At 52.3% G+C, this 141187-nt stretch overlaps 2 protein-coding genes and 1 long non-coding RNA gene across 16 annotated transcripts; 1 reads left to right on the forward strand and 2 right to left on the reverse strand.

Annotated features, from left to right (window-relative positions):
- Window positions 1-9169: 9169 nt before the first annotated feature.
- On the forward strand, window positions 9170-10404 carry LOC105708419 (uncharacterized). The gene is made up of 2 exons (XR_001105300.2): window positions 9170-9373; window positions 10314-10404. It is a non-coding gene; the product is annotated as an uncharacterized LOC105708419 (long non-coding RNA).
- Window positions 10405-15127: 4723 nt separating this feature from the next.
- On the reverse strand, window positions 15128-51799 carry ADGRB2 (adhesion G protein-coupled receptor B2). 14 transcript variants are annotated; one of them, XM_064363606.1, is made up of 32 exons: window positions 51741-51799; window positions 45235-45364; window positions 43849-45134; window positions 32634-32717; window positions 32181-32345; window positions 30830-30994; window positions 30062-30226; window positions 29811-29978; window positions 29634-29735; window positions 29384-29490; window positions 28331-28525; window positions 28091-28159; window positions 27907-28015; window positions 27295-27622; window positions 26815-26920; window positions 26584-26627; window positions 26195-26321; window positions 25662-25765; window positions 25447-25549; window positions 24607-24757; window positions 24355-24424; window positions 23862-23928; window positions 23614-23699; window positions 23218-23316; window positions 21009-21180; window positions 20554-20649; window positions 20150-20189; window positions 18834-19453; window positions 16610-16645; window positions 16192-16290; window positions 16035-16091; window positions 15128-15617 (listed from the first exon to the last, which is right to left on the reverse strand). In XM_064363606.1, the coding sequence occupies exons 3-32, from the start codon at window positions 44648-44650 to the stop codon at window positions 15432-15434; spliced, it is 4722 nt and encodes a 1573-aa protein (XP_064219676.1). In that variant the 5' UTR covers window positions 44651-45134; window positions 45235-45364; window positions 51741-51799; the 3' UTR covers window positions 15128-15431. The 14 variants fall into 14 exon arrangements, with proteins under 14 accessions (XP_064219676.1, XP_064219675.1, XP_012295555.3 ...); XM_064363605.1 differs by lacking the exon at window positions 51741-51799 and adding an exon at window positions 49304-50274; XM_012440132.3 differs by lacking the exons at window positions 45235-45364; window positions 51741-51799 and having other exon boundaries at window positions 43849-44665; window positions 44846-44886; window positions 45063-45223.
- Window positions 51800-77929: 26130 nt separating this feature from the next.
- SPOCD1 (SPOC domain containing 1) lies at window positions 77930-104391 on the reverse strand. Its single transcript, XM_012440238.3, has 15 exons — window positions 104023-104391; window positions 103742-103893; window positions 89090-89131; window positions 87888-88064; window positions 87270-87330; window positions 86863-86947; window positions 85895-86054; window positions 85662-85778; window positions 84107-84232; window positions 81639-81750; window positions 81262-81412; window positions 80808-80958; window positions 80150-80239; window positions 79677-79863; window positions 77930-78730 (listed from the first exon to the last, which is right to left on the reverse strand). Exons 4-15 carry the CDS (start codon window positions 87966-87968, stop codon window positions 78114-78116), a joined length of 1938 nt encoding a protein of 645 aa, XP_012295661.3. The 5' UTR covers window positions 87969-88064; window positions 89090-89131; window positions 103742-103893; window positions 104023-104391; the 3' UTR covers window positions 77930-78113.
- Between the last annotated feature and the right edge of the window lie 36796 nt (window positions 104392-141187).

Genomic DNA, 141187 nt, shown 5'->3' on the forward strand with positions numbered 1-141187 from the left:
ATGCTACATTTAAAGTGCTGAGCTTGGTTCCTGGAACTCAATAAACGCCAGCTATTCTAGACATACAATGAGAGTGTGTAACCCTCATTGCCACCACAGAAAGAGTGTGTAATCTTCACCACCACACCACACAGTTCCTTGGCCGTCTTTCCTCCCCTCGACGTTCAGCTTTGAGGTTATCTTCGCTTTCCTTCCCACTTGGAGGTGGGGAAGGAAATTGGGAACAGGCCCCCAGAGGGGGCCGATCTGAGCAGAAGCTTGGAGGAGGGAGGAGGATCATCAACTATTGGCCATTGATTTGCCTGAGTGTCTTCATGTCCTGCTAAACCGGAAGCCACAGAAGGAGCTGCTTTTGTTACCATTTCTCCCTAGAGCCTGCGACAGAGACTAGGTGCTTTATAAATAGTTGCTGCATGAATGAAAGAGGGAGTCCAGCTCCTCCTGAGGACAAACTCCCCTCCATGAAGTGCAAACTAAGGAGTCTCCTGGGGGATGCTTGGTGATGACGGGAGCATTCAGGGACTCCCAGATTCTTTCTTTGCATGCAAGAACCTCAGACAGTTGGTCTCATAAATTCTTCGAATCCTGGAATCTCTGGGTGGAGAGAAGCTCTGGCAGCCCAGCTCCTCCTCCTCCCAGCAGAGCCTGGGCAGCAGAGGCCTGATGACCTGGCTAGAAAGGAGGCTAAGGGAGTGAGCAGGGGAAGGGAAAGTTCAGGGAGAAACCCCAACTGTTTCACCAAGGCAGAAAATAAATCAGAGATTAAGAGAGGGTGTGATCCTGGCTCTGCTACTTTCTGGCTTTGTTCTCTTAGGCAAATTCCTTCACCTCTGAGAGGCATAGTTTCCATATTTGTAAAAGGGGTGATAATAATAACACCAACCACATGGAATTGTGAGGATTCAATGAGATAATGCATGAGACAAGGCCAAACCCATAGTAAACACTCAACAATGTTCATTTTTAGGTACCTTATTTTTATTTAAGCAGACTCTTATCCTACATCTTATACCCATATTCATCTCTGACATTTTCCCCATTTCATTATTTACATAGCTGGTTTCATGTAGCTTTAAGAGTTCAATGGCATTTCTGACAGACATAAGGCCTATTTCCATGAAGTAGCCTAAACAATCATATGTAAAGAAAGAAAACCAATTGGAGTATTTGTCAGCCTTGACCATTCAGAAAAGGCCGGACACTGGTGTGTCTAAACAAAAGAGGACAGGTAGTGGGTGGGTGGGAGAAAGAGCCTGGGACTAGGGGACTGGGGGCCTAGGTTCAAGGCCAGGGTCTGTCTTGATGCATTGTTTGGCTTTAGGAGGCTTCCTGCCCTTGGAAAACAAGGGAAGGCTGAACTTGGAGACTCTGGAGCCCATTCCATTCCTCCCAAGTCTAAGAGTCTTAAACCTGTAATGATCTAAACAGGTCCCCTCCTCGGGATGGGGAAGGGGAACGGGAATGGGGTGAAGTGAGCCAGACCTGTGTGAGGGCCAGGATGCCTTCCTCCTCTGACCCCCCCCCCATTCAGGCCTCATATACCCCTCAGTTTACCAGGTGCTCCTGATCCATCCAAGCACCCCGTGACCGTTCCCCATACCACCTTAGCTAAGTCCCTCCAGAGCTTGCCACACCACGACCCATTAATCCTCCTCTGTACATCTGGAAGGGGAGAAAAATAGGTGTCAGAGATGGTAACTTGCCAAGTGGGATTGAAGCCAGGTGTGTGTGACTCCCAATATGTCACCACTGCTTTTTAAAAAATTATTTTGGCCGGGCGCAGTGGCTCATGCCTGTAATCCCAACACTTCCGGAGGCTGAGGTGGGTAGATCACCTGAGGTCAGGAGTTGGAGACCAGCCTGACAAACATGGTAAAACCCTGTCTCTATTAAATACAAAAAAATTTACCCTGGTGTGTTGGTGGGGCCTGGAATCCCAGCTATTTGGGAGGCTGAGGTAGAAGAATTGCTTGAACCAGGAGGTGGAGGCTGCAGTGAGCTGAGATTGTGCCACTGTACTCCAGCCTGGATGACAGAGCGAGACTTTGTCTCAAAAAAAAAAAAATTATTTCCATCATCAGGACAATCCCAAGTATGTCTCATTCCCAAATGACAGGTGAATGGGCCATAAACCTGGGTGTCGTCCTCGGCTCAAGCACCTATATAGTAGGAAACAGGCCCTAGAAGTTGAGTGAAGTCCAGAGCTGTCATGGGGCACTCTGCTGTGCCATTAGCTTCTTCCTCCCTTTGGAACTCAGTTTTCTCATCTAAAGAATGGCGGTGTTTGCTCCAGAACCGCTAATATCCAGGTCGGGACTTTGTGTTGCTGTGAGCCCAGGTCCCCAGCCTGAAGCCTAGGACAACCCCCTGAGCTTGGGTGGGAGAGAAGGGCAATGCAGACGTGACTGTCCTGCCAGGCGGGGGCGCCGCCACCAGACGCACGAAAACAACCAAATAAATCAGGCCCAGGAACTCCTAATCCTTCCCGGCTGTGGCTGCTACCGCTCGCCCGGCCTGGGAGGTAGGCACCGCCCGGCCAAGGGCTCAGAGTCGGGCCAGCAGAGCCGAAGTGATGTCCGGCCATCCAGGCCATCCAGGCGTCCTCAGCCCTCGAGGTGAGGTGGGGGAGCGGCGCGGGGGGAAAGAAAGAAGGCTCTCCCGACACGGTGACTCAGGCCTCCCTGATCCCCTCCTGGATGGGCACTTTCCTTCGCCTCGGTCTATTTTTAGAGTCAGCTCTGGGCCTGAGCGCAGACTGAAGGGAAGGGGGGCTTCGTGGGGGGCGCAAGCGCCTGACTAGTTCCTCCCGCTCGGGGCTTAAGCCCCAGGCCCTCCAGCTGTCTACCTGTAAAAGGATGGAAGCACGTGGAGGGTGGGTGTCAGGGGGTGCAGCGCAGGCCCGGAGAATGCGCTCCCCCCACCCCGCCCAACAATGCCTGGCAGTTCCAGAGAACTGGGCGCGGCCTCCCAAATAACGATCTCTGTTAAGTGGAACCAGCAGCCTCCCGACGGTCGCTCTGTCTGCCTATTGGACCAGGGGCCAGGGCGGGGGTGGGGCTTTGGGCGACAGAACTGGCTAGGGTGGGAAAGAAGAGGAAGCTGCCAGGTTCTGGGGATCCCGATCCCACCCCGCCGACGGCCACGCCTCCAGCCCACTCTGGCCACGCCCCCGGTCTGCCTTCGGGTCACACTCGCGGCTGGGGTGCCTTCCCTGACTCCGCCCTAGGCCCGGCGTTCTATCTGGCTCTGCCCAGCCCTGGCCAACCTTAGATCCTGTCCCAGAGTCCAGAGAGGCCTAGAAGAGGGGTAGCCTGCCTCTGAGAGGCATGGGGCCCTCCTCCCGCGTGGGTCGAGGGAAGGAGGGCTTCGAGGGTGGGGCGTGGGAGAACGTTCGTGGCGCCGCGAACAGGGAAGGCTCCAGGCTGCAGGATGTAGCTGCGAGGACCCGGCAGTCTGCGAGGCTGGAGTGGCCGAGGCCGCCGCGAGCATAGAAACAATCCTGTATACGTGGGCACAGAAAGGCCCAGGGAGGCACCTGGGCAGAAGTGCCTAAGACGATGCCCCTGCCACGGAGCCCTGGAGTGGGGGCAGCTGATGGCTCAAGACACAGGAGCTCTGGGTGGCGCGTGCGGTGACGTGGGGTTTGGGAGGCCCAAGTCAAGTCCATCCTTCTGGGGTGAGGGGCGGAGGATGGGAGGCGGAGCCCGGTCTCCGGGGCACCAGCCCTCCACCTAGCGGGAAGCTTGGGAATCGCGGAGTGCAGAGGTGGGGTGCGAGGAGGGTTCCCCCAGCGTCCGACCTCCTTTTTCTCCCTGGAAGTCCCACTGGCGCCTACCCGCCATCGTCCTGCCCAGCCCGAGCCCCAGCAAGAGAAAGGGGAGTCATTCTAACATCTGTCTTCCCTTCTTCCCCCACCTCGAGGTCCTGTCCCCTTCCCTTCTTCCTGGCAGTTACCCCTGGGAGCTGCCTCTGTCCGTCCCAGTCCCTGGAACACCTGGCAGCTGCTCTTCCTGCCACCAGTTTTACCCTCTCCCCATCCATTCTTCATAGCCATGTGGTGTTTCTAAGCAGGAATCCGGTTGTGTCTCTTTCTTGATTAGAATCATTCAATGGCATCTCATGGTCCAAATAGACTCCAAACTTTGACTTTGGGACTTGAGCTCTTCATCCCTCAGCTCAAGTCCCTCAGCCCCAGTCCCTCTCTGGGGCTAAGTTCCACTCATATAGGGCAATTGTCAGCTCCTCAACCCTTTTCCAGAAACGGCCTCCCTGGCCTAATCTTTGCTGTCTTCAGGGCTTAGTCCGGCAGAAACTCCCCTTCTTGGGAGGCCTTTCCTGACCCCCAGATCTAAGTGAGTGCCCCTTGTCTGAGCTCCCACAGCCCCCAGTATGTGCCTGCCTCTCTCAGAGCAGTCACTGCCTGGGTATCTAATGGCTTATTCACTCTAGTGGCAGGACAATTGATTGAGATATTAATTGCTTTGCTCTCCTGTACTTTCCCCTCCCACTTGCAAGCTGGTAGCCAAGCGCTTTGATTTTTCTAGCCTCGGGGAACTGTGCAGGGCTGAACACAAAAGCTGCTTGAAGTCTGGTGGCTCATTCTGAGTTTGGAAAAGGCTAACCTTCTGGAAGCAGCTGTGTCAGGTGTTCCAGAGGGATGAGGAGAAGAGGACAGAGAAAGGAGAGACGGAAGCTAGCTGCAGAGTGTGCAGAAGCTGAGGGCCCTTTGGGTGGCAGGGACCTGTGTCTAGCTTCCCCGACAGGTGGAGTTGTGGGGATGTGTGGTAGTGCACTTGGGGTGTCTGACATGCAAACACTGGGGTACCAGCCTCAGTGCCCCAAAGTAGCAGGGGAACAGCTTAGTCACTGAACCTCATGGGACCATAAGGACTGCTAGGACAATGGACACCTGTGTGTGACCAATGCAGCCCGAAGACAGGAGGCACCTCTTCTGTGCCCATGCACAGGTGAGGTCAGCAGCTCCTTGCACAAACCAGTGGAAGAGGTGGGAGGGAGCCTCAGTTACGGTTGAGATTAAATTTTTTGCCAACTCATAGGAAGGCATTTAGAGTGAGTCAGATTGGAGTTGGTTTAAAGTGAATACAGAAATGGGGTATTTCTTGTTTGTGTGCCAAGCTTCCTCCCTACTACACCTGTCTGTGTGTCTCTTAATACACTGCAGAGCTGAGACTGTATGTGCCTCATTCCGAATTGCATCCTCATCACCCAGCGTGGTACCTGGCACATATTGAGTGCTCAAAAGTATTGGTTGAATTCATTTTTCCTCCGTAGCTACAGAAATCCTTCTAAAACCCAAGTCTGCTTCTGTGGTTCCCCTCCAGTCCTCAGAATAAAATCCAAACCCTGATGATGGCCCACAAAGCCACTGTGATCTCACCGCCCCATATCCGCAGCCCATCCTCTCCAGCTGACCTGCACTATTTGCAATTCCCCAAACTTGCCAAGTTGTTTCATGCCTCGTGCCTTTGCTTACGAGGCACCCTCCACTTGGAGTGCCCTTTCCCCTTTCTCTGCCTGCTGAGCTTTCTATTAGTCTTCAGAGCTCAGTGCAAGTGTTTCCTTGTCTTCCCTGACACCCTCTTCTGAAGGCAGAGGAAATCCCTCGTGCTCTGTAGCCTAATGCTCAGGCCCATGTCTGTCTTTCTCTTCCCCAAGCCTGGTTTCCTGGACTGTGGGCTTGTCTAGTAAAGTCCCCCATGTCCAACATACTGCCAGGTACCATCACAGGCTCTCAATAAATGCTCACTATTCACGGGGCTTTAGCCCTCATCCTCCAAGTACCCATGGCGTGACCTCAAGCAACCTCTCCCGTCTGAGCCTCAGATTTCCTTTCTGCACAATGGGAGGAGTGGAACTGAATGTTCTCAAAGGGCCCTTTCTTCCCTCAGTTGAGCTTGGAAATGAGAGCATGTAAAACACAACTCACCTGTGTGCATTGCAGGCCAGCTAAGTGCAGAACATGCTCAGAGATGCAGCTACACACAGCATCCATGCACGGCCACCTGGGAGCAAGCCCTTGCCTAAACAGCTGCACGTGACAGTGTCACACAAAAGTGCATGTGGCCCTCTGGACACGGATATGCTGTCCTCCCAACCCCCACACCCCTCAGCCACTGGCCCTGACAGTGAAAAATTCAGCAGCAGTCAGGGATGCCAGTCCGGCAGTGAGTTAATATTCAAGGAATGAGCCTTCTGAAATATGCATGCCCTGAGGCTGGTGTCCTATGGGGTTCTCCCCTTCTCAGGCCTGCACAGGCAAAGCCCGTCGCACCCCACTAGAGGCACAGACACAGACTCTGCCTGCGGCAGGGCACTAGGAACTAGATCTTCAGCTCTAATTGCTTCCTAGACAGCCCCCTCCCAACATCTCCTCATTCATTCATTCAGCAATATCTATGCTGTTCCTATCCTGTCCAGTAACAATATGAATGTTTGACCCTGTTCTGCCCTCAGGGGCTCACAGTCCAGTGGCGGAGACAGACAATAAATAGGATACAAGTGATATAAACTCAGATCAGGAGAAATGATGCTGTGAAAAGGATTAGGTGATATGATTTTTTAAAAAATGACTTGGCAGGGGGAAGGGGTAGTCAAGGAAGGCCTTCTGAGGAGGTGGCATTGGAGGAGTTATCAAAAGATGAGAGGCAGCAAAGCAGACAGCCAGGGAAGAGACTTTCAAGTTGAGGGCACAGCAAACACAGAGGCCCTGGGGAGGAAGCAGCTATGAAATGTGTCTGAGGAACAGGAGGGGGCCGTGGAGCTGCTCAGTCAGCGACAGCAAGTGGCAGAACATTCGGACAGAGCAATGGACAGGGACCAGAGCATGCCGGCCCTCCTGGGCCACAGTGAGAGCCTTCGCTGTAATCACAGAGCAAGGGGAAGCCCCTGGAAACAACATCCCTCTCTTCCCGCAGCTCCTCTATCTTGGGCTCCTTCTTAGAGACTATGCCTTCCTCATCTCTACGTTATCGGTGCCCAGCCCAAGGCCCAGCACAGGGTTGACACCAGACACTGTTTACTGATAAATAAATGACCAAGTCAAGCTCTCCTGACTTAAGGGTTGACTCAGTAGATCAGAGTAGGTCAAATGGGCCAGATTAAGACATTTATATCCCATCCATTGGGAAGACTGGCACTCCTATGGGAGTATGTATGCATCATTCATAATAGAAATAATACTAATCCATGAAGCATACTTTATGCACATGCTAGAATGAAAACCACTTCCTTTCGGATTTTCAATTGCAAAATTCTGGATTAGTTCATGGAAGCAGAACTTTTTTTTTTTTTTTTTTGAGATGGAGTTTCACTCTTATTGCCCAGGCTGGAGTGCAAAGGCACGATCTTGGCTCACTGTAACCTCTGTCTCCCGGGTTCAAGCAATTCTCCTGCCTCAGCCTCCTGAGTAGCTGGGATTGCAGGCACCTGTCACCACACCTGGCTAATTTTTATGTTTTTAGTAGAGGTGGAGTTTCACCACGTTAGCCAAGCTTGTGTCAAACTCCTGACCTCAGGTGATCCTCCCGCCTCAGCCTCCCAAAGTGCTGGGATTACAGGCATGAGCCACTGCGCCTGGCCTCAGAATTTCTTATGTGTGTGCACACATGTCGTTACTGTCGTGGTGGCATCCCAAGCTGAACTCAGTCTGCCCATTGGTCACCCAGTGCTAGATGGCAGGGCTTGCCCAGCCATCCCCACAGTGACACGGTCTTGGCTCGTGCACTCTGGATAATGAGGAGGACCAAGGGCGCCATTGTGGCCTGGGCCTGATTGACGGCAAGCAGCCCCACAGGTCAGAAGAAGACAGTAGCGCTGTCAGCAGGTTTGGGAACTGCTCATTGTGAGAACTCTGGGAAATGCCCTCCTTGGACCATCAAGGCTTGCTCCTGCCCATCCCTGACCCTCTAAAAACAGTACAAAGTGACCAAGGTCCAAGAGATCTCTCAGAGGAGGTATCTAAGGCTCAGAGAGGTTACTTAACTTGCCTAAGATCACTCAGCAAGTTGGGGATGGAGTTGCAGTTGGGACCCAAGCCTGGCCCCCAAAGCAGACTGCAGGCATTCCCTCCCTAAGGATGGGTGAGCCTGACTGGGGAAGAGTGCTGAGGGGCCCCTATCCGGATCCACAGAACTGATGAGAACAAACTGGAAGTTGGACCCAGCCCAACTTGTTTAAATGGGCCCTGCCCTTCCCCAAGCCCCTCTTTCGACATGGTTGTCCATCCAGGTGTTTAAGACAGAAGCCCTGGTGCCATCCTTGGCTCCTCTCTGATACTCAGTCCACACCAGGTGCTGAGTGCTGACGATTCTACCCACTACACACATAGAAACTCCATTCCTCCTCCACAGCGCCCTCTAGTTAAAGTCTCCTTCATGCACCGCAAGAGGTAGCTGCTCTTTCATTACCCAGCTGAGCTCTAAACATCTAAGCTCAAGTCTCCCTCAGCCTTCTCTCTGGGGCCTAGAGATGGACCTCATCTCAGGGCCCTCATGTGGCTTCCACAGCATCACACAGATGCAGAACTGGGCACCCAGGAAGGATCCAGAGCCAGGTCTCAAGATTTGCTCTCACTTCTCTCCCAGTGGCATAAGTCACAGGTGCTAGCCCTCCTTCACTCAGTCAACCCCCAACCACACCTGCTCTGTGTATAGCCCCAGAAGGGAATTAGACTCATTGTTGGGGCCTGGGAGAAAAGCTGACCTCCCCTCTCCATCTCCCCAACCTCCCCAGGGATGGCGCTTAGGAAACTCAGACAAAGCAGCTCAGTGTTTCTCGGGGGATTAGAAGCTGGGTGGTTCAGGGGAGCACCTCCACATGCAGGCCGGTTTTCTAGGCTGAGTTCTGCCTCTACTAGGCTGCACCCCACCCCATCCCCAGTGAGTGGGAAGTGACAAATGAGCCTGAGGAAGGAGGGGGGAGCTGGCGATCGATGGCATTAACATGGTGCCCAAATTAAATATTGACTTTCTTGGTTGACTCTAGGGACACTGGATTGATGGCTGAGGCTTTGCTGTGCCACCACAGGAGATGGGGACACACCATCCTGGAGCAGGTCCATAGGGAAGCTGAGGCCTGGGGAGGTGGGGCTCACCTTTGCTTCTGCCTGCTCAGGAGGAGTAGGGGTGAGGGCTTCAGGGAGCCTGGGGAACCATGCCTGCATCTCCACCTTCCCCATGGAGTCCAGAGTCCCATCCTTCCAGAAGGTCTTCCAACAAAGTCTGGGCTTTGTTGAGTGTCCCCCCAACCCCAATCCCACCTCCAGGAACTGTGGCTAACCTGAAGTGCAACAAATGAGCAGAATTAATCTCTGTGATGATACACATTATTGGGTCTCAGGACCCAGCCTCCCAAGGTAAGGCTGGTTATTTCTGATCATTATGTCGGACCTTGGGGAGGAGGTAGGAACAGCCTCTCTATTCATGGAAATCTTCCATCATCCTCTCCAGCTAATTCACTTTCAGAGACTACAGTAGGCCCTCAGCTTTCTCTCCTTCTTTTCTTTTTTTTTCACCTGTTCTGAACAAAGGCAGTCTCCCCCTTTTCAAAGTTTCACTTCCAGAACTGCCTGTAGTCCCTTGATTTATTCACCTCCCACCCCACTCTACAACCCACCTCAACGCTGGTTCTTCCCATAGTAACGACTCCAGCCCAGCCCCTCATTCTGAGTTCCAGCCCTGTGTGCTCCACTGCCTGCTTTCTACTTGACATCCCCACTTGACCATCTCAAAGTTAACATGCCTGCTGTGGTTTGAATGTGTCCTCCCAAATGCATGTGTTGGAAACTTAATCTCCAATGCAATGGTGTTGGGAGATGGGTCTAATGGGGGGGGGCATGTTTCAGTCATGAGGGCACCACCCTCATGAATGGATTAACGCTGATTATAAAAGAGCTTGGGGTCTGGCATGGTGACTCATGCCTGTAATCCCAGCACTTTGGGAGGCTGAGGCGGGCAGATCACCTGAGGTCAGGAGTTTGAGACAAGCCTGGCTAACATGGTGAAACCCCGTTTCTCCTAAAAAAAAAAAAAAATACAAAAAATTAGCTGGGCATGGTGATGCATGCCTGTAGTCCCAGCTACTCAGGAGGCTGAGGCAGAAGAATTGCTTGAAACCGGGAGGCGGAGGTTGCAGTGAGCCAAGATTGCATCATTGCACTCCAGCCTGGTCAACAAGAGTGAAAATCTGTCTCAAAAAAAAAAAAAAAGAGCTTGGGTCTTTGAATTCAATCTCTTGCTCTCTTTTTCTCTTTCTCTCTCTCTCACCCTTCTGCCTTCTGCCATAACATGATGCAGCAAGAAAGACCTCGCCAGATGAGGCCCCCACAACCTTGGACTTCCCAGCCTCCAGAGCTGCAAGAAATAAATCTCTGTTCTTTATAAATTACCCAGTCTCGGGCATTATTATAGCAGCACAAAACAGACTAAGACAATGCCCAAGGCCAAATTCATGACTGTCTCCATCAAAGCTGGTCCTCTTCCTGTACCTGTAAGCCAATGCAGGGTCGTCCATCCAAGTGTGTAAGACAGAAGGCCTGGTGCCATCCTTGGCTCCTCTCTGATACCCAGTCCACACCAGGCGCTGAGTGCTGACAATTCTACCCTCTACACACATAGAAATTCCATTCCTCCTCCACAGCGCCCTCTAGTTAAAGTCTCCTTCACGCACATCACCTCCTTACTGGTCTCTCGGCATCCACCCTCACTCTTCAGTGTCCCTGCCCCCACCAATCCATTTTCCATCCACTCAAGAGAAATCGTGTTGAGGTAGAAATCTGATCATGCCAGTCCCCTGCTCAACACTATTCCTTAGCTTCTCACTCTCCTTAAAGGCCAAAACCCTCAATGGAGTCTCCTCTGCCTAAGACACTTAGCATGTGTTTTGAGGACCTGAGAGGGTGGAAGTCTTCCTGGCGAAGGTGGCCTTGGAGGAGTGGAGGGAGGAATGTGGTGGGTACTGGGGACTGGATCTAGGAAAGCCCCAACTGGGGACCCCATGAGCTGCCAGGGTGGGCATGAGGAAGCCCGAAGGGAAATGAGTCCAGAGAAGCAGAAGTCAGCAGCATCCCGCACCAGGTCCTTCCTCAGGCCACCTAATTTCCTTTTAATTGGTGCCTAATGGAAATGATTTAAGCCCAATTGAGTCTTCATGTGTCTGTTCAAATCTAGCCTCAACTTGCTTCCCTTCTCCCAGAATCTGGGGCTGCAGGGGTGAGGGTGAGGGTGCACCCTTCCCCCAGCCCTGCTGAGGGAGGCCTGATACCAGTCCACAGGTCTCCTCAGGACCTTCCCCTACTTCCCCATACCCCTTCCCTCCCCACTGGTATCCCCAGGATATGTGGAGTCCAGGAACCCTGGCTTTGGACCTCCTTTGTGCTGGCAACTTTCCCTCCATCAGCTCCTCAAGCCCTCTCCATGGCCCCATGAGGCAGGCTGTGAGAAGTACCTCCTTTTCACAGAGGGCACTGAGTTCACATGCTCAAGGTCGCTGCCTTTGTTCTGCCTACAGCTGTGCTGTCCAACATGGTAGCCTCATGGGGGTACTGAGCAGTCAGAAGGTGGTGAGACTGAATTGAGATGCACTGTTTGTATAAAACACGTGGCCCATGTGTTTTATACACGAGATTTCCAAGACTTAGTATAAAAAAAGAATGCTAAATATCTCAGTCATTTTTATATTGATTATATGTTGTAATGATTGTTTTTTCATATATTGAATGAAATATATTATTAAAATTAATTTTGCCTTTTTAAACTTTTAAAGAATGGTTACTAGAAAATTTTAAATCACATATGTAGTTTACACTGTATTTTTATTGGAAATCTCCCAAGGTCTGTTCTCATGAAGGTAGGGACAGTCTGCTCACCCTTGACCCTGCCTGTCTGGAGCAAGGAAAGGCTGCATCTGAGCTTGTGTGGGCCTCAGTCTTGTCTCCTCATCCTTTGGGAGAAGACAAGTCACTTTCAGCACCCTGGACAGCATCCAGGGCTGGCTTCCCATTTGGGGTTGAGGAAGGAATAACTGTGGGAGGAGTAGATTAACACCTACAAAATGCTTCCAGTGAATCATCTCAAGTCATGCTCCGGATATTCAGTAAGGGAGACCAGGTAGGGATTGTCATTATCCCAGTTTTGCAGATGAGGAAATCAATGCTCAGGGAGATTTGTGTATTCCACCCTTCACCCACTAAAGATCCACTGATGCCTGCTTCATGTGGGCCTCTGAGTGCACAAACCAGAGCAAGGCCAACACAGATGACAGCAGTTCTGTGTGATCAGTGCAGTAGCGACAGTGCATGGCAAGGGCTGTGGGGGCCCCCGTGCAGAAGTTAGGGGGCCAGGGAGTTAGGGACAGCATCACACAGGGGGCTACTTGGGCCAGGTGTGGAAGGCTAAAGGAGAGTTTTCCCTCTGTGAGGAGGGAGCTTCAGGCAGAAGGAATGGTGCATGCACAGGCACAGAGGTCAGAGAGATGGGCAGAGGAGGGATGCAAGGGCCACATCACCAAGGCCCTTGAATTCTAGGCTAATTCCAGGATCTGCAGAAGGCGTCTGAGCAGTGGCCTGGCCAGATCTGCATTTTGGAAAGATCACTTGGGCCATGTGGATGAAGGGCTGAAGATTGGAAGCAGCGAAAATGAGGGCAATTATGTGAGAAATTTGAGTCCAGGAAAGAAATGACAGGTTGTTAGATATTAGCTCAAATGGAAGGGCTATGGGCCAACTCATTTCACAGATAGGGAAACCCAAGTCAGACAGGGTCCAGTGGCCTGTCCAAGGTCACACAGCAGGTCAGTGCCTGGGGCTAGGGAGGGACAAAGCCCCTACGCCACGAAAGCTAAGTGGCTGGTTCCAAAGCCAGCAGGGGCCTCTGCTGGCAGCTGTGGTTTGTGTTTGAGCCGAATCAACAAGGTAAATACTAAACTTCCTCTTCAACCAGATGCAAATCAAGAATGGACAGGAGGACAGGGATGTGCACATCGCATCTCAGCCCCAGAGGGCCCCAGAGGTGGGGACCAGCAGAGCACAGAGGTGCGAGCACAGGAAAAGGCACTAAGAGGGCCTTTAGGGTGGTGGTCAGAGGAAGGTATGGCCCAGGATGTGGAGCAGGGTCTGGTGGTACACAGTCAGGGATGGGGGCTTTGTTTATGCAACCCCCCTTCTAGGAACAGGCCCCTCTTTTTTGAAGACCTGCTCCCTTTCCCCCTCTCGCATGGCTCCTGATGTGACTGCCAATCACAGTGCCCCAGCCTCCTGCCTGGGGCCAACCAGAGCCTTTCCTTCCTTGGGGGTTTTCTAATTGGAATTCAAGAGAGAAAGTTTCTTTCCCTCTAGGGGCAATGCAGAGTGATGGGAGCTGAGAGGAGGAAGCCTGGCAGGCCCGGGGGAAGAGGCCTTAAAGGATGAAGCCAATACACATTCGAGAGCACACCAGGAGAGGATGAAACATGTGAGGTGGCATTACTGATCCCAGGTCTCATCACCAAGGCCAGCCACACTTGCCCACCACTGTCCTTGGCACAGCACACTCTCCTGGGTGAACAAAGCTCCCAGGTGCCTAATCTGGCTGACATTGGATTCTGCCACTCCCAGCCACAAGTCCCAGTCACAAGCTCTGGGAGCTTGGGAAAGTCATGTCCCCTCTCTGAGCCTTGATTTACTCATCTGTAAAATGGGGCAGTCACAATGCCTACCTTGAATCAAATGAGGTACTGCTTGAGGGAGCTCTGTGTACACTTAGGTGCTGGGGCCGCCCGAAGGGAGGGGATGGAAGGGTGAGTCGCAGGAGCTCTGAGGGTCTAGGAGCACAGCCCTGAGTGGACTCTGCCCGCACGGCTCCTCTGACCAGGTCTCACAGCAGGCAGAATTGGAATGAGACTGAGAGCAAGCCTGTGTCATCAAGGCCTGCGAAACTCTGAAGGGGCCTCCACCCCTCCTCCAGTTCCTCCAGGCAAGCCATTAGCTGTGATACCCCCTACTCCAGCAGTCAGTCACTTCTGTCACCCCCACCCAGGCTGCTGCAGCACCTAACCCTCCCTTAGCTGTCCAGTGACCTGTGTCTGTATCTCCAAGCCCCTGGGAAGGGACCCAGAGGTGCCCATGTTGCTAAATGACCAGGTTAGCAAGGATCTGTGACCTTGCTAACTGTGCCCCCGCTCCAGCTGCTGCCTGACTCCAGAAGATGTTTCCACATGTCATCCTGTGCCCCCTCTTTCTGGGCACCTGAGAACTGAGCAAGAATCTCCTCACTCAGGCATGTAACAAATCCAACTGAGCACGAGCCTCCAGCCCCTGGCACCAAGCCAGCCTGGCTCCTGCACCCCACCCCACCCCAGCCCCGGCCCAGCTCAATACCTGCATCTCCACCACAACCAAGCACCTTCAGCTCCCCTGCAGCCATGGTCAAGTTCCAAGAAGCTGAGCTGAAGCCCTACCTCCAGCAAGCAGGGGTTTGAAGTCCCAGCTCTGCCTCTGACTGTGGCCTTGAGCAGGGCACTTCCCACCTCTGGCCTCATTTTCCTATCCACAAAATGGGCAACCTAAAAACTTCCAACAGGGTTGTTGTGAGGGGCCAGGGGACACGTGTGTGAAGCTCCTAGCTTAGAGTACTACATGAGACCGGCTGCCACGTGGTAACAGCTAATCCTTCAAGAGCTTGTCCTGTCCCAGGTATCTGCTGAACACTTTACACAGAGGAATGTTTCATCCCTGTAACAACCTGTGAGATGGGCACTGTTGCCATCCCCATTTCACAGATGTGGAACCGAGGTCACTAAGCCCTATCTTGGCTCTAGCCCAGGCAGTCTGGCCCCTGTGCCCCAGTGAATGGCAGCCACGACCATCACAGCCACTAGGCAAGTCCAGCCATAACAGGTCCCTCCCACATTTCTAATCTGCTACCCCAACCCAGATGGGGAAAGGATGGGTCACCCAGAGAGTCAGGGACAAAGATGGGCTCAGAGCCCAGACCGTCCCCTCCCAGGAAGGGCTGGCCTGACCCCATCACATAATCTGATGAGACCAAGTGAGTGGAACCCAGGAGACAGGAACAAAGTAGGGGTCCCAGAGCTGGGCCTTTACCTGGGGGAAGCAAACAGCTCAGCAGCAAAATCCACAGAGTGAAGTTTATTCCCAACAAAGTTTCCCCTCCCCCCTCCCCAGCCCGGGACAGGAACGGACAGGCTGGGCTGAAGATGGGGTTCCAGTGGCTGAGGGGCCTCTGAGAAACAATGAAGGGCCCTGGGCCCCCAGGCCAAGCCGTGTCTGGCTCCCCCAGCCTGGCTGAGTCCACGGCGCCTCCCTGCCCAGCCCCCGGGAGAGGGGAGAGGGCGCTGGCTCCTGGGTAGTTCCAAAGTGGAGTGTGAAAATAGAGAGATATATATATTTATATGCAGTGGGCAGTCCAGCGTGGCACTCACACCTCTGTCTGGAAGTCGCCATCCGGTGGTTCTGTGGGCTCCCAGGCTGCCGCCCGGTGCAAAGTCAGCCGTTCTCGGGGCTTGGGGGGCAGCGAACCCAGTGTCATGGATTTGAAGGTGCTCCAGCTCTGATGGCGCCGATGTTGGGACAAGCTGGGGCGCTCCCCGGGGCTGGGCTTATCCTGTGGAGGGAGCAGGAGGGGCCCATGGAGATGAGCCAATATCCTCACCCGTGGTACAGAAGAACAAACTGAGGAGGCCCAGAGAGGGCCAGTAATGCCCAAAGTTACAGAGCAATCAGTGTCAAAGCAGAGCTCAAATACAGACCTGCCTGGTTCCAGGATGGGGCTCCTGACCCATTCCCAGTGGCCCCCGGGACACATCTCCTGCTGACCACTCTCCCTCCCAATCCTAGAGGACCTCCACCCCTGCTCACCATCTGTGGCACCTTCCCCACCCACTGGGTGGCCCCAGACTATTGCCCATGCCATGGGAGGCCCTTGGTGAGGCAGGCTGAAGTTGCCTGGGAGGGACAGGAGGGTAGGGAGGGCACAGGTCTCTCAGGCCCACCTCACCCCACCCAGCCCAGGGGGACTCACGGTGCACACGTTCCGCTCGGCCGCCCCACCCGAGGACACACTCCACCGCTTCTCCCTCTGCAATGGGGGCCACGGGTCAGGCTTCAACCCCAGGGGCCGCTGCACCAGGTCAGGCCCTGAGCTTTGGGGCAGGGGCAGCCATGGGAGGAGCCCTCACCTTGGCCGTGGACTGGCTGCGGTAGCGGTCAAAAGTGTGGAACTTCTGGTTGAGCTCGTGGTAGAGTTCTGAATGCCGTTTCCGGGTGTGCATCACCTTCTAGGAGCCGCAGGGCGTCAGAGGGTTGCTCCCCGGGGCAGCACCATGATCCCCCCCCTGCCCAGGGCACTCAGCACCCTGGCCCCCCCACATCCCTTCCTGCTGCCGGCCCCTCTGGGACAAGATCTAGTTCTCTCTTCACGTCGGAGCTATGGGCTTGGGCAGGGAGGGAATCATGTGAAGATCCCACGGAACCCACAGGCTTAGGATCCTGGGGTCAGGCTCTGCAACAGAGCTTGGACTAATTTTAGGAGTGAGCCCTCCGGGGACAGACACCACAGACAGATGCCCCACTGCCGAGCACACACACGGCCCTTACCTCAAAGTCCAGGTCTGAATACCGTAGTTTCTTTCGCTGTGAAGGAGCAAGAAGGAGGCAGTGGAGGAGAAAAAAGCTTTTTACCACATGCAGGGGCTTTAGAGACAAGAAGCCTGGCACCCCAGGGGTCTGCCTGCTGTACCTTCCCCCCAACCCAGGCCCAGAAATTGGGGATCCTCATGGGGCAGTTTTGCAGGCCTCACCGCACACAGACAGACACACACACACAGTGCAGACTTCCAACATGGCAGGGCCAGATGCCCACATGGAATCAGAGCCTAGGCTCATTCTCTGTGCCCTAGAGCCTACCCCTGCATCCATCCCCATCTTGCCCCATTCTCTCTGCCAGCCATAGCTACCCCTTCCCTTGGAGCCTTCCACTTGCCTGCAAACACAGGCTTTCAGAACCCTTCCACTGACCCCACATTGCCCCTTTTCCTGCCAAACCCAGCCCTGCCTCCCTGGCCTCTCTGCCCCCTCATGCCTCTCCCGGCCCTCCTTGCCCCAGACCACTTCCAAGGCTCCAGTAAGCTGTTCTGCAGCCAGTGCTGCTCAAGAAAGAGACCAGAGAGTCTTAAAATGTCGGCACAAGGAGACCCATGAAACCAAGGCCGACTTTCCCAGGCTACAGATGGGGAAACTGAGACACAGGGAGGTGAAGGGAATTGCTCCCAGGCCTTCGAAGGTGATACTTAGGACCATCATTTAGATCTCCCAGGCCTGTGGACATGCTCACCACCACGGGCCCATGGCACCCTTTCTCCTGGTTTTCCTCCCCTCTACCTGCCTGCTTTCTCCTCACCACCCACCCTGGCTTCTCTAACACTAGGCCCTCACACTCTGCCCTGGCACCTTCTCCTGCCTGTACCACACACATGTGTATCCTCCCCATCCCAACCACATCTCTCCTTCTGGGGGCAACAGGGTACCTCTCCCTGTCTGATGCCGCACGGGCACTGCACAAGCAGCTCACATCAATGGAAGACACTTGTAATTCCCCGCCCAAACCTGCTCCTCCGCCCATCACAGTTGCCCACGCCAGAATTCTGGATGTCATCCTTGACCCCTCAAAGCGCTGCTGCATTTGCTGCTGCCTCCCACACAAGGAGCCCGATGTCCGCCCTCCTCAGTGGCCAGCAGACAGGTGTCCACGGAACAAAACCCGCCGTGACGCCAGGTGTGCCCTTCTCGACGCTGGTGTTGCGTTTTGTCTCTGTTATGCCTTCCTGTTTTTGCCATCTGTGGCAGGAGCAGGCACCAAATGTTCCAGAAGCATTTTGGGAGAAAGACTAAACTTTCGAGCCCCTAGCTACTAACTTAATTTTGGTCGTGTGGAGGATAAGGAGTGGGTTTCTGAGACCAAGCAGGAACAGCCAGTTGTGGCTAAGCCATGACTTCTGCCCCTTTCCTTAACCACACCCCCTTCATGCCTCCAAGAGAGCTATAGAATGTTCTAGAGTTCCACAGCAGGCCACTACCATCTGTCTGTTCCCAGCGATCCTCTGCAGGGAGTAGACCCGAGGAGGCCAGAGGGAAGGAGGAGCATTCACAGAACACACACAGGCAGGGGCATGGAAGGGTCTGCTTTTCTCAGGAAGAGAGAGGCAGTTACCACAGGTCTGTGGGCAGCACCTGCAGCTGATTTCAGGGGTGCTAACAGCAGCAGTCCCCAATTATCTAGCACTTTCTACCTGTTCTACATGAAAATAATGCTTTATATCACTCAGTCCTCAAAACAACTCTACCAAAAGACTGCTATGTTATTCCCACTTCACACACGAGAAAACTGAAGCCCCATCATCTCGCTGCCAATCACAGAGTCCAGATGGAACTCAGACCTGTGTGACGAGGAGGCCCAGGCTCACCCCCTAGTATATGGCTTCCCCAACAGCACAGTACGTTGCCTGAGCCACAGTCTCCTAAAATGAGGACTCATCCTAACCCAGTCACCCCAAAGTCGGCCCTAAAGCAGGTGCGAATGAGTGGAGAAGTGCGCTTCCAGTGCGTGAAGCCCCAGCCTGTGAGGGATCCACAGACACCATGGAGCTGCCACGTGCAGAAATGGAGGGAGAAATGCACAGTGTACATGCACCCAGTAACTCACACAGAGGCCGCTCTGGGGAGGCTGAGGCTGTCCCCTCCTGGCTGCAGCCTGTGATTGACGCCCAGTCTCAGACACACAGCAGGCAGACCTCCCCCTCCCCCATTCCCTCCAGCCCCTCACCTCCAGGGAGCCCATCTTCATGGTAGAGCCGGGCACGGTGCGGGGCATGGTCCGGCTGCGCTCCCCTGGCTCGGGCACTTGGCGGGCGCTAGGTGTCGTTGGTGGTGGTTGGAAGGTCATTCCATAGGGGTTCTGGAGAGACCCATATGCAGGGCCCAGCCCCAGGCCCGAGTGGTCCACAGACAGGAAGCTGGGGTAGCCTTCAGTGTGGGCCACTGTCTTGGCAGCCCGCCGGGGGGTCCCTTCGGGCCGGGCCCTGGGGGCATCCTCACCACCTCCACCCCCACCGCCAGGCTGCAGGCTCAAAGTCCGCCGGGGCAGCACCATGTAGTCCCCCTCAGAGCCTGGCTCGGTGGGCCGCAGCCATGTGAGGTCCAGCTGCCGCAGGCCACCCTCCCCACACATGTACACAGGGTTGGCCTCCTGAGGGGGCGGCGGCTCCCCCAGCCCTGGTGAGGCTGCCATGGGCACCAGGATATTCCCAGGCAATGGTGAGAAGCTGAGGCTGCCCTCAGGGCCCACAAGGCAGGACTTGGGCTCCTCATCCTCGTCCAGGGACAGGCGGGATAGTGTGCCCGTGATGGTGGACGGGTTGCAAGTGTTGACCTCCTTGAACAGAACTGGGGACAGGAGTGGGAGGGAGGGGGTGAGTCCTGAGGAGGAGGAACCTGCACGTGCCCTTGCCCAGGCTGGGGAGGTACCAAGTCTCTGCACTTGGACAGGAAAGGAAACTGGGTCCTGGAGAAATGGCTAGGTGGCTGGTAATCTCTCACATACAAGAGGGGTTAAGAAGGTAACTGCTCCAAAGTCCCCACAGTGAGACAGGGCAAGAAACAAAGGCAGGGCCCAGCTCCCAAAGTCCTGGTGCAGGTCCTGACCTTGACCCCATAGCCCAGGACTGTCAAAGGGCTTTATCTTCCCACCTCCCTGGGCAGCAACTCCCCAAGAGACAGAACTGGAAAGAGATTCTGGTAAGAATCTGGAAATGATATAATAACATAACATTCTGTGCCAGGGGTCCTGCTAAGGATGCGACATCCCCTAATTCATGCATGCCCCTAAGCCTCCCACCTGTCCTGGGAGGACAGAATTCTGTAATTTACAGGTGTGTTAACGGAGGCTTAGAGAGGCAGGTTGTTTGCCCAGGGCCATACAGTAAGGGACATTCGCAGCCTTGCATCCAGCTCAGGGCTGTCTAACTTCAAAGCTGGACTCCAGCAGCCAGAGCTCCATCAGGGCCTCCCATGATGGGGCTTGGGGCCTCCCCTTCTTCTCCAACCCCAGGGCCATTCTCAGCTCTGCCATGGCACACTCACCTGTTTGACAAGCCAGATCCACATCCTTTTCAAAGTCTGACTATAGGCGGAGAGGGAGGGGCAGGTGGGCAGAGGGAGGATTAATGTATCAGGGTGGGAGGGGGCTCAGGCCCTCCCCAGCCAGCTTTGCCCAGTCTGCCTGCCTGAGGGCTGCCCACGGCCCACAGCCCACAGTCCAGCGGAGCCCAGGCAAGGTCTACCTCAGCCCCACCTGATGGCTGGGAAAACTGAATTGGGGAAGGACTTGCCCAATGCCACCCAGGTGTTAGTGGCTAAGCCTGAATCAAATCCAATCTCTGTCCCAACCCTGCCATGGATGGGGAAGGTGAAAGGTCTAGGGCAGGAGGACTTAGGTGGGGGGTGCCCAGAATCCACCCAGGCCCTGGCCAGGCCCCCTAACTCACCAGGATCTGCAGCTGCCCATTCTTACACGAGTCAGGGGAGTCTTCGCTCTCATCAGCCCGGCACACGCCCATCTGGCACTTCACCACATCCTGGACCTGGAGACAGAAGGAGCCTGCTGGGCCTGAGGCCACTGCAGGGCCCCCGGCCACAGCTGGCTGTGCTTCCCCACCCAGATGCCCAGGCAAGTGTGGAAAGAAGGCAGCACATCCAGCCTTGGGGAAGGTAATGACGCCTGGGTGGGGTGCAAGGGGAGAAGGAGACCCAGAAGGCCAAGGATAAGGCTAGGGGACAGTGGTGGGTACCCCAGGCCATCAGCTTCCACACCAAGGGCTGCCCAGCTGGGGCCTGGAGCACCCCAGTCAGGGCCTCAATCCTCCCATCTGCACAGTGGGGAGAAGCCAGAGGCCTGGCACAGTGTGGTGGGCACGCAGGGGTGGGAGAGGCCCAGCCCCACCTCTCGGCGCAGGAAGCAGTGCACAGCAGTGATGACAAAGCCCTGCGCGGAGTTGAAGACAGCAAAGAGGGCCTGGAAGAGGACGGAACGGCGGTCTGTCATAGCCAGGACGGCAGACATCCAGGTGAGCGCCAGCAGGGGCAGCACCACGCAGGAGCTCCAGAGTGAGGCCCTGAGGGGACAGTGGCAGAGCCCATCAGAGTGACACTCCAGGGGACAGGATGGCTTGAACCTAGGCCTCCACTCAGCTGGAGCCCTTCAGCTGCCCAAGACTGGGAGGGCCCCAAACCCCAGGGCCTCAGTAACGTCCCCAAGCAGAGAGGGGCTGAGGAGCTGGAGCCAGAGAAACAGGACAGAGACAGAAAGCAGAGAACCACAGGGTCAGAGCAGGGACCAGGAAGGTGGGGATGGACGCACAGACGGCAGTGGGACCGAGCCACAGACAGTGGAAAGGGAGAGAAAAGAGAAGGTAGACAGAGGCAGTTGCTATTTCAGCCCCAACTTGCACAGAATCATCTGAAGAGGTTTTAAAAATGCACAGGCCTGGACGGCTCCCCAGAGCCTAACTGGGGAGGCTGGGGAGAGGGAGAGGAAGAGGGACAAAGAGACAATAGCCACAGTGAGAGAGAGCATGCGACACCTAGTCAGAAAGAGTCAAGAGGCAGAGCACACGGAGGACGCCTGAGCACGAATCCTCAGGGAGAAGATGGGGGGCCAGGACCAGTGAAGCAGAACTCCCCCCACACACAGGGAAGGTGCCAGGCTCCCAGGGACTGCTCAGAGCCCTGGTCAGAAGGATCAGAGCTGGGGCTGGACCAGACCTACACCTCCCCGGCCTCCCTGCCAGGGGAGTGCAGAACAAAAGCAGATGGGGCCTGGCATCCAAACCATTCCCACCCCTCCCCCACCTGCTATAGCACATGAGGGACAGCAGGGCCACCATACCCTCCCGGGCCAGGTGCCACACTCAGCCCACTCTGCTTCACAAACACCCCCGGTGGGAGAGTCAGGCACAGCTCTGGGCAAGGCAGAGGGTGGCACCATTCCACAGAGACAGCCGGGGGAGGCCAAGGCAGAGAGACGGGCAGGGGGCCAAGCCCTGCCCTAGGAAGAGCAGTTCAGGGCTGTTCAGCCTGGCAGGGGGTGGGCATAGTGGGCTCTGAAGCCCCTGGAGGTGGAGCCAAGACCAAGAGAGGGTCTAATCACAGTAATAAGAGCTATGCTGATTAACCGCCAATTCTCCACCAGGCCCTACACTGAACACTTTACATATATTACTTCAAATAGTGATCAAAACAACTCCAATTAACAGGCACGGGGATTATTATCCCAATTTACAGATGAGGAAACTGGAGTGTGCCCAGCTGGGCAGGGAGAGGCACAGTTGGGATACAAACACAGCTTGACCGACTCCAAAGCTCAAGCATCGAAACAGCTAGTGCAGACGGGGTGAGGGAGGCAGACGGCATGCCCAAGACAGAGGGAGCTTCAGAGTGACCGTGCCAGCCGCCTCCAGAGGCCCTGACCTCCCTGACCCTGGAGGTGTGCAAGATAAAGCTGGACCTCACTGGTCAGGGAGGCTGGGATGGATTTCCGGCCCTGGGTGGGAGGTTGAGCCTAAGGTCTTGTGGATTCCTTTTGCCCTCGCATAGCTGGGATTTTAAGATTCTCAGATGCTTGGGCGGGGGTCTCAGTGAAATCATTCTCTACCTCCATGATTCTCTGTCTCCAATTGAGTGTGAGATTCAATGCCTCCGAAATGCTAAGTCTCAGATTCTATGACAGATGATAAGACTCGATGATTCACTCATTCTAACATTCTTAGCTTCTGATTGTCTTATTCTAAGATTCTATCATTCTAATTCTAAGGTTCTATAGCTCAAAAATTCTAAGGGCTTAAGATTGTCTGAGCCTCTGAAGGTTGGGGGTGTGGGGCTGTGCAGGATAGAACATTAGCTGGGAGTGGGGGCAGGGGCGGGATCCAAGGGTGGGCGAAGGAATAGGGCACCTGTGGGAGGCACAGACATCCACTCCTCATCGCCTTGGCCACCTCTTGCTGAGCCCTTGAGAGTGTGTGGCGACTGGCAGGAAAGGGCAAGCTTTCCAGGGCACTGGGCTGGTATCCCTCCTCCTCCCCCCACCATGGGCACTGCCCCCCCAATTCCTCTGCCCCACCCATCCCCACCGCCCCCCAGGGGGCACGACTAACATGGCGTTCCTGGCCGAGGCTGAGCTGAGCAGGGGGCTGGGGACCGCTCCACACGCTGAGCAGGGGAGGAGCAGGCTGGCCCAGGGGCACCGCTCCGACCTCGGGGGCGGCACAGACATGGGAGAAGGGGGGAAACACATGGGAAGCCAGGAGATGGGGCAGAGTGAGCCCCGAGTGGGGTGGGAGGGGAGGGCAGACGAGAGAGAGAGAGCTGGGTTAGGGTGGGTGAGGGGCTGCGGCTGAGCACTCTGGGTGCCCACCTTGCCTGCAACCTTGATGCACCAAGGTTGGGGAGCCCCGGTTGGATCATCGAGCCCTGAGTCTCCGAGAGCACCCACGTCCCTCCCTCCCTGCACCATTTCCAGAAAGGCCAAGTCTCAGAGGCCCTCCCCTTACCCGGCCCTCTGCTTCTTGGATTTGTCGGAGATGCCATCACGTGCCATGAGCTTGTTGAAAACGATGATTCCGATGAGCATGTTCACCTGGGGGCCCAGTGGAGTGGAGTGGGGGAGACAGGATCACCAGGTGCCCTCCTGGCAGGGAAATCCCCACGTGGGAGCTGGAGTGCAAGGAGGAGGTAGAGGGAGAAACAGGATGACCCTCTGGGGCCACGCCCCTTCCAGGATGCTGAACGGGGCACGTACCAGGACAATGACGGCTGCAGGGCCCACAAAGGCGTAGAGCAGGCCGCCCTCCAGGGACAGCCAGCAGCTGGGGTGGGGGAGAAGAGGGGTGTCAGACACCCAGCAGGCTCCCTCCCCACCCTCAAACACCAACCCTCAGTCCTCCCAGGCTCCCAAGCCCACATCACCAGTGCAGTCTGAGCCCCAGATGGTGACAGCGAGCCACTGGCTCTGGCTGAGCCTTGGTTTCCCCTCCAATAGAGGTCCAGAACATCAGGCTCATCCCCCAGTGCTCTCATGGGGATGAAACAAGGCTGACTCCTGAACTAAACAGTCCCTTAGGGATGACCCAGTCCCAGCACATTCCCTCAGTCAGGGAAACTGAGGCTCAGAAATGGGAGGAATTTGCCCAAAAACCCACAACAGGCATGGGCCAGGATTTCAGCCAGCTGCCCAGTCCAGTTCCCTAACAGGTCCACTAACCCCTACTGCCCACCACGGGAGGGCCACGTACTAGCTGGATGTACCGTATCCTTTGGTTCGGGTAAAGCCAACAGACACGGCCACCACCAGGGCAGGCAGACCTGGGGGAGTGGGGGCACCAGAGTGAGACAGCTGTGGGTCTTCAGGGCCCCCTCATTCTCCCAGACTCCCAGCCCAGCTGACCTCTGTGCCCAGAGAGCTGGGCCAGGGCCAAAGCTGAACCTCTCTTGCTGCCCCTGCCCACCAAGGCCCAGCAGCAGAGTCCAGCACTGGCCCTGCTCACCCCAGCCCAGGCAGAGGAAGCGCTTGCGAACGAGGCGGGTGCGCATCCGCCCAATGACAGCTAGGTAGGACTGCCAGGCCTCGGTAAGCACCCAGCAAAAGGAGGAGAGAAAGAAGAAGTGCAGGAAGGCAGCCGTCATGGTGCACACGCCCTGCAGGGAGAGGGAATGGGAGGGAGTGGCCCTGAGCAGCCGCCAGGGCAGGAGGTGCCGGGCTTCCCACGCCCGCTGCTGGGCGCTGCCACGGCCGCCCACCTGAGCCCCGCCCCCCACAGAGCCCTGCCAGGCACCCCCGCCTTCCTGCACCCACACACAGCACGACATGGGCCTGGTGACACACACAGCACTTGGCATCCAGGGAGGCGGGTGGGCAGGCCGCCCACACACAGACGGGGCTGGCAGGGAGGGGGACAGACGTGAGCACCTGCCACGTCACAGCCGGGCAGGACCCGTACCTGGCATGCACAGTGCTGGTGCTGTGCAGAGAAGGTCAAGGGGGCATGGGGAACAGTCTGCACCAGTCATCCACAGGCAGGTGGCAAAAGAGGCCTCGCGCAGGCTCCCACATGCTCACAGACATGAGGAGGCCCAATGCCACCTGCCCAGCACACACCCGGCACTCAGCTCACACACACATTTACTGATGTTCACAGAAGTTCCTCACTCGAGTACACACCTCCTCTCCAAGTCCTCACATATGGTCTCACACACTATTTCACACACACTCATCCCAACATGGGGCGCTCACACGCCACCTTGAGGGATGTACAAGCAAACACACTGCGTACTCACCACCCCTTCACCCACTCACACCCCTGGCAGCCCTGGAAGCCTGCACCTGCCTTGCTCAGCACCCGGGACTGGCCCACGAGGATCAGGATGTTGGATGCCAAGATGGACAGGCAGAAATTCAGCAAGATGATGGAGCGTTCAGATTTTATGAACCTGCCGGGGTACAGCAAGCAGGGATAGAGGCGCTGGCTGCCCCACCCGACCTGGTGTGGCTGGCCACCTCCCACCCCACCCCACCGCCACCAGAGGCAGGTGTCAGGCCTACCTCCAAAAGGCGGCATAGATGGCGAGCAGGGTGAGCAGTGCCATGCAGGACACTGCACAGCCAATCACAAGGGGGACCGAGGGGGAGCCCGCCAGCTCCAGGGTCTAGGGGAGACGGGCAGATGGTCAGATGGGTTGCTGGGAGAGGGTGGCTGCAGGGGCCCCGTCCCCTCATCTAGCACAGACTGGCATACCCGCAGAGAGAAGGGCAACACCTTCGTGCCGTTGTACTCATGCTGCACAGAACAGACCCGGGTATCCATGTGGACTCATATTTACACTCAGTCACCACACTCTTCCACACACAACCAGACATGCACACACACATACAACTGGCCACTGCTGCACACCCCCAGGCAAGTATCATTGCTGTGAGCACAATCCTGGGGCACAGACATCCAAGTGCACTCCCATAAGCGCACCTGCGGATGCACATTCAGGATCACCTGGGCGCCTGCCAACACCATCACTGATGGCTGCTGGAAGCCCAGGGCCTCCTCTCTTGCCCAGCCCAGGTACCTCCGTTCCACTCACCAAGTCCTTGGGCGGCTGGGCCAGCACAGCAAAAGTGGACAGGTGCTGGCACTGGCAGCGGGTGTGAGCTGCCTGGGTCTCCAGGGTCTGGCAATTCTCAGTGTCCCAGTCTCCTGAGCTGGCATCTCTTGGGTGGGGACAGGAGAGATGGAATGAGCTCCAGGCCAGCTACGTGGCCCTGCCCCCTGTTCTGGCCACTGCCCAAGGACAGGCTAAATCCACATAAGGCCATATGCACAAGGCAACAGCATGGACTCCCAGGATAGGTTCTTGACCCCTTAGGCTAGGATGGCACCAAAAATCCCTCTTGCCTCTCGGCAGGAGACTCCTTTCTGATAAGGGGCCCCAGGGCTGCTCCCTTCCTCACCCAGAGGAGCCACCCAACTCACGCTCTGGAGTAGTCCCAGCTGGCGCAATGGGGATCCGTGGTGCCCTGGGGAGCAGAAGACATGAGTACAGTTAGGGAGGAAAACTCACCAGCCCCGACCACCGCCCAGGCCGTGGGGGCCACAGCAGCTCCCACACAGGTCCAAGGTTCAGTCCACCGTCAGGGACAGAGACAGGCCTCTGGCTGCCCAGGCTGGGGTGCGCCCAGGGTTCCCACGTGGACCTCCACTCACATTGATGATGTAGGAGAGCTCCACTGTGATGAGGGGCTCAGCTGGAGGCTGGGTAGGGGGCCGAACAGTCACTGTCATCACCCGGGATGTGACGGCCAGTGGGGGCCTGGGGAACAGATACTGAAGTCAGTTCCTGCCAGCAGGTGCCAACCCCAGTCAGAAACCCTGAAGCCGCTTTGGATGGTGGGGGCAGAGGCTTCCGGGGAGCCAAAGTCCAGGGGAAGGCCTAGCTCAGTGGGGTCCAGGACTTCAGGTGAGGTCTAGAGCTCTGTCCATCACCCTCTGGATGGCAGCCCAGCCTCCGGAAGCAGCATGGATGTATCTGAGAAGCACATGTGTCCAGAGCCAGGCAAGGGGTCTCTGAAGGTGCAGGAGGCTGCCATGGATCTCTCTGCAGCCAGCACCGGCTCAGTCCTCCCTGTTCTTACCTGGGCCTTCCTGCACCCGCAGCAGCCCCATCCACCCATCCCCAGGACTCACCTGGGGGGCGGCAGGATGAGGCCAAGGGTGCGGTAGAGCACAGCACCGATCACAAAGTAGGAGGACTCATCAGGGTCTGCTGGGAGGAGGCGCTGGTGGGAGTGGCCCGGGCCAGGGGGCACCGTTCCTGGGCCCCTCCCCCTGCCGGGGCTGCCTGCTGCCCCAGATGTAGCTGGCTTCCCTGGGGAGGAGAGGCTGAGCACCTCCTTGGGCAGGAAGAGGCGGTCCTCTGAGTGCCGCACCCAGTCCTTCATGCCCCGGCGGCCCCGCATGGGGAACGTGATGTCGCTGGACACAGCTGAGACGGGCTCTCGCTGAATGCTGATCACTGCAGTGGGAGGAGGGTGGGCAGAGACAGACAGAGGGGCAGAGACAAAGAGTGGCAGGGTAGACCAGGGGAAGAGACAGATGTAGGGGAGACACGTACCAGGAAAGGTAGATGGGGACCCCGAAGTTGGTCCAAACACAGAGACAGAGCGATGTACACAGAGAAACAGACAACACAGATGAAGGAGAGGATGGAATGTGGAGAGAAAGATACAAATATGGGGTTAGGTAGAGGAAAGACAGATCCTCCTTTCAGGACCCCCTCCCCTGCCTGCCTCCTTGTACCCAGGTTGTCCGTGACAATCAGAGAGCTCTGGAAGGCCTTGAGAGCATCGCCCACCAGGTGAATGAAGTCCTCCACGACACGGAGCAGGTGCACAGAGCCAGGGGACACCTGGGGACAGAGAGTGTGTAAGGGTGCAAGGCGGGGTAGGTCCCAGGAGGAGAAGCTGGCAGCTGTGCCCCGCACCTGCTGAGCATCGTCCCACTTCTCCTTATTTTCTGCGTCCACCATGAAGCTCACCACCTGGAAGAAGCGCTGGGGAGAAAGCAATGAATGAGTGGCAGGGGGTCCTCACCCCAGGGAACAGGTGGCTCCCCCACTACAGCCACACTTGCCACCCCTGCAGCAGACTCTGCCTAGGAGCCTGGCCTCCCCGCTTAGTTTGGGCCTTCTCCACCCTCCACTCTCCTTCCTCCCAGGTGGTACCTGCACATCATCAGCCGAGGGCACGTAGGTGGCCCTCTTAAAGGTGTCAGTGACATTCCTCAGAATGTCCACAGAGAAGAGCAGGTCCCCGCTATAGTAGGTGCGCCGGGCCAGTAGCTCCTGCAGGCTTCGCACCACCTGCGACATGCCCTCACCTGCCAGCATGCGCTGCCCCTTGGCCAGGTGCTCCCTAAGCTGTAGGTGACATGGGGGCCACAGTCACTGAAGTGTCAGGAGCTGGAACCAGACCCTGGCCCATCCCACTCCAGTCCACCCACTGCTTGCATCCACGGGGAGAGAAAGGGGGAAAGGGTCAGAGAGGCTCAAAGGGGCGTACAGGGGAGACAGAGTACAAGGAAGAGACTCATAAAGAGAGAGAATCCCAAAGGGTACTTTTAAAAAGACAGAAATAGAAACACCTGGAGAAAAAAGGTGCTCAGATGTACATATAAAAGATAGAAGCACAGTATGGGAACAGGGTACCTCCCCAGCCCAGAGGGGTCATGTACATTCTGGAGTGTAATGAGCATGTGTGTGGGTGCACACACACACATGCACACACACACATGCACACACACGCACACAGTCTCTCTCTCTTTCTCTCACTCTCTCTCAACACAAGTTCTAAATGCATTCACACAATTAATACCCAGTTACAGTCAAACATGTACACACATTTGCTGACACTACTCTTACCCCATGACTGGCCCTGGGCTGGGCGCTGGGGACACAAAAATAAATTCAACTTTTCCCCTGCCTTCCAGGAGGCCCCAGTCTAGCAGCACACACAGACACTTGGAATGAGCACCTAATGACTGAGGAGCTCATTCTGCAGGAGCACAGAGGTAGGTATCAGGGATAAAAGAAAACACTTGGGAGTCAGGCCTTGAGGTATGAGTAGGAGTTTGCCAGACAAGGAGAGGCACAGCCAGGCAGAAGTGGGCACAGCATATGCCAAGGCACGTGGGAATGAGTGAGAATCACGCTCCCTCCACCCCCTAGCAGAGTCTGAGACAGATCCTGCGGTGCCCCAGCCCAGCGGGGCGTACTCACTGACAGATACAGGTAGCGGTACTCATGGGAGATGCAGCGAGCAAAGCTGGGCAGCCCCCAGTATGCCACGCCTTGGGCACTGAGGAGACAGCGGCGGCTGGCAGACCCTGCAGGGCGATAGGACAGAGGACTGGACATGTAGGCCGAGCTCTCACCCACACTCCTCCACACCTCAGAGAGGCTGGGGGTGCAGAAGAGGGCAGTGAGAATGGCAGGGGTGGGGGTGTGGGGAAAGCCACCTGCCCCTTACCTGAAGCATTCGGGGGACACTTGTTGTAGATGATCTCGCCAGCAGCCGCCTTCTTCCATGTCATCAGCATCACATACTCATCCCTGCACATCTCATGGAAGGCTGCGGGTGTAGGGGTAAGGCTCAGCTGGGCCCATACATGGGACCCCCAGCCCCCCAGGGTCATTAGGGCAGTACCTGGACACCTCTTCTCACTACAAGGCTTCACCTCCTCTCCAGTGCCCTCACAGGGGTAGCCCTGTGTGCCCGTGGCCTGGCACATGCGGAAGCGGCGCTGCCAGCCTGTGTCACACGTCTTAGAGCACAGGCTCCATGCATTCCATGGCCCCCACTTGCCATCAGTGGCTGTGGGAGAGGGGAGGCATGAGTGGCCCCAGGTGCCCCCAGGGCCAGAGCTGCCACCTGCCACTGCTGTGCCAAGCACTCACCTGGGCACTCGAGGTTGCTGCACTCCCGGGTGTCAGTCAGGGCACCCGTGCATGTGGCCCAGGCTGGGCCCGCCACACTGCACTTCCGGCTGCGCTGCTGGGTCCCGTTGGCACAGGACGTGGAGCATGGGCCCCAGGGACCCCATTCTAGCCACTGGCCTTCCACTGCACGGGGAGACACAAGCAGGGGTGGCTGTTGAGCAGGATGTGTGAGGGCTGGTGGTGTGGAGCACCAGAGGGAGACCCAGAGCCTGCTAGGCATTCAGATTTGAGCCAGGGCAGACCCACTGGAGTGGGGAGGGGAGGAGGTTATGAGGGAGGCTGGAGTGAGCAGGTGGAGTGCTGCCTCATGCTGCCTGCCTGCTACCAGCTCCAGAAATACAGGACACCTCTCCTCTTAGCACCAAGCACAGCTCACTTCTGGCTAAGGGAAGGGGCTGCAGAGGTGTCTTCTGCTCTTTGCCAGCACTTCAGCCCAGCTTTGTGTCCTCTCACAGTCCGGCTGACCATGCACCAAAATGCTAGTACCAGCAAGGGCAGCTCAGAGCTTGGAAAAAGAGCAGCCCCCTTTTGACGGGTGCTAACTCAACTCAGGGTTACGGGGTCACCTCACACACAGGCAGGCATACTTCTCCATTCTCCCCATGCTTGGTCAAAGTTTATGGGGCCCCAGGAGCAGGTCACTGGACCTGACTGCCTCCCCAGGTCTCCCGACCCCTCCCACCAGGCTGGGCAGCGCCCTCATGGAAGCCCACGGGCGCTACTGACCCGGGCAGGCAGCCATACTGCAGAGCTTAGTCTGCAGCTCGGGACCCTCGCAGGCCTTGCCGCCGTGCTGGGGGGGCACGCAGGTCCGCATCCGGCTCCGGGACCCCCGCCCGCAGCTGCGGGAGCACAGGCTCCAGGACCCCCACTCCTCCCACACGCCGTGCACTGCAAGGAAGCACGTGGCCGGTGGCTGGGCAGCACCATGGCCCCGCCCACCACCGGCACCTGCCCATCCGCCCACCAATCAGGAGCTCTGCAGCTCTGCGGCCGCTCCTGATTGGCTGTGCCCCGGGTTCGTTGCCCAGAAGATCTCCCAGGGCCCCACCAAAGCGCTGCCCTTTGAAGGGATGTGCAAGACACAGGCTTCTGGTCTCAATTCACATAGGACAGCCCCTGTGGACGCCTGGACAAGGAGGCTAGGACCAACCCAGGAGGGGAACCAGGGGTCCTCCTCTCCTGGGGCCACAGGAAAATTTAGGAAATGACCCAGGATCCACACCATTCCACCCCTCCCCACTCCACCCCAAGACCCAGAGCCTGAATACAACACGGCAGTCCTCAGGACAAGACAAGTGCCCTTCCCAGCCCCAAGCGCATAGACACACAAATAAACATTAACCTCTACATAGACACCGACACATCGAGCTCACACACTGGAACACAGCTTCGCCCCAGGCCTTTGCAAGCTCCTGCCACACCCGCAGTTACCAAGAGCCCTTCCCAGGTAGGCCCTGCTCTAAATCCACAGCACCACTGGCATGGTAGGCACCACTTCACCCCCTCAGAGAGCAAGGAGCAGGACTGGCTGAGGCTGCCCTGCCCTTATTGTCTCAAGCAAGCGCATGCATTTCCTTAACAACTACACACTCAACTGATGGAGGCTTAGGGGAGGCTCCCTGGAGAGGGGGAGCCCAAAGGAGGGAGGGGACAGTCAGGGAAGTGGCATTTGTCTTAGATCTTGACAGACAGGCTGAATTTGAATAGCCAAGGTAGGGGAGGAAGGATAGGACAAGAATCAGCAAATGCAGGGAGGTGGGAAAGTGCGTGAGCTGCTGCTATGGCCAGAGCGGAGTGGGTAAAAACATGAGCCTTGGTTACCAGGACGCAGGCACTGGGGGAATGATGTGCCCAGAACCGGGCCCAGTAGCATGGGCCCTGGTCTGATCCATCTGTGCCCCCAGTGCCCTGGGCTGGGCTGGCATGGTATGCAGAGTTGGGCATGGTATGGGGAACAGCCACATTTGTTGAATGAAAGGAGGAGGCAACCCACCATTTTGGAGATTAATCTGCCCGAGTCCCAGGCAGGACCTAACCCTGCAGGCAGATGGGGTGGGGAGGAGGATGGGCCTACCTGGGCAGGTGGCTGAATTGTTGCAGGGCCGGGTCTCCCGCAGGGGCCCGCTGCACAGGGTCCCATAGGGGGAGGACACGCAGGAGCGGGTCCGCACCTGCAGACCCTGCCCACACGTCAGGGAACACACGCTCCACGGGGACCACTCCTCAGCTGCCGGGTCGCCTACGAGAGAGGGACAGCGTCGGCGGCAGGGGGCACCTCCCAAGTACTCAGTCTCATAGGGGTAAGGGGAGCGGCAGCAAGGTGGGCAGGCATTAGAGGGACCCTCCTACCCTGACCCCAAGTAACAGGCTCTTCAGGAGGCCACCCAGCCCTTCCCACAAGCTTGATGTGGCACAAACGAGACTGAGCTGCAGGACAGAGACAGACAGGCACACACCAAGCGCATACACCACCAGACGCACACAGTCGGGCCCCCGCCGCAGAGGAAGGGAGGCGGGCCCGAGTTACCTGTCTGTGCCATGTATAGCCCAGGCTCATCTGCAGACCTCGGCCACTGGGTTTTCACCTTCGGTTCCTCTTCCGGCTCCTCACCTGGAACACGGAGGTGGCGGCAGGGGCTCAGCAAAGGCCAGCTCGGTCCTGCCACAGTGGCACAGCGAGGGCAGCCTTGCTTGCCCTTGGCCTGAGGGCCTGGAACCAACTGCCTGATGCTCTCTCAGGATCACATCCTGCCCCTTCCCCACCACCACTATTTCACAGAGAAGGAAACTGAGGCTCAGAAGGCTACATGGGACTAGCCCAAGGCCTCACAGCCATCTTTCCACCTCTTGTCTCAGCCAGATGGGGGGAGATTGGAGGGGAGTGGCCACCCAGATGAAAGAGCTCTGGGAACGCTTCTGTGCCAAGTCTGGCCCATACCATTCTCCTTTAGTCCTCTTGCTGGAAAGAAAGACCATCATCTCTGTTTACAGATGAGGAAACTGAGGGCAAGACAGGGGAAGTGCCTTGTCCAGGAGCACACAGCTGTGTTTGCTCCTTCACTGGACTGACTCCTAGGGGCTGAAAAAACATCCAAGCTGAGCCACTGCAATTCTGGCCCCGAGCCTATCTCTGAGGATTCGTGCTCCCCAAGCAGCACTGGACTATCCTGGAGGCCCAAGTCAGAATGCCACTCCTCTGAGACCCAAGGGGCCTAAGGCATGTGCCCACATCCAACAGACCTTTCTTCCACTGGCCCTGAGGCCGAGAGAGCAGCAGGTGCTCGAGGATGCCGGGCTACCTTGACCCTGGCCTCACCAGGCCCTCACCTGCCCTGACCTGTCTAGTCTAGGCATTGGAAGCGCTACCCGCCCTGGAGGTTTCCATCCTCCAAAGCCTGACCCTCTTGCACAGACATGAGCTCATCAGGGTCCTCTCTCACAATAGGGTATCAGGGAGGGGGAGACATAGGCACAGAAGGAAAAGGCCCAGCAGCCTCTGCAAGAGCAGGTGGAACTAGAAGACCCTTTGAGGATGGGCTCACCCCATGCTGTCCCCAGACTATTAGGTGCTCCTCTCCCCCATCTCCAGGCTCCTTCCTATTTCTAAAAGCCAGCAGCACGGGATGGGCGCTCTGAGTGTGAAGGGACCCACCAGGGCTGCCTCTTCCTGCCCCCTGCTGCCCAGCCCAGGTTCTGCAGCTCTTTCTCACCAATCTCGAGGAGCCGCCACCCTGAGCAAACCTGCTGCCTGGGGGCTCCAAACTGCCACCCACCCAGCCTTTGGTCTCATCCACTCTGGGGCCTTTCCCTCCACGTCAGCCACCAGCCCCAGGGCCTGATCCACCTGGTCCCTGAAAGCCTGGATTCCCAGGAGAGCTTTGGAGTGAGTTAACCCTGGATCCCCAAATGGGGTGTGGACACTGACCAGCTGCGTGGCCTTGGGCACTTGAGCATGTCTCTTCACCTCTCTGACCTTGCTTTATCCTCTGGAAAACAACATTCATTATGCTCCACCCCCAGGACTTGCATGAGGACCCCCTGCCAGGAAGGCCCTGAAGCTCTCAGCACCGTGCCTGGCACACAGCAAGTGCTCATAAGACAGTGGCTCTCGTTTATTTTTATCATCTCCCCTCTCTTCACAGCCTCCACTCCTTCCAGCCCCTCCCGTGCCACCCCTCAGCCCTGATCCTACTCCCCCTGAATCACATCTGCGATTCCACTTGGCCCCTGCCTCTCTCGGGACCACAGAGGAGGTGGCAAGGCCAGGCCTGCCAGCTCCTTGATCCCCTCCCCCAGCCCTTCCACCACGCCCGCTCAGCCATCCCCAGCCCTGGAGCCTTGTGACAAGCTACCCTCTCCACACCCACCCCCAGGCCACTGAAGAAATCTACGGTTGTGCCAACTAGCACCATGACAGCTTCAGGGGCTCCACATCCGCTGGGTGCCCGGGGGTTTCTCGGTGGCCCTTCTTGGCTCCGTTCCTTCCTCATTTCCCTGCTGTGGCCATACTGCACCTCGTCCTCTCTCCTCAAGCCCATCTCTGCCCACTCTCTCAGTGATGACTTCGACATGGGAGACCCCCAGCTTTTTGCCCAGCCTCTCCAACTACCAACTTTCTTGCAGCCCTTCTCCCCACAAAGGCCAGACCCGAGGCCTGGGCCTGCATCCCCCTCCTCCTGCCTTCTCGGGGAGGGCTCCACCCATCATTCCACCTCATCAGCATCCTGTCAGCATTCTCCCCTGTGGCAGCCCAGGAAGGCACCCAGGCCTGCTCTGTGCTCAGAGAGGCCCTCCTCTGACCCTCCACTCCCCTCCTCCATCAGTGAGCAGTCCACAGCCGGCACTCTGGTTTTGCACCTGACACTCACTGCCTGGCTCAAATGTCACCTCCCCTGTTAATCCACTGCAGTCTGGCTTCTGCCCACATCTCTCTGCTGAATGTGTTCTTGATAAAGTCATCAGCACCCTCCCTGTTGCTAAATCCTGTGGACACGTTGCAGGCCTGGTCTCGCCTGACCCCTCAGTAGCATTTGGTCCTGTTGACTCGTCCTGCCTTGAAGCGCTCTCCTGGTTTCCTACCTCTCTGGCTACTCTGTCCCCATCTCCTTGAGTGGTCTATTTTTCTGCTGTTTCCCATATCAGGAGTCCATGCTTTGTCCTGTTTTCACTGCATGTGATCCCCCCAGGCTTAATTAACCCTCTCTGAACCAATGCTCCCAAATCATCATCCCCAGGCCCTGCCTTTCCTGTGCTCCCCTCCTGGATATCCTCCTGCCTCCTGAGCATCTCTCCTGACCATCAAACTCGCAAAACAGGCCCACGATCTCCTCTCAAACCTCTACCTGCTTGTTCCCCCACCCTCTTTGCCTAGAAAACTCCTACTTGACCTTCAAAACTCACCTCAAATGACCTCTCATCTGTGGAGACTTCCATATTGTCAACTACCCAGGCGGAGTTGGCCACCCCTTCTTCTATGTGCCCCTTTATCACACATGGGTCCATCTTCTGACTGTCAGAAATACCCCCCATTTCCTACCATGAGCACTTTGAGGGAAGGCTGTAGGTGAGTCCTCTCCTTGACACCCAGGGAATGCCAGCATAAAACTCAGCCCAGTGAAATACCAAGAAATAAGCACCAATGAAGACATTGTTCCCAGATTCCCCCACAATGGGGGTCATGGGGAATGGTCATTTGTAATCTTGACACCGAGTGCAAGGTATCAGCTCCGACCCACAGTGCCAGCATTCAGATTTGATACACCAGCCTACATGGAAGGGACCGCTAAGACAGGCTCAAAGACAGGGCTCCTGGGTCCTCAGGCCTGACCCCTCGTTTATTCATAAACACTTTGGAGGTGTAAATGCAGCTTTCAGCCCTCAGTCCTCCCATCCAGCACCTGGGTGGGCTACCTGCCCATCGCCATGTCTGGGGCATCTACCAGCCTGGCATCCAGTGCCCACCAAACAAGGACATGTGAGAGACCCCCCTGACCTGTGTCAGGGACTCCCACTGCTTCCTGTGGTCCCTGCTCCTCTTCTAACCGCTCACGGACCATCTGCTGGCCAGCCCCACAATGTAACAGGAGGGGCAGGGCAAGCAGGGAGCGGGTTGGGATCAGTGGTTTCCAGAATCCACCCTATTTGAAAATCAGAACATGTCCGAGGTCCAGTTTTTGGATCCCTTTTCCAGCCTCCTGAACTGGGCCAGAGAGGGGAAGGAACAAGCCCAAGGCCACACAGCCCTACACTGCCTGCCCGCCCCTCCATTCCCACCCACTCCACTCAGAAGAGAGGCCAGCAATTTATTCCCACACATGAGAAGGCTGGTTCTCCCTGGAGGGGGAAGAAGACAGATAAGAGCAGAGGTGTCATTTACTGAAACAGTCAGCACACACCATGTGAGGGCCCTAGCCAGCCCTGAGCCCAGAACAGAGCAAGCCAAGAGGAAGTGAGCCAGGCAGGGTCCAAGAGGACAAGGAGGGGCCCCCAGAAGGGATGTGAGTACCCCGAGCACTTCTGAGTGTTCCACCCAGTGAGCCCAGCAGCCTGTGGGCCAAGCGCCCTGAGGCCTGCAGTTCTGCAATCTATCAGCTTTCCCCATCGGGCTGCCAGGCGTGGGCACAGACAGATGTGCTGCCTGAGACACACTTCCCCACTTGACCACCTGATGACCTCATAACTGTTCCGTTCTGAAGAAGGCAACGTTTACTAAACAACTCCTACAGGCCAGTCACTGCACTCAGCACCACCTCATTTCATCCTCCTCAGGGCTGGTTTCCCCATTTTCCTAATGAAAAGAAGGCTCCAAGGTTTCACATTGGAGAGAGGCTAAAGTGGGTTCGAACCCAGACCTGCCTGACTCTAGAGGCCCTGCTCCTTCCACTGTGCTGTACTGGCTCTGACAAAATGCCACTCAACTTGGACCTCCTTGGAGACACCTTCCCTGATTTGCATGAGACCCTGAGTCACCTCCACCTCCATCTAAGCCCCTAGTACCTGTCTCTCTTATCCTGTTCCCATGCTACTGTCTAATTGCTCCTTTGCACTCTCCTCTGTGTAACCTCTGAAGTGAGCCTCGGGGATCCCAGCTCCAGCCACACTACTCCCCAGCTGAGGGAATCTTCAGTGGCTCCCCCACTGCCACAGCCAGAGTGTGAAACTCTGAGCCTGGCATGCTCCAGCCCCTGCTGGCTTGGCCAATCCTGTTTCCGTCACCCCACTGGACGGCCAAGCACGCTGCAAGGCCATATGGACCCGTGGGAAGGGCAGATGCTGGAGCCAGACACATGTAGGTTTGATTCTCAGCTCTGCCACCGTCTTGCTGTGTACCCTTGGCCAAGGCATCTCACCTCTCTGAGCTTCAGATTCTTCAACTGAAAGTAAGGAGGACACTTCCTACCACATAGGTTCATTGTGAGAATTCAGTGAAAGCAGAGGTGTGGACTGCCTGGAGCACAATTGGCTCTCAATGAAAAGGAGATGTCAGCTGAACACGGTGGCTCACGCCTGCAATCTCAGCACTTTGGGAGGTGGAGGAGGACAGATCATTTGAGCCCAGAAATTCAAGACCAGCCTGGGAAACATGGTGAAACCCTGTCTCAAAAAAAAAAATACAAAAAAAAAAAAATTGCTCGGCTTGATGTCATGTGCCTGTGGTCCCAGCTACTTGGAAACCTGAGATGGGAGGAATGCCTGAGGCCAGGAGTTCGAGGCTGCAGTAAGCGATGATTGTGCACTCCAGCCTGGGAGACAGAGGAGGCCCTGTCTCAGAAAAAGAAAGAATGACAAAGAAAAAGAAAAGAGAAAGAAAAAAAAGGCAATGTCACCCCTTTTCATTAGGGAATTGTACAAATGCTTTCCTCCCTCCACACATCTGCTAACGCGATTCCCTGCCCTTGAAATACTCTTCTCTCTATTGCAGTCTGCCAAAATCATCTACATGTCAGTTGCCACCTCCTCCAGGAAGCCTTCCTAGGCTGAAAATACAGGGTACTGGATATGCCAGTACCCTTTTCTGTGGCCTAGTCCCCAGGCCACCTTCTTCTATAGCTGTGAGAATCCTGGGCTCATCCCTCCTGTGGACCCTGAGGAGGGGTCTCAGTCTCCTGTGTCACTCTTGCCCACAAGGCCTAGCTTCTGAAAAGACAGACATTCAGCAAACATGGGGCCAGATATTGCTGGGAGTTCCTCCACCCTAACCACACAGAGGCCCCTCTTGCCTCACCCCTGGTGCCAGCAGGTGGGGTGAGCACAGGCTCTTTGCCACTTGCACATACCTGCTATGCTGTGCTCCACAGACCCCACCCCCCAAACTCCACACAGTCCTGTGCCCTCAGCCTACTATGGTATGAATGTGTTAAAAATAACCACAATAAACATCACTTCCACGGGAAGAGAATGCTGTGATTTACAAAGCAGTCCTCCCTTCCCCTGGCTCCCTGCTTCCTCCCTGAGGCTGGTCCCAGAGCAGATGCCAACTGATCCCCTTTACACATGCTCTATCATGACCATCCATGGCACCCCATCCCCAGCAGTGCTTCTTGCACCCCACAGTGTATCAGAATCACAGGGGTGCAGTGGGGAAAATAGGTGGCTTTTGAAAGGCACAGGCTCTACCCCTGCAGTTCAATGAAACTGGGTACCCTATGAGATCATGTACTTAGCCAGAATGCTAGACGACCCCCTCCAATAATTCTTCCTCCCCAAGCTGCCTACCTATCTACCCAGCCTCCCACCACAGATAGCTGGGTCCCTGCCACCTCCCCCATGTGGCCAGAAACTCGAGAGCAGGGATCGTGTCTGACTCAGGCTGCTTCCCCCACGATGCCCAGTTTTTGCTGACATAAAGCCCTTGGCCAAGAAGATGAGGCCCCAGTGTCCTGGGACGGCAGTCAAAGCCCTGGGCCCATCTCCCTCCACTAGGGCTACCATCCAGCAGCTCTAGTCTCTTTATAGCTCCTACACCCAGCGTGGTTCACACCTCCACGCCCTTGCACAGGCTGTTTCCTCTACCTCGAAAGCCCTTCCTCCTGAGAGCTTCCCCAAAGCATGGGGCGGAAGATGACTTGGGGCGGCTCACAAATGTACCATTAAATAACACTGGATCCCGGACTGAGGAAGTCAGGCTCTCCCCAGGTCTCTCAATCCATTTGTATGGGATAGTCTGGTTTGTGCCTGTTGTCCTGATGTAATTGATGGTACCCACCTCTTCCCCTTCATAACCTCAGAAATGTCACAGTTTAGATGATAAATTACACGGTCATTTTCATCCTTCCAACTGCATGAGAGATAAAGGCTGTGCAGTCCTAGACTTTAACACATCCCCAATGTGAGCTAATTTCTCTAACAAATGGAGAGTAGGGAAAGCATCTAGCTAGAAGTTAATAACGGCACTTTGTTTTCACTGTGGTTGTTTCTTTGGTTATCTTCTATTTCAGATAAATGATACTCTTTCCATTTAGGATATGAAACTTATTTTTAATATATTAAATTTTAAAAATGATATAGTTGAAAGAGAAATTTCACAGACTAGTGAATTCCTATTCATTCCTTAAAACCCAACTCCAAATCACCTTCTTTAGACTACCTTCCTCCCCTTTGTGGTTTAATCCCTTATTCTTCCTCCTCCTTTGACATCTGGCACCGGCACAATCGGACCTTTTACACAAAATTATCATGACCCAGCTACGATTTGTTAGGCATCTACCATGTGCCAGGCGCTGAGCACTTACCCTCATCCTCTCACTGAACACTCCCACAGCCCCGTGGAATAGCTGTCACTACCCCCGTTTTATAGGTGATGAAATGGGGGTGAAGGGACTTATAAACAGTCACTCGGCAAGTCAGTGGTAAGGTCCGGAACTGAACCCGGACTGGGCGACTTCAGTCTGTGGCCTTGACTACCACTGTCCTACTGAGTGCCCGCTCTCCCAACGGCAGGCAGACAGTGTGCCTAGCTCACCTCTCCTCTCAGAGCCAGCCCCAGGCCTGGCACAAACTCCACGCTGATAAAGACATGAAGATGTGTGTGAGGGATTGGCTGGAACTCGGTCCTGGCTGGGATGTGTGGGGACGTCTGGGCCCCACTTCCCACCCCATGATAGAGCACACAGAGCTCCACCAGCACAGATCTGGGCTAGAAGGACCTGCCAGGAAACAGCACCGAGTGTGCTGGGTTTCCCTGCCCCCACCCTGCTTCCTCACTCTCTGAGCCCCCAACAGGCAGGGAAGACCCCCACTTCCTGCTGCCAGACCAGGATGGCCAAAAGAGGGCAGCAGGGTCTGAGTGCTGGGAGGGAAATGCCAATCTTAGAACTGGGCTGGGCAAATCAGAGGCAACTTCCTAGAGGGGACAGGGCTTGGGCGGTGCTTAGAAGGATGCAGGAGTTCTGGATAACCAAGGGCAAAGAGCATTCCAGGGGAGGAGCCTCCATTGAAAAGGTGCGGGAGAATTCGAGAGAAGGCTGAAAAGCAGGTGGTAGCTGGTTCCCAGGTGGGGCTTGAACGCCAGGCTGAGGAGTTTGGGTAGCACTGGGGATTTGCTGGGGTCTAGATCAGGGAGTGAAACACAGAGAACTGGGGGTTCTAAGGCCCCAAGATGGGCAGCACCGCGTCCAAGTTACAGAGAAGCAGTGGCAGGGTGGGAGTCTGAGCCCACTCTTGCCTCCTGGGAGACCCCACGTTCACCTTGAGGCCACACTTCAAGGATGGAGCCTGATGATGGGGAGGGCGAGCCTGCAGCAAGCAGCCACGGGCAGGCCAGTGCCCATGGGGGATGTAGGGATTGTGGCCAAGGAGAGAGGCATGCAGGAGGCAGGGTTCTTTCTCCCAAGTGTCACTAGGCACAGCCATGCCCACTGCCCAGTGCCTCGTCAGGATTAGAGGGTCAGTGGGCAGGAACTGCAGGCTGCTGCCAGCCCTCAGGAGCTGAACTCTGCAGCTGGCACTACCTCTACGGCCCCCCTTCCAGCCCTGGCCTCAGCCAGCCTCCGTGCCAGTCCTCCACCAAGCTCCTTCCTGCCTGCCTTTCTTTTCTTCCTTTCCCCCCACTTAACAGATTGCGGCAGCAAGATGGCACAAATTTATGGCTCAACTCACCAAAAATAACAAGAGATCTATCAAAGGCAGTTTGCGTGAAATTAACAGGCGCCTGTACCCTCTTGTCAAACGCACTCGGCTCTGAGGCGGCCCAGTCACTGCCCACCAGCCCCCCACCTAGTGCTCTTCTGGTACCAGCCCAAGCCCACCCTGCTAGGCCTTGCTGTGGATCCTCCTCAGGAGTGTCCCAGAGAAGGTGAACACAGCTTCCCTGCCCTGGTGCCTGGCAGAGGGGCCAGGACAAGGACAAGGCTCTCACCCTTCCTGTTCACCACCATCCCCATGAATCTTGCTCTCAGTCTGACAGCTGCAGGTGCCAGCCGATTCTCCTGCAGCCCAGTGGGGAGGAGACAAGGGGAGGAACGGAAGGGGCCAAAGCCTTGGCAAGGGTGGTGCTGCCCCCAAGCACAGACAGTGCCACGGACCCTCAGACATGCCCTGACAGGTGAAACAACAGTCATGTGCCCGCTGTGTCTCACACCAGAAAGGCTGAGCAAGAGGGAGGAGATGGCAGAATGGAAGAGCTTCCTGCCTGCCAAGGAAGGGGAAGGGGCTGTGCCAGCCCAGCTCTGGGCACCAGTGTGCCATGTGAACCCACTTATGACAGCTGACACATCAACCCATGCCAACTCCCTATGGGGACCCTCCCTGAAAAGCAACCCCAAGGAAACATGCCAAGTAGGACAAGGGGCAAGAGCAGAGGTCAGGCTTGGGAACAGCTGGGAGCCCCAGCTCAGGGCTCCCTGGTCAGAGAGATACCTGGCCTCATGCCCAGGAATAATCAGGCATCCAATCTCCACCCATCTCTAGCCCCAGAGGCCTCTGCAGAGGCTCTGATGATGGTGCCTTTCCCATCGCCGGCCCTCTCTGATCCCCAAAGACACCCCAGCTACCAACCAACTCCTGCTTCCGGCTTCAACCAAGCCCAGCTGGCTGCTCCTGGCTCTGTGCTCCACATGGCAGCCTGCCCAGATGGTGCCCGCCCATGAGGGCAGAGCCTTGCTCTGTCCACTGCAGATCACTGGGCCGATGGACCGCAGGGAAAGCCAGACAAATGTACCCGCCCGCAGCTGAGCACAATGGGGGAGACCCCCATAGAGTGACAGGCAGTGTCGGCCATGCAGGAAGAGCCATAAACCTCCTGATATACGCGTGGCGTTCTCCGCCGATGTTCAACAAAGAAGCGAAATTCAATTTCTTCCTACAGGCACTAAATCCCAGGCCAGCCTCCAGGGCCTGAAACCTGCCCACGGCCTGGCTGTCACTCGGACGGCTTCATCGACCACCGTTAGAGGACAAGGTAGCCTAGGAGAGAGGCCACAGCAAGGCCACTGGGCACTTGCCGTGGATGGGCGCAATGCCAGATGTCTCACTGGGGAGGGCAAAGTACTGGGTCAGGCTACTTTCATGACAACAACCTCCTCTAATTAATTCAGGGATACCTCCCCATTCTACAAAGAAACCACCGCCCACCAAAAATAAAGGGATCATCAAGGTAACAGTCAAAGGTAGGGCCCAACTCCAGGGCTCTAGCCAGCAAAGCAGGGCGGGGGACAGGCCGTACTCTGCCAGTACTCCTAGCGGCCCTCACACGCAACCCCATCTTCTTACACACACTCTCTCAGTGAAATCCAGATGCCCCTTCTAACCCCTATCCCTGCATCCTTGATTCCCATGAGGTAGGCCAGCACCTGTTATCCCAAATGGGGAAACTGAGGCCCAGAGAGAGAAGAGTCCTCCCTGTCAGTACCAGAGCTGCAGACCAGACCCCAGACCTGCCTCCTTCCCATCCCCATGCCATCGGTCCCTGTTCCCTCCAGGTCTCCTGCTCAGTCCCTGGCCCAGCACTGTTCGGCAGGCACATAGGATCCAGCTGAGGCCCTCGGGGCCTTGAAGCTGCAGGAAGCAGGGTCTGCGGAAGGCAGCCGTGGCTGAGGGAGCTGGGGTGGGAGCGGGGCTCGCAGAGCTTTTGCCCAGTCAGCAGGAAGCTCTAGCAGCTGGCGGCCTCAGTCCCAGAAGACATGGGCCCTGAGGGGGGAGACAGGGGACACCGGGAGCTGAGCCAGCCCAGCCCTCCAAGGCAGCCTGGAAGCTAGGCCTCTTCACCCAGGCGCACCCTTCCTTGCCTCTCTCTGCCCTGACCCTGGGGCAACTGCCAAAACTCACTGACCTGGGTGGACAGGAATGTATCCTCGCTGCCTGCCTACTCCAGCCTCCAGGTAAACTTGTCAACTCGCAGGGCCAGGGCCTGCCACAATCACTCCCAGCCTTGGGCTTTTGTACTCGCTGCTCCCTCTGCCTAGAATGCCCTCATCCCATTTCTGCTTGTCCTTCAGGTCTCTGTTCCTGCATCACTTCCTTCAGGGAGCCCCCCCGGCTGCCCAGTTAGGAGGTCTCTCCCTGGGTTTATATATCACTCTGCATTATCTGATCTGTGCCCCCATTCATCCAGCCAGTCTGCAGACTCTTCAAGAGTGAGCTCTCACTCCCAAGCATTCTGGTGACTGCAACAGTTGGACAAGGCTTGGCACAGGGGTGATATCAGAGAACAGCTACATGAATGGCCGAGGATCTGCCAGGATGGACACCAGGGACACCGTCAGCCCCTGCAGACCCCACCCCACCCAGGCCCTGCTCACACTCACCATATCTCATCTCGGTTGTGAATAGATCATTGCTGCTCCCCGAGTGCAAATCAGCCTCAGCAGGTGGCGCTGGGCCCCTGGGCACCAGGGCATTGGACAGGGTGTGGGCAGCAGGAGGGCCTGGAGATGTGGTGGTGGCGGAGCCGGCCCCCGCCTCTCCGGGGCAGCTGCAGCCTGGCTGAGCAAAGCCACAGGCCCTGCCAGCAGCGCGGCCACACTCCTCACTCCAGCGGCAGAGCACACCACAGGTGAACTGGCTGGAGTTGTTGTTGTTGATGAGCAAGACCTCCACAAAGCGGAAGGCCAGGGCAGCGGGTGCCAGCAGGCGCGGGGCCTCAGAGGGTTCAGCCGACAGGCACAGCTGCACGAAGTTCTTGTCGAAGTGCAGGAAGGTAAAGGGGCCCGAGCCACTGCACAGCTCCAACCCCGCTGCCGCCTCTGCCTCCTCCTCCTCCAGCCGCCCCACCTCAGACTCCGCCTGGGCCACCGCCTCCTCCGGGCTAGGCCGCAGGCAGGTAAAGTTGACCAGGTAGTGGTCCAGGGGCAGCAGGCGAGGGGCAAAGTGTGCGCACACCTGCTCCTGGCGGTTGAAGCGCAGGTAGAGGGAGTACTTGGTGGGGTCGGGGTTCTCCAGGGTCCAGGAGCAGCCCGAGGCGATGGTGGGAAAGAGGTCCTGCAGCGAGAAGGCCCCGTAGAGCACACCCGAGGCCAGGGCAGAGCAGGCACTGGGGGCGGGGTCGAAGGCGGCGGCCAGGCGCAGGGACAGAATCACAGACAGTAAGAGGGGACAGGCTGGGGTCATCCTATGTCCCTTGCCCTGTGGAGAGAGACAGTGGTCAGTGAGCCCCCACCACAGATAGCCTGGGCTCTGAACCTCCTATGCTGAGCTGCGGGAGGGGGTCTCATAGTTAAGACCATAGTCTATGGAGTGTCACCCAGCTCCACCTGTGTGAACTTAGACAAGGGACTTGACCTCTCTGAGCCTCAGTGTCCTTACCTGTAAAATGAAGCGATGATAGTACCTATCTCACAGGTTTCCTACAAGGGTGAAAGGAGATAAGTAAGGGAAAGGGTTTGGGAGATCGCCTGGAATCTTGTGAGCCCGGAGGAAACAGGAGTTCTTGTTGCTATCATTCCGTTTCCTCAGAGTCAGCCCATCAACTACAAGGGCGTTCGACTGACATTCAGATCCAGCCCCAGCCCCACCATCCAACCTGTATTCTCCAGAACTGTTGCTCTCAGTCCCAGTGTGTCATGATCAGCTGTGAGGCATGTCACGCGTAATCCTGCAGTAATTGTCAAAGTGGTGATGTTTGACTACGATTTGCTTTTTTATAAATTAGAGCAATTCGAGGTTATTCCTGGAACAATGTCATTCTCACTCACTTGCTTTACTGCGAGGGAGAGAAAGGGGCGGAGTTACAGCCAGTGTGCCAGGAACTGCGCACAACCTGAGCCATGCCCACAGGAGGGCACTGCCAATGTGGACGTCATGTGTCTCGCTGCTGTGGATTTCCTGGTTGGAACAAGGGGGAGAGGCACCGAGCAAGGGGACGTTGGGCTTGAGCCCCAACCCAGCTGCCACCTACTGGCTGGGTGGCCCTCGTGAGCCTCAGTTTTCTCATCTGTAAAATGGGTACAGGAATTCCCCTCTTACTTCCCTCTTCCCCTCCAGCCCCATGGGATTATCTTCCAAGGCCTGGTTCAGGGCCTGCTATCCCCAGTGAAGCCACCAGCCAGTCGTGACCTCTCTCCTATACTATTTCCCCAAGGCTGGCTCCGTCAGCTCATGGGTCTTCCAGTGCCTAAGGGTGGGGACCAGAGCTTGCTGATTTCTACCTTCCCTTAAAGCGCTGTACTAAGCTAAGCCCTCAACAGGTGTGAATGTGCTCCAGGTGTTGGTGGGCACCTAGGACCCAAGCCCTACCCCCACGGACACACAGAGCAGTCAGGCCAGAGTGGGTAACAGCTGAGGATGGGGAGAGCTGCGGGTGCCCTCCCACCTATCAGGCCAAGGCTGTGTCACTGCCCACAGCCTGCCCAGTCTCTACCCAAATGTCTAAAACATGGAAGCTAGCACATGGTCTGGTCACCCCCACTTCCAGTCCTACCCCTCAAGCAATCCACACAGCCTCCCTTCTCCATGCCACAGGACAGCTCACAGCACTGCATGGGCCCCTAGAGCCCAGCTCATCCACATTAGAGGAGAAAAGATGGGGACAGGAAAAGAGAGGCAACCTGCTCCAGATCACACAAAGGTGGCCAGAGGGGACTCAAGCCCAGGATCTGAGGCCCAGCCCAGGCCCGTCTCCCTCCACCAGTAGCCTCTGCTCCTTCCCTATGCTTGCTGCTCAGGCTTCAGGCCAGATGGACAAGCTATTAGCTCTGGGGACTGAATCAGAGACACAGGACAATTCACAGGTATGGCTAGATTCTCCCAAGACGCAGTTGCTCCCAGGGGACAGACTTCCCGTGGGGTCTTCAGGAGTCTAAACAGTGGGCAGAGGGGGGACAGGATTTAGAACCCCAACTTTCCAGTCCCCGTGGAGCATCCATGGAGCTCCCCACTGCCCCAGGTCCCACATCCCCACGTGCTACACCTCCAAGCCAGCCCCAAGCAAGCACCTGCCCCTCCCAGTCATACAGGGGTTGGGAGGGATGGCGGAGCAGGCAAGCTCCAGGCAGACCTACTCACTGCAGAGCAGCCACCCCACCCTCCTCCCAAGACCCACAGGGAGTTATTCAGCGGAAGCCAGACAGGCTGTGCATCTCTCCCACCCACCCACCCTCCTCCTCAGAGCTGAAAAACAGATCAGACCCCTGGTCTTTCCGACCCTACATCATGCCTGTCCCAAACTGTTCAGCCCGCCCTGCCTGCTGTGGCACTAGCAAAGCCAGAAGCTGATGGTGAGTGACATCCAATCCCCCTGCTGCCCCCAATTATTTTTAAGCAGGCTGCAAAATTCAGGCCATGGCTGCGGCTCAGTGGAGGGGAAGTGGGGGCTCATTATAACTGGCTTCCCTTCCCCCGCTTAGAGCAGCTTGGGGAACCTCCCCTCACACACACACCAATACACGTGGGTTTGAACACCCTTGTGCCCTGAGGACACACACACACCAAAGCATGTGTGCACAGACATATGTATAGACAGTCGTTCACAGGTGTTCTGCATGCCAGTGGATACGTATGCACATAGATATGCACACAGACAGGTGAAAACCACAGATTTCATGCTCTCACATGCACTCAGAAGTGAACACGCACACACAAGGGTGTAGAGGCTGATACTTGTACACATGCACAGAGGTGCACATGCATTCTCAAGTGAGAACATACGTGAGTATTGGGCCCTCTGAGGCTTGGGATATGACAGCTAAGTGTCAGGCAGGAGCCTCTGGGGGCCCTTCCTTGGCTTGTGTGAAGCTGGGGCTTACTCCCCTGCCCCCTCCTGGGCTACTGCTCCCTACTCCATAGCCCCACCCCATCAAGAAGCACAAGGTCCATATCCTTTAGAGCCGCAGGCTGGCTTCTCCAGAACTGAGCCACTTTTAACCCGACCCAAGCCCCCTCCTCCCCTCCGTCTCCTTCAGACACGTTCACGCTCATTCTGGGATTTCGCCCTAGACATGCCTGACCCTCACCGTGCCGGCTGCAGCATAAGACCTTTTAGGGCCCCTTTCTATATCACTTGCCACCACTCAAAATAAGGCAAAGACCCAATTCCAAGCTGGGTCACAGAGAGCCACTGGTTCATTAAAGACCCTCCTGCCTATGTGTGGCCAGGCCTGTCCTCCCAGGGGCACTGCCCACCCAGAGGCCTCTCCCTGAGTCACCCCTGGAAGGGGACCTAGAGAGATGATCCTTGCTTCACAGGCAGCCCAAGTGGCTCTTAGTCATGATTAACCTCCCTGAGCCTCAGTTTCCCTCTCTGTGCAATGCAGACCATGAGCCTTGACTTCAAGATGGTAGACACCTCATCAGCCTCCCAACAAGTTCCCAGCACAGAGCCTGGCTCACAGCTCTGTCTCTTGGTCTTCTCAGGACCTCATAAATGCTGCCCTCTTGCTGAGGTACAGGGCACTGCCTCTGGGAAGGCTCTTTGGGTTGAACCATAAGGGGTTTGGCTACCTCCAAACCCAGGAAGACCACAGACCCATCCCTGCACAAGAGCTAGAGAAGAGAGGTACTAAGGTCAGCACTGAGGAAGAACTTCCTGGGCTAGAGGTGGCTGATGGAGAGGAGGATCAAAAGGCCTCCTCCCTCAGGACCTCTCTCTAGAGATGGGTGCAGAGCTGGCTGGAGTAGTCTCCCTCTCCAAGCCCCCTCCTAGCGGGGGCTGGGGGCTGCCTTCGCCACATGCCCCTGACCCCAGCAAACCCAAGAATCCCACTCTGCCTAAACACACTCTAGTCCCCTTCTTTTCCCACCCCTCAGGCCTCCCCTGCTTCCCTTCGGCACCAATAAAGGACTCCAAGGCTTTCAGCTGCTAAAAGGGCCAAGGCAAGACTGAAGGGTTGGTGGGTAGAGCGGCGGGGGAGGAGTCTCTCGGGGCCAGGGCCGGTCTGGGATTCCCAGGATGACTCCCATTCATCGCTGGGCGGCGGGGGAGGGGCGGGCCGGGGGTGGGGGCGCGGCGACGCGCACATCCGTCGCGTTTATCCACCTGGCAGCTCCAATTCGCCCGCCCGTCACTCACCCTCAGCCTCCCGGGCGCTCGCCGCCCGCCCTGCCCAGGCCGCCACGCAGGCGGGGACCCCCACTCGGGGCCTCTGCCAGTGCACTGACCCGGGGACAGGGTCCTCAGGGGCCGCTCTCCCAGAGCTCGGTCACCCCGCAGGGCGCACACCCTCCATCCTGCCTCCAGAGCCGGGGGACCCTGCCGAGGGGAAGGAGCGACCCCCTCGGTGCAGCCCTCCCGCTCCAACTGCCAGAGAGGGTCGATCTCTTGCGGGAGGGGGTTCCTCCTTAAGGAGGAAAAGGCGGACAGAACTGGGAGGGGGACAAGGGGCAGCCCTCGGCCCCTGGGGGCGGTGCCGCGAGGGCTGCGGGGGGAGGGGGCGGTGACTCAGCCGCCCTCCGCCCGCCTCCCCGGAACTTTGCAGCAGCTGGAGCCACCGTTGCTACAGGAACCGAACGCTTTTGTTCCCCAATGTCAGGGCTGCCGGGGCAGGCGGGTGGTGAGGAGGCTGCCACTCCGCAGTGGGACCCAGGTCCGGCCACACTGCCCAGAGGACTTCCAGCCATCACAGGTTCGAGTCCCCTTCCTCCCCGCCACCTTCCATTCCCCCAAGCCACTCAGGCCAAAGCCAGTTTTCTTCAAACTCCTCAAGCCCTCAGGCCAGGTGGCCCTGCTAACTCTGACCAGAGGTGAAGGGCCCTGGGAAGTTCCTGATGGTGTCTGACCTCCTGGGGGAGGGTAGAGGCTCTTTTGTGGCTGAGTGACTGATTTCCCACCTGGGCTCCCCATAACGGGCTGCCTGCCTTCAGGGACTCCGACTGGGGTTTCTTCTCAGTACTTCTCCCACCTCTGCAGCCTCTACACTTGAACCAAGACCTCAGAGACCTTGACCTGGCTTTCACTGATGTCCCTCTGGCCAGAGCTGATCCTAGAGAAATATAGTGGGAAGCTGCAGGACCAGGGAGGAAATGAGGGAAACTGACAGTCACCAGCTAGCTTCCCCTGCACCCATACTTTGGGGGAGGTGGGAAGAGGGCACGGGGGCTAAAGGTGTTTCTGTCTTTATTATTCTGGGGATTGGTTTGAAGCCACTGAAACATGTTTTTCATTTTTCTCCTTTGGGATTTGGAATGGAGTGGAGAGGGGCCTGACCTTGGCCTTGAACAGAAACATGCCCCTATCATGATTGAGCATTGCTAGGTGCTAGATACCCTATAGAAACAACCTAACTTCACTCTCCCAACAGCTATATGAGGCAGTGATCACTGACCCATTTTATAGAGGGTCAACTGAGGCTCAGAAAGATTAAGTAGCTTGCCCATGTCCCACAACTTTTGAACCTAGGTCATCTGACTGAAAGCTGAGTTCCTAACTACTTACTCAGCTTCATTACCTAGGGTGGGGAGGGAGAGAGGTATGGGGGCAGAGACCAGATGGGATCTCACTTTGTGTTACAGAAATGCAGACCACGCACACACACCCCAGACTAGACATGTCCTTTGAAGAGTACTACAGAAAGGGGGCAGAAGGGAGAGGGGAAGGAGAAGAGAGGGAAGAAGAGGGGAAGATCTAATCTCTCAATTTACATCCAGAGAAGACCCTCCCTAACCTCCCTACTACCATCAGCAGGGCATATCCTGTGCAGAGTCTACACGGACCCTCACCCCGGTAGCAGTGCAGAGGATACTCCCCAGGTGCTTGCTCTGTCCCAGGATCAGATGGATTCCCCCACAACCTACTCCATGCCACCAGGCAGAGTTCACCTTTGCCCCCAGCCCTCCCCTCATGGGAAATGCCATGGGGTAGAGGCTCCCTGGCAACACCTGACCAAGCACAAACAAGCTCGACCAGGTCCTGGAGCCGGCGAGCCCGCGGCCAGTCCTACTGGTCTGTGCCTGAAGGCTCAAAGGACTCTTGACTTGCTGCTGGGGTGAGCCCTCCACCCCACCCATCCCACCCCCAGAACATATGGCCTGACAACCAGGAGTGTTTGGGCATGGCTAGCACGCGGAGGCACCTGCCCTGGCCCACCAATCTCCTCTCCCCAGGGATTTCCCAGCGTCAGTCCCGCAGCCACAGCTAATACTCTGGCTGCGGAAACCCGGGGTTGCCCGCTGGAGAAGGGGTGGTGGGTCCCGGGCTTCGGGCAGGGGGCGCCAGAGGACGCCCAGGGGCCCGGCCGGCAGCTGGCGAGGCGGGCAGGGAGGCGGCATCTCTCGGCCCGGGCGCCCCTCCCCCCCGCGGGCAACAGATCCGTCGCCCGCTCTGCACCGGCCGCGGCGCGGAGGACTTCCCGCGGCTGTGCCCTCGGACCGAGCGGACTGCGGGAGTGGCCGCCAACTTCACAGCCTACAGCCCCCTCTCGATCATGCCGGCCCTGGGGCTGCGGGAGGGTGCGTCTGGTGCCCAATTCTATGACCAGGGGTGGGAGGATAGGGATGGGGGATGGACAGATAGACTCCGGCCAAAGATGGACACGGAAGTCAGGGATGCGGGTCCAGTCGGGTTCTCAGCTGGAGGGGAGGGGGCGCAGAGCAGACACGGGAGACACGGCCCCAATTCCAAGCTGGGGGGGAGGGGACTTGCAGCAAGATTGGCGAGGGAAGGCGGGACTCCGGGCAGATATGGGGGAGGGGGCACTCGGGGCAGAAATAGAGAAGATGCATGGTAGGGGTACAGGCGCGGGGGAGGGTAGTAACTATGGGCAGACATAGATGGGGACTGGAAAGACTTCGAGCAGAGATGAAGTGGAGGAGAGGAGCAGGCATTCATATTGGGAAGAGAGATGGAGGGGGAGACACAGTTGAGCTGCAGGTTAATGGGGGGGGGCTCTAATCAAGGTGGGGGACGCACTGCACGGATCCAGGCAGAGATAGGGAAAGGCTCGAGACAGCAAAGGGGGCACGGTCTGTGTCAGGATTCTGGAAGGAGAGACTTTAGCATAGATGGGTAAGAGGGTCCGTCCAGGCTGGGAGGGGGGGCGGGCAGAGATTAGAGATTCACCAGCGATTAAGGGGTCCTCGGCCCCAGGCTTGGGAGTTCCCCAGAAGATGGGGGTGGGTGAACGCTGAACGAACTCAGTTCGGGCTGGGGGAGAATTCAGCAGAGACGGGTGAGGGAGAGCGCCCCGAGTCCGGGCCGGTGCGGAAACTCGGGACCGCGCCGGGAGGGCTCGGTGCGAGGCCAGGTCTGGGTCTGGGGCCGAGCACTCACCTGGGCGCCGTCAGCAGCAGGAGCGGGGACCGGCGCTGGCGGGGGCGGCCACGGGGCGCAAGTTTGCCATCCCTAAGTCGGGGACCGGGCCGGACGGAGGGCAGGTAGCTGCAGCCGCGCGGAGGGCCGAGGCTGCCGCTCCCCCGGGCAGCGGGTGCAGAAAAGGCGCCGCGGAGCAGCGCGGGGCGGGCGGGCGGGCGCCGGGCCGGGCGCGGGCTCCTGCCGCCGCCGCCGCCGCCGCCACCGCCGCCGCCGCCGCCGCCTCCTCGCCGCGCCGCCCCCCGCTCCCCCGCCCCGAACACCGCCCGCGCCGCGCGCCGCCTCCTATTTGCAGGCGGCGGCCGCAGCCCCGAGCTCTGAGAGCCGGTGCCGCATCCTCCTCGGTCTCCGAGCGCCGCCGCCGCTGCCGCCGAACCCGGTTCCTCTGGCCGCTCCGGCCGCTGCCCGCAGCGCGCGCAGGGCCGAGTGACGGCCGAGGCGGGACGCGGCGCCTGCGCGGGCCGGGCCCGGGAGGGGGCGCGCGCCGGGCCGGGCGCGAGGAGCCGCGGGAGAAGGGGCGGGGGGGCGGGGGCGACGCGCGCCGCCTCCTGTTAAAGGGGGAACAGCGCCAGCCGAGCCGAGCGCGCCCCCCACCTCCCTGCCTTGAGCCCCAGGCGCCGGCGCGGGAGAAGCCCTGGGTAAGCCCCCGCCCCGCCCGCCGCCTCCCGGACTGCAGAATGAGGCGATCCGCGACGCCCCTCCAGCGATACCCAGGCCGGAGGCATGTCGCCCCGCCAGGGTCTCCCGGGCCCTGCGGGCTGAAGCATTTGCTCGCCTTCCCGTGTGCATTGCATATTGCATGTCCCTGTGCATGCAAGTGCCAGTCATGTGCGCTTAACTTTGCATATGCATACAGGTGCCCTAAGTGTGCACTGCCATGTTGCCTGGGTAGGTGCATGCAAGTGCTACGCACATGCATGGTGTATTAACATCTGCCCAGGTCCTCAATGCATGTTGCTTGTTCCTGTGCTCAGGGAAGCTATATGTATGCAAGCTTACAGGTGCCACATGTGTGTTGAGGACTGTGGGTAACTCATATGTAGCAGCCACATATATATACTGCAGTGTGACATGTTTGATGCATACCATAAACTGCAATGTTGCACGTCCCTAGGCACGGGGATGCTACACGTGTGCAGTGTGTTACATGTTTTCTTGAGTCCCCGTCTATTCCCATAAGTGCCTTTCCCTGTGCCAGGGGCGCCCCCATGTTGCATCTGTTTGTGTGGAAGCTGCAGAGATGTAAAGACCCACCCCTTCCTCATCTTGGCACTGTGCCCAGAAACAGTTGGGTGGGGCCTGAGCCCACATGGTTCAGACGGTACACAGGGAGATGCCCATGGCTCATGGCCCTGGTCAGGCGATCTGTGGCCTGGGCACTTTGCCATCAGTAAGGTAGGCTGACCGGGGACACACCATTGCAGCCAACACAAGTAGGTTAATCCCATGGCTTTCCTCAGAGAAGAAACCAGCAGGGGGCAGTTTTGCAATAAGGGTGGGATGGTTTCAGCTTTGCGATGAGGGTGGGATGGTTTCAGGACCATACTTTTGGAAGGTTCACCAGCCAGGAAGGGCCAAATTTGCAGGGCAAAGAAATCCTCAGTCCAGCCAATACCAACCCCACCTCTCCACGGATGCCCCTTGAGTTGTGTCACCCCCGAGATGGGACAAGATGAAAAAAGCCTACCTCTTCCCAGGGGTAGTACCAGGAAGAGGCTGAGAACCACCCTCTTTTCCCTCTTTCTGTGTTTCCCACCTCCAGCAGCCTTGGTGACATTTGTTGTGAGTGATTGTGAGAGATTATTGACTTTAATGGAAGGAGGTAATAAGGGGCGATGGAGGAATCTCACCTGTCACCTTAAGAGAATTTATGAGGCCTTATGAGGCAGGGAGGAGGACTGGGCCGGCACCTTCCCTTTCCCTGTGGATGCCCAAGGAGGCCTGTGCCTTTGGCCTAGCACTGGCAAGCAGGGCTCCTAGGGTTTGCTGGGCACCCTCAAACACACCCAGACGTCTCTGGGTTTCAAGGCTCAGCTGCTACTGTGAAAGCCACTCCAGGCAGGCCTTGCCAGCTGCAAAGTGTGTTGGGAGCCATCCCAGGGCAGTGGGAAATCTGGGCCCCCTCCTTACATGGGCACTGGGAAGGGCAGTGGGGTTACTGAGACTGGGGCTTCAAGGAGGTGGGGAAAAGTGGGAAAAGTGGTGGGGACATGGGTTGCCCATAAGGATGCAAGCCCCTTAGAAATCTCCAGGACCCTGTCCAAGCTCCTCTCCTACAGAGAACCCACCCTTCTCCTACAAGGAGCCTGCTTCCCTCTTTATGAATATTCATGATAATTAGCATATTAGAGCCCAGAGCCCAGAGAAAACCAGGCAGGTCTCTTGCAGATGTAATGCAGCTGGATCCCTGAAGCCCCCCTCCTCCTCCCCCAGGATGCAGCTGAGTGAGAGGTGATGGGAGGGACTGGCTCCAGATAGACAGCAGTGGTTTTTGTGTCTCTCTGTTCCTTGGTAGCCCTCTGACTTCTTGACCCCTTCGATCAGCCACAAAAATGTACACCCAGGGAAAGACAGGTGGTCAGACAGAGTAAGGGACTGACAGAGATGGTGTCCCATACCCAGGATCTCACTGGGGCAAGGTGGGGAGATCAGCAAGGCAAAAGGAGCTGTGGGAGCTGTGTGGGGAGAGCAGGACTCCCCAGGGTTGCATAGGAGTGAGCAGGCGAGACTAGGGCTGACCTCTGGAAGGCTCTCCCTGGAGGCACCTCTCTGAATCAGGGTTTCCCCACCTCCTTTCCCAGGAACCCCTGCCCTTCCAGACTCACTTTGGTAATAATGCCACCCAGGAGGACTTGGAGTAATTACAAATCGTTTCCATATTCAAATCCAGCTGGTTGAAGAGAAATTACTTATCTGATGCTCAGGTGGGGGTGAAGAGAGCAAGTCTTAGCCCCAGGAGGGGCCTCCAGGGAGCCCGGGGCAGAGACTGGGCATGGGAAGGGGTACCGGCCAGAGCCTGAGTGCAAAGGGCTTGGGCAGAATAAAGGGACATCCCCTTGAGCCCCCTAAGCTGGACAAAGGACAATGACCTCAGCCCTTTAGCCCCATTTGGGCCCCCTCTGGAACCTCTGATGGGATTATGGGGACCCACCCCACAAGGGCAACTGCCTTGCTGTCACCCTGCCTTGCTAGGTGACCTTGAGAAAGTTCCTTCAGCTTTCTGGGCCTCTGTTTCCTTATCTGGGAAATGGCATAAATGATCTCAGCCTGGGATCCAGTGAGATAAAAGATGGATTAGCAAGGGCTGTGTCCCTGAAGGGGTCTTTGTAAGTAATTATTTTGTTACCAATTAATCAATATTTTTATCAACAATAACAACCATCAATGGCCCAGTGGGAAGGCAGACAGCTCTCAAAGCCTAAGCCCATAGGGCTGCTCAGGAGAGGATGGTGTGTCGAGGAAGGGAGCTGCCCTGGCCTCACCCGCCTGGCCTCAGCCTTGCCTCCCGCTGGGCTGGCCGCAGCTATGCTTCGTTGCCCTTTAAACAGATGAGAAAATGTTCTTCTTCCCTTCCCAGTGATTTATTTGGCCCAGAGCCTAGGCAGGTTTTCTTCCAGCCAGTGGGACCTAGGAGCACCCCTCACTCAGCCCTGTTCACCACTGCCATTCAAATAGGCACCCTCTAGGGCCACCCAGAGCTGTGGGTGCCAAGGTCTCCTTCCAGCCCCGCCCCTACCCCAGACACCTATCAGGAGCTCATAACATGTCCATAAAGACACCCAAATCCATGTGACAATCTTCTGCCCCAGAGTTCGTATGACCAACACCTGAGAACTCTGAGTGGCATGCATCCTGGAGGCCATCCTGGAAAAGGTGGACTGGCCCTCTCTGCCTGTGGGAAATCCTGCATGTCTAGCTTCCATCCTTCCTGCTGCAGATGCCAAATGGGTTAGGAGCCTGGGGCAACCCAGGTTGAGTGTTTGTCATTTTCTTGCTGCTGCAGACTGGGGAAAGAAGGGAGGATGCCTTGCTCCCTAGCCAAATCCTCCCAGAAATGCCTGGTTTGTGTGCAACTCATTGAGCAGTGCCTGCATTTTCTGGCCCCTAGGGCAGAGGATAGAGCAGCCCTTTAGGGTCCTGGGTGAGCTTAACATACATGCCTCATACCAGAGGGTACACACAAGTGTATATAGAGCCTGGCTCCTTTATTCATTTATTCAACAAATATTTATTGAGTCTACTATGTTCTAGGCACTGGGATCCCGGCCATCAGCAAGTCTTGTTGCTTCTACCTCCCAAAATATCCCAGATCTAACTCCACTCTTTACATCCCCACTGCCAACAGTCCACGCCACCATCATTCAGTGCCTAGATTCTCCCTTACTTAATTTCTGAGCTCCCACTCCTACCTCCTCCACCCCAGTTCATTCTCCTGGAGCCCACTGAGCCATCTCTTTAAAAATGTAAATCAGGGTACCTCTTAAGCCTTCTAGTGGCTTCCCACTGCACTTGACAATGTGGTCTTCCAGACCCTGTATGTTCTGGCCCTTAGCAGGCTCTCAGACCATCTCCAGTCCCCTACCCCCACCCCACACTATGCTGCAGCCACACAGTTCTCCTTGCTGCTCTTAGAAAACTCCAAACCCTTCCCCCAGCAATTCCCATGGCTGACTGCTTATCAAGAAGGTCTCAGCTCCATCATCACTTCCTCCAGGGAGCCTCCCCTGACCACTCTCCTAAACTAGCCCTGCCCCACCCCGAGTTGCTTCATCCCATATCCCTGTTATATTTCCTTGGCAGTACTCATTGTTCTGAAAACACGTTGTTTATTTACACACATGTCACCTGTTTTTTGCCCCCCGGACTGTGAGTTCCATGAAGTAAGGGATCTTGTCCGTCCATTCACAGCTGGAGCCCGTGGCACGCAGCACCAGGTACAAGGTAAGTACTCAGCAAATATTTGCTGAGTGAACGAATGGTGAAATGGCAAGCAGACACCTTGCTCTCACAGAGCTTTCGATCTGTGACCCTTGACTGATGTTTGTTCAGTAAAACACTGGTTCACAGTTTTCCACGTGATGAACCAGAAAGGATTCAGCCTCTGAGGCCACACAGACCTGGATTCCTGCCTCTGTCCCTCACCAGTTGTGTGTCCTTGGGCAGATCACTTATGATATCCAAGCCTCAGTTTTCTCTTCTGTAAAATGGAAACAATGATCCCAACTTAGCAGAGCTAATGTGGTTCACATCAGATGAAAAAGAGGAAGTGCTTCACACAGTGCTATGCCCAGATGCCATCTGCATGTAGATGGCATCTGCATGAATGTGGGCCCCTTTCAGACTTACTGGGGCTATGGGTGGACTGGGTTCTGGGGACATGGAGATCACTCAAAATTGGGTCCCTAACCTTAACACCTTCCCAGCAACCCCCACGTCCCCAAAAGGGAGAGAGGTGTACCAGCAGGAGCTCTTATCTGTTGAGATCATTGCAGAGAAGGAGGCAGGAGCCAAGGTTTTGCCAGAGTGACAGGGACAGTGTGTGTGGGGGGGATCCCTGGAGAGAAACTGAATCTGAATCCACTTCTCTGCAGCACCTCCTCTCCTTATTTGGAAGTTCCTCTTCCTTTTTGGCCTTCCATGTCTGTGTAAACACACACACACACACACACACACATCTGCATGTACAGATAAAGCCATATCTACATACTGACAGTTGCCGGTCCATAGACATATATACTTGACTGGGATTCACAAGTATATAAATAAGCATGTACACACAACCCCAGGACACAAGCCCTCTCCATTTTTCTGGTCCAGTAGGGATACCTCTGGCTTATTGATTAGTACTACCACCTCTGGCTCTAGACTGAGGTCAGACACAGTCCCTCACAGGAGGGAGCCCAGGCACTTCCCCTTGGCAAATTCTTCCTAAGGTCTAATCCCACACTCCCCTACTGTAGGCCTTAAGGTCAATGAGCCCTGGCAGCCATTCCAGACAGCCAGGGATGGCAGCACCATCCCCTGTACCCACACCCTGAGGCTGGTGGATATGCAGGAGGCAGAGGCACCTAAGAAGAGCTGCTCCCAGCTTCCTGCCATGGGCGGGGGTGAGGAGCATCCCTCAGGGAGGGGCTGGGACACTCTCAGCAGGCATAGGGCACTCTGGCAGTAGCGGGGGAGGGGGGCAGTGTGTTTCACTGCCTGGGATGCCCCAGGTCCTCTCTCCTGGGCTCCGTGCCACCTGGATCCTGATGAACTGGGCTTGTGCCAAGCAGGACACATGGACTTAGCAGGCAGGGGTGCAGTGACCTAGAGATTTGGAGGCACCGGCTCATCCAGCCAAGCCCCTCTGTGGGCCTCACACTGTGCCAGCTGCTCTCCACTTATTGTTCAAATGAGCCTTCAGAACAACCCTTGCAATCAGTCTGGTCACCTACATTTCACAGATGAGGAAACTGGTTTACAGAGAGGCTGAGACAAGCAGCAGGCTTCCACCCCATTCAGGGTTTGCTCGAGGCCCTGCTTCAGTTCTGCCTCGGCCTGGCTGGGCCTGGTCCTCCTTGCTACCCTCCAGAGGACAGACCAAGCACCAACTTTTGAAACAATTTATTTTGAGATTAGAGTTGATCTTCCAGAGAAGATCAGCTCCCTGGAGGTGAGAGATTTGGTTAGTGGGGTTCTGACTCCCAGGGCTTGACACCTGCTAGAAGAGGCTGAGGCTGGACCCCTTGGTTTTGGGGGAGACAACCAGACTTGCTGAGGGTGCTGAGAAGGATGAGACACAGGACTGGTGACACCTACAGGCCTCCCTGGCTGGCACAACCACACTCCTTACCAACAGGACCACACAATGACACACCCCAGGAGGACATCTGTCGCTCTTGCTGGAGAGGAACGAACACCACCCCACGCTGGTAATAAAGCAATCACTGCAGAGTTAGGGAGCGGTGCTTCCAGCTCACCACCAACCCTGGCACAACTCTGACCTCAGAGGGTCCCAGGCTTGGGGGTGAGGCCTGTAGATGGAGCATGGGTAGGGGTGTAAGGCTCCAGAGCCTTGTGGTTGGAGGGGAGGGCCCTGGAGCACCTTGCCAAGTGAGCGTTCTGTGTGTCAGAGTGGGAGTGAGTGGGGCTGAGTTCCGGTACACGTGTGGGTGGTTGTGTGCGTCAATGTGTAGGGGGAGAGTCTGTGTGTGTCTATGGCGTGCCTGTGTGCAGTTTTCGTGTGTGTCTGCCTAGACTTTGTACGTCAGAAGCCTGGACCTGGCTCTGGGATCTCTGCTGCGTGTGCAAATGTGTGCCTTTGTTTGCAGGGTGTGTGGCGTGTTCATGCATTTCTTTTCTGTCTGTGTGTATGTATGGGGTAGAACGCATACACACATATGACGCTGGGATTTGGCCTCTACTGTGTCTGGGCAAATGTGAGGTGTATTGACAGGGCAGTATTTGCACGTCATTGGAGTTTGTGTGCAGCCAGAGTGCAGTGTTTCCTTGTGTTCAGTGTGTGCTTGAGCCTGTGTGTGTATGTATGTGTGTGTGTGTGGAAAGTGTTTGCAGGCCTGTGTGTGTCTGTGCCTTTGGTGAGTCAGGGTGCATGGCATTCGCAGGCCCCAGTGTGACCACGTCTGTGTGTCAGTGGCATGTGTCTGTGCCAGCCTGCGGTGCGTGTCTCTGTGTGTGCCTGGCAGTGCTGGCAGGCCCTCAACTTCCAGGGAGGTCTGTGTGTGATACTGTTGGGTATGTGTTTCTGGGTGTCCTATATCTGTCTGGATGAGGGGTTTGGATGCACCGTGGGGCACGTCTGCATATCTGTATCTGTGGCCTTGGGATCTTGTCTTTGGAGACTTTGGGAAGTAATCCTCCCCTGGAAGCCCTCTCCTATTCCCAGGCTGAATCCTCCATCAGGCCCTCCCTTATAACCAGCTTGGCCAGCTGTGAGCCTGACTTTCCACTGGAGGTCCCCCTCGTGAGGGAACCCTGAGGCTGCACAGCCACCGGGTCAAGGTCACATATGGAGGGACAGAGGCTCCTATTCCTATGGTGCCCTTACCCCTTACCCTCACAGAGGGCCCCACCACCGGAAGCCGCCTGCGCTTCGCACAGCTTGTGCGGGTCTCCCCTGAAATGAATGTTAATTTCGGCTCAGGGCAGGCGGCGTCGCGAGTCCCGGGCCGTGTGTGGGGGCGCGCCGCGGCTGGGAGCGGCGGAAGGGAGCGCGAATTTGAATTTCAAAGGCAACTGGGGCCCAAGTGCGTCTGCGTTGCGCGATTGTGTGTGCGGCGCTTTTGTGTGTCCGCGAATGCGCGCCTGCGTGTGTGGCGTGTGTCGGGGTGTTTTATGACTGTACTCCGTGAGGCTGTGTGCGAGCCCTGGCATGGGCTGTGAGTGTGGCAGGGAGCGCGGTGTCGTGGGTCGCCTGCCAGTGTGTCTGTGGTTGCTTGTGCACAAGCCTTTGCCTCTGCAAGTGCGTATTTTTAGGACCGAGTCTGTGTATTTGAGCCTGTGTCTGCATGTGTCGGCGTGCCCGGCCCTGCATGTGTCTGTGCGTGTCTGCCGGGGCGCGTGTGTGCTCGGACCCCCGCGGGGGGTGTGCGGGTGTGTCCGTGTGTCTGTGCAAGTGCAGGTGAGCGTTCCCATCTGTGTGTGTGCATCCCAGTCTGGGCTATTGTGACTCAGGGACGAGTCTCTGAGCCTGCCTGTGCCTTTGTGTGTCCGTGTTCTGGCCGATGCATGTGTGTGCTTGGATGTCTGTGTCGTCGTGTGCCCCTGCAAGCGTTTGCGCCTGCAAGTGCTGGAGTGTGTGAGTGTGTAGCTGTGGGAATGAGTGTGTGTGAGTGTGCAGAAGGGGCGCCGCGCCAGGGAGCGCGGGTGCCGGGGGCTAAGCAGCCCCTGTGTCCCCCCACGGCCGGTACCGCCCACCCGCTGCGCGCTGTGTGTCCGCCCCGCGAGGGCCTTCTCTGGGCGCTAGGAGGGGGCTGAGCAAACAGCCCCTTCCTCCCAGGCACCCCGGGCCCACCGCCAGCATTGGGCACGCCCACCCCTTCCTCCAGCGGCCCCGCTCGCTGACCCACGGGCATTCAATGGGCACTCGGGAGGCAATGGCCGGAGAGGATGGGCCGTTAGCAGGAGGGACCCAGCGGCGCCCGGCTTCACGCTCTCGCTCTGCTGAGGGCTTGGGGGCAGCTCATCCGTCTTGGGCAATGGGCCTGCTCGCTGTGAGAGCTTCCGTGTCTTGTGGCTGAGCTGGAGACTCAAGTTAGAGTGCAGGAAGGACCACCGGAGTCCGAGGCAGCGCATGCACACACTGCCGTAATTCAGACACACCACGTTCCCCAGCACAGCTGACCTGGCACAGGAGTCTGGGACAGGCCCCTGACACTGGGCTCAGGGACAAGCCCACTGGTGCACACCCAGGAGTGTACACACACACATACACCTGACCCAGAGACTCAGCAGATCTGTGTACACCCCACACTCAAACAACCCCACCTCTCCCTGGGTCTTGGACTCTGTGGTTGAAGAAGGCCAAGACTCAGAAGTCCCAGAGAATAGGGGCAGCCTTGAGTCACTCAGAGTCCCCTCTGCTCCAACAGCTTTGGAGAACCAGAGGTAGTTCACCCTCCATCCTACCTCCCTGAAGCTCTCAGTCAAGGATTAGCAGGAAAAAGCAGACCCCAAATCCAGTCATTTCCATCAGGTGCCACACCGCAGCCAGAAGTAGGCAAGGGCCTCTTCACGGGGACGCTCCCCCCTCCCCCAGCCACAGAGACCTGGCATGATGGTGATGTCAGGATGTCCAAAGGACAATAAAGGAGGAACTGCAGATGGAACGATGACTTTGCAGCCTTCTTCCCTGCCAGATTGGGAGCATTTTGAGAAGGGGTGTGGACTGACTCCTCCCAGTAATGCTCAGCTATGGGCCTGGCACCAAGGGTCTACTCCATTTAAAACACGTATTGATGGAATGAAGGAAAGAAGTAAATGAGTCAGAGAATGCGGGACCACTTAAGAAAGGAGGGAGCACTGTACAGAAGAGGCAGAAATAGTATACCCAGGCTGTGTGCACGACTGTGTGCGTGCGTGTGTGTGTGTGTGTGGTGCGTATGCTTGGGGGAAGATGTGTGAAATGAAGGTTAGGCTGGAAATACATCACTGAGGGCCTTGTAAGCCAAACCAGAGGTAGATTTTATTCTGAAAGCAAAAGAGATCTATGAAGGGTTTTGGACGGAAATGAATCATAGTCAAGTTTGTTTAAGAAACAACTGGGGCAAATGGAAGGTGGATTTGAGGAGTCAGGATTGAAGGAGGGGACTGGCTCGGAGGCTCATTCATTCATTCAAAAATTATTTATTGGGAGCTTACTAAAAGTGTCTGGCACTGAGTGAGCCGAACAGATAAAATCAGTCAAACAGTTCCGAGACTCTAAGGAACGTCGAGAACCTGACCACGTGACTGCTGTGTTTATGTGGAGTTCACCTTCTAGTGGGGAAAGGGAGGCAGACAAACACTTAAATATATGGAATGCTTGCGTGGACAAGTGTGAAGAGGGAAAAGAGTGTCCGGCAAGGGGCAGAAGTGGTGGATGAGAATGGGGGCTGTTTTAGGAAAGGTGGTCAAGGAAGATGTCTCTGAGAAGGTGACATCTGAGCAGACTCCCGAGGGATGTGAGGGATATTTGGAGGAAGAGCTGTTCAAATAGGGGAAATTGCCAGTGCAAAGGCCCTGAGGGGGAGTGTGCCATTTACTCAGATGGGGAAAGACTGTGGGAAGTCGATGATTTCTATTTTAGACATGCTGCATTGAGGTGCCTTCAGGACATCCAGAGACAGTGTCCAGGAAACAGGAGAGATCTGGGTAAAGATAGGGATTAAAGAGGCCGGGTGCGGTGGCTCACACCTGTAATCCCAGCACTTTGGGAGGCCAAGCGGGGAGGATCACTTGAGCCCAGGAGTTTGAGACCAGCCTGGGCAACATGGCGAGAACCCATTCTCGGCAAAAAAATAGCCAGGTATAGTGATGCACCCTTGTAGTCCCAACTACTCAGGAGGCTGAAGCAGAAAGATTCCTTGAGCCCAGGAGTTCAAGGCTGCAGTGAGCCATGATCACTGCCTGTACAGAGTAAGACTGGGCAGAGCAAGACCCCAACTCTAAAAAATAAATGATAGGGAGCAAAGAGAATTGAACCCTGGGAAGTGATGCAGAGGATAACTGCAGGGAGGGGAAGAGGAAGCAACCCAAGGTGTGAGAGTCAATTCAGGGGAGACCGTATGCTAGGGATGGGGAGTGGGGAATGGAAACCACGTGACTAATGTGGCATCCCCAGAATGGTCCTGAGAGCCGCTGCTCCTCTTCCCGATCCTACCCAGCTGCCTGAGAGAGAGCTGGGGCTATTTCATCACATTTCAGGTGGGTTCAGTGGTATACTGGTACCATTCAACAACTGGCTTGGGGACAGGCAGGTGCAGCCCTAATTTGCAGCATTTGCCAATTTCCATGGTGTAAATCCTCCCATGATGGCCAATTTATATTACCAATGTGAAGTTAACTGGCTGGCAAGATTCCTAAAAATTTAACAGTCCACTCTCACAAGCTGATATGGGCTGGCTCTAGCACCTTCTCCAGACCCTTTCCAGAGAGATGGGGAGAGGCAAAAAGCCTAAAGTGGCAGTGAGGGGATCTGCCTGACAGTCAGGGAGGAAAGCATTCTGGCCCCCCATCTTCCCTCTGGACACCCAAGTCATTCCCCAGGAAGCTCTGGAAACCTCTTCTGTGTTCCTGCTGCTCCTCCAGCTCTAACAATTTGGCATCCTGCCTAGGCCCTCTTTCCATTGCATTTCCTACCTAAAAGGTGGGCTGGGCTGGGCACAGTGGTGCACACCTATAACACCAGCACTTTGGGAGGCTGAGGCAGGCAGATCACTTGAGCCCAGGAGTTTGAGACCAGCTTGGGCAACACGGCAAGACCCCATCTGTAATAAAAATACAAAAATCAGCCAGGCGTAGTGGCGCATGTGAATAGTCCCACCTACTCAGGAGGCTGAGGCAGGAGGATCACTTAAGCCTGGGAAGTCAAAGTTCCAGTGAGCCAAGATCACTGCACTGCACTCCAGCCTGGGCAACAAGAGTGAGAACCTGTCTCAATGAAAAAAAAGGTGGGCTGATACCACACCCCACCCACTCTTCCTGCTTCCCTTCTTTAGAAGCTGATGCCAGAGAGCCACGGACCGTGTCATCTTCGCCCTCAGCCAGAGCACAGCTCTGGTCAGTGTAAACAGATGGCTTGGATGTTTGGTCCAGCTCTGCCACCAGCTCCCTGGAGATTCCTCGCTCTATCTGTTACCAGTGTGCCCCTCTGTAAGGTGGTGGCAAGTACTAGCCTCTCCAAAGGCCCTTTCAACTGTGAGATTCTGGAATTTCTATCATTCCCTGTCTCAGCCCTAACAGCAGCTCAGGGCCTTCTCTCTCAAACAACCATTTCCCCAGCCTCCTAGACCCTCCCTGCTCCAGAGGCCCCCCACTGCCTCTGGCTCCCCAGGCTCCCGGATAAGGGGCCCAACTAATTACATTAGGATTTCATGCTAATTAGCAAACAATTACACGGGCAAATTGGTGCCTAATTTGGAGCAATAACGACAGCTCCATTGGCCGAGGAACATAGCTGCAAAGACTTTCCCTGGCCTGGCCCTGTCAGGGCCCCTGGAGGATGAGAGCCAGCTTTCTGGTCTAATCTGGGCCAAGGCCTGCAGTTCTCCTTATAGGATCTTTAGGCAACTGTTTATGTTGATTACATGGTCAGCCCAGGCCTGTGCTAAGTGAAGAGGGTAGAGGAAAGGGAGGGAAGGTGAAAGTGAGGGAGGAGGGGCGCCAAGGCCTACAGGGCTGGCTTTAGTGAGAAGATGGGGAAGATGTGGGGAGGAAGAGAAAAGGGATGACAGCATGGGGAAGGGGAACAGTAATTAATGTGAGCATCGGCTTGGGTTCTGGAATAAGCCATAGGAGCTCAAGGTTAATGGAGAAACCAGGTGGACCAGAGCACGGGAAGGTAGGGGAGCTGAGACCACAGAGAGATACAGGGCCAGACTGAGACTCTCATTCCAGGAAATCGAAACATTCTCCTGGAGGCCTTGGGCGCCACCAAGGCTTCAGGGTGAAAGGAGTGGACTGTGCCGGGACTCATCTTAAACTCGGGATCTTGGATCACCAGCTGCCATCCATCCCACTTACAGCCTGCCATGGGGTCCCATGTGGTTTACCCTGTTAACGTCTCTAGAACCCACCATCCTCGTTCAGGACCACAGGTACCATAGCAGTAGCTGCCACTACTATCCCCCAACCATTCCCTGTCCATGTTTTCTCCAAGTGACCACCCTATGGCACAAACCTACCCCATATTCCTCCTCTGCTTAAACCCTCAGTGTCTCTCCAGTGCCCTCAGAAGAAAGTTCCAACCCACTATAGACATTCCAGCTTTCCCTCCCTTCCCCCCTCTGCATCCACCCTGTTCCCTGGGAGCTAGACACCATTTACACATTGTGCCAGGCTCTGTTGCACCTCCAAGCCTTTGGCCATGTTGTTCCCTCTGCCCAGATTGCTTTCCCAGCACCCCTTTTTTGTTACCAAATGCATTCTCCCAGGCCCCCTCCTCTGACTGCCAGATTTCCCCAGGAAACACCAATTCTTCTCTCTCCTGGGCTCTGTCTGTAAACTCCTTCTTCTGTGGCACAGGTCACTCCATATCGGAGCTCTTTGTACCAGGGTCTGCCTGTCCCACCTGACTTGGAGCTGATTAGAAGCAGGGCCTGGCTGGGGTGCAGTGGCTCATGCCTGTAATCCCAGCACTTTGGAGGCCAAGGCAGGCGGATCACCTGAGGTCAGGAGTTTGAGACCAGCTTGGCCAACATGGTGAAACCCTGTCTCTACAAGAAATACAAAAGTTAGCCAGGCCTGGTGGTGCATGCCTGTAATCCCAGCTACTCTGGAGGCTGAGGCAGGAGAATTGCTTGAACCCAGGAGGCAGAGGTTGCAGTGAGCCGAGATTGCACCATTGCACTCCAGCCTGGTGCACAAGAACAAAACTCCATCTCAAAAAAAAAAAAAAAAAAAGCAGCAGCAGCAGCAGCAGGGCCTGGCGCTGATTTACTTGATGTCTTCTTCACCCAGCACCAAAAGTGAATGGAGAAAGAAGACAAAGGGATGGGACAAAAACATTTCCGCCCCCACTGAACACAGTGGGGAAACTGAGGCAGGGGCCCAGAGAAATAGTTATGAACCTAGTGAATGCTTCTCTCAGATAGGAAAGCTGGGTTAGCTTCCAGCCTCTGCCCATCGGAGCCAAGCCCTGCCCCCATCCCCTCTAGGGTTTCCTCCTGAAGACCATCACAATCTGAAGCACCCCACCTCCACCAGCCCCGCCCTGGTGTTTTCACCTCTGCTTTCAGTAAGTGAGATAAAGAAAGCCGCTACAGCCAAGAATTCCCAAAAAGCAAAGGCAGCTCTCATGGAACTGTAGCAGAGCAGACTGAACTGCAGCGTGAAGGACTCTAGACAGGCTCAAGGAAGAACCTCCTGGCCATCAGAGCTCAGGTGATCCCTAAAGTGATCCCTAAGGGAATGACCAATGGGGAAGGGGAGGGGGCTTGATCTATCCAAGGGGTGTCAGGAAGAAGAAGCTGGGGATGAAACACGGATCTTTCCAGAGGCGGGGGATGACCTGGCTGACTTGCCTGAGAGCTTGGTTCTCACTTGGGGGGCTGCTACTCTATCTCAAGGCCCATCGTTCACATTAATTACCGAGAAAAAGCCGATTCCTCCTCATTTACAGACTCCAAATGACAGTATCATTAGGCTGGTAATGTGCGGAGAAATTGTCCGTGTATGTCTTAGAATATGTCCTGAGCCAGAATGTGTGAAGGCGCCCCCAGCAGGGGTTTGTCTCCAAGACACTCCCCGTGGCTGAGGGCCAGTCTCCAGAAGAGATGCTGTGCCACCAGGGCAGAAATGCTCTCCCTCTCTGTTCAATGGGTGATTCAATCATAGCAGGCAATGGTGTGGGCAGTAGCCCACAACACGGAAACCCTGCCACACATGAACAGAGTCACTCTTGACTTACCACAAGGACGGGAACTCCCTGATCGGGGCTGAACTTGAACTTGAAGCCTGCCTGCTGTGCCACTGTCCTTCCCAGTCTTGCCTGGACACTTTTCTCTGAGCTCCTATCCACCTCTGGACCAAGAGGCATCTGGGCGCCATCTTGGCTCAGGGAAGGAGAAGTTGGCTGTTCCTGAACATTTTCTCTTCCCTCAGCAAAGTCAGCTTCCTGGATGTGAACAGAACACTGCCTCCTAGCCCTGAAAAACTCTCCTCTGCTCATAAATCTTCACACGCCTCTCCACACTCGTCATGTATAGTGCTCTTTCAAACCCACTTGACACACGAGGAAACTGAGGCTCAGAGAAGCAAGGCCATTTGCCCAAGTTCAAGCCTCAGAGCTGAGCTTGACCCCCAGGTCTGCCTGAAGGCCAAAGCTCAGACTGAAGCCAGAGGCCTCAATTCAATCCATACAGGACTCTGAAGCCCCCACCCTCAGAGCTGAGGTTGGTGAGGCAGAGGCAGGATGTGAAATATAATTATAGCTCAATGTGATGCATGCATGACACGAAAGAGGAGATCCGAAAGGTTGATCCTCCCCAGTAATCAAAGAAACGCAAATCAAAACAACAGTATAATGCAGTTTTACCTATTGAAATTAAGACAGATTTTGTTTTGTTTACAGTTTTGTTTTTTAAAGACAGCACCAGTGTTGCGAAAACTGAAATCTGGGCTGCTCTCAGACTCCGTTGATGAAAGGGTAAATTAGAACAACTTTTCTAGAAATCTCTAACACCGGGCAGGTGTGTTAGAGCTTTAAAAACAGATAGACCCAGGGCCGGGAGCGGTGGCTCAAGCCTGTAGTCCCAGCACTTTGGGAGGCCAAGGCGGGTGGATCACGAGGTCAAGAGATCAAGACCATCCTGGTCAACACGGTGAAACCCCGTCTCTACTAATACAAAAAAAAAAAAATTAGCTGGGCATGGTGGCGCGTGTCTGTAATCCCAGGTACTCAGGAGGCTGAGGCAGGAGAATTGCCTGAACCCAGGAGGCGGAGGTTGCGGTGAGCCGAGATCGCGCCATTGCACTCCAGCCTGGGTAACAAGAGCGAAACTCCGTCTCAAAAAAAAAAAAAACAAAAAAAACAGATAGACCCTTTGGTCCCATCGAGCTACTTGGAGGAACTCAATCCAAAAAATAACCACGGCTGTTAAAAAGAACCATGTACAAAGATGCTTATTACTGTTATTTACAACTATGAAAAATCATAAAACATAAATGTTTAGCAATAGAGGGTTGGATAAATAAATTATGATAGATCCATATATAAAGATATTATGCAAACATTAAAAGTCATGTTCTTGAAGAATTTTTAATAACCTGGGCAAATGCTCACAATATAATGATACGCGAAACAAAGAAAGAAAAAGAAAAAAAAAATGATACGCGAAACAAAGCAGGAAAGAAAACCATACATATAGAACGGCCTTTATTTTAGAAAGAAAATATTTCATCAATTCATTTAAAGAAGTCTGGAAGGAAATAAACTGAGAGGTAATCTGAGAGGATTCTGGGTGATTTTTTGTTTCAATTTATACTTTTCTGTTTCTTCCAAATCTTCTATACATTTTCAGGGGGAGAAAACCCATTAGAAATATATGCAATGTGTGGGTGGGGGTGGGAGAGCAGCCCAGGATGTTAGGAGAAGCAGAGGCTCCTAACCCAGCCTGCGGGCAGTCAGGGAAGTCTTCCCGTTGGAGGCGTTACCTGCACTGGGTCCGAGGATGACTAAGTTTTATCCAATGGAGGGAGGATTCAAGTTCCAGGCTGGGAACAGTTACGTGCAAAGGCACAGAGGCAAGAGAGATCCTGGCCTCTTATGGAAACTCTTAGTTGCTGGTGTGGCTGGGTAAGGGAGCAAAAGGGAGAGGACAGGGGTGGGCAGAGGCCTGACCAGGGAAGACCAAGCTGAGGAGCTGACACTTTGTCCTAGGAACAAACTGCAGTGTTGATAGGTCCCAAGCAGGGGCGTGACAGGATCTAAGCTGCGTTTTATCTTCGTGGACACAGAATGGTGATGGGATGGGGCGTGGGAGTTAGAGGCAAGATGTGGAACCTGGACCCACGGGCCAGCGGTGGGGAGGCTGCTGCACATCCTGGGGAGGGAGGCGCTTGGCCTGGGCTGGGCAGTGGTGGCCAAGAGAGGAGGGGCCCTTGGAAGCAGTGATTAGAAGGAGACTGGACAGGACTTGGTGATTCATTGGAGAATGGAGGCAGAGGTGGGAGGGGGCCTCCGCTGCTGACAGTGACTAGAGCACACTCAGAGATTTTGACCGCAGTTTTAGGGGTGGCTTCCTCTTCCATTTCCCCCAGACAGACAGATTCGGGGCTTCTATGATATTAGGCTGCAAAGCCAGGGAGACATTGACCTCGGCCCTACCACCACACCCAGCCTGACCCCCGGCTCACCCTGAGCACCCCACACCCTTGTCACCTCTGCACTGCCAGCCCCAGAAGGTGGGGCAGGCGGCAATGAGGGAAGCCCACAGGGAGGAGAGGAGCCCAGGGACATGCCCACGAAGTCCCCGGCCAGGCCCCTCCCTCAGGACACAAGTACACACTGTCACACACGGGGACACACATCCTCAGAGAGAGAGCGCAGCCATCCATGGGGCTCTGAGATTCAAGTCACAGGCACTGATGTACACCCAGGGACACAGCCTGCCAGGGGCTGTAAGATAGGTACTATCACACACACAGTCACAACCCCACAGTCACACAGCCTCTGACACTGCCAGCTCCAGCCTGGGTCTCACACGCAGGCCATCGAGTTCAGCCAGAGTCCCCAAGGTCCTCCCTCCTGCCCCACCCCTACACCCCACCTTCCTTCAAGAGGACAGGGCAGAGGGCTGGCTGGCAGAGGGGCCAGCACGGTGGTGGTGGGGGCTGGCACAGGGACCCGTAGCCCAACGGGGGCAGCCCAGCCAGGAGGGAGGCCTCTAAGAAGGGGTTGCCAAGGCAACAGGCTCCTGCAGAACCAACCAGAGGCTTAGATTCTCGGCTCTTATTTTTAGAAGTGGGGCCTGGGCTGGTTGGGCCGGCCAGGGGCCAGGCTCCCCCGGGTATGCCCAGGGCATAGATGCCAGCCTGAACACCCTCAGGGGCCCTGGTGGGCAGCTACCATGCTTCCGCTTCTTCCACGCACTTCCAGCCCCCTTCCCGGGGTCATGCTCCAGGTGAGATCTTGCATTCCCTCTGTTCAAACACAGCCAGGGGCCTACCAGCCGCACACACCACCTACCAGGCCCCAGGCCAGAGACACAGCCTGCTTGCCCTCTGCACAGCAGCCTCTGAGTGTCTTTGATTGACGGTATCAGGGGAAGGGGGGCTTGGCCAGGCCTGTAGGGTGGTGTTGGGAGGCTTGTGTGTCATTGTCAGCATGAGTGCATTTGTGTGTATTGCAGGGCCTGCTCTCACTCTCAACTGTGTGAGAGAGTGTGTGTGTGTGTGTGTGTGTGTGTGAGAGAGAGAGAGAGAGAATTTCCTCTTCTACAGGGCAAAATAGAGGTGTCCCTCTGTCTCAGCTGCACTCGCCACTCCCCACTAACTTCCACCCCTGCGGGAACTTCTCTAAGGTGAGGGGAGGGAGCGGAGATCTCAAGCTGGGTGGGCCTTGGTGGCCCCCCTTGTTCAGCCCCTTCCTGTGTCTGAGCAGGCTTCTGAGGGGGTAGAAAGGTGGTGGCCAGGAAGGGGAGGGACCAGGCAGGCCCAGCCAGACAGAGCCCGGGAGAGGGGTACTGGGGAAGCTGGGGTGAACTGACTTTAAGGTGACTCCTCCAGCTGCCAGGGATTTCTCTCTTAATCTGGGATGGCTCTGTTTGCATCTCATTTCCCTATATTTGCATAACAAGGGCCTGGCTGGCACTAGAGATCGAAATTCCTGGTCTGGGTAATTGTGTGGAAAAGCCTCTGGAGGCCCAGCAGGAATCCTGGGGAAGCAGAGGCAGGAGCCGGTGGTGTTGACTGGAAGGTCCCTGTCCAATCCCGGGAGCCTCCGCTTCTTCCCCATCCCTGGTGCAGGAGGAGTGGGAACACTGGCAGAAACGGAGAGGGAGGGGTGACAAGATGAGGACTCATTCCAATATCGCTAAGAGAGTACATTTCTAATGTTCTCATCACAAAAAAATGTTAAATATTTGAGGAGCTAGATATGCTGATTAGCTTAATTTAATCATTCCACAGTGTATTAAAAAATTATAACACCACTTTGTACCCCATAAATAAATACAGCTATAATTGGTCAATTTACAATAAGAAAAAAAATCTGAGTCATCCTTAACAGTCCCCGGCACCCAGCATGGAGCTGGGTGGTCACCCATCGGTGGAAATGGCCTCGACTTGGTAAGGTCAGAGTCAGGATGAGGAAGTGAAACTCAGCAACCTCTTCCCTCCCCACACCCTCAGCCACCACCAGTCTCAGGAGAGTGCCTCTCTGGCAGGAATGACTGGGATCAAATCTGGGACCTGCTACTTACTGTCCCCAGGACTCTCAGACCTGGGCAAACAAGGTCCATGTCCTGGGATCCCATTTTAGATGACCCCGTTTGGCTCTCTTCTGCATGGGGCGAGGAAGTCAAAGATTCATGGGTCTACCTGGAGCTCCAGTCCCCTTCTAGACTATATTCCAACCCACCACCCTGGCATCCCCTCCCCAGGCAGGCCTAAGCCAACTACTAGGGTCTGTGGAGCCACTTTCCCACGCACATCCTTCCTCCTCAAGCCCAAAGGGTGGCTGTTTGCCAGGAGTGTGGACCAAGCAGGGATTGGAGTGTTGGGGTGCCCACAGGCATCCATACAAGGGCCTTTATTCTGCAGGATGGAGCCCAAGGTAGGATGAGAGGGGGGTGGGCGGAGGGCGGGGGACCTCCTTTTGTGTTGTCGCCCTAGGTTCTTTAAACACTTGGGGTGGCTCTGACAAGCTATTTGACCTTGGACAAGTTACTGTGCCCCCCCAGTAGGGTTAATAATAGTACTTGCCTCTCAGAGTTGTTATGAGGATGAACTGAGTTAATTCATGTAAAACACTTTGAACAGTGCCTGGCACAGAGCACCAATGCATAAGCGTGAGCTATTATTATCTATTATCCTAGAATTTGGCGTTTTTTTCTCTCCAGCTGCAGAAGTCCCTTCTCTTTCATTTGAGAGACTGAGCAAGAAGCAGGGGAAGGGGATCCCCTCCACTTCCTCTTTCTCCTCCCTCACAGCCCAGGCCCCCTTTCCCAGCTCCTGCACCCCCAGGCCTTCAGGCCAGGAGGGCAGCCAGGTCATTGGACTGAATGTCATGATTTGTTTAAAGTCTTTATTGGCTAAATGACTGAATGAGCAAGTGAATAAATGAAAAACAAGGACTGAGTGAATAAAAGTGAAACAAGGCTGGACGGACCGATGGAAGAACAGACTGACAGGCATGTGTCTTGGCTTTGGGGCCCTCAGATCTGTGTCCCTGCACATCATTGTTTTCTGCCTGTTTTGATTAGATGGTGGGAGTCAGAGAGGGGAAGTGGGCTCTCAGCAAGGTCAGCTCTGGCCTGGTGAGTGGCTCACCCTACGGAAGGGACCCCTGTGCCTGCGGCTGTTAGAGGGAGAATGCTCACATACATCCAGGTCCTTCTGGTCCTGTAGATGACTGAGTGTGAATGAGAGACCGTGGGGCAGGCTCCATCCTGGTCTGGGACAGCAGGGGCTGAGGGGAGAGGCTGACGAGCCTCACCACCTCCTTACACCCCAGCCTGCTTCTGGCGGAGCCAGGCCTCAGTGCCTGCCTGTCAGCCAGCGCGTTAGCGGTGATGGAGAGCTCCCTTGGGGCCTGTCAGCCTCCACCATCTGGCCAGGCTGGGGAAGGTGGAGGGACCTGTCGCAGGATGCCCCTTTGGGCCCTCTGACTTGGCACTTGGCTCGTCTCAGAGACTGATGAGCTAGTGGGCATGTGGGAGTGCAGCTTTGTGGGACTTTATGTGTGTGGCCAGCCCGTACGTGGTGGCTAGGTCCGGATGTGACAGTAAGCAGCATTTGATGTGTTCATATTTGTGACTGGCCATGTTTGTGTGTCTGCATCTATACCCTGTGCATGACAGTGTATGTCCCAGAATGTGAGCACAGTGCATGCGTCTCAGGTCTGGGGGTTTTCTAAGGGAAGCTCAGGGTGGAGATAAGGATGGGGAGGGCTTGAGCCCAGTGGGGACTGGAGCTGTGGCTTTAAGAGGAAGGTGCACAGTGAATTCCTGCCTCAGCTTTCAAGCAGCAGAAATTAACCTCCATGTCAATCTCTTGAAAGGGGCTAAAAGTCCCTGTGAGGGAAGCCAAGTCAGCCTGAGAGCATCCCTGCCTGTCCTTGAGCCCCAATCCGGTGGTAGGGGGTGGAGGGTGGGGGGAACGACTCTGCTTTCAGACACCATCCCAGGCTTCCCAAGGAAGCGTCCCTCCTTGGCCCCAGCACAGAGACAAGACACATACATGTAAAGCCACTCGAAAGTACAGGCACACAATTACCCAGACATGGACACTGGCACAGCATGATCACACGTGATCCAGACACCCACGTGTGTAGCCACAGATCTGCTGGGCACAGCACATGTACATATACCCATGCATCATGACAGACATTCACCTCAGGCAGCCACACAGATGTACAGCACATGCATGTTTACACACAGGAACGTGCCCATACATGGATGAAACACATTCTACAAGGAGTCACACGCATGCAGACACGCTTGCATGTTTTCACACACAGTCTGCTCCCCCGTGTCCCCTCCCACACTCACTCCAGTTCTCTCTTGGCCCAGTACCCTGCTGCTGCCCTCACCCACTGTGAACAACCCTCTGAAGGTCACCACAGGAGGGACATATGCATATGTGACCCTGTGAGTAGAAAGCTGTTTGTGTCTACAGGTCTAAGTTTGTATATGTGAGTGTCACTGGTAGTCTGTGTGGCCCTAGCACTGCAAAAGTGTCTCTTTGTGACACTGTGGGCATTTTTCTGTGTATCTCTGTGTATGCTTCTGGGAGGCCCTATGTGTGTGTGTATGTGTACCCGTCTGTGTGAATGTGAGTATACGAGACAGTGGGGAACTTTTATATCTGTGTGACTGCATTCTGTGGGCTACTTCTCTGAATATGACAGTATGTGTATATCTCTGTGTGCATTTGCATATCTGTCATGGCTCTGCAGTCCAGGATCCACAGTCTGGCTCAGTAGACACCCTTGCCAACAGAGGCTGTGGCCTGGGGTGGGGCCAGGCAGGACTGAACTGAATACCCTGGCCGTTGACAGTTGTATTTACAGAGCTCCGAGTAGGACGTAATTGCTTCTATTAATCTTTCTCCGGTTGTTAATTGCTCACTTATCGGGTTGTGTATTATGCCGACTGTTGCTCTTAATTCGCCTCCATAGCTGCAGGTGTTTGCTGCCTTATTAACTGTTAATCGGCTCGGCTAGAGATGGAAACTTAATTGGCCCCCAGAGTGGGACACAGGCAGGCCAGCCGGGCACTGCTAGGTTCACAACCTGTCCCTGGAACCCTCACCTGTGGAGCACAGGTGGCTGGCCCACTGCCATCCACCAGCAGACAGCAGTCTTGCATATAGCAGTCAGAGTGACAAATGCAGAGTATGGCCCCCACGCAGTCCTACCTCCTCCAGGAAGCCACTCAACCCCTGGGAACCCAGCTCCTATACCCCTGCCCATCACCAACAATCTTCCTGTACCCAGGATAGAAGCCAATCCCAGTTTCTAAATGAACAAGAGCTTCCAGGAGTTCTGCTGCTCCTATCCAGCACACTGAAGGGGTCCCTCTCGGCTTCTGCTTGCACAGCACAAAGAACAGGGAACTCCCTCCACTGCACTGTTACATAGCTGCAGCAATGAGAGGGTTCTCCATACTGAGCTGACTTCTTACCCCCAACCCAAGTGGCAGCAGAGGAGTCCCTACTGTCCACAACAGGGAAACTGAGGCTCAGAAAGGGTAAGGGGGTGGCCCAGGCTTCCCCCGTCCTCTCTGGTAAAGACACTCCAGGCAGATTCTGCTCTCCTTCCACCCCCAGTCCTGCTCTATCCCAGACATCTCAGTCATGGAAGGTACTTTCTCAGCCACCACCTGCTCAGCCCTGGTCTTCGGGCCTCCCAGGCTCAGCTGTCACTGTTGCAGCCGCCTCAGGCTCCCGGCCTTTGGGACAGGAAAGCAAGTTGTGGGCTCCCTGAGAGAGACAAGGATGTCAGGGGGTGGCAGTAGGAGAGTCCATGCTCACCAACCTGACCTCCAGCTTCCAAGAAGGACAAACAGGCAAACCAATAGTCCTCATGTTGTGCATCAAATCCAGTCTGCCTTGACATCTGGGAGTTCTTCCTGGTGTCCAGTTGCCATGTCTTAAGCAGCAAAGGAAGTTGATTTGCTTTGGTTGGATTCTAAGAAGGGTTGGGCTTGAGAGAGGGAGGAAGGGAGTACCACCAAGTGCCCACTGTATGCCAGAAAGCAGCAATTAGTGTGTGTACATGTGGCATCCCTTTTAACCCTCCCGTAACCTAGTAAGTTAGGGATTAATATCCCTGTTTACAGAGAAGGAAACTGAGCAAGAGGGTAACTAAACTTGCCCAAGGCCACACAGCCAGAAAAGGGCAGAATTGGGGTGCCAGCAAGGCTGACATCGCTTGGGAAGCTAGGTGTCTTCAGTCAGAGATACCTGGATGGATTCAAGCTAATGGTTCAATAAGGGGACGTAGGGAAAGGGAATCGGTGGTCAGTATCACAGCTCACTCATCTACCCCACATCTGAGAACACGGACAGGAGAAAAACTCACGCATGCGCAGCCCACGTGCCCATCAGAAGGGATGAGGAGGAAGCAAAGGGAACCGTCCAGGGATAGTTGCCCAAACAAGTTCTGGCCCCGCCTCTATGCTAATGACATGCAGATATATGTAAATTTGCACACGCAACAGCTCAAACCTTTGGGAGCAATCGGGTGACACAGGAGCGGTTGCTATGGAAATCCAAAAGCGATACCCGCTCCGCACCCCCCTCCCACAGGCAGGCGCACAGACACGTGCACAAAGACGCAGGGTTCTTCACTCCGCAGCTAAGAGGATCACGGAGTGGCAGCGGGTGTGACCGGAAGGACCCTTAGAAACTGCGTCCAGCCGGGGGAAGCTCAGGTCCGAAGAAAGTCACCAGGAGAGCAGCGTCGCGATCTCTGGTAGCCTGGAGCGCCTTCCACTAAAACCCAGGGCGCTAGGTGTTTCTTTGGGTCCCGGGCGGTTCCAGCTCCGGCCTAGCAACAACGAGCCCCGCCCAGCGTTGCATAGCAACGTCCCTGGAGCCTAGCAACCGCCAGCCACGCCCCCTAGCAACGTCGTGCCTAATCCTTGTTCCTGGCCTCTGCCAAGAGAGAGAGGCTAGGGGCTCTTGGACTGGGGCCAAAAGGTGGCAGGGTTGGGGGAGGGTGTTATGTTTAGCGGGCAGCAGGATTTCAGGGCTCATCTACTGCCCTCCTGAGGGCGAGCGCCATTTACAGAGGGGAAAACTGAAGCTCCCAAAATAAATCCCTGCCCAGAGTACAAAGCTCGCTCTTCCCTGAGTGCTTCGGGAGAGCGGCTCTGGCGTCTCTCCGGAGGAAGCCCTGGGCCTGGAGGGGAGGGGATGAACAGCCGTCTCCCTCTGCACCAACTGCATTAGGAAAACCACCCAAACTGTGGGCTCAGAACCGAGCTGTAGGTTTGCATAGTAATTTGCATCATTTGCATATAGCGCGGAGGCTGCGGCGCTCCCATGCCATTCCGAACCGGAAAAGTTCCCGAAGGAGCCCCGCTCCCTCCCCGGGTTCAACTGTCCAGCCTCCTCTCCCTACCCCTCACTCGCACCCCACCTGCATTCCCCCCGCATCCCACCCCGCCCCCGCTTCCAACTCCTTCCGCTAAGTTCCTGCACCTCGCACCATCCCTGCCCCCCGCCGCCTTGACTCCGGTCCTGCCAGCCCCGACCTCCATCCCAAGGCCGAGGGCCCCCTCTGCTGTCGTCCGCTGGTAGGGCAGCCGCAGAGCTCAGGGGGCAAAGAGGGGCTCTCCCAACTGACCATCGCCCCACCCTTCCCCGTCCAGGAGGGTCCAGGGCGAGGCCTGTACATGGGTGGACTTCGCGAAGGGGTGGGCAGGGAGGGGGTAGGGCCCTTCTCACTACGGGGCGAAGGGTGGGGTTCTAAAGAGTTTCTCTCCTGGAAGCCAGGCCCGTTTCCCCACTCTGGGTTGGTTGGCCTTGGCAGCTGGTTCCCCAATCAGTCCGCAGACTCAGTTCTCTCGAGGTACACCCTACCTGAGACGCTTGACAGTTACAGCTGCTGTTAGAAGCTTATTCTAGGCCCAAGGCGGGGTAGCACCGTCCAACCCTAATACTAGTCCCCAATCCCACCCTGAATGCCCACTACCAAGGCCAAGACCCTCGACTTTTTCTAACACCAGTCTCTGCGATCTGGCAAGAGATAGAGGAGTCACCCAATCTGGATCTCCCAACTTCCTCAACGGAGACCTACCCACAGGCAGGCCATGAGACTCACAGATACAGAAGCACACAGACACAGAGACACAGAAGGGATGTGGTGGAGGTATGTACTACCCTTCCCCATCTAGTCAAAGGAAAAAAATCTTAATATTAACTGAAAAATGTAAAAACCACTGCAACTTGCTCTTCTCTTCCTCTCTAGCGATCTGTTGATGTCTGTGACCCTCCAAAAGGCTCTGTCCATTTCTCTCTCCACCCCCAACCTCGGTCCTGCCTTCTTTCCCACCGCCTCCTCTTCCTCCTAGTTCAGAATACTTGCAAAACGCTTCCAGAAGCCGCCGTGGCAATAACTGTGCCCTGGGGCACAGAGATGGTTCAGGACCTCAGCCCAGCAATAAGTAAGGCTACACATCTGTGCACAAGACACCCACTGACACACCCACCCAACCCCCATGGGACCAGGACCAGGGGCTCTCCTGACCAGCCAGTAGATGCAATCCCAATTTTGCCAAATTCTTTATTGAACGAAAAATCAACAGCAAACATTGTCAAACAGGAAGCTCAAACAGGACAGGTGCGTAGAGCTGACCCTTCTCTCCTTGCAGCCTAGTATCTCTCTGGAACAGGCTTCAACACTAGTGAGGGCATCAAAACCCCTGTTCTGGTGGGTAAGGAGGGTCAGACCTTTCTAGGGAGGGGTCACTCAGGGCCAGCTTCATCTGTAAGCCCCAAAGAGGAGTCAGGGGCTGGGCCAGGGAGCTCTGGAGCTGCAGGGGGCTGGACAGATGCTACAGAGGGTGAGGGATGGAGCTCTTGGTCTGGGGAGCACAGTAGGGCTTGGAGCTGGTGACTCATGGTCACCAGGGATTCCAGGTGCTGGAGCAGGGCTTTGTAGGGACAGGAGTCCCTGTGGAGGTGCTGGCCACGGCCAGCTGGTGCTGCTGAATAGGGATGACAGGACCGGCGCAAGCCTGGTTCTGGGGGCCACTGCCCTCGCCCAGGACCCTGCCAAATTTCAGGCTTTGGCCAGAGCCTCCCCCTGCCTCTGGGGGGCTTCTGCCAAGCACAGATTCCCCTTGGAGCTATACTGCCCCTGCCCTGGCTCTGCTGCCAGGCGCCTCCTGGGGGAGGGGTGCCCTTCAGAGGCATACTCGGCCTCCTGTTGTCCGGCTGGTAATATCTCTTCTCTACCTTACTGTGGAAGGAGACCATCTTTTGAACCTTCCCCACCCAGGGGCTGGACGTTGCTATGTCCGGAAGCCTTTCCTTGGGGAGCAGCACAGCCAGCAACAGACTTGAGTGAGTGACTTCCAGACCTGGGAAGGAAGAGGGGAGACAGGAAGAGCCCCAAGTCCTATCGGGGAGAACTATGTTCAGCTTAGCTGCAGCAGATCTGGAGGCTGGATCCCAGGAAGGGCCTCTCCGCAGTAAGATGAGGCCCATGAGATGCTGGGAAAAATAAGTGGGAAGGTGGGGCCACCTCGGAAGATTTGAGCTCTGCAGGATCAAGGATCCTCTGGCTGAAGCTGGGGTATGGATGGTTTGACCTGAAGACTCCCCGGACTCAGGGTCTACCTCATTGTCTCAGGACATACAGCCGGGAAAGGCCAAGCGCTTTGCTCAGGAGTGGATAGGGCCCCCACCGCCGCCCTCGCTGCTGTCCTGAGCTGCACCGTGCAGGGTGTCCAGGTACAGACAGAGGCCGAGCCTGGCCCCGCCACAGCTGTGGTGAAACATCCCTCCCTCCTCTCTTAGGTGACATTTGCAGTCAAGCGTGTGTAGGCCCTGTCTCTGTCCTGCTGCCTGGGTCACATGTGGCTGTCCCAGGAGTTTCTCTTCGGGGGGGGTGCCTACCTTGAGAGGCAGTGTGGTGTGCTGAGGGGCTGGGTTTCTGAAGCCACGCTGCCTGGCTGTGAAGCCCAGCTCTGCTATTGACTGGCTGTGTGACTTTGCAAGTCACTTGCCTTCTTCCTACCTCAGTTTCTTCATCGATGAAATGGAGAGTCTAGTCTAATAGTACCATTCTGATAGGGTGATTTTGAGACACAAGAATTCATCTAGGTAAAGCTTTTAGAACAATGGCTGACACGCAGTTCATGACATAAGTGTGAGCTACTGCTGTCACTGTTCTCACATTTTCCTGGCTGGGTGAGGAGTTCCCTTCTGGGATGCGCCTGCCTCTGCTGGGTGACTGCGTCAACCATGCCTGGTCTGTGACCAAGTGAGCGGAGGCAGGGTCTGCTATGGGCCTTGGGCACTCACCTGGGCCCCCTAGAGGGCGCAGCCTGGTGGGCAGGGGCTGGAAGGCAGGCAGGGGCAGCAGAATCATCCCCATGTGCTCCACAGAGGCCAGGCAGTGGCGCTGTCTGTCGTTGAGGTATGAATAGAGCAGGCGGCAGTTCTGGGTGTCCCGGGCCCCGTGTGGGCACAGTCTGATCACGCAGACATCCTGCGGTGACAGGAGGAGAGCAGCTGTAAGCTTAGTCCTCCTCTGCTCCTGCCAGCACCCCTGGGCTCCCTGAAACCCCTGAGAACCCCGCGAGGAAGTGTGTCCCCATCTTCCAGAGAAGGAAACAGAGGGACCTGCCCAGGATCACGCAGTGAGTCTGCAGTCACTCTGGGAACTAGACCTGGGTATCCCAAGCCAGGCCTCTGCTCCAGAAGTGGAGAGGGAGGGTGTCCAGGGGTGGGAGTAAGGTGCTAGGAAAAGGGGGTTCCCAAGAGTGGGCAGTTACCTTGGCCTTGGCTTGGCAGATGCTGGCCAGAAGGTCCCAGACAGTGTTGGGAGAGATGCAGCCTGCTGAGCGGATCACGGTGGGCAGAGTCTGGGGACAGGAGGGACGGCCAGTCAGACTCCCAGCTTCCCACCCACTTGGGGTGGACGCATTCCCAGCCACCTGGAAGGCTTCAGCCTGTGGCGAAGATGGATAGGCCGTATTCCAGGACCCTCGGTGGCTGCCCAGAAATCTCTAATTGCCCCATGGAGGCCTGCAGCCTGTCCTGGCTAAACTACAACTTCTCCAAAGCCCCTCCCTCCTCTATCCTCCGCCTTCATCAACACTTTAGCTGATCATTCAGTCACTCAACGATCATTCCTAAAACCCTCCTGTGGGCCCTTCTTGCTATGTGCTTTGGGTGACAGTCCTTCACCCTATGTGTCTCTGTAGGAATGGGGCCAACATCTCATTTGCCCACATGCCTCACATAGGGCCAGGCACAGAGAGGGGTGCCAATGACTTGTTTTAGAATGGGAGAAAAGAAAGAAAAACAGAGAAAGAGGGAGGGAGGGAGGAAGGAAAGGAGGGAGGGAGGAAGGAAGGGAGGGAGGGAGGTGGGTGGGTGCCTGGGATGGTCAGTATATGAGGGAGTCCTCGGCGAGGAGGGCAGGTGCACCTGGACGAGCCGATAGCTGTGTCCCGAGACCAGCTGGGCCCTGGCCCGGAACCGCTTGATGGAGAACATGTCCAGAACACCTTCCCAGGGCAGCGGACAGGGAAGGGCCTCTGTGGGTGCAGAAGGCACCTGGGGCCCAGATGGAGGGACCCTAGAGGGAGGGACAGAGACGGAGCCATCAGGACTTCTCTGGCCACTCCTTTCTTTTCAGAGTAGGTCCTGAATCCCCACTGTAGGAACTGGAACATTGACCCAAGCTTGACCTCGTGCAGGATGCAACCAGGAGGCTGGGGTGATAAGTTCCATTGCACAGATGGGGAAAGGGAGGCTCCCAAGGGAGGGAAGACTTGCCGGGGCCACACAGAAAGAAAAGCCAGTGCTCCATCTGTTGCCCCAGCTGGTGGCCTCCCCTCAACCCTGCTGCGCTACCACCTCCCTACTCCCAGCCCCACACCTGTCCTGTGGTTCTGTGGGAGGCATCTCCCTGGCTTTGGGCATCTCTGGAGCAGGCACAGGAGTTTGGCTTAGGACTTTCTGGAAGATATTGTCCCCAAGCCTCTTGGTGGCTTTGAAGGAGTCCAGCAGCTCACTCGAGGGCTCCCAGTCTGCAAACAGCAGAGGCAGAAGCTGAAACAGGGGCAGCAGTGGGGCTGAAGCCAGCCCAGGGCTTTAGAGCCAGGGTTGAACCAGGTTCTTTTCTAGGTGACCTGGGGCACAGGCACCCCCGCTCTGCCACCCTCTCCCTGGGCCACAAATCCCTGTTGCTGCTGAATTGCACACTCAGCCCCAGCCTGCCCACCAGCCCTGCACCCCTCCTGTGTCCCCTCCCACCCATGCAGATGCGGCAGTCAGGGTCTAGGAAGTGGTGTTCGTGCTGCCCCGTGGTGTCCTCTGATGCGATGGGCGGGGCCTGTGGGCTGCAGTCCCTGGACACCTGCGGTCCCTGGGAGGCAGAAGACAGAGGGGCAGGCTGAGAAGGTGGCTGGGGATGCCAGGAGCCCACAATGGGTTGGGGGCCCCAGGACGTGGTTTATTTTTTTCTCAATAATAAATGTTGTTTATTATTGTGAACTCATAAAGGAAATTTGGAAAACACCAAAACTTGAAAACTGAAAAGAAAATCGCTTCTTGTCTCACCACTCAGAGACCACTGTTGCTTTTCTGGGTATTCTTTTATAATCTTTTTCAAGACACAGGGTTTGGGGGTCCTTTTCCTAAAACAGCTGGGATCACATATTCAACTTAGTGATCTCTTTCTGTCCACTAATAATAGCAGAGGCATTTGTCATGTCACATAGTCCCTGTAGCCGCTGCTGTGACGGGGTGGCCTAGAGTGGACGTATCCCCTCTGTTGCTATACGTTTGGGTTATTTCCAGGTTTTCACTATTACAAAATAGCAATGAGGACATCTTTGTGCAGAAAGTAGTTTCCTAAACTTTAAATTATGTCCTTAGGACAAGATTTCAGAAGCAGATGACAGAATCAGGGAGAGGGAACATTTTAAAGACTCTTGACGTCTATTGCCAAATCACTTTTTTTCCTCATACTAGAAATAGCTTTAAACATAAAACAATCATTGCTTTAGGAAGGTTTAAGAAGATTTTGAAACTCGGCTCTTATCAGCCACCTCCAGAACAGTCTCAAAGCACAGACTTTGGAGTCAGGCAGCCTGGGTTCAAATCTCAGCTCCCACTGCACATTGTGTGGCCTTGGGTAAACGGCGTCAGGTTCCTCATCTCAGAAACGGGCAGGGAATAGCACCAACCTCCTAGGCCACTGTGGGATGTGAATGAGACACTGCTTGTAAAAGGGGCACATAGTAAGTGTTCAATAAACAGTAAAGACTGTTATCATGTGTTATTTTCCCCCTCCCCTCCCCAGCACCTCCTCTGTCTCCTCCTCTCTGGCGCTATCTAGGTCTTTCTCCTACATTGCCATTCAGTTTGTTCAGGGAATACAAATTGATTTTATTTTCTTTCTTTATTTATTTTCTAAGACAGAGTCTCGCTCTGTGGCCCAGGCTAGAGTGCAGTGGTGCAATGTCGGCTCACTGCAACCTCCGCCTCTCGGGATCAAGCGATTCTCCTGCCTCAGCCTCCCAAGTAGCTGGGACTACAGGTGAGCACCACCAGGCCCAGCTAATTTTTGTATTTTTAGTAGAGACAGGGTTTCACCGTGTTTGTCAGGCTGGTCTCAAACTCCTGACCTCGTGGTCTGCCCGCTTCGGCCTCCCAAAGTGCTGGGATTACAGGCACGAGCCACCGAGCCCAGGCTACAAATTGATTTTGACTGGAGAGCAGCCACATCCCCTTGGGGCTCCTCTTGGCACACGCAGAAGTTCTCCCAGTCATTGGTGGTAGGAGTGGGGAGCAGAGATTTCTGTCTGTTCACTGTCATTTCCCCAGTGCCTAGAACCATGCCTGGCACCTGGTAGGTGCCCCATAAATGTACTGACTGACTGAGTATGTACTGACTGACTGAGTATGGTTAAAGAGACCTGCCCCGCACCCCTCTCCTGGACACACAGCTGATAAGACCCAGGTGAACATCTGACCCACAGAATCCTCGACCACAGCCAGAGTGGCCTTTTGAGAGTGACCAAAGGGAGTCAGGGGAAGTTCTGGTGGACTGCAGGAGTCTGAGGTGAAGGCTTCATGGATTCCGGGACTGCTGAGCCGCCACGTCAGGTTCTGTGCAAGCCTCGGCCAAGGGGGAGGAAGGAGCAGGATGGACATAGGGATGGAGCAGATCCTCAGTGGCAAGACCCCTAGACTCCTGTCACTCCTGTGGGCTTTTGTCACTCCTGTGGGCTTTCCAGGTCTGAGGACAAGTTCCAGGAGGCCCTCTGGACCGACTGCCTGGGTGCCAGGGGGTTCCCTGCCTGGAGCATCCCCAAATCAATCCACTGAATACAGTGGGTCTTCATTCTTTCCATCTGAAAAAGTCACTGCCTGGAACAGTGCAGCCTGCTGCTTCCCAGCAGAGATCTTGGCAGAAGGCCTGAGGTTGGGGGTGACTATGATGATGAGACTTAATGCCACTCATGTGGGGGCCTTGGGGTGAGGCCAAAAGGAGGGGGACCGACAGTGACAAGGTGCTGGCAGGCCTGTGCCAGCAGCACTGTCTCCCTCCATGCTCCCCTGTGCGTTAAGGATCACTGTCCCCATTTTATCACAAATAAGTCGGGCCTGAGAGCAGTCAGGTGACATGCCCAACGTCACACCACAGGTGAGGTGAGGCGAGGCGTGGGACCCCCAGGCATGGGCTCTGCCCAGCACCAGGTCAGGCTCCAGCTTACCACCAGATCCTCCAGGGTCAGCATCTGGTCCATGTCCCGCTGGATCTCCACTTCGCCTTTGTGGGTCATTTTGGAGGCTGGAAGTCTGCACGGCTCCTTCTGTTGCTGCTCAATGATATCCAGGCCCTGAAGAGGAGGAGCAGCCCAAGCTGAGCCCGGTTAGGGGGCCTCTGGCCATCAAAGCCCAAGTGCTTACTTTCCTCCCTTGAGGTCCTCTCTTGTGGTTCCCCTCTCCTCAACACTTTTACTTCCGCCATACCCCTCCCTTGGGAAGCCCTCCAACCTTAGTGCTACCTCTCCATATTCCACTCATTCACCCTTCAAATCCTGCCTCCTCCAGGAAGTCTTCCTGGATTTTGCTTTCACCCACGGGTTAGTTCAACCTCTGACTGTACCTCATCCTCTTCTGGGAAGGGTGTGGTGTCACTGAAACAGTGCAGGCTTTGAAGTCCCCACTGGGCCATTAATAAAGATTCATAAGGTGGTATGGCCTGGGGCAAGCACTTAGCAGCTCTAAACCTCAGTTTATCTGTTTGTAGGAATTTAGTGAAAAGCACTATATTAAACAACATATAGAGAGTGCTTAGCCTGGAACACGGCTCATAGCAAATGCTAGTTGTAAGTCTTACTGTCGATCAATGTCACTCTATTTGCAATGCTCCCTGAAAGCCTGTGTCTCCTTTCCTAACAACCCTGGAGGACAGGGGGTCCGCTCCTCCCTGGTGGGCTCAGCCTCCTGGGCGTGAGATCTGTGCAGTTGCACAGGGCCCAGCGCTTAGGAGGCCCGGTGCTTAGGATGCCCCGCGCTTAGGAGGCCCCTGCGCTTAGGAGGCCCCGCGCTTAGGAGGCCCCGCGCTTAGGAGGCCCGGCGCTTAGGAGGCCCCTGCACTTAGGAGGCCCCGCGCTTGGGAGGCCCCGCGCTTAGGAGGCCCCTGCATGGCTTAGTGCTCTGTTGTCGTCACCTTGCGATTCTCAGCAGTTGAACAGAGGGCCCCTAATTTTCATTCTGCACTGGCTCCTGAAAATTATGCAGCCAGTCCTGATCCCAGGCCCCCACAGAGCCCGGACGGAAGCTCAGCCTATAGGGGTGGAGTCACCTGATGGATTCTGGTTGTTCCTTCTAATCAGCTCAGTGTCTTCCAGAGCAGGGGCTGGAGGGCCTTGCCCCATCCCAGTGGCCTCAGCCCCTAAATCAGTCCCTTCTTCTCTCACTGGGCCACCAATAAGCAGGAGGTGAGCGTTCTCTAAAGCCCGCTCAGTGCCACAGCTTCCCAGTCCCCGAGCAGTTCCCAGGCAGGGACGGACCCACGCACACAGGGCCAAGTGCGTCACGTCTCTACCAAGCTCTCTTTCATTTCATCCCAGTCCCTTTCATTTCCACCCCTTCTCCTGTTGTGGGAAGGGTCTCTCTGACTCCCCGTCTGCCTTCTGTTTCCTTGTTTCTTTCTGAGTTCCTCCTCCCTCGCTCCCTATCTCTGTCTCTCCCTCCTCCACCCTCAGGCTACCCTCTCTGCTCCTACATCCCCTTACCGTCCTGACTGAGCTCAGCACTCACCCGTTTCTCCTCCTGGTCCCGCCAGCGGGCCAGCTCCTGGGGGGCCAGCTGCATCGAGCTCATCCGCACCAGGTCATAGGGGTTGACATCTCCATGAACCACTTTGAGAAACAGGTTCTGTCGGGGCAGGGGGCAGGGCTGCAGCACGTGGCTGAAACAGCCCCCCACCTCACATCCTGCAGGGGCTATGAGCCTCAGACAGGGGCCCCGGCCCAGCACAAAGCCCTGCTTACCAGGTTCCTGGGGTCCCGCAGGTTGAACAGCAGGCTGCGGTACTTGGTCTTGTAGCGGCCGTTGGTACCTTGCGTCAGGTCCCAGAGGGCAGCCTCAATGCCAGCAGCGATGCCCTCCACCACCTCCTCACTCAGCACCAGGTCTGGGAGCTCCTGAAGGCTGTGGAGGCCAGGGTAGGGCGTGGCCATGAGCCCGGGAGGCTCGCCAGGCACTTGGTCCCAGAGGGAGGAAGATGGGTGGGCGGTAGGGTCTGGGCCAATTTGTTCCTGTCGTGGGTGTTTCCCTGCAGGAACCTAGTTATTCTCACCCCAATTCTGTGAGGAGGAAATAAGATCATTCTCCTTTTACAGATGGGGTTACGAGGGCTCAGAGAAAATAAGGGCTTACTCACAGCCATGTAATTAGTGGCAAAAGCAATACTGGAAACCCGACCGTCTGATTCGTCAGCCCATGCTCCGTCTCTGGCCCATGGGATGTGTCGGGTGTGTGTGGAGGGGAGGAAGCCCAGGTCAGGTCAGAGTAAGGCCTGAGTCGGGGGACGGAATGGAGCCCTGGCCCTGGGTGTCATCTGTCATTGACTCGCTGTGTGGCTTTTGCAAAGTCCGACCCTCTTTGGGCCTTGGTCTCCCCATCAGCAAATGAGAGCTCTGGGCTCGGGTCTCTGAGCCGCTCCCAGCACAGGCTCTCATCATCTGAAAGCATCTGCTGCAGGTGACATTGACATGGCTGGACCTGAGCCGAGGCTGAGAGCTGCCGCAGCTGAGTGGGGAAACACAGCCTTGAAGCCAGAGACCCGGCTTCAAATTTCAGCTCTCCACTGGTACTTTGTGTGGCCAAGGGACCTTGCACAGCTACCAGACGGGGTTAGCCAGATACCCAGAAGCCCTTAGAACGTGGCAGGGCCCCAGAGGCAAGGCATGTGAGGGCATCCCTTGGGATGTCAGCGTAGTGGGGAGCAGGGCCTCACCGAGTCCACAGCACCTCCTGCATGGAACGGACAACAGTGCCCCGCACCCCAATATACAGGGATGGCTTCTCCTGTTGGAGCTGAGCTGTGGGGAGAGAACGTCACAGGCTCCCAGGGGTGCCCAGGGGAAAGGGGAGGGGCTGACTCAAGGCTGATGGGCTTAGGCAGACAGGAGAGGGGTCCCACCCTCAAAGACCTAGACCCCTCTCTCCATCGGTCTGAGAGCCAAGCCCAGGCAAGCCAGCGGCCCCAACCCCTTTGGGGAAGAGCTACAGGCTGATGGGATGCGAGGAGAGAAGAGTCCTAGCAGGGGCTGGGGCCAGGAGCAAGGCCCAAGTCCTCCCCAGCCCCCAGCAGTGTCTGGAAACCAGGCAGCAGCAGAGGAGGCTCCCTCCAGGGCCCTTCACCTGAGTCCTCCGCCCCCTCCTCCAGCAGAGGTTCCTCTTCTTCAGCCTCCGTTGGGCCACTCTGTAGCGGAGGTGAGAGGAACTGAGGCTGTGCCGGTGGGCCTGGCCTTCCAGCCCAGGAGACACTGCTTCCTCTAGTCACCTCCCCACTCCCACGTCCTCCCTGACCCATGCTCCAGCGAAGGAGGCATGTGGCCAGGGCAGAAGCACTCCCCTGGTGACACGCAGGGTCCGAGGTGGGGTTGCCGAGGGACAGGGAACCGCTTCTTGGAGGGTGGAAGGGGTCAGAGAAGCCACCAGAGTCCCATGCTGTGCCTCCTGAAGGAGGAGGCTAGAAAACCTTGGGGCAGGGAGCAGGACAAACTAGTCGGCCGGAAATGGAGGCCAGGGACTGTTCCCTCCCCAGATGCACTGGAGGCCCAGCCCCTTCCTCCTGCAGTCCACCCTGAATTCAGAGCTGCAGAAGGAAGTACACACGGAGGCAGGCCAGCCATCCCGCTGGGGCCTAACCCTGCCTCTGACTATTCTGTGTGATAGCGAACAAGTGGCACCCGCTCTGTGAATCAGGTGTGAAGCTGCCTCTCTCAGCAGGATTAAATGACGTCACGTGTTCTGTACCTGGCACCCAGCAGGGCCCTGCGCCATGGGTCTTTTCTTCCTTCTGAGCCTCTTGGCAGGTGAGAGCGAGCTGACCTCCATCAAGTCCTCCAGAACCTCCAGCTTTGGTGCCAGCCGCCCCCCTGCCTGGCCATGGCTGACGGCCCCCAGGAGATTGATCACTGGCCTGGAATCCAGCTGCGGGGGAGACGGCACTTCAGAAGCAAGCAGGGCCAGTGGCTGTCCCCACCTTCAGAGTACTCCCCTCACCTGTAATTGGTTCATGTCTCTCTCCCACTGGACTGTAAGCTCCGTGAGGATAGACAGCATGCCTGTCTTGGGCCCCCCTGTATTCCCAATGGCTGGAAAAGGCCCGGCCCATAGCGTTCAGTGAATGCTTGCTACCTGGCTAGCCTCTGTCCCAGGAGAGAAGCCTGTCTCCATCCCCATCCCTTCTCAACCTCCCCTTAACCCCCAGTCACATTCAGAGTTAACTGGACTCTGTGTCAGGACCCTCTCACCCTCCTGACCGCAGATGCATCTCATCAGGAGGGACACGCCCTGTTCTGACTCCACCTCCTCCTGCTCAAAGCTCTGTCATGCCCCTTTCAGGGGTCACTGACGCTCTCTGCCTCTCCCTTGAAGCAGTCAAATGCAGTCATCACCTTTTGTAATGCTGCTGATCACTTCTCTATTGCCGATTTAAAAAAAAAAAAAAAATCCCTTCATGACCATTTCAAGGTGCAGAGCAGATTTTGTTCTTCTAATGAATCTATCCTGCTCCCCTTTTTGCTATGGCTGCCAGGAAGCTCAGTGTTAACTTTGAGCCTAGCAGTTGTACCTTTCCAGGATTGGTGGAAAGTAAAGTGTTGTAACAAGATTCCCCCTTCTCCTTCCTCTTTTCTTGCTTTCTTTAGGCTTTTAGCCCATTTTAAGTGTGTTTTGATTCCTTTAATTTATTGCAAACCACAGAGAATTGTTTTAAAAGTAGGTGAGTCTGAAAACTAATCCTTAAAGGAATGATCATGAAATGGTCAGTATCCAAGGTCTGCAGGAAACGAAAAGTCTAAGACCCAACATTATAGAGGGAGGGGAGCACTAGGATGCTGGGGGAGGGCAGGCTGGGTGGGGGTAGGATCACGTCTACTGTGCAGGAGCCCTCCCCCTCCACCCCACCTGAGGAAAGGGAGGAAGAAAAGCAGTAATAAACAGTAAAAACCTACGTAATACACAAGCTTCACCCCATGGGGTATTTTCACTTCCTCCTTGAAGAGAAAGAGGATGCAGAGATTAGAATCCAGAGGACCCAGCCACCCCATGGCAGGGAATTCACAAAAAGATGACATTCTTATTGAAAGGGTGAGTTCAGTGTTCACTGAGTTACACTTACAGCAAAAAAGCTGTCCATCAAAGGGAAAATGATTAACAACAAAATGTCCATCAGGCCAGGCTCAGTGGCTTACACCTGTAATCCCAGCACTTTGGGAGGACGAGGTGGGCAGATCACCTGAGGTCAGGAGTTCGAGACCAGCCTGGCCAACATGGTGAAACCCTGTCTCTCCTAAAAATACAAAAATTAGCCCTAGTGGTAGCGGGTGCCTATCATCCCAGCTACTTGGGAGGCTGAGGCAAGAGAATCACTTGAACCCAAGAGGTGGAGGCTGCAATAAGCCGAGATCACACCACTGTACTCCAGCCTGGGGGATACAGCGAGGTTCTATCTCAAAAAAAAAAAAAACGTCCATCAAAGGGAAAATGGTTAGTACATGGTGACACTTCATACTTCTATGTGTCTTATAAAGGGTAAGGAAGTCATCATACAAACGACCACTCGTTGAGGGCTTATGAAGTAGTTGGCCCCACAGGAAGCACACCATGCAGGCAGGCTTTTAAGGTCTCAGAACGACACCATGAGGTATATAGTATTTCTATCCCCATTTTACAGATGAGGAAACTGAGGCTCGGAGAGGATCTGAAAAGTCCTATACCTGCTAAGCTGCAGAGCTAGCATTAGAACCTCACTCTGTCTGACTCCAAAACCCAAGCACTTAACTGAGGGGCTATGTGGAGACATGGAAAGATTCATGGAAAGACGTCATGAAGTGTTATTGGGAGAAAAAGAAAAAACAGGTTACAGAACAGTATCAGTTGCATGAGCCCATTTATGTAAATATATATTTATAGATACATAATACAGGTTATCTCTGGGGAATGAAATTCCAGCGAGACTTCACTTTCTACTTGTAGATACTTGGGTATTCATGTTATTCAAAATGAGCATGTATTTCTTTTGTAACCAGAAACATCTTTTTTTATTAAAAACAAGTTCAGAACAATACGTGTAGTGTGCTACCCTTCGTGTTACAGACAGAATGAATTTTGAAATTTGTATTTGCTTGAGTACGCATAAAATATCACAGGAAGTATCTGCGAGAACCTATATAACCCTGGCTGCCAGTAGGGAAGCGACCGTGTGCCGAGAAAGATGAGTTGCACTTTTTTTGAATCATGGAAATGAATCAGCCTTTCAAAAAAGTAAATGGAGAAAGAGGGAGAAAAAACAAAGGAAAGGGGTGTGGGAAGAAGAGGAGCAGGAAAATATCAGGACCAGCCCTTCACAGTTCAAAGCCGTCCGGCTGGCCCCTGTCTCAGGGGTCCTACGTCGGCGTTATGTGGCTCCAAAAGAAGAGACAAGCGAAGCCTTTCAACACTGGAAGTATCAGACCAGAATACAAACTACGTATGTATCATATGTTTAAAGAAGTAAAAGAAAGAGGTGAGCGCATGAGTGAAGGACAAAAAAAAAAAACCTACAAAAACCAACCAGGCAGATTTGGTTGGGAACCAAACAGAACTTCTGGAAATGAAAAATATAACAATCTTCATTAAAGTTTACAAACTCGATATATAGGCTGAATAGCACACTAAATACCGCTGAAACAAAGCAGCTAACTGGACAATAGATTTAAATAAATTATCCAGAATCTTCACAGCAGACACTGTGAAGCACCGAGACACATCACGCCTGCAATCTCAGTACTTTGGGAGGCCAAGTCAGGAGGATCGCTTGAGGCCAGAAGTTCAAGAGCAGCCTGAGAAACATAGCAAGATCCCATCTCTACAAAAACAGGGGGAAAAAAAAAAGCCAAGTGTGGTGGTGTGCACCTGTGGTCCCAACTGCTCAGGAGCTGAGGTGACAGAATTGTTTGAGCCTGAGAAGTCAAGGCTGCAGTGAGCTGTGACCACACCACTGCACTCTAGCCTGGGTGACACAGCAAGATGCTGTCTCAGCATAAAGGAAAGGAAAAAGGAAGAAAGAAAGAAAAGAAAAGAAGGGAGGGAGGGAGGGAGGGAGGGAAAAGAAAGACAGACAGATAGAGAGAAAATGATTAATCTAACTGAAGTTCCAGAAGGAGAGAGGAAAGAGAATGTATAGAAGCAGTGTTTAAAGAAATAACGGCTAATATTTTTTCAAAATTGATAAAAGACAGCAATTTACAGATTCAAAAAGCTCAGTGAATCTCAAACAGAATAAATAAAAGGAAGTTCATACCTAGACACATCAACATTCATGATAAGGAGATAGTTACAAGCATAAAGAAAAAAAAAATAGCTAACACTTGAATAGCACTTAAAATGAGCTATGTCTGTGGCGAGTGCTTTACATAGTAGTTAATTTAATGCTCACCACAATCTTATGAGGTAGGTACTGGTACTATTATCTCTCCCATTTTACAAAAGAGGAAACTGAGGCACACAGAGGCATGGGGAGGTTAATCAGCTTGCTCAATGTCACACAGCTAGAAAACCAAAGAGCTGGGATTTAAATCCAGGCAGGCTGATTCCAGAGGCCATACCTTCAACTACTACACTACGATCCCATTCACCAAAATACATTTTATCTATAAAGGAATGGCAATTAGACTAATAGATACTTTCTCAATAGCAACAATGAAAGGCAAAACATAGAAAAATAATATTTTCGATGTGCTTAAAGAAAATAACAATCAATTGTGGACCCAGACAAAATACTTTTCAAGAATAAAGAAGAAATAAAGATACTGTAGAGAAAATCAACAGAGTTGTTTTTCTTGATAATTTTGTTTTGCTCAATAAACAAAATGCTAAAAGATAAACCTGAGGCAGAAGGAAGGAAAAATGATCCCAAATAGAAAAGCTGAGGTGAAAGGAGGAATTTTGAGCAAAGAAAATGATGAAGATGTTGTTAAATCTAAACAGACATTGTGTGAAACTATAATAACAGTGTGTAATTTGGGGATTAAAAAACATATAGGACCAATTTACTGGATAACTACAGCACACAAATCGGAAATCTACATGCTTGGAATTAGAGCATTCCAAGATCCCTATGTCATTTCGGAGGAAGATAAAGATTGTAACGACCTTCATACTTTGATAAGTCAGTTATTTGTGCTCAAATTTCTAAGAGAACCACCAAAAAAATATAAGCTGAGGATAGGAAACATCTAAACTACTAGAGGAATAAAAAGAGGTAAGAAAAATAATCCAAAAGGAGGCAATGAAACAAAGAAAGTGAACAAATGCAAAACGCACGCAAAGCACAAAACAGGCGGGGCGGGGCGGTTCGTGCCTATAATCCCAGCACCCTGGGAGGCTCAGGCAGGACGATTGCTTGAGCTCAGGAATTCGAGACCAGCCTGGCCAACACAGCCAGATCCTGACCCTACTAAAAATGTTTTTAAAAGAGCCAGGCCCAGTGACATGTACCCATAGTCCCAGCTGCTTGAGAGGCTAAGGTGGGAGAATCATCAGCCGGGGATGAAAGCTGCAGTGAGCTATGATCACGCCCCTTAACTCTAGCCTGGACAACAGAGTGAGGCTGTGTCTCAAAAAAAAAGCACAAAATAAAATGGTAGGAGTAGATGTAAATAAATCAGTAACTGTAACAAATGTAAATGAACTAATTTAATACTTTGGAAAAATACAAAAATGATCAGATCTTTAAGGAAAGAAAATACAAGTATAAAATCTTTATGAGACCCATTTCTAAAACATAATGACGTAAAAAGGTTAAAATAACAAAATGGAATAATATATGAACAGGCAAATACCAACCAAAATAAAGCTTTGTAGCTATATTAATAGTCAGATAAAACAGACTTTAAGGCAAAAAATCATTAGAGGCAAAGACTTGACTACATGATGATATGCAGTTTTACCAGGAAGCTATAACAACTCTAAATTTATAAGTATCTAAAAGCATCAGCTCAAAAAATATAAAGCAAAAAATGGTAGAACTGTAAGCAAAAGACAAATCCACCATGATAGCAAGAACGTTTCATGTATCTCTCTAACTATTGATAAATAAAGCTGACAAAAGAATCAGTAGGAATAAAAAATAATGAATGAAAACAATCAACAAGCTTAATCTATATATCTATACACAGAATATTAATCCTAATAACTAGAGAATACATGTTCTTTTCCAGTATACGTGTAACGTAGATAAAAATTGAGCAAAGCCTGGGCCAAAAAGCAAATATCAACAAATTTCAAAAGACATTTTTAGATCATCCCTGCCCAACACAAACATAAGCCACATGTGTACTTTTAAATATTCTGGTAGCCACATTTTAAAAAGTGAAATTAATTTTGTATTTTATTTAATTCACCATATCCAATATATTATCATTTCAACATGTAATCAATGTGAAAAACTATTAATGAGATTTTTACATTCTATTTTGTTCTTAGTCTTTGAAATTCAGTGTATGTTTTACACTTAGAGTACATCTCAATTTGGACTAACCAAATTTCAAGTGCTCAAAAGACATGAGTAGCCAGTGGCTATCGGACTGTGTAACTCAGATGAAGACCAACTTCTCAGACCACAACATGATTCAGTTAGAAGGCAATAATGACAATATCAACACAAGATTATGTTCGGAAATTAAGAAATACACTTTTAGCCAGGCATGGTGGCTCATGCCTGTAATCCCAGCACTTTGGGAGGCCGAGGCGGGTGGATCACCTGAGGTCAGGAGTTTGAGACCAGCCTGGCCAACATGGCGAAACTCCATCTCTACTAAAAATACAAAAATCAGCCTGGAGTGGTGACAGGCACCTGTGGTCTCAGCTGCTCGGGACACTGAGGCATGAGAATTACTTGAACCTGGAAGGTAGAGGTTGCAGTAAGTCAAGATACCACCACTGCACTCCAGCCTGGGGGACAGAGCCAGACTCTGTCTCCAAAAAAAAAAAAAGAAATACACTTTTAAATAACACATAGGTCAAAGAAAAATTGTAGTTAAAAATGATAAAATAAGCCGGGTGAGGTGGCTCACGCCTGTAATCCCAGCACTTTGTGAGGCCAAGGTGGGTGGATCACGAGGTCAAGAGATCGAGACCATCCTGGCCAACATGGTGAAACCCCGTCTCTACTAAAAAATACAAAAATTAGCCGGGTGTGGTGGTGTGCACCTGTAGTCTCAGCTACTGGGGAGGCTGAGGCAGGAGAATTGCTTGAACCCAGGAGGTGGAGGTTGCAGTGAGCCGAGATCATGCCACTGCCCTCTAGCCTGGCACCTGGTGACAGAGTAAGACTCTGTCTCAAAAAAAAAAAAGATAAAATATTGAGGTTGAATGATAATAAGACTGTATGTATGTAAAGACTATGAATGCAGGAAAAGTGATAATTGAAAGGTTCCTCTATAGTTTTAAATAACTTTATTAGAAAGGAAAAACTGCAGAAAACTAATGAGCTAAGCATAATTTTTAAGACTTTATAAATAATAGAATAAACTGAAAGGAAGATCACATCGACAACAAACATACAATGGAGAGGGTGAACAAACCAAAAATCGGTTCTTGAAAAAACTGACAATTCTCTGACAAGACTGATTAAGGCAAAGAGAGAAGGTATAACTAGACAATATTTGGAACGTATCATTACAAATGCACAGTCCTTAAAGATAAGAGGCTCCTGTGAAATACTGTATGCCAACATACCGATAAATTTGAAAACTCAGATGAACAAATAGGTATCTAGAAAAGTAGGCTGGGCATGGTGGCTCACGCCTGTAATCCCAGCACTTTGGGAGGCCGAGGCAGGAGAATCACAAGGCCAAGATATCAAGACCATCCTGGTCAAGCCCCGTCTCTACTAAAAATAAAAAAATTAGCTGGGCATGGTGGCATGCATCTGTAGTCCCAGTTACTCAGGAGGCTGAGGCAGGAGAATCACTTGAACCCAGGAGGTGGAGGTTGCAGTGAGCTGGGATCGTGCCACTGCACTCCAGCCTGGCAAGAGAGCCAGACTCCATCTCAAAAAAGAAACGAAAAGTACAACTTACCAAAATTGATTCAAGAGAAAAACAACACTGAATAAACCTATAGCTGTAAGATAAATTGAATCAATAGGGAAGAAAACATCTTGCCTAAAGAAAACATCAGTCCAGACTTTTTTTAAAACCAGCCATTCTATCAAAATGTGCAAAGAACAAATAATTCCAATCTTAAATGCATTATGCCAGAGAATAGAAAACAAAAAGACAATCCACAGTTCATTCTGTGAAGCTAGCAAAACCCTGATACCAAAATCTCACAAGGGTAGTATGAGAACAGATCATTTCAGGCCAGTTAATTCATCAATTGAACTACAAAAAACCCCAAACAAAATATGAAATTGAATTCACAAGATATAAAAAAAGATGTACCATTATCAAATTGGGTTTGTTCCAGCAAGGCAAGAACTTAACATTTTTAAAAGCTTAACATTTAAAAAAAAACAAAAAAACAAAACAAAAAAAAACTCATGGCTGGGTGCGGTAGCTCACGCCTGTAATCCCAGCACTTTGGGAGGCCAAGGCAGGTGGATTACCCGAAGTCAGGAGCTCAATACCAACCTGGCTTGCACGGTGAAACCCCATCTCTACTAAAAATACAAAAATAATCCAGGTGTGGTGGTGGGCACCTGTAATCCCAGCTACTCGGGAGGCTGAGACAGAAGAATTACTTGAACCTGGGAGGCAGAGGTTGCAGTGAGCTGAGATCAAGTCATTGCACTCCAGCCTGGGTGACAGAGCGAGACTCTGTCTCAAAAAAAAAAAAACCTAAAAACAAAAACCAATTCCTTAAATTAACATTAATAAATTCGAGGATAAAAATCATATTATCTTAGAAACAAAGAAAACAGATTTGATTAAATGCACTGTGCATTCAGAATAATTAGCAAACAAGGAAGAGAAGGGCATTTCCTTTACCTGATAAAGAGCATCTATACAAAAAACATAGCAAGTGTAGGCCAGGTGCAGTGGCTCACGCCTGTAATCCCAGCATTTTGGGAGGTTGAGGTGTGCGGATCACTTGATGTCAGGAGTTTGAGACCAGCCTGGCCAACATACTGAAACCCCATCTCTACTAAAAATGCAAAAAATTAGCCGGGCATGGTGGCAAGCACCTGTAACCCCAGCTCCTTGGGAGGCTGAGGCAGGAGAATCACTTGAACCCAGGAGGTGGAAGTTGCAGTGAGCTGAGATCGAGCCATTGCACTCTAGCCTGGGCAACAAGAGTGAAACTCCGTATCAAAACAAAACAAAACAAAATTTAAAAAACCTAGCGAGTGTCATACTTAAGGTGAAATGATGACGCCATTTCCTTTAAAATCCAGAACAAGTCATGGGTTCCTTGCTATCACCACTTCTATGCAACATTAAACTAACAGTCTTACCACAGTACGGAAAGAGAAGGGAAGAGAAATGTAAAGAATTGGAAAGGAAATAACAGAAACTGTCATTTGTCTACATGATTGTCTACATAGAAAACAAAATCCAAATAGATAAATTATATAGATTGATAAAAGCAAGATTTCTGGGTGCAAAATCAATACACAAAACTCAATTGTGGTTTTACACGGGAGACAGTGTAGAAATGCAAAACATATGCAAAGCACAAAATATATGCCCGGCACTTTGGGAGGCCGAGGCAGGTGGATCACCTGAGGTCAGGAGTTAGAGACCAGCCTGGCCAATATGGTGAAACTCCATTGCTACTAAAAATACAAAAATTAGCCGGGCGTGGTGGTGGATGCCTGTAGTCCCAGCCGCTCAGGATGCTGAGATGGGAGAACTGCTTAAACCCGGGAGGCAGAGGTTGTAGTGAGCCAAGATTGCACCACTGCACTCCCCCCTGGGTGATAGAGTGAGACTCCATCTCTCTCTCTCTCTCTCTCTCTCTCTCTCTCTGTATATACATACACACACACACACACACACACACAATAGCATCAGTAAATATAAAGCAGTACAAGGAGACATGTACCTCTGATGGAAAGAACATACCACCACCTATGAAGTAGTTCAGGCCAAAACCTGAATCCAATTCTAATAAAACCTCTAGATTCAATCACCAGTTCACAGCTTAAAGTAAAGACAGAGGAACAGGTTTAACTCTGTTACAGGATGCAAAAATTACAGGACAGTCTAATTTCTTCAAAAAAAGAGGAAAAGATTGCAAGAAAAAACAAGATATGGAGGGAGAATCTATAGTTTAAAAGACTTAAAAGAGACATCAACCAATCACAAAGTGTGGACCTTATTTGTATCCTGACTTTAAAAAGACAAGCTATAAAAATAAGTTTCTGGCCAGGTGCAGTGGCTCACGCTTGTAATGCCAGCACTTTGAGAGGCCAAGGTGGGTGGAATGCTCGAGCTCAAGAGTTTGAGACCAGCCTGGGCAACATGGCAAAACCCCATCTTTACAAAAAATACAAAAAATTAGCCGGACGTGATGGCACATGCCTGCAGTCCCAGCTACTCAGGGGGCTGAGACAGGAGGATCACTTGAGCCCAGGAGGTGAAGGTTGCAGTGAGCTGAGACCATGCCACTGCACTACAGCCAGGGAAACAGCAGGACTGACTCTCCAAAAAAAAATATTGATTGATTAATTAATTTTTTTAAATAGTCATCTTTATGAAACTATTGCAAATTTGGATATTAAATGAATATTTGATGATTTTCAGGCAAGATAACACATGATGGCTAGGGTTGGGTGTAAGCACAAAAGGATTCATTCCAGGGGTCAGCAATCTTTTTTTCTGTAAACAGCCAGAGAGAAAATATTCTAGGCTGAGTGCGGTGGCTCAAACCTGTAATCTTAGCACTTTGGGACACTGAGGTGGGTGGATCTCCTGAGGTCAGGATATCAAGACCAGCCTGGCCAACATGGTGAAACCCTGTCTCTACTAAAAATACAAAAATTAGCCAGGCATGGTGGTGGGCGCCTGTAATCCCAGCTACTTGGGAGGATGAGGATGAAAATCGCTCAAATCCAGGAGGCAGAGGCTGCAGTGAGCCGAGATTGCACAACTGCACTCCAGCCTGAGGGACAGAGCAAGAATCGGTCTCAAAAAAGAAAAAAAAAAAAAACAGAAAATATTTTAGGACTGCCAAGTGACAGTTTCTCTTCTTGACCAAACTCTAGCCAGGCTCCTCTGAATCTCCTTCTCAGCTAGGCCTCAACCTTTGTCTGTAAAGATTTGAACAGACACTAACATAGTTTCTAAGAGATCATGGCACATCCCTAAGATGACTCTAGCCCTCTTAAAGTAGATGCCTAAGAAAACTCAAGGCTGCCTCCAAAATGTACTGTTTGTTCTAGGCAACATCTGAGGGTAGGACCTCTGCCTCCAATCTCTAGCAGAGGATAGAATCCTAACTTTGTGAAATCCAACATGGTCAAACTCCATCTCTACTAAAAATATAAAAATTAGCCAGGCTTGGTAGCCATGCCTGTAAGCCCAGCTACTTGGGAGGCTGAGCTCATGCCGCTGCACTCCAGCTTGGGCAACAGAGTGAGACCCCGTCTCAAAAAAAATAAGGTGCAAGATTTTTATGGAGAAAATATAAAGACATAAAGATCAAAATAAATGAATATACTATGTTCATGGATTGGAAGACTCAATATTGTAAAGATGGTAGTTCTCAGCCAGGTGCGGTGGTTCATGCCTGTAATCCCAACACTTTGGGAGGCCAAGGCAGGCAGATCACTTGAGCCCAGGAGTTCAAGATCACCCTGGGCAACATAGTGAGACCCCATCTCTTAAAAAAAAGTTAGTTCTCCTCAAGCTGATTTATAGGTTCAATATGTTTTCAATCAAGATCCCAACCTGTGTGTGTGTGTGTGTGTGTGTGTGTGTGTGTGTGTGTGTGTGTGTGTGTCTGGAAATTGACAATCTGATTGTAATATATGAAAAAGAAGAAGAATGTAAGAGTGAAGATCCTCTCGAGAACAACAAAGTTGGAAGACTTGTCTCACCAAATATCAAGAATTTTTAATAAGACACAATATATGAGAACTTCATCACTACCTTGAGACAGGAAAGGAATTCTTTAAAAATACTTTTAAAACAAACCACAAATGAAATAATTGATAAACTTGGATATTTTAAAATTAAGAATTACATCAGCAATTTTGCTTTTGGGTATATATGCAAAAAAGAATTTAAAGCAGGGATTGAAACAGATATTTGTAAACCAACGTTCTTAGCAACATAATTCACAAATGCCAAATGGTGAAAACCATCCAAGTGTCCATCGATAGATGAATACAATGGAATGTCATTCATCCTCAAAAAGGAATGAAATTCCAATACACACTACAATGTGGGTGAGCCTTGAAAACATTATGCTAAGTGAAATAAGTCAGTCACAAAAGGACAATTATTTAGTGATTCCACTTATGTGAAGTACTTAGAGTAGCCAAATTCATAGACACAGAAAGTAGAATGGTGGGAATCGGGGTTTGGGGGAGGGAAATGGGGGTTCTTATTTAATAGGTACAGAGTTTCAGTTTGGGGTAAGGAAAACGTTCTGGAGATGGATGTTGGTGATGACTGCACAACAGTGTGAGTGTACAGCCACTGAACTGTACACTTAAAAATTGTTAAAATGGTACATTTTAAGTTATGTATATACTTTACCACAGTTTTTAAAAGTTAAGAATTTCTGCTTATCAACAGATACCACAAGGAAAGCAAAATTATGAGCCATACTCTAGGAGAATATATTTACAAAATACATGAGCAACAAAGGAGTACTATCCAGAATAGATAAAGAATTCTGGCCAGGTGCAGTGCCTCATGCTTGTAATCCCAACACTTTAAAAGACCAAGATAGGAAGACTGCTTGAAGCCAGGAGTTCAAGGCCAGCGTGGGCTATATAGTGGGATCCCATCTCCATAAAAAAATTTTTTAGCCTGGCGTGGTGGCTCACACCTGTTATCCTAGCACTTTGGGAGGCTGAGGCAGGAGGATCACTTGAAGTCAGGAATTCGAAACCAGCCTGGCCAACATGGTAAAACCCTGTCTCTACTAAAAATACAAAAAAATTTAGCTGAACATGGTGGTGGGCACCTGTAATCCCAGCTACTCAGGAGGCTGAGGCAGGAGAATCACTTGAACCTGGGAGGCAGAGTTGCAGTGAGCTGAGACGGCGCCATTGCACTCCAGCCTGGGCAACAAGAGCAAAACTCTGTCTCAAAACAAAAAACAAAAACAAAAACAAAAAAAGCCGGGCACGGAAGCTCATGCCTGTAATCCCGGCACTTTGGGAGGCCGAGGTGGGCAGATTATGAGGTCAAGAGATGAAGACCATTCTGGCCAAATATGGCAAAACCCCATCTCTACTAAAAATACAAAAATTAGCTGGGTGTGGTGGTGCACCTGTAGTCCCAGCTACTTGGGAGGCTGAGGCAGGAGACTTGCTTGAACCAGGGAGACAGAGGTTACAGTGCGAGCTGAGATTGCACCACTGCACTCCAGCCTGGCAACAGAGCGAGACTCCGTCTCAAAAAAGAAAAAAGTATTTTCTTAAATAAGCTGGGCATGGTGGCGCATCCCTGTAGTCCCAGCTACTCAGGAGTTTGAGGTGAGAGGATTGTTGGGGCCCTGGAATTCAAGACTGCAGTGAACTATGATCTTACCACTGCACTCCAGCCTGGGTGACAGAGCAAGACCCTGTCTTTAACAAAAAAATAATTTAAAAAAGAACTCCTCCTACAAATCATGAGGCATGATTCTCCTGCCTCAGCATCCCAAGTAGCTGGGACTACAGGCATGCGCCACCACGCCCAGCTAATTTTTTTGTATTTTTAGTAGAGACGGGGTTTCAGCATGTTGACCAGTATGGTCTCGATCTCTTGACCTCGTGATCCTTAAAAATAATAATATGTGGCCAGGTGTGGTGGCTCACGCCTGTAATCCCAACACTTTGGGAGTCCAAGGCAGGCGGATGACCTGAGGTCGGGAGTTCAAGACCAACCTGACCAACATGGAGAAACCCTGTCTCCAAAATAATAATAATAATAATAATAATAATAATAATAATAATAATAATAAAGTCTTCCTGTTACTGAGCTTAAGAAAGGGGGGGAAAAAGCTAAACTCATCTAAATGTCTAAAGACAGGTCTAAAGTCACCCTGCAGTAAGAGACAGAGCTTGACCTTGAACCTCTCTGTCTGCCCCCGCCACAAGCCAGGCTGTCTCCAGGGGAAGGCGCTAGGGCCCTAAGCGGGGCTCTGGACCAGCCGGGCACTGTGCCCCCCGTTGCCCAGGCCCCACTCAGCCCTGTCCGCAATCACCCACCCGTCCCTGTCACAGCCCAGACTCAATTCTTCTCCCGCAGCTGGGACTGGTTGTTATGGCAACGAGGTGTTTGGAAAGCTGTGGGATGATGGGCTGTGCCGCAGAGTCAAGGATGGAGCCTGGAGGAGCCAGCAGTCGTGGGCTGCTTCCAGTCAAGCCAGGCAGGAAGCTGGCTCCACCACCACACTCCAACCAGCCCCCTCAAAGGCTGCAGACCCAGGAATCCCAATTCAGGGCATCTGGTCCAAATAAATCACGTGAAGAAGGGAAAAGCCAGATGCACAAGGATGGTCCACCCCTGCATTACTTACAGCAGGACGAAATTGCCTAGGTTGGTAACAGGTAACCTATCTGAGTATTCTTCTTGCACCAAGCACTCTGTTAAATGGCAAACAGGTGTCGTCTCATTTCATCCTCACCACCTCCCTAGGAGGTAAGTCCTCTTAATACCCACATTTTGCAGATGAGAGAATTACACTCGCCTCAGTTGTTCAGATAGCAGCAAAGTCAGGATTGAACGTCAGCCTATTGGCCTCCAGGGCTCACGCTCCTAACTCCACTATAGTGGTTGGAAATGAGAAGAGGAAGTCCCAGCCCACCCTCTCATCCTGACAGCGCCTGTGGTTGTGACAAATACATCCACAGACAGTTATGACGCAGGGCTCAGGAAAAGATCAAATTCGGCAGAACAAGGTGAACCAACTGAGAAAGATCTTCAAATACTATAGAACTTACAAAACAAAGCAAAGTCCTGGAACAATAAGGCATAATAGGAGCTTATTTATAGATAAAAAGGCTTGATGCATAGTGGAAAACAGCTCACTCGTTCTATTTTACTAATTGGCTGTTTGGCCTTGAGTACTCATGTCACCTCTCAGAGCCTCAGTGTTCCGATCAGTAAAATGGGTATATGTCAATAGTGTCTACCTCAAAGCCTTGTTACAAAGATTCAAGATAAAGTGCTTAGCACAATATCCAGCATGTGTTAAGCAAGCCAGACGCTGTTACGACTGTGCTGATAACACAGAACATGCACAGAGAAGGGCAGTGCAGTGAGTTCTCAAGATAGATCGCCTGGGGTTATAACCTTGCTCCCATTCACCAGCTGGGTCTGTTACCTCACCTCTGTGGACGCCAGGTGAAGATGAAATCAGAAACACTTAGCCACGTCATGCACATTCAATAAATGTGGTGAAAATTCAACTGCGTGAGAAATACACACCAAAACCAAGTAGAGTCATCTTCCACCTTTGGTGTGTAAATGTTAGCCACGATTATTAATGAACTGATGATTATTATAAGTAAAAGAACAATGGAAAGGGAAATGGTGATATAGGGAACATGGCTGGGCACTGCCGCCCTAGCTGTGTGAGCCTGAAGAATACTGTTAACCCCTTGAGCCTCAGTTTCCCCGTCTGGTTATATGGGGCTAACGCCTATCTTACAGGGTAACGGTGAGCAGTAAAGGAAAAACAATTTACCTTGTGCCTTGTGCTGTGCTAGGCACATTATTTTATACCATAATCTCATTTAATCCTCAAAACAATCCCATGAAGCTGGAATTAGTATCCCTTTTCTAAAAATTTTTTTAGTTTTGTTTTTTTTGTTATCCTTTCTTTTGAGACAAAGTTTTGCTCTTGTTGCCCAGGCTGGAGTACAATGGTGCGCCCTCAGCTCACCGAAACCTCAGCCTTCCGGGTTCAAGCGAGCGATTCTCCTGCCTCAGCCTCCCAAGTAGCTGGGATTACAGGCATGCACCACCACGCCCAGCTAATTTTGTATTTTTAGTAGAGACGGGGCTTCTCCATGTTGGTTAGGCTGGTCTTGAACTCCCAACCTCAGGTGATCCGCCCGCCTCGGCCTCCCAAAGTTCTGGGATTACAGGTGTGAGCCACTGCACCCGGCCTAGTATCCCTTTTTTTTTTTTTTTTTAAACTAATGAGGAAACCTAGAGAGATTAAAAAAACATCCCACGGTCACTCAGCTACGAAGTGGGCAAGAGGCAAGATTCGAACCCAGGACTCACTGGCTCCAAAAGATAATGACCCCTCATAAGGATTCAACGAATGTATTTTATTTTCTCTTTCCTGGCTTGTGGGCCTTGTTTTACCCATTTAGTTAATAGGGGTGTGAGAGAGAATGTTCATGATGAGGCCGTCTAGCTTAGCTCTATTAAATTATACTGTCAAGCATGACATTGAGAGACATGGCCAGGCCCCCCTCCTATCCCAAACTCTCAGACTCAGCTCACCAGTCTGGGGCAGCCTCCTGGGCCAGGTTCCTCTGGCCTGTCCTGGTGGGAGTTGTCTAAGCTTCTGTCTGCACCCTGGTCTTGGGCACACGGCACCGGACCCTTCTTCAGCTTCTTAGCGCCCTTGGATCTTCTCTGCTCTGTGAATGGGCCTGAGCATGCCCTGCTGGCTTCAGGGTCCAGGGAGGAGCCGGGGCCGCCCAAGGACTCCGGGGAGCTGACACAGCTGTCAGCAGGGGCAGCGAGTCCTTGCTCCAGCCTTCCCCTGGATGCTGGCTTACCCTTGACCTGCAGCTCCTCCTGGTCCTGCGCTGCAGCCCGGCCTTCATCGCTGCCAGCCCGCACGACATGCACAGCTTCTCGCTGCTCTGCAGAGGCCCTTGCTGACACCCCCAGGCACAGTGCCGCGCTCTGTGGAGGAGCCTGTGCAGCTGGACTGAGGGACTCCCCTCCACTGGGCACTGGGAACCCGACAGCGCCACAGGGGCTGCCTGGCTGGGCCCCATCCCCTGCAGCAGGCAAATATCCAAACTTCTCAGTCCCTGAGGCACATCCTGCCCAACTTCCACCTGGCTCTGGAGGCCCAGACCCAGTGTCTCTGCAGGGGCCTCCCAAGGACTCCAGGTCAGCACCCTGGGGAGGGTCTCCCATAGACGAGGGCTTGTCTCCACCAGGGCTCCAATCAAGCCACAGGAAGCTGCCGGTCCTTTCCCCACCCTCCAAATGGGCCCCCTGCTTCCTGCTTTTCTTTCTTACCCTCACAGAGGCTGGGCCTGGTGAGGACGTCGGGGGCCTTCCATGGGGCTCCTCTTTGCTGACCATGGGGCTACTTCTGAAATACTCTGAAGAACTCATCCCACCGTCTCTGGCCTCCCTGGACCTGGGACAGCTCACCTCCTCCACCCCTGCAAGCCTCTCCCTGCAGACCAGAGCTCTCTCTGGAAGGCCAGCAGACCTGTGACAAAGTTTCCTGGGGCAACTGTAAGCTAAGATGTCCCACAGAGAAACCTGGAGCCTCTTGGAGGTCAGAGCTCTCCCCTGAGCTGGTACCGAGGGCAGCTGCATGTGGAGCCCAGGACTCGGCCTCGAGCCCTGGCTCTGTCCCACAGCGAGCAGCTCCGAGACCCCTGGGAGGACCCCAGCAGCACCTACAGCCCAGGAGCTGGCACCTTGATGGGCCTCCTTCCTGGGGATCTTCCTTCTGCTGCCAGCCCTGACTCGGGGCCCAGAGCTTGTTCCTGGCACATCTGGTGCCAGGCCTGGTGTGGAGCTGGCTCCTTCCATGTTCTGTAAAAGCTCACAGTTGTGTTGGGGACTGAGCATAGGGTCTTCTGTGCTGGGGACCTCTGCATCACCCGCTTGGGACATGTCTGTCCACCTATCTGGGGCAAAAGCACAACACGGGTCCTGTGTGGAGACAGAAAGAGGGGACTTTGTCATGGAGAGTCCGATCTGTCAGCCCATTCAGTGGGAACTAGGAGGAGCCCCTCTTCCAGGCAGTGCTCCCAGACCCTTCCACTCCTGAGGCCTAGGCGTGAGCACTCCAGGGAGGGGAGCACCCAGCAGGAGCTGGTGCCCTGGGTGAGGGTGGAGAGGCCTGCCTCCAAACAGGGCTGAGCTACAAGCGACCTCCAGGGCCTTCTTGTCTCTGAGAGTTCACTCATTCGCTTAAATGGGATCTAATAAGATACCATTTATTAAGGGCTTATGTGCTTACTGCATTTCATGCTGGCAGCCACAGGCAAGGACACGGAGATTCTGAGATGTTAAGACACTCACCCAAGGGCACACAGGAAGTAGAAGGGCAGGTATTACCTGTCTCCTGGACAGGTATAGGTATACCTATCTCCTGGTATTCTAAAATGTCTCATTGTCGTAAAATAATGAAGTAAGGTTTTGCCCAGGTTTTGGCCTAATGCCATTTACCCCATCATTAGCTGTTTGCTCCACTGACTCATGACAGCACCTCTGCAATATACCTGGTTCCCATTAACGACTGCAATTTATTTCTTGGCTTTTTTTTTTTTTTTAAATGGAGCTTCACTCTCATTGCCCAGGCCTCTCTCTCTCCCCCTCTCTCTCTCCCCCCCTCCCCCCTCCTCCCTCTCTCTCTCCCCCCTCCCCCCCTCTCTCTCCCCCCTCCCCCCTCTCTCTCCCCCCCCCTCCCCCCTCTCTCTCCCCCCCTCCCCCCTCTCTCTCCCCCCCTCCCCCCTCTCTCTCCCCCCCTCCCCCCCTCTCCCCCCTCTCTCTCTCCCCCCCTCTCTCTCTCCCCCTCTCTCTCTCTCCTCCTCTCTCTCTCTCTCCCCCTCTCTCTCTCTCCCTCTCTCTCTCTCAATTCTCCAGCTGAGGCGCACGCCACCATGCCCACCTAATTTTTGTATTCTTAGCAGAGACGGGGTTTCGCCATGTTGGCCAGTATGGTCTCAATTTCTTGACCTCGAGATCTGCCCGCCTTGGCCTCTCAAAGTGCTGGGATTACAGGCGTGAGCCACCGCGCCCGGTCTCAATTTTCTTTCTCAATTAAATTCTCTCCCAGTTAGAAATAAACACTCTGCAAGGAGCAGATACTAAACGCGGTTCGTGCCCATAACCCCTCCCGTCCCTCGCCCATCGCTCCCGTTCTGAAAGGCGCCCCACCCAGGTACCCAGACCTTCCTGGGGCAGTCACCCAGCATCCGGGAAACCGGGCGTCACCTGTCCCGTAGCTCTCACCTGGACTTCCCCCGGGTTTTCCCTCCTGGGGTTCCACCCACCCACTGAGAAGGAGCTGGGATCATGTGATGCGGGGGAGGGAGGCCCCAGGTGAGGGATGGGGGTGGAGTTCCTGATGATGCGCACAGGGGCGATAGAGGGCGCCCTCTTCCTCCCGAAGGCTTCCCGGAGGAGGTGCCGATCCTTCCGGCTCCCAAGCAGAGGTAGGTGGGTGCATGGGGTGGCGAAAGGCCTTGACTGACTGCCTCAGAGTTTAACTTGATCCTCCCGCAACAGTCCCTGAGCCGATAGGAGAATGTCGGAATTATCTAGATTTTTTGCCTAATTTTATTTCATTTTTTAACTTTTATTTCAGGTTTAGAGGTACATATATAGGTTTTTTATATAGATAAACTTGTGTCACAGGGTTTGTTGTACAGATTATTTCGTCACCCAGTTACTAAGCCTAGTACCCAGTATTTATTTTTTCTCATCCTCTCCCTCCTCCTACCCTCCACCCTCAAGTAGGCTCCGGTGTCTGTTGCTCCCTACTTTCTGTCCGGGTGTTCTCATCGTTTAGCTCCCACTTATAAGCGAGAACATGCGATATTTGGTTTTTCTGTTCCTGCATTAATTTGCTAGGGATATGGCCTCCAGCTCCATCCGTGTTCCTGCAAAGGACATGATCTCGTTCTTTTTGATGGCTGCATAGTATTCCATAGTATTCCATTTTTTGCTGGTGGGTATTTAGGTTGATTCCATGTCTTTGCTATTGTGAATAGTGCTTGCCTAATTAAAAAAAAACTCAACTATAATTAATGTAGTTGGAAGTGCAGATTCAAGCCCAATAGAAGGTTAGAAATAAAAAATTTAAAACTTTCTCTCATTTCCCAATCCCCCAACTCCTGGAAACAACTGTGTTTTGTTTTTTACCATGTTTGTTGTAGTTTTAGTTTTTTAAATTTCCTAACTGTGAATAATGCACTCATACCTCTATTACTTGATTTATTAATTTTAACTGTACCTGTTGACTTCCTGCTGTGGTGATTTTAACCACCACCCTTTCCCCCTTTCTCCTCCCAGTTTTTCTTTTTTATATTTATATTTTAAGTTTTTCTATTAGTTTCTATTATATAATATTCTTAAATGTCTGTTTCTTCTGTATTTTGTATCTCTTGACTCTTCTCCATGTGAAAAGGATAATTTCCCTTGATATCCACTCCCTGCTTCTGCTTTCATCCATGAACTAAGGTTTTACTTTTTTTTTTAAGACAGAATCTTGCTCTGTCACCAGGCTGGAGTGCAGTGACACAATCTCAGCTCACTGCAACCTCTGCCTCCCGGGTTCAAGCAATTCTTCTGCCTCAGCTTCCCGAGTAGCTGGGAGTACAGGTGCACGCCACCATGCCCAGCTGGTTTTTGTATTTTTGATAGAGACGGGGTTTCACCATATTGGCCAGGCTAGTCTCGATCTCCTGACCTCGTGATCCACCCCCCTCAGCCTCCCAAAGGGCTAGGATTACAGGTGTGACCCACCGCCCTTGGCCTGATTTTACTTTTGTATCGTTGAGGTTTATAGCATTTACATTCTGTCCAGTAAAGATAATTCAGTTTACCATAGTTTACCTGTAGATTGACTCTTAACACTGAAAACCAAATGACATCTATGACGTTATGATTATGTAAACACTTTTACTGCAGAAACAGGGGTGTTTGGCTTTTTCTGATATAGGGTCTGGCTCTGTCACCCAGGCTGGCTTGCAGTAGCATAATCAGAGCTCACTCCTGAGCTCAACTACCTGAGCTCCAGTGATGCTCCTGTCTCAGCCTCCTGAGTAGCTGGTACTACAGGCATGTACCACCATGCCCAGATAATTTTTTTTTAAATTATTTTTGGTGGAGACTAGGTCTCACTATGTGGCCCAGACTGGTCTTGAACTCCTGAGCTCAAGCAATCCTCCCATCTTGGCCTGGGATTACAGGCGTGAGCCACTGTACCTGGCCAGAACCAGGAATTTGATAGGTCTGATTTTGAGAGAGATAGAATTCCCTGGCACTAAGCTTGTGCCAGGTGAGACTGTGAGAAACTTCCAGGCCAATGGAATACTAAACCACAGTTAGACTACATAAATTAGATCTCTATATCAGCATGAATGTATCTCAATGACATAAAGTGGAATTTTAAAAACAACATAATATTAATAATAAGGGAAACTGAGTCTGGAGTACACGGGAACTCCCTGTACTAATCTTCAGATTTTTCTGTAGATCTAAAACTGTTCTAAAAAACAAGGTTTATTACAAAAAAAACAAAAACAAAAACCCAACTGGGCTCAGTGGCTCACACCTGTAGTCCCAGCACTTTGGGAGGCCAAGGCGGGCAGATCACGAGGTCAGGAGATCGAGACTGGCCACCATGGTGAAACCCCGTCTCTACTAAAAATACAAAAATTAGCTGGGCATGGTGGCAAGCCTGTAATCCCAGCTACTCGGGAGGCTGAGGCAGGAGAATTGCTTCAACCATGGAGTCGGAGGTTGCGATGAGCCGAGATGGCACCGTTATACTCCAGCCTGGCTACAGAGTGAGACTCCGTCTCAAAAAAAAAAAAAAAAAAAACAAAACACAAAACACAGAACAACAACAAACGAACAAGCTATTGGGTAATCCATATTGAAAACTGTCATGATCTGGCAGTCAGAGTCATAAATGAGGGAAGGATGGACATTGGATGTCACTGATGACCAAAATTACTAAGGAAATAGTTTTCCTCCCACTAAGGAAAGTCTTGGTCATGATGGCAGAGAATTGACCAGGTTTCCAAAGACCAGTGAACTAAGCCATTCTGGTCCATTTGGATAATGGAAGTCTCCAACATTGGGCAGAGAAAGCGGGAGTGGAGATGTTGTTAGTACCACATGGTATAGAGATAAAGAATGGCTGGCCAGGTGAGGGGGCTCACACCTGTAATCCCAGCACTTTGGAAGGCCGAGGTAGGCAAATCACAAGGTCAGGAGTTCGAGACCAACCTGGCCAATATGGTGAAACTCTGTCTCTACTAAAAATACAAAAATTAGCTGGGCGTGGTGGCACGTGCCAGTAGTCTCAACTATTCGGGAGGCTGAGGCAGGAGAATCGCTTGAACCCGGGAGGCAGAGGTTGCAGTGAGCCAAGATCTCACCACTGCACTCCAGCCTGCATGACATGAGTGAGACTCCATCTCAAAAAAAAAAAAAAAAAAAAAGCACGGCTAACACTTAGATAGTGCTGTACTGAGCCAGGGTCTAGTCTAAATATTTTGCCTCTATTAATTTACCTATGTTAATCTTTACACCAAGTCCATGAGGTAAGAACTGTTATTATCCTTATTTGACAGATGAGGAAACAGGCAGAGAGATTAAGTAATTTGCTCAAGGTTAGCAAGTACTGGTTTTGGAGGCCAGCCAGTCCCTGGCCAGTTTCTCTGTCTCCTGGTATTCTAACTTAGCTTTTGTTTGTTTGTTTTTGTTTTCTGAGACAGTCTCACTCCATCACCCAGTCTGGAGTGCACTGGCACAATCTCAGCTCACTGCAAGCTCCGCCTCCCAGGTCCAGGCAATTCTTCCACCTCGGCCTCCGGAGTAGCTGGGATTACAGGCATGTGCCACCACAGCTGGCTAATTTTTGTGTTTTAAGTAGAGATGAGGTTTCACCATGTTGGCCAGATTGGTCTCAAACTCCTGACCTCAAGTGATCTGCCCGTCTTGGCCTCTCAAAGTGCTGGGATTACAGGCATAAGCCACTGTGCCCAGCCTATCTCCTGGTATTCTAAAATGTCTCATTGTCGTGAAAAAATGAAGTAAGGTTTTGCCCAGGTTTTGGCCTAATGCCATTTACCCCATCATCAGCTGTTTGCTCCACTGACTCATGACAGCACCTCTGCGATATACCTGGTTCCCATTAACGAATGCGATTTATTTCTTGGCTTTTTTTTTTTTGAAATGGAGTTTCACTCTCATTGCCCAGGCTGGAGGGCAGTGGGGGGATCTTGGCTCACTGCAACCTTCGCCTCCTGGGTTCAAATGATTCCCCTGCCTCAACCTCCCAAGTAGCTGGGATTACAGGTGTCTGCCACCAAGCCCAGCTAATTTATTGTGTTTTTAGTAGAGGCGGGGTTTCACCATGTTGACCAGGCTGGTCTCAAACTCCTGACCTCAGGTGATCGGCCCAGCTTGGCCTCCCAAAGTGTTGAAATTACAGGCATGAGCCACTGCACCCGGCCTATTTATTGGCTTTCTTTTCTTTTCCATGGATCAATTTGTCTATTCTTGCTATTGTTTTAAATCTATGGTTTTGTGATAAATATTGCTATTGGAGGAGCAAGCTTCACCCCCAACTTGGTTTCTATTTTTTATAATCATCTTAGCTAACTGTATACCTTTATTCTTCCATGTGAGCTGTAGAATCATTTTGTCAAGTTTCTTGAAGAATTCTGTTGGGATTTAAATTAGAATTTCATCGAATTTACAGATTAGGGATAAAATTGAATAATACTGAGTCTTCTCATCCATAAATATACGTTATTTCCATTCTTTCAGGCCTTCAATTCATTTCTGTGATTTTTCTTCATCAAAATATCGCACATTTTAATTAAATTATTCTATTCTTGAATATTTTTATTGCATTTTCCTTTTTCTTTCTTTCTCTTTCTTTTCCTTCTTCTTCTTCTTCTTTTTTTTTTTAATAGGGTCTCGCTCTGTGTACAGGCTGAAGTGCAGTGTACAATCACCTGGGCTCAGATGATTCTCCCACCTCAGCCTCCTGAGTAGCTGGGACTACAGGTGCCTATCACCATGTCACTTAGGCTGGAGTGCAGTGGCGGGATCTCAGCTCACTGCATCCTTTGCCTCCCAGGTCCCAGTTCAAGCAATTCTCCAGCCTCAGCCTCCCCAGTAGAGGACTACAGGTATGTGCCACCATGCCCAGCTAATTTTTGTATTTTTAGTAGAGACGGGGTTTCACCATGTTGGCCAAGCTGGTCTTGAACTCCTGACCTCGTGATCTGCCCGCCTCGGCCTCCCAAAGTGCTGGGATTACAAGCGTGTGCCACTGTGCCCAGCCCATCGGTTCATTTTAAAACTCTTCCTTTAGCTGGACGAGGTGACTCAAAACTGTAATCCCAACACTTTGGGAGGCCAAGGTGGGAGGATCACGTGCATCCAGGAGTTCGAGACAGGCTGGACAACATAGTAAGACCTTGTCTCTATAAAAAAATACAAAAATTAGCCCGGCATGGTGGTGCATGCATGTAGTCCCAGCCCAGAGACAGGGTCTCAGGGGAAACAAAGTATTAGTGTCTGACTCACATTTTTATTTTTTGTAAAGATGGAGTCTCTCTAAGTTGCCCAGGCTGGTCTTGAATTCTGGGGCTCAAGCAATCCTTCTGCCTCAGGCTCCCAAAGCACTGGGATCACAGGCATAAGCCACCAGACCCAGTGGCTACCTGTTATTACTAAAAATAAACAGTTTCAGGCTAGGCGTGGTGGCTCACGCTTGTAATCCCAGCACTTTGGGAAGCCAAGATGGGAGGATCACTTGAGGCCAGGAGTTCAAGACCACTGGTCAACATAGTGAGACCCCCATCTCTAAATAAAAACAAATAAATTATATATACATAAATGTTTCAGCCAAGCATGGTGGTGAACCCCTATAATTTCAGCTACTCTGGTGGCTGAGGTGGGAGAATCCCTTAAGCTCAGGAGTTTGAGACCAGCCTAGGCAACATAGTGAGACCCTCTCCATTGAAAAGAAAATTAAAATGTACTTTTACTACATTGTGATAAGTTAAAATGATCTATATGATGTTGATTTTTTTTAAGATTTCCTTTGTGATCTGATATACTGTCAGTCATTATTAATATTCATTGTATGCTTGGAAAATGATTAAAATTATCAGTTTAATAGTTTAAGCTTTTCCTTTTTTTCTCTCGAGATGAAGGCTCGCTCTGTCACCCAGGCTGGAATGCAGTGGTGAAATCTCGACTCACTGCAACCTTTGCCTCCTGGGTTCAAGCGATTCTCCTGCCTCAGCCTCCCGAGTAACTAGGATTACAAAAAAGATGGTGCCCACCACCTCGCCTGGCTAATTTTTGTATTTTGGGCAGAAACAAGGTTTTGCCATGTTGGCCAGGCTGGTCTTGAACTCCGGACCCTGTGATCCACCCGCCTCAGCGTCCCAAAATGCTGGAATTACAGGCATGAGCCACTGTGCCCAGCCAACAGTTTAAGCTTTTCTTACCTTAAGCTTTTTACTCATGTTTTTCAAATCCATAGTAATCTATAGTAACTTGAATCTATAGAAATCAGTGTTAAATGCAGGAAACAGAAACTACTCTAGGTATTTTAAGCAGAATGAGGTTTAATACAGGGCATTGAGTGTTTCAAAAGTCATTGGAAAGCCAGGCAGAGTGGCTCATGCCTGTAATCCCAGCACTTTGGGAGGCTGAGGCAGGCAGACTGCTTAAGCTTAGAAGAGTTCGAGACCAGCCCAGGCAACATGGAAAAACCCCGTCCCTACAAAAATTAGCTGGATGTGGTGTTGTGTACCTATAGTCCCAGTTACTTAGGAGGCTGAGATAGAAGGATGGCTTGAGCCCGTGAGGCAGAGGTTATAGTGAGCCAACATCACACCACTGCACTCCAGCCTGGGAGACAGAGCCAGACCCTATTATATTAAAAAAAAAAAAAAAAAAAAAGTCACTGGGAGGCTGCAGGAATGGACCTGAGGCTGGGCCTAGAACACACATTAGAACTGTATTTATAAATACACTGTTAGGGTGACAATACAAATATCTCACACAGGCACTGCCGCTGCTGCTCCTACTGCCCACATGCACAACACTAGGGGCCAGACACTGATGCGGCAAACTCGATAGGGCCACAGCTGTGCCTGTAAGCAGTAACAGCCCACAGAAAAGGACGATGGTCCTGGCCTCTCATCTGCCTTTCAGATCTTGCACAATAGCACTAAGTGGTGGAAAATAATTCACATCTGAGACACTCATTGTAAGGGAATCTGGGAAAGAGCTTTTAGCTTTCGATTCTCTATAGAAAGGCATACTAGTATGTGGAGGATCAGTTGAGCCCAGAAGTTCAAAGCTTCCATGAGCTACGATAGCACCACTGCACTCCAACCTGGCTGACAGAGTGAGGCCCTTTCTCTAAAAAAATGTTTTAAATAAAATTTTAAAACTCAGCCAGGTGCAGTGGCTCATGCCTATAATCCCAGCAATTTTGGAGGCCGAGGCAGCAAATCACTTGAGGTCAGGAGTTCGAGACCATCCTGACTAACATTGCGAAACCCCATCTCTACTAAAAATACAAAAATTAACTGGGCATGGTAGAAGGCACCCGTAACCCCACCTACTTGGGAGGCTGAGGCAGGAGAATTGCATGAACTGGGGAGGCAGACGTTGCAGTGAACCAAGGTTGCACTATTGCACTCCAGCCTGGGCAACAGAGTGAGACATCTCAAAAAAAATTTTTTTTAATCTCATGCAATTATTATGGACTTGTCAACTTTTTCCTTTACCTCTGTAAGTTCCTGCTTTATATATATTTAAAAACACTTTTTTAGGATCATGCAAATTCATAAATTTTTACATCTTTTTGGGAGATTATAACTTTCATCAGTGCCAAATGTGCCTTTTCTTCCTATTAATGTTCTTCTGCTTTAATTCAGTTTTTCTGATATTAATATTGGCACACTGCTTCCTTGTGATCAGTATTTACCTGGTATAATTTTGTGAGTTGTTTTTTTTTTTTTTTTTTTTTCAGAGACAGGGTCATGCTCTGTCACCCAGCTTAAGTGCAGTGGCATGATTACGGCTCACTGTAGCCTCTACCTCTTGGGCTCAAGTGCCTTTCTGGGCTCAAGTGATCCTCCTGCCTCAGCCTCCCAAAGTGATATGGAAATATAGGTATGAGCCACTGCACCCTGCCCATTATTCATTTTTTACAGAAGAGAAAAGGTGGGCTTCACATACGTGACTTGCTAGGGATTGTTTGGCTGGAGAGAAGCAGAGCTGTTGTCCAACCTCGAGTCCAGCTCCATCCAAAGTCCCTATGCCAGACTGTATCCCCACAAGGGCAGGAATCAGACTGGGTCTCCCTTGCGGTGGTGCCTGTCTTTTAATAAGAAAATATACCCAGAAGCAGTCAGAGAGGGAGGAGGAAACAATGGCATGACATCCTGGAAGCCATGGAAAGACCATTTGGGTTTTTATGGATTTTTTTTCCCTAATAATCATTTATTTTGGAATAATTTTAGACTTAAGAAAAAGTTGCAAATATGTAAGAAGTTCCAGCTACTCCTCACCTATTTTCCCTCATTGTTAACATTTTCTATTACTGTGGTCTCTGTGTAAACTAAGAAACCAACATTGGTGCATCACTATTAACTAAATTCCAAGCATTATGTGGATTCCGCCAGTTCTCCCCTTCAGGTCCTCTGTCTGTTCCAGGCTCCTGTGTGGGCTACCACATTGCATTTAGCTACCATGGCCTTAGTCTCCTCTGATCTGTGACAGTTTCTCAGTCATTCCCTGTTGTTCATGACCTTGACAGTTTTGAGGAGTAATCGTCACATATGTTGTAGAGTGTTGCTTCATTTGGATTTCCCTGATGTTTTTCTCCAGATTAAACTGGTCTCAGGGGTTTTGGAAAGAATGTCACATGGGGAAAATGCCTTCTCCTCGCATCATAGCAGCAGGGCAGGTGATATTAACCTCCACTGCTTGGTAGAAAGTGTTTTCCAGACTTCTCCACTGCCAGATTACTACTTTAAGAATTTTAAAGGCTGGGCACAGTGGCTCACGCCTGTACTCCCAGCACTTTGGGAAGCCGAGGCAGGCAGATCACTTGAGGTCAGGAGTTTGAGACCAGCTTGGCCAACATGGTGAAACCCCGTCTCTACTAAAAGTACAAAACTTAGCTGGATGTATTGGTGAGCATCTGTAATCTCAGCTTCTCAGGAGGCTGAGGCAAGAGGATCACTTGAACCCAGGAGGCGGAGGCTGTAGTAAGCCAAGATTGCGCCACTGCACTCCAGCCTGAGCAACAGAGCGAGACTCCATCTCAAAAAAATTTAAGATAGAAAGAGGTAGTGTTTTCAAAGAATATTGAATGGTGTGGAGGAAGTGTCATAATGTGATATTACGCAAAGGAAGAGAACGGAAGGAAATGTACCAGAATGTTCACAGTGGCTCTTTTTTTTTTTCTGAGACAGAGTCTTGCCCAGGCTGGAGTGCAATAGCAGTATCTCAGCTCACTGTAACATCCGCCTCCCAGGTTCAAGCGATTCTCCTGCCTCAGCCTCCTGAGTAGCTGGAATTATAGGCACATGCCACCATGTCTGGCTGATTTTTGTATTTTTAGTAGAGACAGAGTTTTACCATGTTGGTCAGGCTGGTCTGGGACTCCTGACCTCATGATCTGCCCACCTTGGCCTCCCAAAGTACTGGGATTATAGGCATGCGCCACTGGACAGTGGCTCTGAATTGCCTCTTTTTTCTCCTCTTGTGTTTTTTCATTACTCTACAATAAATATATAGGACTTGAAATTTCTTTAAAGTTTTTTAAAAAATTGTATATAGTGTAAGGCTGGTCGCCTCGCCAGGAGCTCAGACACTCCCACCCCCCCTCCCGACCTAGAAACCACGTCACCACTCCACGCCCACTTCTGCACTCAGCACGCAAATCTGTACTCAGCACTGGCCTCTGCACTCAGCACCTAGCTGACCGTTGAAAAACCCTACCAAAATTTAAAAGAGGCCCCACCAAAGCCTGCCCAATAGCATTTTGCCCCGTCCAGATCCCACTCCCCTTGGGCAGCCTGCTCACCGGAAATCCTGCCTACCTGCCAATGGCAGCTTGCCCCCACCCACATCCTGCTTCCCCACAACCAATCAAAACTCCTCCACTCCCTATAATACCCCACGCCCAAGAGGAGTCAAGCGCGACTTCTCTGGCCCCTCCTGTCGGACCACAGAACCTCGCCCAGGAGCCAATTAAATTTCTTCATTTCAATAACTGGCCTCAGTTGCCTCATTTGAACCTCGCTTGCTTCATTTAAACCTTACAAGTGGTGCCGAAACCCGGGAGGAGTTGTAAGACCCCTCCTGAGGGAAACTGACTCCTCCACTCAAAGCCAGACCAGGGACCTGCTCTGCTGCAAGGTAAGACTTTTGTTGCCTATAACCCCTCCCGCTGCTTGCCTCGTGGACTCCCCGCTCATAATCATGGCCGTGTCAGGGACTCCTTCTCATCTCTCACCGTGGGTCCAGGACCCCAGCTTCCTGCCAAGGGCCCAGGGCCCCGGCCTCATCTCGAGGACCTGAGCGTAGAGGAGACATCCCTACACTCTTGTCTTCTCCCCGTAAGGGGTTTCTCGGGGTCAGGAATCTGTGGGAGACGTCCCCACCTTCCTGAACCCTCCGGCTTCAGGTTGGAAGTTCCAGGAGCTTCCCCGTCAGCCTCCGGTACTCGGTGGCACAATGCTGAGTCGCCCTTCTGATCATCTCCGCGGCAGCGGCTGAGGCTTGGGTAGTCAGATATCCTGTTTGCCAACCCGGGCCCTGCCCAGGAGCAGGACCAATCCCTGGCTGGCACCATTAAAACGTCAGTTTCTTTTCCTAACCTTGGCACAAGTGAGCGGGTGAGTAAATTCTAAGCAGCAAATTCAGATTCGGCTGTATTCTCGGCTCCTGTTTCTGTTTCCCGCTCTTAACTCTCTCTCTCTCTCTCTCTCAAGATGGTGGCCATTTCCCACTCCTAACTCTCTCTCTCCCTCTCTCAAGATGGCGGCTGTCTCCAGCTCCTAACTCTCTCTCTCTCCCTCTTTCAAAATAGTGGCCATTTCCTGCTTAATGGAGTAACTGTACTTTCAGTTTCTCTTCCTACTGCCGGCACGAGTGAGTGAGTGACTGAGTTTATGTGTAGTCCCACGGCCTAACGGCTACGGGGCTTGTGTGGGCCTCAACCTGCGGTTCCACGGGGACGTCGTAAGGCATAATGGTGATTCACCTCTGGACTGAAAGTTCTGAGGTGACCAGGCCAGGGGGCTATAAGGGTACACCTTAGCCAAGATGCCCTGAAACATCCCTTCGAGGACATGGCCAGGAAGGCATCAGACTGGTCTCCCATCTGGGGGGCACCCATCCTTTGTCTGTCAACCCTGTATGTGGTTCTGTCTTTATTGTAGATTTGTCAGTTTTATTAGTAAACTATGTGTAATCAGGAGTCCCGCCTAGACCCCAAGTTGCCATTAGAATATCTAGTCCAAAATATACCCAAACTGGGCCTCTCCATAAAAAAGAAAAGGCTGCTTTTCCTTTCCACCATAGCCTGGCCACAGTACCCCCTGGACAACCAGTCTAAGTGGCCTCTGGAGGGCATACTTGACTTCAGTGTCCTGACAGACTTAGATAACTTTTGCCAAAAAAATGGTAAATTGTCGTAAGTCCCCTGTGTTCAGGCTTTCTGGTATCTGCGATCCCGACCCGCCCTTACTCTTCTTGTTATTCCGCCCAGGTCCTGTTAGCCAAAACCTTGCCTTTGCCTTCAGCCTGCCTGACTCTGCACTCTCCAAAAGCCCGGAAGACCTGTCCTGCCCTGCCTGCTTTACCAACCCTCCTCTTTATGTGGGTTCTCTTCCCCAAAGCCCTAATATGACTTCCCCCATCAGTGCTTGTACCCGCTCTCACGACCCCCCACTCCTCTGCCCTTTGTGTGAGGTAGCCGGGGCCGAGGGAGTTGTACGAGTGCATGTTCCATTTTCTCTCTCTGACCTATCGGCTATCGAAAAGCGCCTAGGGTCTTTCTCCACTAACCTGACTGCCTACACCAAAGAATTCTGCTATCTTACCCAGGCATATGACCTAACCTGGCATGACACGTATGTAATCCTGTCCTCCACCCTTACTCCAGATGAGTGTGACTGCATTCTTACAGCAGCCCGAACACACACTGATCAGATACATCTCACAAACAATCAAATGCCAGTAGGCGCAGTGGCGGTCCCCGAGGCCAACCCTAATTGGGACTATCAGACTGGTCAAGATGGCTGCTGCCACCGAGACCAAATGCTACAGTGCCTCCTAACGGGCATGCAAAGTGCAGCCCAAAAGGTAGTTAATTATGACAAGTTGAGGGAAATAACTCAGGGACCTGATGAAAACCCAGCCGCCTTCTTTGACTGATTAACTAATGCTATGATCCTCCATACACGGCTGGATCCAGCCTCCTTAGCGGGAGCTACAGTCCTAGCCACCCACTTCATCTCCCAGTCAGAGGCTGATATGAGGAGGAAACTTGAAAAAGCTGAGGAGGGCCCCCAAACTCCCATACAGGACATGGTAAACATGGCATTTAAAGTTTTTAATGACCAAGAAGAAAAGGCTGAGGCCACCCGACAGGCCCATCTACAGCAGAAGGTAGGCCTCTAAACCTGAGTTCTTGTAGCAGCCCTGAGGCCGGCAGCCCACCGAACATCCAGTGGAGGGGGTCCATCGAAACCCTCCCAAAATTCTTCAAGGGCCCCGCCTGGGCCCTGTTTCAAATGTGGTCAGGAGGGACATTGGGCCTGGCAGTGCCCCTGTCCTAGTCCACCTCCCAGACCCTGCCCAAGCTGCAAACAGGCTGGACACTGGAAGGTTGACTGTCTGTCCCGTACTATGGGCTCACCCCCACACCTCTATGTGAGGAACAGGCCGGTCTGCGGGAAGCAATCCCTTCACCTGAACTTCTTGGCCTTCTGGACGACTGATGCAGCCCGGACTCGAGGACCCCATCACCTTTGCCGAGCCCAGGGTAACGCTGCAGGTAGTGGGTAAGTCCATTTCCTTCTTAGTGGACACGGGGGCTACCTATTCTGTATTGCCTTCCTACTCAGGGCCTAGCATACCTTCCCAGGTTTCAGTTATGGGAATTGATGGAAAGCCTTCCTGCCCTAATCAAACTCATCCTTTAGCCTGTGTCCTTGAAGGACACCCCTTTTCTCACTCTTTTCTAATACCCTCATGCCCAGTTCCCCTGTTAGGACGAGATAGTCTCCAGACTGTGGGGGCCATTCTCCAACTTACTGGCCCCCCCCATACTCAAACCCATCACCCACTCACCTCCTACTGCCCCTCTTAACCAACCCTACACCCGGTCTCAACCCCTTGCCTCAACCCCATATCCCTCCTGATGTGGTTAAGCCTTTGGTATGGGATACCTCTAAGCCTGTAGTGGCCAGACATCACATGCCAGTTAAAATACTTCTTAAAAATCCTATGCACTTTCCCTCATGTCCTCAGTTTCCTATCTCAAAAACCCACCGCCAGGGCCTAAAGCCTATCATTACCCAACTCCTAGCCCAGGGACTCCTTATCCCCACCAGTTCCCCTTGCAACACTCCTATTTTACTGGTCCGAAAGTCGTCCAGTGACTACTGCCTAGTTCAGGACCTACGCCTTATCAACGAGGTGGTGGTACCCCTTCATCCTGTGGTCCCCAACCCATACACCCTGCTATCCAACATTCCCTCCACTACCTCCCATTTTACAGTTCTTGACCTCAAGCATGCCTTCTTTACCATTCCTCTACACCCTGAGTCTTACTTTCTCTTTGCCTTCACCTGGACTGATCTGGATACCAACCTGTCACAACAGCTCACCTGGATGTACCTGCCTCAGGGATTCAGAGACAGCCCCCATATTTTTGGACAAGCCTTAGCAGCTGATCTTAGCTCCTGCCCCCTCCAACCCAGTCTCCTCCTTCAGTATGTGGACGACCTTTTGCTTTGTAGCCCCTCCCTCTCCCCATCTTGCCTACTGGAGTTTCATCTACTCTTTATTGAAAATCCTTCAGTCAGCCTTCATCCCACTTCTCCACTCAACCTGGCTACTTTGTTTCCCCTTCCATCCCATTCCCCCTCCCCAGCCCATTCCTGTCCTGAACTAATAGATACATTTGTTACACCTCAGGAGGGCCTGTCTAACCTTCCTCTCTCTAGCCCAGACCTTACCTTTTATGTAGATGGAAGTTCAATAGTGACAGCCCAGGGGCAACAAAAAGTGGCCTATGCAGTAGTCACAGATTCAGCCACCCTCGAGGCATGTCACCTCCGTGATGGAACCACGTCACAAAAAGCAGAGCTCATTGTCTTAACCCGAGTTCTCACGCTAGCACAGGGAAAGCGAGCAAATATCTATACTGACTCAAAGTATGCTTTTCTTATTACCTACTGTCACTCCGCTCTTTGGAAAGAGCGGGGATTCCTTACCACAAAGGAGTCCCCCATAGTCAATGCTACCCAAATCTCAAAGCTCCTGCAGGCCCTGTCACTGCCCAAAGAAGTTGCTGTCATCCACTGCTGGGGGCACCAGGCCCAGCAGGATGTCGTTTCTTGGGACAATGCAAGGGCAGATGCGGCAGTGAAATCCTTAACCAGTACCAGGTTAGCCCCCACTCCAGTCCTGTTCCTCACCACGACCACACCGCCGGTTTACTCGCCATTGACAAAACAGGCCCTCATATTAAGAGGGGGAACCCCGAGTCTAATCAGGGTTGGATCTTCCTAAACAACAGGATCACCCTTCCAAGGGAACAAGCCCCCTCAAGATGAAGGTGACTGTTGATGATGGTGGTGGTAATGAAGGTAGTTAAGATGATGATGCTGATGGTAATAGTGATGATGGTGATGATGAAGGTGATGATGAAGGTGGTGATAAAGGTAATGAAACTGATAATGGCGAAAGTGATGGTAATGGTAATGATGGTGAGTGTAAGGCCGGTTGCCTCGTCTGGAGCTCTGACTGACCCTTCCCCCTCACTCCGCCCGTATTCAGCAGGAAGTAGCCAGAAAGAAGCAGCTTCCTATATCATCAAAAGGGTCGGAATGTAAGGCCAGTCGCCTCACCGGGAGCTCAGACACGCCCACCCCCCTCCCTTCCTAGAAACCACATCACCACTCCATGCCCACCTCTGCACTCAGCACGCAAATCTGCACTTGGCACTGGCCTCTGCACTCAGCACCTAGCTGACCGTTGAAAAACCCCGCCAAAATTTAAAAGAAGCCCTGCCAAAACCTGCCCAATAGCATTTTGCCCCGTCCAGGTCCCACTCCCCCTGGGCGGCCCACTCACCAGAAATCCCGCCTACCTGCCAATGGCAGCTTGCCCCCGCCCACGTCCTGCTTCCCCACAACCAATCAAAACGCCTCCACTCCCTATAAAACCCCACGCCCAAGAGGCGTCAAGCACGACTTCTCTGGCCCCTCCTGTCAGACCACAGAACCTTGCCCAGGAGCCTATTAAATTTCTTCATTTCAATAACTAGCCTCAGTTGCCTCATTCGAACCTCACTTGCTTCATTTAAACCTTACATATAGTATCACCTCCATTATACAGATAACACATATAGACATATTTATTCACAGGAAAAATGTACAAAATATCCATTATATGTTAATAGCTAGAGATTATCTCTGGATGATAACTTTTATTTCTTGTGATTTTATGTATTTTTCCATTTTAAAACAATAATCTTATTTTACTTTTTTATTTTATTTTTTTTAGAGACAAGGCTTTGCTCTGTCACCCAGACTGGAGTGTAAGTAGTGCAATCATAGCTCACTGAGGCCTCCAACTCCTGGGCTGCAGCAATCCTCCCATCTCAGCCTCCTGCATAGTTGAGACTACAGGCATGCCACTGCACCAGCCTTGTTTATTACTCTTTTTAATTGGGCTTCAATTGCATAGAATGAGGTTTATCGTAATAATTGGGTATATAGTACACATTCTCATCATTGGTCCACAAAAGGCCTTCCTTGAATAGTTTATGAACTTATGTATTAGGGTGCCTATTTTAATTATATAAAAATATCCATGGAACCACTGCCCAAGATGAAAACCAAAATGCTGATAAGAACTTACGTCAACTGATATGGTTCTCCTCACTTTTATCCACCCACAGCAACCCCTAATTTGCATCCTGTGTTGTGTTCTTTTGCTTTCTGTTTTATGTAGTTTTATCACATCCACATCTGTTTCCCTAAATTCTATATATGTTGGAATTTACTTTTTTCTTTTCTTTTTTTTTCTTTTTTTATTTAAGATGGCGTCTCGCTCTCAAATAAAAAATCCAGGTTGCCCAACCTGGATTGCAGTGGTGCAATCTCGGCTCACTGCAACCTCCATCTCCTGGGTTCAAGTGATTCTCCTGCCTCAGCCTCCCGAGTAGCTGGAAGGAATTACAGGCACCCGCTACCATATCACGTTAATTTTTTTGTGTATTTTCAATAGAGACAGGGTTTCATCATATTAGCCAGGCTGGTCTCGAACTCCTGACCTCAGGTGATCCACCCACCTCAGCCTCCCAAAGTACTGGGATTATAGGCATCAGCCACGGCACCTGACCAGAATTTCCTTTCACCACTCAAAATTATATTGCTAAGTTTCATCTATGTTGTTGCATTTACCCATGCTCCTGTGTAATATTCCATTGTATGTTATTCTAAAATATATGTGTCTGTTCTCCTCCCAGTGGCTCTCTGGATTATTTCTAGGTTTTGTGCTGACAGGAACACTCTAGCATGTGTTTCCTAGTGAATGTGCTAAGGGTGTCTCTTGCATATGAAGTAAGGAGTGAAATTGCGGTCATAGTTGTCTTAGTTTGGGTCTCCCTAAAGCAGAGCCTGAGACAGAGACTAAGATGCTCCCTGCATCTGTTGTTGGTTGTTTACCTGGGGGGTAAGCCCAGGAAGCAGGAGTAAGGTGGCAGAAAGAGTGAGACAGGGAAGACTCGAGGTCACTGCTGGAGAACTTGATTTTTGGAACTGTGGGCCCAGAGAATGGACGACAGGGACATTTTTATCTACAAGCTCCTGAGCCCCATCTGTCAAGGGCTGCCCCTGGCATGTTATCTTCCCCACACCTCCAAGCTGTGCTTGAAAACAAAAAGATGTACAACTCGTGATAAGGTGGGACTTGTTAGCGTGGGGTGAGCCATGAGGTCAGGGGAGCTGCAGCCGGGGCTCAAATTAGAGGTGAGTGGAGGGGAGGCGGTGCTGCACCAGAGGCAACTCCAGAGAGGATAAGTGAATGTTCCACTTTACAAACAAACGCCAAACTGTCTTCCCGAGTGCTTGTGCCAATTTACACTCCCATCTGCAGCCTATGAGAAGCCCTGTGAACCCACATCCTCTCTAACGCCTGGTGCTATCAGCGTTCTTTTTTTTTTTTGATATGAGGTCTCCTTGCTCTGTCTCCCAGGCTGGAGTGCAGTGACATGATCACAACTCCACAGCTCGCTGCAGCCTTGACCTTCTGGGCTCAAGCAATTCTCCCACCTCAGCCTCCCAAGTATCTGGGACTACAGGTGTACAACTGGTGGCATGCACCACCAGGCCCAGCTCATTTTAAAAAATTATTTGTAGAGATGAGGTCTCACCATGTTGCCTAGCCTTGTCCCAAACTTCTGGACTCAAGTGATCCTCCTGCCTCAGCCTCCCAAAGTACTGGGATTACAGGCATGAGCCACCAGGCCCAGCCATCAGGCTTCTTAATGACCAATTTCTGGCCCTTGGTAGCTTTCTCTCTCTCTTGTTCTCTATCTTTCATAAATATGCATTTGTGTGTGTGTGTGTGTGTGTGTGTGTGTGTGTGTGTGTGTGTGTGTGTGTTTCTTTTAAATTCAGAAGTAGAAAGAAATCTTATTTTTTTCAAGGAGTAGTTTACCTGTTGAGAGTGTCAGTTGTTGCAGAGGGGCCTAGAAATGTAATGACTAAGAAAGGACCCATTGTGAGGCCCCTGGTTACTGGCGACTCTGGGGGAGTAGCTGGCAGGGGAGGGAGGCTGATGAAACCTCAAGGGGATAAGGGTGGGGCAACATGGATGCAACATAAGAGAGCCAAGTAACAGGTCGGGTAGCCAAAGGAAGAAGATTGCAAGGTCAAGTGGCAGGCATGTGTAGAAACTGAAGAACTGAGTTTATAGTGAAATGAGGAGGAGCCAGGAAGGATGGGGTGATGGAGAGGCAGAAGCAAGGGGCTAACTCCGTGTTAAGAGCAGTGGGGCTGGGCGCAGTGGCTCACACCTGTAATCCCAGCACTTTGGGAGGTTGAGGTGGGTGGATCACAAGGTCAGGAGTTCGAAACAAGTCTGGCTAACATGATGAAACCCCATCTCTACTAAAAATACAAAAATTAGCTGGACGTGGTGGTGCACGCCTGTAGTCCCAGCTACTCAGGAGGCTGAGGCAGGAGAATCGCTTGAACCCGGGAGGCGGAGGTTGCAGTGAGCTGAGATTGTGCCATTGCACTCCAGCCTGGGTGATGTAGCAAGACTCTGTCACCCCCACACAATAAAAGAAGAGTAACGGGGGCATCACAGTCCTCTCAAGGACAGAGCATTGACTGCGGCCAGTCATATGCTGGTTCAAATCCCAGGGCTGCCAGTTATGAGGTGTCAGAGAGGGTGAGGACAGAGGAGCACCTAGACCAGAAGGTGCTCAACACCTGCTAGTTTGTTCTCTCTCCCTTCTTCCTCCAAAAGAGTCTGTGGCTGAAGCCAGTCAGATCCAGAAGCTGGGAGGTTCTGCAGGAGTGGCTCCTGGCTGAGTGGGCTGCAAGCCTTGGAATTCCATGAGTCTCAGGGAGGCCAGGTCAGAGCGAGTTTCTAGAGAGGGAGAACAAAGGGGCTTCTGCGAGGGTGATGATGGAGGAGGCTGAGATGCTACTGCCGAGGCAGGAAATTGCCATGGATTAGGGTGGGGGCTGGGCCTTCCAGGCTGAGGTCCAGCAGGATACAAGTGAAGTCCTAAACGCGCTGTGTGCTGCCCTGTCCAAGCGGAGCCACCTTCCACTTCCAGCCTCCAAGCCTGCTTATGTCATGTGGCCAGTACCCAATTCCTACCCCAGCTGCTCCTCCTCCTTTGTCCCCAGTTCATGTCCTGCGGTCCTTCCACTGAGTTCTCCCAGCCAGAAAATCTGGGCATCAGCCTCGCCTCCCCCACTCAGCAGCCATCCTGGGTATGGACTCAGCCTCACTCTGGCTTTCCCAGAAGGTTCCCGGGGCTGGGGCACCTTCCCGGCTGCCCCAGGCAGCTCTCATCAGGCGGGACTCCCTTTGTTCTTTACGCAGGAGGCTGGGGGCTTCACTGGCTCCCAAAAGGATCCATCATGGGTTCAACTGAGGGAAGCTCTTGGTCTTGTCTCCCTAAGGTGCACTGATTTTTGGGAACTGGCTTCTCAAGCTGCTAGAGATGGGTGGGGAGGGCAAAATTTCATTTTCCATGGATGCCTTTGTGCACACATCTCTCAACCTGGCTTTATGAGCTGTGGGAATGAGGGAGGGAAAGGGAGGATCTGGACCACACTGAGCAGCCAGGAGGTGAACCCCGGAGGAAGAGCAGTTCTCTGCAAATCATGCTTGCCCAGGGCACTCTCTCACCTACCCGTCCTGTGCCAGCCCAGCCTTGGGTAGCAGGCAGCAGGCACCATGGCTTTGCACTGTGCACGCCAGGCCCTCCCAAGCCCTTCAGCAGAAGGAAGTGGGGCCGCTCAGCCAACAGTCACCACTGCTGTCCACAGCTCCACTGACCCAGCCCAACATGCTGCAGCTCACTTTGTCACCCCACCTCCCAGCTTCTCTGATTTGCTAAAGGACATATTCATGGTTGTCTGTCTTGTGAACTGGAAAACCAGAGCAGATCCTCAGGGCCCCAAGCAAGAGGCTTGGTGATACAGGGCTTGCAGCGCCGTGTCCTGAGGCTTAGTTCCTGCGTAGAGATGGACACTGCTGCCCCCCAGGGCCACCAGCACTAGGACCCTCTGAAGCTGCCATGTGCCCCTGCTCCTTGGGGCCTCCTCCCGGGACCCTTGGTCCTCTGCACTGAAGGTCATGGTTGCTGCCCCTGGACACTGCTAACCATAGCTTCAGGTCACCAGCGAGTGTACCGAGCCTTGTTTGTGCCTCCGACTGTGCAGACACCACTCAGCCTGGTCGCATCTCTAAGTCCTGGGCTGCAGCCAAGGTGGCTGGATTTCCTGTGCCTCTGAGCTCCTAGCTGCTGTGGATACAGCCAGCTGCTCCATGGCTCCTGATCCACAGGGCATGTGGACAGACACAGCCAGGAGGAAACCAGAGCGCTGGCTGCTGGGGTGCATGTGCTCGTGCTTATGAAAAATGGCCCTTTTCCGAGGCCACCAGGTGCTGCTGGCAGCCTGACCCAGGCTGCTGAGGGACACACTTAGATAAACATGACTTACACTGCCGATGGCGACCTGGGTCACCTGGCCCCGGTAGGGTTTGTCAGCTTTCTCCACTGAGAAGGTGACTCTTCTCCTGTCCACGCTCCCTCCCATACTTACCCTTAGGAAGGAAGTCATTATGCACAGCCCACACTTAAGAAGTGGGAGCTTATGTGCCACCTCCTTGAGGATGGACCATCTACATAAATTACTTGGAATCTGCACGGGAGATTTGTCCCTTCTCATTCATTCATTTATATAATTTGTTCAATTACTTATTTATGTCATCTGGACTCAAGTGTATTGATTTTATATACTTTGGGTTGTAATCCATTGCCTATTCAGTTTGGCTGTTAGTAGGCCCCTGTGTCTCTTTAACATTTTCTTGTACCCCAATTATTGCAGGGTATGGTATATTTCCTACCTCCTTGAAGACTTTCCACTCCCCTGATGTCAAACATCAAATGCCATTGAGACTCCAATTCACCCCTCCCTCCTTCACTCACCCCTGCCACTTGCTACTCTGGACCCTGAGCCCTGGCTGAGCCTCTGGTCCTGGGGACCTCAGAGCTGCTGGACACACTGACCTTCGAACCTTGCCCTTCCCCTACCCAGCCACTGCCACGCACAATGTCCTTTCCCCTGTGAGTCTGTCTGTCCTCCAGTTCCAGCTTCCAAAAAGCCTTATCACTTTAGTGCCAAAGCTGCCAACTTCAGTGCGTATGAACAAACCTACTCAAAGGACAAAACAGAACAAAAAGCCCTGCCCCTCTATTGCCTTTGAAACCTACCTTATCTTCTCCACTCCCACACTTTAAATGAATGTCCATTTGCCGGCAACTGTTTTTACCCCACACCCTCTCGTTGGCCAGGATAGCGTCATGGTCTCTGGAATCACGCCTGTAATCCCACCAGACTCTGATTCCAATCCCACTGACCCCAGGCAGTCAGTTGATCCCTCAAAGCCTCACTTTTTTGTCATCTGTAAAAGAGAGGCAGTAATAGCCTCCGAATAGCTCACACTGATTGATCAATGCTGTCAATATCAGGTGATAACTTTAGAAAAGTACCTAATATCCTCTCCTGCAGGGCCCTTCCTTCCTCCATCTGGGGACTTAAGGTCTGGGTTTCAGTCTCCGTGAAACTTTTCCCAACCAACCAGCTGGAGCAAGTTCCTTCCTGCCTGCCTGCACCTCCCTAGTACTTGGCAAGATTATTTGCTGACTCTCTGCTCCATCCCACCCTTCCTCCAACCAGGCTGCCCAACGGTCAGGTCACGCTGCATTAGAGCCAGGAGGTAAGGAAGAAAGGGCATGGATGTGGACTTGGACTTCACACTTGAGTGTGATCTGCGTTGGGATCGTGGCTCTGCACCTCAGCTGCTTGGCCTCAGCAAGCTCCGTAACCTCTTTAAGCCTCCTTTCCCTTATTTATAAAATTGTGATAACAGTAGTTATTTTATAGGAATGCTGTGGAGATTTAAGTACATAATCCATGTCAAGCATTTCACATAATGCCCAGCACACAGAAAGTGCTTAATAATTTGTCCCTTCCTCTCTTCTTACTATCAGGCAGGCCGCTCTCCCAGGCTCCATTTATTGATGGATTCAAGGTTAAAAATAGAGCTGCAGCCTTGGGGAGTAGATCCTTCAGAGCTGGGAATTGACACCTTTGGTGCTGTGAATGGGGAAGGAGCTGGCCTCTCCCTTCAGGGGCCTCTCAGAGAAACACAAATCTCGATGTCTCTGGCCTTTCTCTCATTGATTTCCAGGGCAGGAGTGCAGAGGCCAGACCGCTAGTCAGGTGAGCTCAGAGCAGAGGCTCTGCGGACAAATGCACTGGCTTCTCACCCTACCCCTGACATTCAGTGGCGTGTGGCCTTGGGCAAGCAGCGTTTCCTCTCAAAGGATCATCAGAGAAACTGACAATGTTAACAACGCTGTTAGTTATATATATTACATATATGTTATGTATATATTACATATATATAACATATATCACATATATATATAAAAGCAAACAACTGACACTGGCAGAGACCTTGAGGTCAATGACCAGCCAGCTCTGGGACTCAGGGTAATGGTGTCCCCTCTCTGAGCCTCAGTTTCCATATCTCTGAAACAGACACAGCAGCCCTGACTTACAAAGCTGTTGTGGGGATGCAGCAAGGTCGTGGACAGCAGTAACACCTGATGGGCACCTGAGTTATCTAATAGTCCATCTTCCGGTCTGAGGGTATAGGGAGCCGACACATTTATTTTAGCTGTTTGTAGCTATTGATCCACCAGCCTAGGAAAATGCAAAGAAATGCATCAATGGAAAAACCCTTCACATCTTGAGCTGCTAACAGACTGGTCCTGCCGGTGGGTAAATCATTTCTGTGCGATTGACTTCCCCTGCTGTCGGCTCAGCACTCTTGGCAACTTGTTTTGTCACCCTGGACAAGACACTGGTTTAATTAAAGCAGATTCTGAATTGTGGACAGGAACTTCCACTTGCCCTTCTGCAGGGAGTCTTAGCAGTGATGTCAAAGGGCATATAACTGGCTTCCAGGGCCACTGAGCCAGCCTCCTTCAAGTAGACACTTGGGGGGCCGGATGGCCCATGACTTCAGGGCCGCACTCCTGGACTGTGTCTTCCTTCCCTTCCTGGGGCAGGCCCATCAGGCTCCAAACCCTGTCCCTCACTCATTTCTGACCCTGAGATGGATATGGAATTTCATGACAATAACATTAATAAAAATACACAATCTCGGCCAGGCACGGGATTTCACAATCCCAGCTCTGGGGTTATAGCTGTGAGCCATGGCATCCGGCCTACCATTGTTATTTTAAATCCTTCTTGACCTGAACCCTCAGTTCATTTTTAAAAGTCTTCCTTTGGTGGGACAAAGCAATATGGTGGCTCATGCCTGTAATCCTAGCACTCTGGGAGGCCAAGGTGGGTAGATCACTAGAGGTCAGGAGTTCGAGACCAGTCTGGCCAACATAGAAACCCTGTCTCTACTAAAAATATAAAAATTAGCTGGACATGGTGGTGCACACCTGTAATCCCAGATACTTGGTGGCTGATGCATGAGAATTGCTTGAATCCAGGAGGCAGAGTTTGCAGGGAGCCGAGATTGTGCCACTGCACTCCAGCCTGGGCAACAGAGCAAGACTCTCCCTAAATAAAATAAAATAAATACACAATCCCATCACATTGCAGTCGTCAAGGGAGGATGATAATAGATTTCTGCAAGAGCTCAACAAGGGCTGGGCGCAGTGGCTCACGCCTGTAATCCTAACACTTTGGGAAGCCGAGATGGGCAGATCATTTGAGGTCAGGAGTGCAAAACCAGCCTGGTCAACATGGTGAAACCCTGTCTCTACTAAAAATACAAAAAGATTAGCCAGGAATGGTGGCAGGTGCCTGTAATCCCAGCTACTTGGGAGGCTGAGGCATGAGAATCGCTTGGTCCCAGGAGGCGGAAGTTGCAGTGAGCCGAGATCACGGCACTGCACTCCAGCCTGGGTGAGCCAGCTAGATTCTGTCTCAAAAAAAAAGAGCTCAACAGCCTTGGGCCAAGGCACCACATGCAAAGGCTCTCTTCCGGGCCACCTGCAACCTGTGCCCCTCACAAGCAGAGAAGAAATTCATGTTTTGCCCAGACTGAGCAGGATGATCACCAGAGGATACGAGCAACCCCTATAGGACTGCTCCCACCAGATGGGGGTGTTGATCTGACAGCATCCTGTAAGAGTCGGGGCTCTAGATTCTCATTTTCTTGGGTTTCGGTCCCAGCTATAGCATTGGGTGACTCTAGGCCACCCTCTTAACCTCTCAAACCTTAGTTCCTCAGTGTGTGCAGTTGCCCCTTAAACAACATGGGGGTGCTGACCCCTGCATAGTTGGAAATCCATGTATATTAATAACTTTTGACTCCCCCAAATAACTAATAACAGCCTACTGTGGACTGGAAGTCTCACCAATAACACGAATCCTTAAGTGGAAATGGATCATGGGTCATCATAAAGGTCTTCACCCTCGTCGTCTTCACGCTGAGTAGGCTGAAGAGGAGGAAGAGGAGGGCTTGGTCCTGCTGTCTCAGGGGTGGCAGAGGCAGAAGAAAATCTGTGTGTAAGTAGACCCGCACAGTTCAAACCTGTGTTGTTCAAGGATCAGCTGCATATTATTTGTTTATTTGCATGTCTATGAGTATTCTTGCTTGTAGACAACAGAGTGCACTCTGGCTAGTTTCCGTAGAAGGGAAAGTTATTTTAGGGATGTTAGAGAAAGAGGATCTGGATGCCTCTTCAGGAAACTTTCCAAGAAGCACACTGCAGAATCAGATTCATGGGGACCTGCTGCCACTGTCACGGACTCCAGACCACAGGCTTCTACCAGGCTGGCAGAAACAGGGTGCCCTGTTCCCACACAGCTCATCTCCCAGTTGGTGTCTCAGGTGGACAGGTGTGATTGGAGGAACCGAGGTCACATCCCTGCACCCTAGCTGCAAGGGAAGCTTGATTGGCTCTGAGGAGGAACTCAAGATATCAGGAATAATCCAAAGTTATTTTGGATTATTTATTAGAGAAATTTTTTTAAATTGTTGAGCAGCAATGACAGATAAATGGCCAATACAGCTTTCTTCCTGTGTCCTCAGTTAGATTATAAACTCCAGGTAGGCAGGTAGCTTGAATATCCTGTTCATCACTGAATCTCCAGCACCTAACATGGAATCTGTGATGAAAAAACAGGTAAAGGAAATGTAAATAATAATAGAACCACCTCAACTTTGAGGCTTCTGGTCAGCTCACAGTCTATCAAGGGGCTATGTCTCTGAGCCTTCGGAAAAGCTCTTCCTTATTCCTGGAATGTCCATTCCTCCACATCCCCTTGCCTGGTGGTGAAGTTGTCTTTGTCTATCTGTTCTCAGCTTTGACTCACCTCCTCCTGGAGGGTTTCCTTGATGTACACCTCCAGGCCTATCACCTCTGTTGGCATCATCACCACATCCTTGCCCTAAGAGCTAGTTTTGTATGGTAGTTAAGAAGGCAAGCTCTGAATTCCCACTGTCTGATTTCAAATGCTGGCTTCAGCTCTTATTGACTGTTGGCATGTAGGTAAGTCGTGTGGCCATTCTGATGATCATTCTCCTCATCTATAAAATGGGGATAAAAATAGTAGTTAAGTCACAGGATTGTTGTGAGGTTTAAATGAGATAGTACATGCAAGTTCTTAGAATGGGGCCTGGTACAGAGAGAGAGAGAACGTGCAATCAACCTCTGCTGTTGCTGCAATTCTTTACTGTTCTAGAACTTAGCAGGGCAATAGTGTAATTGTTTTCCAGTTTGTATCCCCAACTTAACTGAGGCCTTCTGGAGTCAGGAACTGGGGTGTCCTTTAACCCCATACCTCTTGATGCACCTGGCATCCAGATTGGATGTTCACATAATATTTGTTGTATAAACTCAACCAAAGAAATTACAAATGCAAAGATGGAAAGATAAAATGTTTAGAGTTTGTATAATAGAAAAATAACTTCATAACGAAAACGTCGCCTCGGAGTGGGGAAAATGGAACATGGATACTAGATACATGATGTAAAGATTTTATACACATCAATAAAAAGTATCTGAGTTGCTAAGAGCGATGGGTACAAAGGTCATGAGCAGCAACTCAAGTGCAGAAATCGAAGTAGTAAGTAAAATATGGAAGAACAGTCAGTCTTCCACAAACGAACTACAAATGATAGCAACAGTATCACAGAATGCAGAATTAAACATAGAACTATCCATAACACCGAAACGTCCAATGGCAGAAGGATGGTTACATAAATAATGATATATTGGCTCAATGGCATGGTATTCCACCATAAAATAATTATGAAAATGTTGAAACAAGCGTTTGTGACATAGAAAGTTTGCAAGCAGACTGCAAAATTAAACTTAAAACATGATCACCGTGTGCGAAATGTTCATCTGGACTTGATAAAAGCTTGGCAGAGAATATAACAAAATGAAAACAGTTGTCTTGATAAAAAAGAGAAACTTTACTGAGTGCCCCCTTGGCCAGACGCCGTGCCCAGGGCCTACGCACATATTATCTCCCTGAATCCTCCAGTTCTCCCCAGCTCCCTGTGAGCTAAGAGTTGTTCCCCTTTACAGGTAAGGCAGCTAAGGCAAAGAGAAGGGCAAGAGGAGGTGCAGGCAGTAATTAGTGGAGACGCGTGCCAACCCTGCGGTGTTGGACTCCAAGTTCGGTGCTCTTTCCAACTCATCAGATGTGTAAGATGGATGTGATCCAATGACTTTTATTTCTTTTTAAACATTGCCTTTAGTGCTGTTTAAATGTCACTTGTGCAATTAAAACACAATTAAACGAAAAGCCAAAGCTGTCTCGGTAAGGAAGTTTAGTCTCTGTTCCTCCAGAGAGCTCCATGGACCAGAGCCCCACCCCGCTCCTGGCCGACACTCATGGTTTGGCTCAGACAATCCCAGGACACAGTCCTGCTGAATTTTCTGCCCCTCTTCATTGGATTTAAGGCCCACGGGAGGGACCTGGCGTTTCCTTCACCCCTCTCACCAAGACTCTCCTTTCATTTGAGGATGCCCAAGAACTCTAGTTAGCCCTGTCATGGGGGCCCAGTACTACTGTCAGTGTTTCAAAAGGCCAAATGGAAACTGTGCTTTCCCCTTAACAAGGCCTTGTGGGCTAACCAAGTGCTCCTAGTGTCTGTCCTTGGATGAAAGTATGTCCTGACCCTGTGCACCAGCAGAAAAGGTACAGAGTCCCAGGTTGCTGAGTTCTGGGGAGTCAGGGAGGTCTCCCTGGGGAGTGGAATTTTTCAGCTGAGATCTGGAAGGTGAGTAGGAGTCAGCCAGGCAAAAAAAAAAAAAAAAAAAAAAAAAAACAACGGAAGAGCCTCGCTCTGTCGTCCAGGCTGGAGTTCAATGGCATAATCATAGCTCATTGTGACCTTGAAGTTAAAGAAAAAGTAACTCAAGACAGACTGCTGCAACACATCAGAGAGAAATGAAGAAAGAAAAATTAAATGAGAAAAAAATTTTAACGTTTAAACGATAAGAGAGAAAATGTAAGACCCTGTCTCTAAACACAATAAAATAGACCAGGTGCGATGGCTCACGCCTGTAATCCCAGCACTTTGAGAGGCCGAGGCGGGCAGATCACCTGAGGTCAGGAGTTCCAGACCAGCCTGACCAACATGGAGAAACCTCGTCTCTACTAAAAATAGCAAATTAACTGGGCATGGTGCCATGCGCCTGTAGTCCCAGCTCCTCGGGAGGCTGAGGCATGAGAATCGCTTGAACCTGGGAGGCAGAGGTTGTGGTGAGCCAAGACTGCACCATTGCACTCCAGCCTGAGCAACAGAGCAAGACTCTGTCTCTCTCTGTCTTTCTCTCTGTCTCTCTCTCTCTCTCTCTCTCACACACACACACACAATATATATATATATGCTATTTAAAAAATTATTAGATTTTAAAGTTAAGAAAGATTTCTTCGAGAATCTAAACAGAAAGAAAAAAGTCACTTAAAAATCCCAGGCTGTCCTCTGACTTCTTCACAGCAATATCTAGCATTAGCATACAATAGAGAGATACCTACAAAGTCATCAGGGAGAGAAAGTGTGACTCAAGAATTTTATTTTCAGCCAGACTGTTGTTGAAGGAGAAAGGCAAAAGACAAAGTTTTGGAACATGTGTGGGAAGTTTGGAGGCTGAGGCAGCAGCACAGTCTAGATTTGTCGGAAGAATAGGATTTTTTTCCTTATGGGGTGACCCAGAGTTTTACTTAGAGGTTTATTTACATATTTATTCAACAGATTTTTTTTCTCTCTCTCTCTTTTGAAACAGGGTCTTGTCCAGGCTGGAGCACAATGACACGATCACTGCTCACTGCAGTCTGGACCTCCCAGGCTCAAGTGATCCTCCCACCTCATCTCCCCACCCCAAGTAGCTGGGAGCACAGGTGCGTGCCACCACGCCAGGCTAATTTTTTTAATTTTTAAATTTTTTTGTAGAGATGGGGTCTCTCTAGGTTGCCCAGGCTGGTCTTCAACTCCCAGCTCAAGTGATCTTCCCAAAGTGTTGGGATTACAGGAGTTTCACTCTTGTTACCCAGGCTGGAGTGCAATGCTGCGATCTCAGCTCACCGTGACCTCCGCCTCCTGGGTTCAGGCAATTCTTCTGCCTCAGCCTCCCGAGTAGCTGGGACTACAGGCGCACGTCACCATGCTCGGCTAATTTTTTCTATGTTTAGTAGAGACGGGGTTTCACATGTTGACCAGGATGGTCTTGATCTCTTGACCTCGTGATCCACCCGCCTCAGCCTCCCAAAGTGCTGGGATTATAGGCGTGAGCCACCACGCCCAGCCAACAGATTCTTAAAGACTCGAGAAGGTGTTGGGCCCTGTGTCCGGAACTGTCTTATACCAAATGCTAAGATGGGTGAGAGGAAAGAGTCTTGAAGAGGTGAGTTGGCCTTTGAAGGTGAGTCAGAGTAACAAAGGATCCCAGCCAAAGATCCAGGTAAAGAAAAGGGCATGAGCAAAGGTAGTGGGCATGGAAGCATACAGCAGATATTCTAAGGCAGAAGCCAAGCTATCATCAATGATGGGACCTGGAATGTCCAAGTGTTTGGAATGGGAGAAATGGGTAAACCCTGAAGACTCAGGATTGGGAAAGAGGGAAAGAGCTTGCACATGGGACTTTCAAGAGGCTCAAACTTGGCTGGGTGCTTAGCTCACACCTGTAATCCCAACACGTTGGGAGGCTGAGGTGGGTGGATCACTTGAGACCAGGCGTTTCAGACCAGTCTGGCCAACATGATGAAACCTCATCTCTACTAAAAATACAAAATTTAGCTGGGCATAGTGGGCATAGTGGCACATGCCTGTAATCCAGCTACTCAAGAGGCTAAGGCACAAGAATTTCTTGAACCTGGGAGGCAGAGGTGGAGGTGGTAGTGAGCCGAGATCACACCACTGAACTCACTCCTACCTGGATGACAGAACAAGACTCAATCTAAAAAAAAAAAAAAGGCTCAAACTTTATCCCACAGGCAATATGGAGTCATGGAATGAGTGAAGCGGGAAAATTCAAGGAGACAAGAAGATACCTTGAAACCTTCGCAACGAGAAAAGGTTCAGAGGTTTGTGAGAATTCAGCCATTCCCACAGTTGTTTAATCTGGCAGTCATACCTAACGGTGCACACTAGAATCATTTCCTGCAAAGTCAGAAGCAAGGCAAGCTTGCCTGCTATTGCTGCTTTTGTTCAGCACTGTATTGAAGAGTCCCACCAGCACAGAAAAAGAAAGAGCTTAAGGATCACTGTGACCTTCTACATATTTTTCATTGCTGAGTCAAGGAGTGTCCTGGTAGAATTCCCTCCTTCTGCTCTTTATGTTTTTCCTGGAGTTTTAAATTGTCTTTGTTTTATTACACTATCTGCCTTTATTATTATTTCTTTTCTTTTCTTTTCTTTTTCTTGAGATAGTCTTGCTCTGTCACCCAGGCTCGAGTGCAGTGGCGCGATCTCGGCTCACTGCAACCTCCACCTCCCAGATTCAAGCGATTCTCCTGCCTCAGACTCCCAAGTAACTAGTATTACAGGCATGAGCCACCACACCCAGCTAATTTTTGTATTTTTAGTAGAGACGGGTTTTCACCATGTTGGCCAGGGTGATCTCCATCTCTTGACCTCATGATCCACCTGCCTCGGGCTTCCAAAGTGCTGGGATTACAGGTGTGAGCCACCATGCCTGGTCTCATCTGCCTTTATTATTGAGGGCAGAAAGTTCCCAACAAATTGAAAAGGTGGATGTTCCTATTTCCTTTTTGCAGATAGAGGAGTCAGAGAGGTATTGGCAAAGTCCACAGGAAATACCCAGTGGAGCTGGGATGCTTATCTATTTCATGGGATGACTCTATCAACCCCTAGGCTGGCCCCGTACAAAGAACTGGAGTATGTGTTGGCAGGTACCGAGGTGCAGTGTGTATGTCTCAGTTATCCGAACTTCATAAAGTTCACAGTTGCAGGAAATCCCAAAGGGCACCAAATGAAAAAAGGTCCTATGAAGCGATGCCTGGAGAGCCAGACACGCCAGCCAATATTCAGCTCTCCAAAGGGCCGAGCCACCTCTGTGCAGCTGCAGGGCTTTTGTATCTTTATCCCCTTGCCTAGAATGTTCTCTGCTCTTCCTTGGGTGGGCACTTCGGTAGCACTTCCTTGGGTTGCTCAAGGCTTTGTTACCAAGTCAGGCTCCCACCTTCACTAGGCAGAATGCTTCATGGAGGCTCCCCAGGCCTCAGGCAAATGGGGGTCTCTCCCCTCAGGTCATCAGACCGGCCCATTCCTGTCCCAGCCTCGGGACTAGTGGACACCATCTCTGGCCCTTGCAGAAATACCTGAAATGAAGCACTTGGAAAATTCCATGTTATTCAGCACCTGGAAGCAGAGGACTTCTTTCTGAGCACAAGTGAGAACCCCTCAAGAGCTCCCAGAAATACCTGGCTCCCTTCTCTCTCTCTCTCTCTCTTGCTCTCTCTCTTTTTTTCTCTCTCTCTCGTCTGTCTCTCTAAACTGCCACATCTAATCATCTGTTTACTCAATATGCTGCGTGAGCACTTCCCCAGTGCCAGCCTGTGCTAAGCACCGGGTAGACACACCAGGGCAGACTGTTCCTGGCACAAGGGCACCCAGCCCAGAGGCAAGTAGGGCTGAGATCCAGCCCAGGGACTGTTTGCCAAGCTGTGGGCTCAGAGAGCAGCATCTGCCCCAAAGGATTCCTTTTTTTGAATTCCCTCAAAAGCACTGCATGGGCTGGCTGCAGCCCTGCACATTAATGGATTAAACCCACATGGTCCCTGCCCTTGCGGAGCTCCAGTCCAGTGCAAGACAGACACATAATTAAACAATTAAACATATAATTAGAATTCACCCTTATTTTGCTGGTGAGGACGCTGGGTTTTCTGGAAGCTAAGTGACTTAGACAGTGAGTGACAGGGTCAGGGTTCAAACTCTGGGCTCCTGGCTCCAAAGCCACAATCTGTTCTGCAGCATGCAAGAGGCATTTGAGCTACATCAGTATTCATTCTGAGCATCAGCCCTGATCTCCAGGGTTTCAGATTCTCCCCTTTCTGATCCATTTGATTATAAGCTCCAGTTCCTATGATCCTGAAGGTCCCTCCTCTTGACCTTGCCAGCTCCTTCAGCTCATCCCAGCCTCTCTCCTCCCTCTGGTTGCCAAACCTCTAGCTCGGATCCACCTGCTTCCTGTTGCTGAGGCATGCAACAGTGAGTGACCCCTGCAGCTGGTACTTCCTGTCACAGGTGTCTTTTGGAGCCAGTCATGCATCCCAGAGGACGGGCTGGGGACAGAACTGAGCAACAGCCCCTGGGCCATACTCAGAATTCCATTCCCAGTGGCAACACAAGCCATCACAAATCTAGGAATAAGCCGATATGAATAAAATTATGAAACTTTACTGAAGGTCATAAAAGGAGATCTGAATAAATGGAGAGACATGCCATGTTCCTGGGCGGAAAAACTCAGTACTGTAAAGATGTCAGTTCTCTTAAGAGTAATCTATAAATTTAACATGATTCAAATCAAAATAGCAAAGATGTTTTTTGGCCAGGCATGGTGGCTCACACCTGTAATCCCAATGCTTCCAGAGGCCAAGGTGGGAGAATCGCTTGAGGTCAGGAGCTTGAGACCAGCCTGGGCAACATAGCAAGACCCTGTCTCTTAAAAAAAATAACAATAATAATAATTAGCTGGGCATAGTGGCAGGAGCCTGTAGTCTGAGCTACTCAGGAGGTTGAGACATGAGGGTCCCTTGAGCCCAGGAGTTCAAGGCTGCAGTGAGCCCTGATCATGCCACTGCACTCCAGTATCTCTAAAAAAAAAAAAAGTAAATGCATTTTAAATGGATTTGACAAACTGATTCTCAAGTTAATCCAGAAGGAAAAAAAATACAAAGAAAATACACAAGAATAGAATAACCAAGAAAATATTTTCAGTAGTTTTTATTGTGGTAAAATATACATAACATCATATTTATCATTTAAACCATTTTTAAGTGTACAATTCAGTGGTATTCAGTACATTCGCAGTGATGTGCACCCATCACCACCGCCCAGCTCCAGAACTTTTCTGTCTTCCCAGCTGAAACTCTGTACCCATCAAACGCCAACTCCCCATTCTCCCTTCCCCACAAGAAAAAAAATTTAATGAATAAAAATAAGAAAACTGTCAAGCCAGAAATTAAGATACCTTATAAAACAAGATAAATTCTGTCTATCAATCATAAATGCAGCATTTCAAATCCACGAGGAAAAGATAGACGATTTAATAAATGGCATTAGGACAAATGACTCTCCAATTTGAAAAATATAAAATTTGAACTCTACCTCACACCAGACACACATACAAAGTCCTTTAAAGAACTCAATGTAAAAAACAAAACCCCATAAAATCATTAGAAGAAAAGTAAGAAAGATGGACAGATCTGACTACATAAAAACATTTAACTTCTGAATGACAGGAGACTTGGTGAACAGTTAAAAGACGAGTAACAGGCAGGGAAAACAAACCCACCATAGACATGCGGGAATGCAACAAAAACATATCTTGAAATAATAACAATTCGGCTTTTATTTTGCCCACTTCCTCACATCAATCAGAGATTTCATTTTACCTCCAGGAGAATTTGTGCTTTTGTAGCAGGAATATAAAGAGAGAGAAACAGTCAGTGTTTAGACGTCATTGTTTTTTTAACTTTCTAGATAGTCGACTGAAGCCCACATCAGAAATCACACTTTTGAAAGGCAAAGTCTTTTGATTTGCAAGAGGCTGCTTCTGCTGAGAGAAGAAAATGCTCTTGAAAATCAAAAGGGAAGGTCTTGGAGGAAGTTGAAGATAAAATTTATGCCTTAACGATGGATTGAGAGGGAATGGAGAAGACCCACGTTGTGTTTCTCTGAGGGAAGTAAATGAGTAACTGAGCTGGGAAAGAGAAAGGGAGTAGGAGTGAGAGATGATCTTGGAAGAGGTCAGGGGGATCTGGGATGGGGAATTGGACCCGTAGGACCCCAAGGAGAGGAGTGGAGTCAGTGCCCAGAGACAGCTAAGCCCCCTCCGTCACCACTACTGGGGAGCTTCCTGGGGACCGAGTCATCTCCAGCAGACCTTCTGTGGCCACTGGATACCACAAGCCACCTTGACTGAAGAGCTTCATTAGCCATTGTATTAGTCCATTCTCTCATTGCTATAAAGAACTACCGAGACTGGGTAATTTATAAAGAAAAGAGGTTTAATTGACTCATGGCCCTGAAGGCTGTACAGGAAGCAAGGTTGGGGAAGCCTCAGGAAACTTACAATCATGGCAGAAGGCGAAGGGGAAGCAGGCACATCTTACATGGCCAGAAAAGGAAGAAGAGAGCAAAGGGGGAGGTAATACACACTTTTAAACAGCCATATCTCGTGAGAACTATCACAAGAACAGCAAGGGGGATGTCCACCCCCATGATCCAATCACCTTCCACCAGACTCCTCCTCCTACATTAGGGGTTACAATTCAACATGAGATTTAGTCAGAGACGCAAATCCAAACCATATCAGCCATTCAACTCTGCATTGTCTGATGAGGGCCTTCATTAACAGCTGTCTGGAGTGCTCAGCAGGCATAATACCTACCCATGTCCTGATAGTTTGCTGAGGGCCCCCATCCACTTCCTTACCCCTAGTAATGCCTTCCCTTTTCACATGGCTCAGGATATTCACCAGCCTCCCAAACCAAGGGTAGGATCTTTGATACCCACAGAGGAGGCAGTAATATGGAGTGAAGACCACCTGCAAGCTGTTCTTGGGTAGAACTAGATAATGGTATAATCTACCCTGGTTAAAGTGATCCACAATATATAAAGAGCTCCTATAAATCAACAAAAAGTGGGCCAACAACCTAATAACTAAATTGGCAAAATATGAAAAGAGAATTCACAGAAGAAATACAGATGTCTAATAAGTATATGAAAAGATGTTCAGTGACTTTATAATTAGAAAAATGCAAGTTAAAACAACAATAAGATACATTTTGCTTAGCAAATTGGCAAAAATTTAAAAGGCAGAGAAGGGAAGAAAGCATCCTCTTTTGCCATTGGTGGAAATATCCATGGATGAAGGCTTAGTAAAGGGCAATTTGATAATTCCATAGAAATTTTAAGTGTGTACATTTTTAAACCCAACAATTCCACTTCAACCAACATGTCCAACCAGGGGATGGTTGAGAAAGTCATGAGCAAAAGGGTCTGTCCAATATGTATGTGCAGAATGGTTTTGCAGCATTGTTGTCATGAAAAACTGGCTTGCGAGTTAAGTTGGGGATGTTGCCATTTAGGTGGTGACCATGATAGGCCGGACTGAGAGTGCCATCCTTGAGTGACCCATAAACGGTGAGAAGGCACCCTTAAAGGAGGTGAGGA

This window comes from Aotus nancymaae, unplaced genomic scaffold (assembly GCF_030222135.1).
Source record: "Aotus nancymaae isolate 86718 unplaced genomic scaffold, 86718_ANA_hifiasm-v0.15.2.pri h1tg000053l, whole genome shotgun sequence".
NCBI lineage: Eukaryota > Metazoa > Chordata > Mammalia > Primates > Aotidae > Aotus > Aotus nancymaae.

Bases quoted from the DNA above. Each gene is read 5' to 3' on its own strand.
- ADGRB2 (XM_064363606.1), bottom strand. From the start codon at position 44,650: ATGACCCCAGCCTGTCCCCTCTTACTGTCTGTGATTCTGTCCCTGCGC. The intron at 25,766-26,194 runs GTGAGTGGAACG...CGTCTCCCCTAG, and splicing joins CCCAGCCGCCCAAGGACTTG to ACCCTGGAGCTGGCGGGCTC. The intron at 16,092-16,191 runs GTGAGGGCTCCT...CCCCCATTGCAG, and splicing joins GCAGCCAGTCCACGGCCAAG to AGGGAGAAGCGGTGGAGTGT.
- SPOCD1 (XM_012440238.3), bottom strand. From the start codon at position 87,968: ATGGAGGTCAGCTCGCTCTCACCTGCCAAGAGGCTCAGAAGGAAGAAA. The intron at 86,055-86,862 runs GTGAGGCCCTGC...TGGCCTCCACAG, and splicing joins CAGGAGGTGCTGTGGACTCG to CCTTCAGGAGCTCCCAGACC. The intron at 85,779-85,894 runs GTAAGCAGGGCT...CTGCCCCGACAG, and splicing joins TGCGGGACCCCAGGAACCTG to AACCTGTTTCTCAAAGTGGT.